This window comes from Rhynchophorus ferrugineus, unplaced genomic scaffold (genome assembly GCF_030347505.1).
Source record: "Rhynchophorus ferrugineus isolate W39M unplaced genomic scaffold, kcgeb_rfMv2 rfM11, whole genome shotgun sequence".
NCBI classification, from domain to species: domain Eukaryota; kingdom Metazoa; phylum Arthropoda; class Insecta; order Coleoptera; family Curculionidae; genus Rhynchophorus; species Rhynchophorus ferrugineus.
The window spans coordinates 23,797,684-23,936,748 of NW_027472590.1; the positions used below are offsets into that span (position 1 = coordinate 23,797,684).

The 139,065-nt window shown below is 32.2% G+C and overlaps 7 protein-coding genes across 11 annotated transcripts in view; 4 read left to right on the forward strand and 3 right to left on the reverse strand.

The window, feature by feature from the left end:
* The window catches only part of LOC143204557 (uncharacterized), an 11,058-nt gene extending 9,143 nt beyond the window's left edge, over positions 1-1,915 (reverse strand). Inside the window, exons 1-3 of one of the 4 annotated variants that reach the window (XM_076417145.1) lie at positions 1,801-1,915; positions 1,222-1,509; positions 982-1,109 (exon numbers count right to left, since the gene is read on the reverse strand). The gene's annotated coding sequence lies outside the window, so the exon portion shown is untranslated. Of the gene's footprint in view, positions 449-981; positions 1,110-1,221; positions 1,510-1,800 lie in introns of those variants that run through there. The other 3 variants (XM_076417148.1, XM_076417147.1, XM_076417144.1) reach the window with 3 other exon arrangements.
* A 31,803-nt stretch (positions 1,916-33,718) lies between these two features.
* Gt (giant) lies at positions 33,719-42,833 on the forward strand. The gene is made up of 2 exons (XM_076417353.1): positions 33,719-33,786; positions 41,775-42,833. The coding sequence occupies exon 2, from the start codon at positions 41,775-41,777 to the stop codon at positions 42,591-42,593; it is 819 nt and encodes a 272-aa protein (XP_076273468.1). The 5' UTR covers positions 33,719-33,786; the 3' UTR covers positions 42,594-42,833.
* Positions 42,834-49,150: 6,317 nt separating this feature from the next.
* LOC143204754 (uncharacterized) lies at positions 49,151-56,272 on the forward strand. 2 transcript variants are annotated; one of them, XM_076417536.1, is made up of 3 exons: positions 49,151-49,241; positions 54,396-54,575; positions 55,631-56,272. In XM_076417536.1, the coding sequence occupies exon 3, from the start codon at positions 55,631-55,633 to the stop codon at positions 56,006-56,008; it is 378 nt and encodes a 125-aa protein (XP_076273651.1). In that variant the 5' UTR covers positions 49,151-49,241; positions 54,396-54,575; the 3' UTR covers positions 56,009-56,272. The 2 variants fall into 2 exon arrangements, with proteins under 2 accessions (XP_076273651.1, XP_076273652.1); XM_076417537.1 differs by lacking the exons at positions 49,151-49,241; positions 54,396-54,575 and adding exons at positions 54,608-55,402; positions 55,460-55,572.
* A 1,349-nt stretch (positions 56,273-57,621) lies between these two features.
* LOC143204614 (putative cytochrome P450 6a14) lies at positions 57,622-72,592 on the reverse strand. The gene is made up of 8 exons (XM_076417287.1): positions 72,220-72,592; positions 71,963-72,160; positions 66,477-66,611; positions 62,308-62,494; positions 62,094-62,245; positions 61,808-62,032; positions 61,496-61,747; positions 57,622-57,862 (listed from the first exon to the last, which is right to left on the reverse strand). The coding sequence occupies exons 1-8, from the start codon at positions 72,434-72,436 to the stop codon at positions 57,696-57,698; spliced, it is 1,533 nt and encodes a 510-aa protein (XP_076273402.1). The 5' UTR covers positions 72,437-72,592; the 3' UTR covers positions 57,622-57,695.
* A 1,452-nt stretch (positions 72,593-74,044) lies between these two features.
* On the reverse strand, positions 74,045-90,335 carry LOC143204613 (putative cytochrome P450 6a13). Its single transcript, XM_076417286.1, has 8 exons — positions 89,558-90,335; positions 89,302-89,499; positions 85,224-85,358; positions 84,980-85,166; positions 78,807-78,958; positions 78,523-78,747; positions 78,214-78,465; positions 74,045-74,283 (listed from the first exon to the last, which is right to left on the reverse strand). Exons 1-8 carry the CDS (start codon positions 89,772-89,774, stop codon positions 74,117-74,119), a joined length of 1,533 nt encoding a protein of 510 aa, XP_076273401.1. The 5' UTR covers positions 89,775-90,335; the 3' UTR covers positions 74,045-74,116.
* Positions 90,336-99,902: 9,567 nt separating this feature from the next.
* LOC143204489 (odorant receptor 49b) lies at positions 99,903-121,571 on the forward strand. Its single transcript, XM_076417035.1, has 7 exons — positions 99,903-100,236; positions 101,804-101,965; positions 102,530-102,987; positions 105,602-105,701; positions 114,711-114,815; positions 118,219-118,377; positions 121,389-121,571. Exons 1-7 carry the CDS (start codon positions 99,904-99,906, stop codon positions 121,434-121,436), a joined length of 1,365 nt encoding a protein of 454 aa, XP_076273150.1. The 5' UTR covers position 99,903; the 3' UTR covers positions 121,437-121,571.
* Positions 121,572-134,897: 13,326 nt separating this feature from the next.
* LOC143204615 (uncharacterized) lies at positions 134,898-135,611 on the forward strand. Its single transcript, XM_076417288.1, has 3 exons — positions 134,898-135,045; positions 135,127-135,358; positions 135,414-135,611. The coding sequence occupies exons 1-3, from the start codon at positions 135,031-135,033 to the stop codon at positions 135,482-135,484; spliced, it is 318 nt and encodes a 105-aa protein (XP_076273403.1). The 5' UTR covers positions 134,898-135,030; the 3' UTR covers positions 135,485-135,611.
* The last annotated feature ends 3,454 nt before the right edge of the window (positions 135,612-139,065 follow it).

Consider the following 139,065-nt stretch of genomic DNA (forward strand, 5'->3'; position numbering starts at 1 on the left):
TATAGGAGTTTGATTAGTTTGGTTCCTTTTCAGGTTTTGCGGTCATGATAATTTCAGCCATCTTCCAAACGTCTGGGACATGTTTAATAGTAATGCTGCCAAATTAATGAGTTTTAGAAATCCCATTTCTTGATAGATTTTGCAGAAATTGTCCTGTTATTAAATTTCTTTTGTCTTTTTTTTTAAATTGTCCTGATGGTTTATTTGGATTAACGTCAACTTTGATAACTTTGGAAACTTCTTTCGGCGTGTCTAATTGACTGGTCGAATGTTTACAGTCTATGTCTGGTAAATTATATTTAATTTCGTTCTTGCATTGTTTGAAAGTTTGTTCTAAATTGTCAGAGAATGTTTCTGAATCTTGCTGCTAATGTTTTAGATTTTCAGTGACTTCTAAGAGAGCGAATAGTCTGTTTTCATGTTATCCCTTAGATTTTGCAGATAGTTACTTGAGAATTTATTTTTAATTACTAATATTTCCCTTCTCAGTTTTTGCATATTGGTTAAAACGTTTTTATATTCAGGTGTTCCATTTTGTTGCCATTTTTTTGCTCAGAATTTATTGGATTTCTTTTGGATATTTAATTCCTTTTCCAATCACCTTTCTGGATATCTACAACGATTTTTTCTGTCTCAAAGTTCAATCGTTCGACTCTCTTAAGTAACACATTTCGTATTTAAATCTTGGAGGGCGATAAATTTACTGCTTTTAACTTATCTTTAGCTGAACTGAGTCTTGATAGTGGCAAATGTTCTTTCGTGATTTTAGTTGGACGTATGGAGTGATGAATTAAAAAATGATGATTTTGTTAAATACCAAATTCCGATTCGAATGCATTTATATGGTTCTTAATAATCTTTTCCTACCTGCTCAAATTTGGTGTGAGTTTTAAAAGCTAGTGATTACCACTAGCCTCTTGTTTTTTGCTTAATTTTTTTTTCTGTTGAAGTATTTGTTGGAATAGGCATAGGAAATTTTACCGTTCACTTGGCTATATTCTTTTCGGTCACTGTTTCTTGTGGTTTGGCAGGAGTGACTTTGTTTCTCACCTTACAATTTCATTTTAGCTTCTTTCAAACGAAAATCTTTTATTTTAAATTGTATATACCTGAAATACAAATATACACTATGAAATAACTGCCACTCCAACGTACAATAACTAAGTCTGAGTTAATTTTCTGTTAAGATATCAACAAAATGTTTTAATCTTTATTACTTACTACTCCGCATCCCAATGTCTCTAACTAAATTTGAGTCTGATCGAAACATGCCTGAAGCCCATACAGATAAGACAGTTCAAGGATGGTTCACGCTCAGAAGAAATACCTGCCCATCTGCAACACTTTATAATACAGAGATTTCTTCAGATGACGCTAAATACATGTGTATGCATCCTGATTGACATGTATCCAACGGATATGGACCAAAGGGAAACAATTGGACAGCTATGCGGCACAACCAGTCACAGTAACATCAAAATATTAGGAAGGTTTCACCTATATTTGAATCTGGAACAGTGAAGGAAGACATTGAAGTTTACAGCAAGAACCGTCAAGCCAGACTAGTCCAACACATTAACCAGTTCTTTGCTGAACTGCAGACAATGGGCAGTTTAAGAAATAATATACCAGATCTAACATCAAGATTTAGATCAATATATTACTTGTTGTTTATTAAGTAGATATAAGTATTGATTAAGTAGAGATAAGTTATTATTATGTAGAGATAAAATATATTATAAAACCACAGGGCAAAATGATTCTTTTCTATTGACAAAACTTTTACAAAAAAAAATTTACTCTATCATTTTCTTCAAGTGGTACATGGCACAAAGCACTAACATAAACACAAACTAAGAAACAACTGCCACTTCAATATACAAATATCATCTCTAAATAAATCCTACTTAACCAGGTTTAGATTGTTTACGTTTTAAACACCGTTAAATTTACAAAAAAAAATTCTCGCATTCTTGTTTGTAGAAATATGAAATGTATTAGTTCAAATTGCAGTAACGATACCCAATACGGTTGTTTATTTTTTAATTTAATTAGTTGGAATTACACAGAAAGAACTTATTTTTATTGGAGAGATCATTATAAGTTTTATTTATTTACGAAATAGTTTGCGGGCTATGGCGAGAGACGAGGGTTCGAATCCTGCTGGGGCATGGTCATAGAGTTATGTTTATGATTGTCCAAGAGGCAATAGTGCAAGTTACGACAAGGTAAGTGATCCTTGTCACGCCAGTAACCAGACTGGGTAAGACCGGATGTCTTCTGGGATGTTCTTCAAAGTTGGTCACTTGCCAGTCGGTAGGCTTAATGCTGAGGACCGTGGTTGGAGCCCACGTTAAACTTTAGGCCCAGTTCAGATAAACCCATAGTTTGTAAAAGGAGACTTTAAAATAAAATTAAAAAAATGTCGAATGAAGGATACGACGATGCCCGAGCAGAATTCGAACTCGCGGCTATCGCAAGAGTAGGAGGATCGTCCTATCGAGCAAGTTAGCATAAAATATAACTTTTAATAGACCTTTAAAATTGGTACTTAATTTTAAAAGTTGGTCTAAAATCTTACTACTTTTTAAGAAATTTCGATAAGATGTATCGATATATCGATATTTTTTAATTTATAATATATTTTATAAAAAAAGCTGTGTTGGCATATGGAACTTCCATGCCATTAATGAAGATACGCTGCAGGGTGGTCCTCTTATTTGTGAATTCCATGAGTGTAAATTTTGTTGTTGATGGTCCTTCCTTTTTCTAGGTAGTCAATGAAAATCATTCCATGCGCATCCCAAAATGCAGACGCCATAACCTTGCCAGCCGATTGTTGCCAACTATTCGTGAATGATATGATGTACACGTTCAGTTGAAATTTTTAGAATATCTGCTATTTCATTGAATTTAAATTTATGGTCATTCAAAATAATGTTGTGGATTTTTTTAATGTTTTCGTCGGTAACAACCTCTTTTGGGCGCCCACTGCGTTCACCGTCTTCGGTGCTCATTTCACCACGTCTAAACTTAGCATACCAATCCTCGATTCGTAATTTTCTTGGAGCAGTGTTCGGAAACTCGGCCGCAAGCCAAGTTTTTGTTTCACTGTATTTTTCCCTTCAAAAAACAATATTTTATCAAAAGTTGCTTCACTTAATATGCTATAATTCACAGACTAATGATGTTGTAGCTGTCAAATTTATATACACATCTTCTGAGGCTTAGGGCTAACTAAAAACACATGGAATTAATTCTAGTAGCGCCATCTATTATCATAACCTCTTATGATCTATATTTAGGGTCAAAAATGTATCTATGATCTTCGTAAAAGCAATCCACACTCTTTGGGGATTCATCATGGTCGTGATGAATTTTGGGCCAATCATGAGCCGTCTGTCTGGTTTGACGAAATCATCTTGTTTTATATTTACTTTGAGGCTTGATTTTAGAAATTCCTTCATCAATTCTAACTGTATGTGCGGCGATGGTAAAAGCTTTATGTGGAGGCACCATCTTTCCTGGTTCTATAGACCATAAGAGAATTTAGTTCCTGTAGGTTTTTAAGATTTACATACTGATTTATAGGAACTGAGGCATAAAAAATGAGGTTGTGAAACAGAACTGTTTTAAATCTACTTTTTGTCTTGGAATATGTTCAATATTATTTTTGTCTTCATCATATAATTTAGAAATCAGTTTAAACGTGTAAGACTCAATTTCTGTATAATATTTGTACCTTAAAATATTTTAAAATTTACTTTCTATCATCTGGAACATACCTAGAATAGCATGGCGGGTGATGGACTTAAAAACAACCCCACAATACATTCGGTATTACCAAACTTGGTATCGATTGGCCTATGGTTAGTCAAATTTAACATGTTTGTTGTTATAATAGTTTCTATTACTTAATTATATGTTTAATTGGATTATAATAGATTGTTTATCTATTATCATTGAAGGAATATTCTTTATTAGAAGCTTTTCAAAATCTTCCGAATTCTAACTTTATCCTTGTCTATGTTATATCCTTGATTATCCACCTTAAACTTTGTCTTCAATTTTTCCTTTGTTCTGCCGTCATCTCATCTGTACAAGCTATAGAATATGTTACCGAAACAATACATTGGTCTAGTGAAATTTTACATTATAGTAAGAATGTCTAGAAAACAAACAAAAGGAAGACTACTCAATAAAAGAACAAGATAAATAAAAAAAATAAAAGGAGCTGAGGAAGGTGTACCCTAAGGAAGTGTATTGGGGCCAATTCTTTACATACTCCACACATGTGACATACCACAATACTAAAATATCCCGATGGCTACATTTGATGTCACTGCAATTCTCTTTGTTGCAAAAAATAGTTAAAAAACCACACGAATATACAACAGGCAACAATATTACATACATAATTAGACTTAAATTTGGAAGATACATATATATTAATCGACTAAGCGGAAATTTTGACTCCCTTTTTAAAGAGAACGGGCTCACCTGAAGAACTGAAATTTGTCACCATTAAAGCTTATATCGAAGTAGAATATTTAGCCTTAATATTTTTGTGTAATATGTGCAACAAATATATATGCCCCAATAAAATGAGAAGCGCTCAAATCAAACAACCAGCAATAGCCGTCAGATCGGTGACCCGAAATATATAAACAAACCCAGTCGGTGGATTGCGGGTTAAAAGATCTAGGTACTAGGAGCGAAACCTCGCTGAGGATAAAGATTTTTTAAAAATTGTATAAAATAAAATAAAACATAGTACTCCTTAAAATTAAGTCAATGTTTGTATTTTACATTCCAAACGATATTCAAACTGAGGGTGGGTGATTAAAACTTTATTAAACCAAGTTATATAAAATTAAGCAGTGTTTTGTGTTACTTTCGACTATTCCCGTATTGTTGAAATTATTAAGAGGTTATAGCAAGGTTGGATAAAAAACGATTGAGAATAGTATAGTCATGTAAAGTTATATGTCACATTTTTTTGGTGCTTTATCGCAAGGTATACACGGCTGTGAAAGAAAAAACCCGACATATATGAAAATGAGATCCCAACATTGACTAATAAAATTAGAGAACAACAAGAATAGTCTGTTTCCTTTGCTTACAAGATATTTCGATATTTGAAATCAAAATATTAATTTGATGTCTGGTAACGACAAGGAGTAACAGAAAAATTGTTCTTGCTTAAACGTAATGTACTACTGCACTAAAGATAATTTCAAAAGTTGCTAAGATCTTTAAGTAAACATTAGTGGCATTGACTTCTGACTAATGTCAGGTTTCATTAGTAAATGCATTTCTTAAAAAAGCACTAACCATATATTGCAAATAATAAATACGTTCATTTGTGCATCATAAATTGAATATTGCACAGAATATTAACAGTTATAAAATAATTTCATAGAAATTTAATTGAGACACATGTGACATAAGACAAAGTGGAGAGAAGAGATGAAGAGATCAAAGACAAATTAAAAGCTATATAAGATAAAATAAATATGGGCAAGTATCTACAAGGGGGAGATGAGCAAAGTGAAATAAGCAAAGCAACAATGAAATTTTATTTGAAAATTTGGAAAAGGAAGTTATTCCTTTGATCAGCTTGTGCCTTTATTTATATTATAATACATATATTGAAAAATATGGATGAAAGATAAGGATTATATGCCTACATCAATGAAGTAATAAAAATATGCAGCATTTAAAATGATACTAACTACATAATTTGCATAGATGGAACACATAGCATAAATAAAAATCGTTACGTTTGTAACAGGTCATTTGTAAACAATTTAAGGCATTGATAAATATTAAGGTATTTAAGGATTAGTACAATAAGATATGTGACTATATGACAATTTATTTTTTGAACCATGTGTCAATTAGTTTGATTATTTACTTTACAAACGTAAAGATTTGAAAATTACCAGTTAATTAAATAATTGTAAATGCATTCTTTAATATACATAAATCTAAAAATAAATTACCCAATTACGTTCGTTATTGTTTTAATACACATATTTATTATTATTTAATTATTACATTGTTACTAGTTATTTCCGACTAGTCTACAGTTTGCCTCTATGATAATTCAAATCTAAGTATATAACTAGGAGGACCCAACGGCCTTATATCAGTCTCTCGTGAAATAAAGTTCATACATGTCACTGCTGTATTTTTTATTATATGCACCTCACTACACAAAACTATACAAGATCAGATAGTTTGATTATTTTGAGTCTGTGTCCTGTTTTGGTGGTATCCAAAATCTGCAATACCCCTGCCCCCTTGCAATTCTTTAGGTGTCGATGTAGGTAGTCACTCCTGTAGTATTTGGCTGAGCCCACAATACTTCTCAGGTCTTTGCTCTGAACAAAATTGTATTTTGTTTGTTACTCTTTGCAGAACATCCCCATAATTGAACTCCGTATGTGCATAGAGGTTTCAGTATTTGCTTATATAATAATAAATTATTATGTACAGATAATTGTGATTCTTCAAATTAGCCAATAAATTTTCCTATAATTCAATTCCAGTTATTTTCTTTTCTTTTTTATATCTTTCTTCTACCAAAGTTTTGCATCAAGATTCATTCTGAGATATTTAGCGTTGTTGCTATATGGAATGATATTATTATTTAATGTTATTGGTGCTTGTACGGTCTCGGATTGTAAGTGAACTGCACATGCACAGATTTACTTTCGTTATTTTTATTTTCCAAGCTTGTGTCCAATTATATATATTTTCTCTCACCTGTTGTAATTTTTATGTGGCTACACTTTTGTCTCCGACAGCTATAATCGCAGTATCATCAGCAAATGTAGCCATCGTAATAGTTTCCATTTGTGGTATATCACAACTGTAGAGTAAATAAAGTGTTGGTCCCAGTACACTTCCTTGTGGTATACCTGCTGTAGCGTCTTTTATTATAAAATAAGCTTCTTCTTGTTTGACTCTAAACAATCTCGCTGTAATGTACGATTTTATTTGTTTGGTGTGTTATTTTGCTAACATTTTCTGTAGTTTATGAACAAGGACTTCATGCTAAACCATATCGAAGGCTTGATCGACATCTAAGAGCCTGGCTGAGCATACTTTTTTACTTTTGTTGGTTTTTTCAATAACATCTGTTATTCTGTAGACCTGGTCAATTGTTGAATGCTTATAAAAACTAAATAAAACTAAACTGGTTTAATATACATATAATATACATACATGTATATCTTGATTTATTATTCCTTACTTACATTTACATACAAAAGTAAAAAAGATCATGTTATATATCAAATATATTTCTGATTTTATAGTGAAAATACTCTGAAAACAAATTTCAATTTCATATAATATTTAAATTAATTCTATTATTCTATTACGCGAGAATCATGATAATAATATATTTCTTAATAATTTATAATGATATTTAATATATTTCGGGCGAATTTTGATTACAGGGCCACCGCTAATAACAATAAATAATACTGTTATTCCGTATAGCAACAACACTAAGTATCTTGGAATGAATTTTGATGCAAAACTTCGCTAGTATGAACATGTAAAAAAGAAAAGGAGAGAACTTAAGAAAATAGTTAAAATATAGGAGAATGTATTGGCTAATTGGCATAAAATCACAATTATTAGTATAAAATAAATAGCTATTATACACAGAGGTGTTGAAACTTATATGAACGTACGGAATAGAATTATGGGGATGTTTCGCAAAAACTAATATAAATACAATACCAGAAAGCCTGAAGACCTACTCCTCTCTCAAGACAAATTATAGGTTAGTGGTTAAAGATTAGTAAAAACGTAATAAATAAATTGAAAAAATCTAAACTGTAATTATATATACAATTTTTAATGATCTCTTTTCAATGCAAGTCCATATCGTTCTATTTTCTTACTCTAAGTTATTTAATTTTCCTTTTTAAATAATTTTTTAATAATTGTTTATTTTTACTCTGATGTTATCACAAATAAAAGAAGATAATTGGGTTTGAAATATAAATATTATGTTGGTAAATTGGAATAAAATTCAATTATTTGTTTAAAATAAGTTGTGGAATTCAGTTTCATTGGATGTAGTGAAGTGTAATTAACAGAAAAAAGCAATGTTAACGCATGAATATTATTACTAAAGAGATATAGTAAGGAATGATGAGTTCTCCAAGATAAATACCTAATTTTTAAGCTAATGTAAAATCAAATTAGTAGGTTAGTCGGTAACGATTAGTAACAATGTTTTAATATATAAAAAAATATATTTTAGATTTATTTTTTGGTTCTAGTATGGCCCTTAATATGTTTAAATATTACTCTTGCTTTTAGTAACTTTTTAACGTAGTTTCCAATTGTTTTAATATTGCCATCGTCTATATTATATATATTTCTATTGATTTTTTGTATATTTTCATTTTTGTCCTTATAATAAATGTGAGTTGTGTGTTGAATATGTTGTTTACTTTTATAGTTTTATTAAATATTTTTTATTTAATATCTGATTTTTGATGCCATAATTCCGCTTCTAACTCTTTCAGTCCATTAGTTCCATTTTCCAATTTTTGTTGCAATTATTTTTTTGCAGTAGTTTTAATGTTTCTAATGCTTCTATGTCCTTGGTTTCTTTTATCTTTTACCTATTGTGACTAGTTCATTCGTTGTAATAGTAGTAAAACCTCTTGACAATACTGTATATCTATTTGCCCTACTTGAACTATGTGCAATGCACGTATTGAACGACATATTTGATAGTCTCTTAGAATCATATTAGTAACGCAAGTGGTACAGTTCCCAATGCATGAAAATAGGTGGCCGTACCGATAAAATTTGTTTTGGTGATCATTAATAATTAATTATTTCTATTAATGTAATTTTAATATACGGAATATATCATGATGTATTTATTCCGCACCCGTCTTGCTTGTGTAACAGGTCAATTGAAAAGTCCCTGGTCTGACTTATAAATGGCTAGTAGAATCCATATGTTTTTTAGTTAGCCCTAACCTTCAAAAGATGGGTGTATAAATTTGCCAGCTGTCGGATTATTAGTTTCTGAATTATAGCATTTTCAGTGAAGCTTTGTTATTGTGAAAAATATGGATAAAAAAGGAATTTCGCGTGTTGATGAAATATTGCTTTTTGAAAGGAAAAAATACAGTTGAAGCAGAAACTTGTCTTGATGTCGATTTTTCGGACACGTCCCAGGAAAATCAACCATCAAGGATTGATGTGCTAAGTTTAGACGTGGTGAAATGAGCACTGAAGACGGTGAACGCAGTGGACGCCCAAAAGAGGTTGTTACCGACAAAAATGTTTAAAAATATTTTGAATGGCCGTAAATTGAAATTGAATGAAATAGCAGACACTCTAAATATATCAACTGAGCGTGTACAACATATTATTCATAAATATTTGGGTATAAGAATGCTATATGCAAAGTGGGTGCCGCGCGAGCTCACTTTTGAGCAAGAACAACGACGAGTTGATGATTCGGAGCAGTGTCTGAAAATGATCAAACGTAATAAACCCGAGTTTTTAAATCGATCTGTGATAATGGATGAAACACGACTGCATCGTTTCACTCCGAAGTCCAATGGACGGTCATCCGAGTGGACTGTAGAGTCGGCTCCTTTTGAAGAAAGCATTTGAAGAAAAAGAATGTGTTGCTTCACCAAGACAATGCACCGTATCATAAGTCAGTGAAGACGATGGCAAAAATCAATCAATTGGGCTTCAAATTGCTTTCTCATCCACCGTATTCCCCAAATCTGGCACCCAGCGACTATTTTCTCTTATCAGATCTCATAAGAATGATCGCTGGGAAAATTTTTCGTCGAATGAAGAGGTGATCGCCGAAACTGGGACCTATTTTGAAGTAAATGACAAATGGTACTATATATATATATGTATAGAAAAGTTGGAGGGTTGCTATAATCAATGTAACACCCTTGAAGGCAATTATGTTGAATTAAAAAAACTAATTTTACCAAAAGAAATGAGAAAATTATTGAGTGTCGAAATTCTACTAAGCACATCCAATGCAAGATGTAATTTTAAAAAATTCTCGGTGGACTAAACTTTTGTTTCAGTGATTCGAAATTTGTTAATACAACTTTGTTTATAGCCGTGTAATATTAATGGTGTATGCCAGTAGCCCTGTAAACTACCCAGAGTCAACATTTTTTCGCTCTGTCTGTGTAAATTGGACATGAGAATATCCTGTCATATCCGATTTTATGATTCAATAAAATCTCAATAAAACGGTTTCCTGTTTATTAAAATTTTACACATTTAAGGATGCTCGAAAATAACGTCAAAACTCTGAAACAATATTGTGGCTATTAAATTTTTTTACATAACTACCTAACTTTTAAGTAACTGGTAAACATAAGGGTCGAGCAGTCTACAATACTGGTCAAGTTACTGTTACATTTATTATGATAATCGCGATATATTACATCAATGTACTCGTTTGTTTCTGTAAATTTAATTTATGACTTATTGGTTGGTACAGCTTGATTTTAGGTTATATGAAGCTAAAGATCTATATCAAAAAGCCTACACTCATAATTCAGTGTCATCAAGTTTCAGTTCTGTTAATATAACACGTGGACGGAAAAGTCCCGGACATGGCAAAGAAAACGCGGGTTTTTGTTCAATATTGCCTTTATTCATTAGCGTAATCTCCACCAAGAGCCTCATTCCTCATTGGCCAAATTACAATGAATGAATATCTCGACGACCTCGTTGTAGTAGTACCGTTGATGTTCATTTAGTGTTTTGTTTGTAAATTTTTAGCGTAAATGTAAGAAGAATTACAGTGTCACATTAAAATCATCGATACTCTTTAGAACATTACAGAAGTTCCTACTTTATAAACTAGTCATTTGAACTGTTTGCATGCGAATAACATATGTTGTCTTCGAAACCGTCATTGTGCCCTTGCGAATGCTGCAGTTCCAGGCATGATCGTTCATTACTAGTCGCTAAGTGAGAGATGACACGCGAAGATGTTTATAAGCTACGCCGATTATTCTACATTAATCGAGGTTTACATTCATGGAAATAATTATCCAATTGGTAAAAAAATAACATGGGAAGCTAACAGAAGATATTAAAAAAAAAATACGTAAATCTATTTACAAAAATATAACAACCGATGAATGATAGAAGTGATGGTTGCCTGACAACATAAAGCTACAACTACAAAACTGATAGCATAACTCAACACTCACTTGAGTGAAAGTGAGATATTAAACGTACATCTATACTTTTGATTCGATATTAACATTGACGTTTTTTTAATATCTATAGTAATCTTCTTTTGTGTTTTAAGGCGAAATCTTGGATAACTTCGCAAATCCATTTAATTTCCAGGTCTTCGTGCAGTTCTCCGTTGGCTACGTGGCAATATGTATTGGTAATTAATCGAAGAAGTTTGTTTTGACAGTGTTGGATGACTAGTTAATTTGAATTTTTAGTGCAACCCCATATTTGCATTCCATAGGTCCAAATTGGTTTAATGATTGGCTGATAATTTATGACTTATTGGTTGGTACAGCTTGATTTTAGGTTATATGAAGCTAAAGATCTATATCAAAAAGCCTACATTCATAATTCAGTGTCATCAAGTTTCAGTTATGTTAATATAACACATGGACGGAAAAGTCCCGGACATGGCAAAGAAAACGCGGGTTATTGTTCAATATTGCCTTTATTCATTAGCGTAATCTCCACTAACAGCCGCACAATCATTCAATACCAGTTTTGCGGAACTATTTATCTTTTATCCTCATAAATAAACCTGTCACCAGTTGCTGTCCACCCAGATGATGATCGTTTTGATTCCAAAGTGAAGTATCGGATTCATGTTTCATCCATTGTCACATATCGATGTAAAAATTGCTGTTTGTTACGTTTAGACATGACCAAACATTGTTCAGAATCATCAACAGGTTCTTGTTTTTTATCAACAGTCAGCAAACGCGGCACTCATTTTGAACAGAACTTTCTCATAGTCAAGTGCTTATGCAATTTAGAACCACACCTCACTTTGACATCTTTATGATGTGAGCTAACTCTCGCAACTTTGCTTTTGGATCATTCAACACGATTTTGTGGATATTTTATGTTTCCTGGAATCACCACTTCACTTGAACTTATCAGCAAATCAATGTTTTATTGTTGTTTCTGATGGAACGGAATCTTTAAATCACTTTTCAAACCATTGCTTCGCTTGGACAGTATTTATTCCCATCAAGAAACAGCGCAAGTGTAATTAAAACACAACATTTTGTTTGATCTATTGTTTTGAAAATAACTAGTGTCACGCTTAACATAATAACTTTAAAACGTAGAATATTAACAGCTTTCCTTAAAGATTAGTACTAATTCAAAAAACGGCGAATGTAGTAATACCAGCCCCATCTATGAGTTAGGCACCACACCTTTCAGACCAGTGACCAATTATCATAGTAAAATTCGGCCCCTATAACCCTGTGTTATCATAATTTATGGCACAATAAATAGCTCAGCGAAAAAATAATCGTGTCCTATATTCGCTAAAATATTTCGCGTATTTGCTGGTAGACAGTATTCTGAAAAAAAAACTGACACTGGTGGTAAATAAAACGGCTCACGAAAAAATTAAGGTCCTATAATAAGTTTGCGTATAAAGGGAGGGCAAGCTATGATCTTCTTTATGGGCGTCATAAACGGCTTTTTGATTTCGAAATTGGTAAAAAGTTGCAAAACCTACGGTACCGTTAGGCCTAACGCGAAGGGCGCACTTTGTGATGTCGTTTCTTGATTTAACGGTAACCCAGCCTGATGTTTGAGCTTGGTTTATTATGTTTCTAGGTAAAAATGGAGCGTTTTTTAGCAGTACCTCTCTGTCTGAATATACTACACCTCAATTAGTCGGTTCCCAATCTTGCTGAAAAGAAAATAAAAACGTGCCGATTTGTGTTTGTTATAAAAAATGTCTGTTTTTTAGCAAGTAACGGAGCACTCGGAGTCTTGTGTCTAATTCAGCCTGCATCCGCCTAGTAGTACCGGTGATATTCATTTAGTATTTTTTTAGTAATGTTTTAGTGGTATGTAAATATAAAAAGAATTATAGTACCTCATTGACATTGTCGAGTCCGGCGCCTGTTTACGATACTACGGAAGTTCCTACTCTATAAACTAGTCGTTAGAACTGTTTGCCCGCGAATATGTCGCCTTTGAAACCGTCATTTTGCTCCTTGCGGATGCTGCGGTTCCAGGCATGATCGCTCATTACTGGTCTCCAAGCGATATGACACGCGAGGATGTTTATAAATGAAAGTTATGTTGACTGTTCTACATTAATTTAGGTTTACATTTATCGAAATAATTCCCTAGTTGGTAATAAAATAACATGGAAACTAACAGAGGACAGTACAAAAATTCGTTAATATACTTACAGAAATATAAAGACCGATGAGTTTTAATAATTGTTGTGGCCAGACCACGACAAAACTGATGAGTGAATACTGACTTCAGCAATACTGTTTTCGCAAGAGCGGTACCACGCGAAGCCACACGGAACCCAAATTAGGCAAAAGTGTCGCAACAATCATAAAACTTGTACCGTTGATGACCGTTGACGTTGGAAGAGTCCATTGTATCATCGTTTATATTGTTTTCTATAAACAGCTTAGGACCGTTGTTATGCTTCCTACAGTTAAACACGGTGGAAATTTGGTTATGATTTGTGCGGCCATATCGTGGTACTTAGCATTGATATCACTGGCTAAATTACAATGAATGAATTAATGTCTGGAGAACCTTGCTGGTTAAGTTCTTCCTAGATTAACATACTGATATTCGTTAGTAGTACCGTTGATATTCATATAGTGTTTTGTTAGTAATTTTTTAGCGTTATGTAAATATAAGACAAATTACAGCATCTCATTAAAATCATCAATTTCGGCGCCTCTTTACGACATTACGAAAGTTCTTACTTTATAAACTAGTAATTTAAACTGATTGCACGCGAATATGTTGCCTTGGAAACCGTCATTTTGCTCCCTGCGGATGCTGCAATTCCAGGCACAATCGCTCATTATTCGTCTATAAGCGAGATGACACGTGAATATGTTTATAAATGAAAGTTACGTTGACTATTCTACATTAATTTAGGTTTACGTTTATCAAAATAATTTCCTAATTGGTAATAAAATAACATGGAAACTAACAGAGGACAGTACAAAAATTCGTTAATCTACTTACAGAAATATAAAGACCGATGAGTTTTAATAATTGTTGTGGCCAGACTACGACAAAACTGATAAGTGAATACTGACTTCAGCAATACTGTTTTGGCAAGAGCGGTACCACGCGAAGCCATACGGAACCCAAACTAGTCAAACGTGTCGCAACGATCATAAAACTTGTACAGTTGATGAGCGTTGACGTTGGAAGAGTCCATTGTATCATCGTTTATATTGTTACAGCTTAGGACCGTTCTTATGCTTCCTACAGTTAAACACGGTGGAAATTCGGTTATGATTTGTGCGGCCATATCGTGGTACTCAGCTGGTCTTTTCATTGACATCACTGGCCAAATTACAATGAATGAATATCTGGAGAACCTTGCTAATTAAGTTCTTCCTAGATTAACATACCGATATTCCTTAGTAGTACCGTTGATATTCATATAGGTTTTGTTAGTCATTTTTTAGCGTTATGTAAATATAAGACAAATTACAGCATTTCATTAAAATCATCAATTTCGGCGCCTCTTTACGACATTACGAAAGTTCTTACTTTATAAACTAGTAATTTGAACTGATTGCACGCGAATATGTTGGGTTGTAAACCGTCATTTTGCTCCCTGCGGATGCTGCAATTCCAGGCACAATCGCTCATTTTTCGTCTGCAACCGAGATATTACACGCGAAGATGTTTATAAATGAAAGTTACGTTGACTGTTCTACATTAATTTAGGTTTACATTTATCAAAATAATTCCCTAATTGGTAATAAAATAACATGGAAACTAACAGAGGACAGTACAAAAATTCGTTAATCTACTTACAGAAATATAAAGACCGATGAGTTTTAATAATTGTTGTGGCCAGACTACGACAAAACTGATAAGTGAATACTGACTTCAGCAATACTGTTTTGGCAAGAGCGGTACCACGCGAAGCCATACGGAACCCAAACTAGTCAAACGTGTCGCAACGATCATAAAACTTGTACAGTTGATGAGCGTTGACGTTGGAAGAGTCCATTGTATCATCGTTTATATTGTTACAGCTTAGGACCGTTCTTATGCTTCCTACAGTTAAACACGGTGGAAATTCGGTTATGATTTGTGCGGCCATATCGTGGTACTCAGCTGGTCTTTTCATTGACATCACTGGCCAAATTACAATGAATGAATATCTGGAGAACCTTGCTAATTAAGTTCTTCCTAGATTAACATACCGATATTCCTTAGTAGTACCGTTGATATTCATATAGGTTTTGTTAGTCATTTTTTAGCGTTATGTAAATATAAGACAAATTACAGCATTTCATTAAAATCATCAATTTCGGCGCCTCTTTACGACATTACGAAAGTTCTTACTTTATAAACTAGTAATTTGAACTGATTGCACGCGAATATGTTGGGTTGTAAACCGTCATTTTGCTCCCTGCGGATGCTGCAATTCCAGGCACAATCGCTCATTATTCGTCTGCAACCGAGATATTACACGCGAAGATGTTTATAAATGAAAGTTACGTTGACTGTTCTACATTAATTTAGGTTTACATTTATCAAAATAATTCCCTAATTGGTAATAAAATAACATGGAAACTAACAGAGGACAGTACAGAAATTCGTTAATCGACTTACAGAAATATAAAGACCGATGAGTTTTAAAAATTGTTGTGGCCAGACCACGACAAAACTGATGAGTGAATACTGACTTCAGCAATACTGTTTTGGCAAGAGCGGTACCACGCGAAGCCACACGGAACCCAAACTAGGCAAAAGTGTCGCAACGATCATAAAACTTGTACCGTTGATGACCGTTGACGTTGGAAGAGTCCATTGTATCATCGTTTATATTGTTTTCTATAAACAGCTTTGAACCGTTGTTATGCTTCCTACAGTTAAACACGGTGGAAGTTCGGTTATGATTTGTGCGGCCATATCGTGGTACTCAGCTGGTCTTTTCATTGACATCACTGGCCAAATTACAATGAATGAATATCTGGAGAACCTTGCTGATTAAGTTCTTCCTAGATTAACATACCGATATTATTTAGTAGTACCGTTGATATTCATATAGTGTTTTGTTAATAATTTTTTAGCTTTATGTAAATATAAGACAAATTACAGCATCTCATTAAAATCATCAATTTCGGCTCCTCTTTACAACACTACGAAAGTTCCTACTTTATAAACTAGTAATTTGAACTGATTGCACGCGAATATGTTGCCTTGGAAACCGTCATTTTGCTCCCTGCGGATGCTGCAATTCCAGGCATAATCGCTCATTATTCGTCTACAAGCGATATATTACACGCGAAGACGTTTATAAATGAAAGTTACGTCGACTGTTCTACATTAATTTAGGTTTACGTTTATCAAAATAATTCCCTAATTGGTAATAAAATAACATGGAAACTAACAGAGGACAGTACAAAAATTCGTTAATCTACTGACAGAAATATAAAGACCGATGAGTTTTAATAATTGTTGTGGCCAGACTACGACAAAACTGATAAGTGAATACTGACTTCAGCAATACTGTTTTGGCAAGAGCGGTACCACGCGAAGCCATACGGAACCCAAACTGGTCAAACGTGTCGCAACGATCATAAAACTTGTACAGTAGATGAGCGTTGACGTTGGAAGAGTCCATTGTATCATCGTTTATATTGTTACAGCTTAGGACCGTTCTTATGCTTCCTACAGTTAAACACGGTGGAAATTCGGTTATGATTTGTGCGGCCATATCGTGGTACTCAGCTGGTCTTTTCATTGACATCACTGGCCAAATTACAATGAATGAATATCTGGAGAACCTTGCTAATTAAGTTCTTCCTAGATTAACATACCGATATTCCTTAGTAGTACCGTTGATATTCATATAGGTTTTGTTAGTCATTTTTTAGCGTTATGTAAATATAAGACAAATTACAGCATTTCATTAAAATCATCAATTTCGGCGCCTCTTTACGACATTACGAAAGTTCTTACTTTATAAACTAGTAATTTGAACTGATTGCACGCGAATATGTTGGGTTGTAAACCGTCATTTTGCTCCCTGCGGATGCTGCAATTCCAGGCACAATCAAAAACAAAAGTTACGTTGACTGTTCTACATTAATTTAGGTGTACGTTTATCAAAATAATTCCCTAGTTGGTAATAAAATAACATGGAAACTAACAGAGGACAGTACAAAAATTCGTTAATCTACTTACAGAAATATAAAGACGGATGAGTTTTAAAAATTGTTGTGACTACACCATGACAAAACTGATAAGTGAATACTGACTTCAGCAATACTGTTTTGGCAAGAGCGGTACCACGCGAAGCCACACGGAACCCAAACTAGGCAAAAGTGTCGCAACGATCGTAAAACTTGTACCGTTGATGATTGAATGAATATGGAAGAGCCGAATGTATCATCGTTTACGTTGTTTTTTATAAACAGTCATGCTTATATACATAGAACTCCAAAAAAATCTTAGGACTGTTGGCTTCCTACAGATAAAAGTGGCGGAAGTTCGGTTATGATTTGTCGGCTATATCGTGGTACTCAGTTGGTCTTTTCATTCACTTCACTGGCCAAATTACAATGAATGAATATCTCGACGACATCGTTGATCTAATTCTTCCGAGACTAACATACCGACATCCGCTAGTAGTACCGTTGATGTTCATTTAGTGTTTTGTTTGTAAATTTTTAGCGGTTTGTAAATATAAGAACAATTACAGTGTCACATTAAAATCATCGATACTTTTTAGAACATTACAGAAGTTCTTACTTTATAAACTAGTCGTCTGAACTGTTTGCCCGTGAATAACATATGTTGCCTTCGAAACCGTCATTATGCTCCTTGCGAATGCTGCAGTTCTAGGCATGATCGTTCATTACTAGTCGCTAAGTGAGAGATGACACGCGAAGATGTTTATAAGCTACGCCGATTATTCTACATTCATCGAGGTTTACATTCATGGAAATAATTCCCCAATTGGTAAAAAAATAACATGGGAAACTAACAGAAGATAATACAAAAATACGTAAATATATTTACAAAAATATAATAACCGATGAATGTTAAAAATGATGGTGGCCTGACAACATAAAGCTACAAGTACAAAACTGATAGCTTAACTCAAACTCACTTGAGTATGAGTATTTGATTCGATATTAACATTGACGTTTTTTTAATATCTATAGTAATCTTCTTTTGTGTTTTAAAGCAAAATCTTGGATAACTTCGCAAATCCATTTAATTTCCAGGTCATCGTGTAGTTCTTCGTTGGCTACGTAGCGATATGTATTGGTAATTCATCGAAGCAGTTTGTTTTGACCGCGTTGGATGACTAGTTGATTTGAATTTGTAGTGCAACCCCATATTTCCACTCCGTAGGTCCAAATTGGTTTAATGATTGGTTGTTAAATCAATCTCTTTAATTTTAGATCACCTTCCGACTAACCAGTATAGTTGTTTTATTTTGGTTCCAATGTGTATTGCTTTTTGTCTCATGTTTCCAATTTAATCTACCGTCAAGATGGATTTAGCCGAGGCATTTAGCTGATTCTGCGTGGGGAATCGGGCATACATTAAGTTGAATTTTGCAATCTTTAGTCCATTTGTAAATTTTATTGACTGCCACTTACTACGTACTTTTTCTACTGCCCTAGACAGAGATATGTTGTTTGCCATAATATTACCAACATATGGTAATATTTTGAAATAATGTAATTATTATTTTTGTCCCCAATGTGTATAGTTATATTGGCGAAATTTCGTCTACATTCCTATTAAAGTGAATTGTAAGGTGACTTATAACATTTTTTTTGAGCGTTTATTAAAATAAAATGGGACGTCTTCGAGGACGAACAGCAAATATTAGTCGACGTACACATAAAGCTGAAATATATAATATATATGCCTCAATTTCTAAACTGTTCATATCATGGGAATCAAAACCGAACATTTCACAATAGGAAATGCAATAACATTGAATTGGAACGATCAATGTGTATTCACGCTTAATCAACAATGGGCAAATGTGTGTCAACCCCTCCTCTGACCGACCGATAGATTATTTGTTCTGACTCATACACTTGCAATAAAAATGGCCGCTGACCCCTTTCGCCTCGTCGCTGAATATCGTGAATAGATAGAAAAGTGGGAAGATATTAAGTGTACCCTTTACCCTTCCGCTTCCGCAAATCTGGACATTTGGTTAGGCGAAAAGGGTTGGGGGAGGCGTACGGGAAACGGAGCGGGCATGCGGTCGAACGGACCACGTATAAACCGCTAGGAATATATTTGATTGTATTATTTATGGTGACGGGAAATGGTAACCAATTAACCATCCCGACCAAGGTTTTGTCAAAATAGAAATAGTATGTGTTCGGTATAAATTAAATATTAGGTCTTTCCATATATTATGATTGTTTCTTCACATGAGTAAAATAAGTATACATATATTTTTTAAAATTTATTTATTATTACAATGCTACTAGTCGTTGCTACTAGTCTTAACCTGCAATTTGTCTTTATATATCTAGGTAGATCCTATCTTAGACTTCGGTATAATTATATTTATGCATTAGAACTGCTGTTTTTCAATTAATCTCTTTACTGCACTACAAGATCAAATTGTTTGATTATTTTGAGTCTATACCCTATTCCTGGTGTTAGTTAATGGAGTCTGTAGAACGTACTCCTTTCTGAATTATATCCTCATAATTTTCTTGATTTCCTGAGTGACAGTCGGTATATGAAGGCCTCTGTATAAGTAATCACTCCTATAGTGTCTGGATACATCTACAATACTTATCAGGACATTGTTCTGGAAAACTTGTGTTGTATTAATATTAGTTTATCTAATTATCCTGCCTGTTGTAATTTTCGTATGACTCCTTCGCTATTGTCTCAGGAAACATATCGCAGTGCCATCAGCTAATGTAGCTATCGTGGTATTTTCTATCTATGGTGATTCACATGTGCAGAGTAGGTAAGGAATTGGGCCCAATACACTTACTTGTAGTACACCTGCTTCAGCTTCTTTTATTGGAAGTAAGCTTTCTCTTGTTTGACTTAAACTGTTCTGATTCTAATGGTTTGGTATTAGTTTCTGTAGCTTATAAACTGTCATGCTATATCTAAGATTATAGCTGAACATACCTTTTGACTTTTATTAAAATAGTGGCGAAAAGAGTAGCGAGAGTTGGCAACAGTTAGGGCAGACGAGTACTAGGACGATCATCAAAAAGGTGGAATAACTGCCGCTCGTCAAAAAGAAGAAGAAGAAGAAGAGGTAGGTTTAAATATCTGGATAAGGAAATCAAACGAAATGGAACCAAAGAGAAGAAAGAAGGAGAAGAAGGGAAAAAAGATAGAAGGAAATGAACACCAGAATTGGAAAGACCATTAATTTACAGTTCGGTGTAAATAGTAAATTCATTCACAAAAAGGAAATATTAAGCAATTCTAACAGCAAGAAGGGACAAAAGCAAGTACCTCAGAAGAGTCAGGAGTGTAGCAAAAATAAACAAAATTAAAAGTAAAGATAAAAGAGACCTCAATAATGCATCAGTGGCATAGTACATAAAAATGACTTGCAGTCTATGGAATTCACATGGAAGGTAAAGAATGTCTGGGAAGCAAGGACGGAAAAAAGGAAAGCGACCAATAGGCGCTCAAATTATAGTGCAGTATTTAGGTTTATACAATATAACTGACCATGTGTAGACGAGATTGAAAGCGTAATATAGTGTGTGATTTTCAAATTAATGAATATATATTGCACAAACGCGGAAATATGATAACGTCTGTTGTCAGGATTGCGCAATATCACATCAGTTGATCTCAGGTAGTGGTCGTTTCAACAATATCACTCCATACAGTAAATTTTTTTAAACAAACCAAAATATCATAGAATAATATTGGCCGACTAATAGCCGCCGTCAAAATAGTTTACAACCCACATTACATAATAATATTGAACGTCTATGGGCCGCTGAAGACCACAGTGTGTTTAAGTTTCCTCTTGCTTGGCTCTAAATGTTCTGTCGGAGCAAGCAAGTATCTACGAAATAGTATAGATAGTGATGCTATTTTTTATCTGAGAAGTTCTGAGAAGTTGTTCGACTTGTTGTAATAGGCGTAGTCTAAAGGAGAAGAAAATATGTAAATAGGCTAGAAATATATATATATATATATATATATATATATATATATATATATATATATATATATATATATTAAGTAATATAAATTTTTCTGTATTCAATGGCATTACATATATTATAGCATTTAATAAGTCTCCTTTCATAGAACACCAATGAAGAATTTTGTATTTCTATAATAACTTCATACGCAAATTAATGCAATAATAATTTTAGGCGATGATTGATCTCTTAAAATTGGTACTTTGTTACCTTAAATATTCGTCAAATACTATCAAATATAAAATGGACGGAATACAAACACTATCAAATCTTACAGTTTCTATTTTCAACGAATATGAAACATTTGTTAGCCTTAAATATAATGTATGTAATCTCTAGGACGGCTTATTTTTTAATATTTTCTTTGATTTATATTTATTATAAGTATATAATTCGAGATTAGCCATATTAGCTGAATAACGTTTAGATGTGGCAATCAAATATGGTTTACCCGTCGCAATTATATTGAGCTCCATAATCCAACACAACAAACAACACTTAATTATTCCTAAATACTATATCTTCAATCAATTTATTGTTTTATAGAACAACAAGATTTTCACTGGCATAAAATATTACTAAAGTGTTTTTTGTATTAAGTCTTATACATAATTTTGGTATCAAATCAAGATATTGCATTATTAATGATAAATTAAAATACCTCCCAAGTTCTACTTGGTTATCTATTATCTTCGTCTAGTCAAACTTGTAATCATATTTTCAGTTCCGAATGGTAATGTAAAAAGATCTGTGGTTAAAAAGATGTTATGTATATAAAATCAATTATACCCAGATACCCAGCCCTCCACTTTTGGATTTATAGTAAGCCTGTTAAAAATTCAAACTACTAATCTATTAAGTCTTATTATTAAAGTAATTGAACTTCTTCTAATATAGAGCAGGATACCTTGGAAAACTGATGTATTCTATTTAAAACACAGAAAATATTTAAACACTCCAGGAAATACTATAGAATATATAATTACCAAAATATTTCAAAAATCTGTGTTTCTTGAATCGAATAAATGAAAAATTGTTTCATGCAGCATTATTTCCTAAAATTAATTTGCGGAAATCATTACTCATTTTGCATTTAATACTCTATACTGCTGATATCCCAACAACACAAGAAACAGTACTTGGAGCATTTGCCGATGACACAGTTTAATGGAAAATATATATCTCTAAGACTAAGAAATACCGCTACTAATCTGGCTATGTCAATTTTGAGTTGATGCTAAATGAGAAAAATCTAATTATATTATTTGACGGGTGCCCGATTCTTCAAGAAGAATTAGCTAATTACCTGGAAATATAATACCACTAAAGATAAAACATGATACAAGATTGCTAAATCACAGCAACATGGAAGCAATACTGCTACTTTACAACACGCAGGAGATCAGAAGTTTGAAGCAAACCAAATCACACGAACTTGTTTAGTGCATAAGTGTAATCTTAAGTTTAGTATAAGTATATTAAATTCATTTTAATTTAGGAAATACATACTGAATCTCGTACTCGTCGTGCTTTTGCATTAATGCAAGTACCACAGAATATTAGTAAATAATTAATTTGTAAATTAAGATTGTAATAAGCGTATATAATGTGGGATCTAGTTAATTTAAGAAAATATTTTATACTAGCCATCTAGCCGCAAAATAAAAAAATTAAACTCTGATTCACATGCGTCTACTTAAGATCCCATTCTACATTTGCTATATTTTGTAACTTCAATTAACCGGTTCGAACAGACACGGTGCTTCGTTCGGTTTTGTTTATTTTATCGATTCCTTTACACGATGCGAAGCAAAACGTGAAATCGGTCTTTAAGTTGAAGTCCCGGCTTTTAATCTCAAAGATATTTACGTAGCTGTCGTCGCAGGTCGGAAACACGGATTGACGTGTTAAACCGATTTTTATCCGACTCGATGCTGCAAAGTGAATATTTCGTCTATGCTTTGTCGTCGAAAAATTCGTATATTTTAATGTATCCATGCAGAAACCGTCTGCCTTGGAATATAAATTAAGGTCTCTTTGAGGGATATCCAGAGTTATAGAAAAATATCCTTTTTATACCAGATTTTTCGATAATTCCTGTCGGTTTTTTTAGAACAATATTTGCAATGAATAGTTAAAATGTATTTATTCAAAGTATTTTTCATACTACAATATGTACCATAACTGGAGAAAGTGGCTGAATTATGATTCCTAAATCAGGAAAACCACTTCATGACACATCATCATACCGACCAATATCACTATTGCTGATAACGTCGAAATTATTTGGAAACTTTCATTGAAAAGGATAAAAACAATGATTGAGGAAAAGCATCTTATTCCGGATCATGAATTTAATTTCAAGAAACAAGATTCCACCATTAATAAGGTTCACAAAATTACCAATGTAATAGAGAAATCACTAGATAAATTTTTCTGCAATTTTTTAGATTCCGCTCAATCTTCCGAAAAAGTTTGTCATGATTGTTTAAAGCACAAGTTTAAAATAGTTTTGGCTGCTGAGTCTTGTCTATACTCAATGAAAATTTTGCTTCTACATTTGCAGATGACTGCAATTTTAGCTGTCGCTCAAAACATCACTCAATCAACCGAAAAGTAACAAGTAACAATTGACAGAATACTATACGGGATATAAAAATAACGCATCAAAATTATTATTAAAAAAATAGAACTCAAGCTGAGTCATTTTGTTGGTTCTAGGATGAATATTCAGCGCTGTCAGTATAATAAGCTCTTGCTTTACTAACAAGTCTTGAGGCCAGTGTGGACTTATGGTGTTTAACTCTGGGGTTGTACCATGTATCATGTCTCAAGAAATAAATAACAATATAATGTTGGGGTCATCGAAATGAAAGTCTCCACAAACGAAGCGAGTGGTGAACCAAGATCAACTGGATATTAGCTCTGCTCCCTTCTCAAATAGTAGATTAAAACTGTTAGCCTGAGAAATGTTCATAGAAAACTTAGGGATATGGTGCTAATTGCGGGATTTAAGTCATCTTCTATTCACTATTAGGAAATATCGGATTTAAATAATGTAAAGATAACTTACGAAGAAGTTTAATGGAACAACTCAGACTTTTCCTTTCATTTTTTTTCTTATTTAATTACTGCATTGTTACTAGTCATTTCCGACTAACCTACAATTTGTCTTTGTGATAACTTAAATCTAGGTATATATTTAGGAGGGCCCATCGGCTGTATGTAACTGCTGTATTTTTTTATTATATGCACTCCACTATACAATACTTCACAAAATCAGATGGTTTGATTTTTTTGAGTCTGTGTCCTGTTCTAGTGGTATCCAAAAGCTGCAATACTTCAATATTTTTATGAGAATAGAGTCTTCCTTCATGTAATTCTCTTGATTTCTTGACTGACTGTGGGTATCTGAAGGTCTCGATGTAGGTAATTAGTCCTATAACATAATATTAGGGTGCGCCCATAATACCTCTCAGGACTTATAGACGATAAAAAATGTGTATTTTGTTTATGTTACTCTTTGCAGAACATTTCAATAAATGAACTTCGTATGTCCATATAGGTTTCAGTATTAGCTTATATAATAGCTATTTATTATGTACCGATAATTGTAAATTTCTTCCAATTAGACAGAACATTTTCCTATATTTCATTTTCAGTTCTTTTCTTTTCTTCTTTATATATTCCTTCCAGCGAAGTTTTGCATCAATATTCATTCCGAGATATGGAAATGGTTGCTATATCGATTGATAGCATTATTTAAGGTTATTGGTACTTCTACGGTCTGATTGTAGGTGAACTGCACATGCACAGATTACTTTCATTAATTTTTATTTTCCAAGCTTCTGTCTAATTGTTTATATTATCACTTGCCTATTGTAATTTTCGTGAGGCTCCTTCACTATTATCTCCGACAACTATAATCGCAGTATTATCAGCAAATGTAGCCAATGTAATATTCTCCATTTGTGGTATACGACAAGTGTAGAGTAGATAAAGCATTGGCTAGAGTACACTTCCTTGTGGTACACCTGCTTTAACTTCTTTTATTGTAGAGTAAGCACCTTCTTGTTTGACTCTAAATATTCTGGTTGTAATGTACGATTTTAATAGTTCGGTGCGTTGTTTTGGTAACATTTTTTGCAGTTTATGAACAAGGCCTTCAGGCCAAACCTTATCGATTGCTTGTGCTACATCTAAGAGTATAGCTGAGTATACTTTTTTACCTTCGTAGGCTTTTTCAATAACATCTGTTATTCTGAGGACTTGGTCAATTGCTGAATGCTTAAATGAACGAATAAACTCAAAGTGGTCTGTTGGTATTAAGTTTTTTCTCTATGCCTTTAAAATAATACAATTTTTATTATTATTCCTAGTGCATATTATTTATTATCATTCCTAGGCTTCAACTATTTGTCCAGTGGGCAATAAACTTTTCCCTTGATTATAAAAGTGTATAATAAAATTAACAAATATTTGTAACTTCAATTTGTTTATCTAAAGACAACAAAATTTGATGGAAAAAGGTAAATGTTTTTTAATAATATTTTGCACATATATTGTTCTTGATGTTAGAAATATGAATGCAGAATTCCTAAATGTAAAAATGAACCACCACATGTTTATGCTTTGGTTTGAAAAACAGCTGTTAAGGAACTTAGAGAATCCATCATTTATTGCTATGGGTATCATACATAGCATACTGATAGGAAAGATCCCAACAAATGGATCGACAAAGACCGTAATTGAGGAGCAGCTTGCAAAATATAAATTAACTTCTGAAAATGCAATGTTACAAAGTGAAATATTTCAAATTGCTACTTAGTAGATATAAATGAAATGATTCATTGCGTTTCATGTAATTTACTTTTTCAGAAATAGGCCTGGAATAGTATATATTTTAGATCAGTTGGATTTACAACATTGTCATATGATGTTACGTATTCCTCCCTTATCGCTGCATATTTAATCCAAACAAGTTTATATTGGGTGTGGCTCAGAATTAATACAATGAACATACAGATCGAGAAGAATATACAAGCATTAACTATTTCGATATGTAGAAAAATATTGTATACAATAATACCTTAGTGTGTCTGTGGACCCCACCAGATACACAGAGGAAGTGTTGACACGTTGTGAAATCATGTTAGATAGTGATAGTGACTGAATGAAACTTTGGGTATGTGATCTAATGATACAATTCTGCCAGTTACCAAGATAAAGTGATGGGAGTGGAAATTAATGTGGAATAACTGTAGAAAATCGATTGTTGAGTATGAAATATTTTTGGACATACATATATGTTTAGTTATTCAGAATATACATTTGGTTAGATTGTATGAAGAAAGAATGAATATTAACTGTTTTGTAGATATTGCAAACGCACTAGGTGGATATCGAAAAGAGTTCAAAGTAAATGTATTAAAACAATTTTAACCTACAAACCATTGTGGCTATGTAATTAAGTGTAATTTGAGCTCCTCGATAAAATATGCATTAGATGTACTAAAACGTTAAAATAAATTCATAATATACATTGGTATGAGGAGACAATGAATATTAAGTGTTTTGTAGATATTGCAAATTCACTAGGTGGCATCGAATAGAGTTTAAAGTAAATGTAATAAAACAATTTTAACCTGCAAACCATTGTGGCTATGTAATTAAATGTAGTTCGAATCCCTCGATAAAATATGTATTATATATACTATAACATTAAAATAAGTTATAATTGATAATATTATTTTTGTGTGATTATTTTATTTTTGTTACAGTTTTATTATATATCAAAACCAATATAAAATAGCAAATAATGTTGATGCGGTTTTGCAGTCATATATTTTGGTGAAATGATTTTACTGTTTTATTGGATAGACTGTAGCATCACCTTTTTTGGCGCCTATGCATAATTAGCGTAGCTTCTCTGGACTTCGGCTACGATCTTTTTTAACGGAATTGTCATCAGTGACCTAATTTTTATCGCCTCAAATCGTACATTTAAAAAATGCTTCATTTCATGTCGTTTTAGCATGGATTCCTAAAAGAAAATTCGTTTAATCAATCAATTCAAGCTCTTAGTTCATGTGAAACATGAAAATCATGCCTCGAAAGTGTTTTATGGTCGATATTTAGTTCGTCTTTCTCATTTTGTTCTATTTTATGAAGTCTTAACAAAGTCTTAACTATTTGCCTTAAATGCGAAAAAAAAATTCAAAAATAAGTTTTGTTTGGTTAAACAAGTTATAACAATATATCATAATAATATAACTGTATATATAGTTTATTTAAAGTTTTTTGTACATACGTCATCAAAATGTTTAATGTATTGCCTGCGGCAATTTGTAAATTCGTTTTAGAATCAGACACTATTTTCTTTCTCATTTTGTTCTATTTTAAAAAAGACACAATGCTAAATAAATGAGTAATAATGAGGAATAATGTAAATGAATGATCCTATCATGAAGCATGTCAAAGTTATCCGGTTGTCAGACGTATGCAAAGTTCTTGATAAACTATTGTGGCTGTATAATTAACTGTAGCTTTTAGATGTACTAACGTAATGTAAAATGTAATGTTATAATAAATTGTATTTGATAACATTTTTGTTCAATTATTTTATTTAGATTAGAATTTTGTTGTATGACAAAGCCAAACTGAATTAAAACTCAGGGTTGATGCGGTAACGTTGCGACGTTTTGACGTCACAAATTCAGATGACGTTTGTACAAAATAACTTTGAATAGACTATGCCTTTTACTTTATTATTTCATTATATTCATACTAATTCTTAAAATATTTTAAGGTCTTAGTCTCTGTAACTTATATGAATACCATTATATAATTTAATGCAATTTAGAACATAAATATTATTATTTGCCATTAGAAAAGGAAAGTTCATTCATTTTGAACTTGCATTTATTTAATACAAATATAAGAGCTTATGAAGTCTTTGTGCATTTATTTACATATTGTGCGTCACCAATCTAATGGCTTGATTTAAGCGTTTTCCATTTTATTGGAATATATTTATTTGTAGGGCATATTATACAAGAATATTAGGTCTAAAAATTCTTCCTTTATATAAGCTTTAACCCTGCCAAATTTCACGCCTCCCTATGCTCCCGCTTTGTTCAAAAAGGGAGGCAAAACCTCATATTCAAAGGCACATACAATGATAGATCAGATATTTGTGCGTAATGTTCAGCAATAAGAACTGATGTGATGAGAAATCGGAAGTCCTTCGGTGTAAAATACAGTCAGTTTGCTTTTTAACCACTAAATCTATGATATGAAACGTCCTAGAAACGTTGTAGGCAATTGTTTCTATGGTGTAATTAAACATTTTTTGTTCTAGATTGATTGGAACATGTTAAATCATTACCTAGACTAGGTAGCGGACCCCTGGGCTTGAAACGTTCCTTATTTTTGATCGTTGTTTCTTTATTCTTATTTTTCGTCGTACGTTCGCTGTACTGTTACTTAGACGATCCATTGTAGTACTTAATGAAGTAGCTGCGCAATTTTATTGAGTAAATATCTAACACTGGAAAGCAAAATATTTTTAACAAAAAAAAAGTTTGAAGTTGGTGCCGAGCCTAAACAATACAAAAATAATAATATAATTTTGTGACATATACACAAAATTAAATTACTAACAAACAAATCTAATTTGATCCAAAAGAAATCATGGAAATGATAGCTGGAACACTAAAGCTACGACACATGACTATAGTCTATATATTGACTATAATAATATTGTAAATGCGAGTTCCTTATTTAGTTTTTCATGTCTTATTTTCTTTAATTAAAAGTATTTTTAACTTTTATCTTTTTCCATCAATGTTTATTGTCTTTACATACTTAATTAGTGTTTCTCAAAGAGTGACCATATGTTTTATTATGAAATATAAGTATTTTCTTTTCCAACGTTTAGTTTATATTGTTTAAAGTATTGTTAATTTCAGTCATTTTATCTTGATGCCATTTGTTTCGTAGCTTTAGTGTTCCAGCTATCGTTTCCATGATTTCTTTTGGATCAATAATTTCTCTAATTTCACTTTTAAATTCTGGAATATTAGCCCAAGAAGCTCGCTGGATATCTGCAAAGGGAGTTTCTGTTTCAAATTGTAATTATTGGACTGTCTTAAGAGGTACATTTAGTTGAATGTCATTGTTCAATTCTTCAGCAAATCTTACCCAGTCTTCTCTGGTAACGGTGGATATTGTTTTTTGCTTATTTTCATTCAGTGTCAGGATTACCGGTATCTGATCTGGTTTTAGGTCAAAGTTTTCTTCGATTTCGATATAGTTGGGTTTATAAATAATATAAATATAATTAAATATTGTATTCTACTATGTATTTCAGTGATATTTGAAATGTGGGATCAAAGGAATAATATCACGACACATCACGTTGTAATTTAAAAAGAATCAGTAATTGTCAGGTTCAGAATGTTAGAACTTCGATTTTAAATAATAAACATATAAAGCAATAAAAACTCAGCCCGTTAATATTTTCAATAAAAACGAGTAAATGGAGTAAATGTTGTGCAAGACTTTTGTAATACTTCGACGTTAAACCAATCAATTCACAATGATCTGAAATGGTTAATAACGTCATAAAATCGAGGACAAACGTACGTAGAAAGTTAATCTGATATTTCAATGTCCGAGGACGACCATAAAATTCAACTGCCGCTATAAAATGGTCGACCTGAAGGTGTATTAGCAAACCAGAATGGAACTTTATCTATCGAAAAGGTCCCGATACGGGGCCGAACCGCTGTTCCTTTGGGCTATTAGAAACATTTGCATAAAACGTAGGTAAGGACTAGAAACTCAACCCTTTACTCCCTCGTTGGGACCTTGAAAGGCACGGTCCGTGATTTATAGCGCATTGGCTGTCATTATTTCCGCGAAAAAGATTGTCGGAGCCGTAAGAAATATGTAAATACTTGCTGATTGTTGGCTTGCTTAACCCTTCCGGTAGGTATGCTTTACGAAGTGACCGTAACTCGATGGAACCGTGAAAATATTAATTTTCCAAGAACGGGGTGGGTCATTTCAAGATGTGCCAATTTTCAGGGAATATTAGTTCCGACACAATTTGCAAAAATAAACTGACATCATTAATCATTATTAAAAACCGCGTGTACAGGTCTGGAGCTTTAAGCATTTTCTTTAAAGATAAGCACACTCCAATAAAAGAACCAATAAATATCATCAATATTTATAATACAACGTTGTCGCATCTAATTTAAGTTTTCGTTTATTTTGATTCTGACCTAACAAAATGCTAATGTAAATAAAATAATAAAAAAATAACGTTATTAAATATAATTAATTTTAAAATTATTAAATAATAATAGGTTAGCGTTGTTTAATTCTACATATATATGGCATGACATATATATATATATATATATATACGTATATATATATAAATATATATATATACGTATATATAACTTGGACTTGCACCCGATAAGCCAATACACTTGGTAGAGGTTAAGTCCAAGTTGTTTCCGTTTGGCGAGTATGTGCTTCTTTCACAAGTTAGGCGTCGATAGGCGTTGCATACGGCTTGGGGGAGTTAACAATTAATTATTGATATAGAGTGGTGCACATGTTCTTCTACGGAGCGTAAAAGTTATATGACAGGATTTTGTTTCAGTGGCTTTAATATGCTATGATTTCAGACACATTTGTATTTGATTTAGATGTCTTTGTAGGTTGATTGATGCTATAGCTGGACCTTCATGAGAGGCAGTGGAGTATGCGTATGTTGCCACAGCAGTTATATTTGTTGTTGGTAGATCGGCTGGGTACGCGAGAGCGTACTTACCTTTTTACGTTTAGTTCTTGCTTCCATGTCCCAGACATTTGAAAGAAGGCGGAAATTATGATGATCCCAAAACCTGGGAAGTTACCAAAGGAAACAGAGCGTACGGCTGAATCTTCATGGGAGGCAGTGGCGTCTGCGTATGTTGCCACAGCGGTTATATTTGTTGTTGGTAGATCGGCTGGGTACGCGAGAGCGTACTTACCTTTTTACGTTTAGTTCTTGCTTCCATGTCCCAGACATTTGAAAGAAGGCGGAAATTATAATGATCCCAAAACCTGGGAAGTTACCAAAGGAAACAGAGCATACGGCTTATAACACTTTTGAGGTCATTCCTTCGCTTGAACGCTATTTTTCCCCATTAGTACAAAATTAAAACAAAGTAATAATGACAATTATCAACACGGAGTAATAAGAGGGGAAACAATTAAAGATTAGTATATAACTAATATAGGATAACTGTAGAAAATTGCATTGTAGAGTGTAAAAGTATGCATAGATGTGTGTAATTATTAAGAATATACATGAATATTAGTTTAGAATTTATTTATTTATTACATTCAATCATTAATTCTAATAATTAAAAAATGTACACATGCAATAGCATAGAAACAAAGAATATGGTATAATAGGAAATACAGTGGGTTAATGTGAGTAGACAAGAGAACAGAGGAACGGAGGAAACAAAAACTTTTTTATTATTATTTAATTAATACATTGTTACTAGTCGTTTCCGTCTAACCTACAATTTGTCTTCATGATAACTTAAATCTAGGTATCATGTCACTGCTGTATTTTTTTAATATATGCACCTCGCTACACAACACTACACAAAATCAGATGGTTTGATTCTTTTGAGTTTGTGTCCTGTTCTGGTGGTATCCAAAAGCTGCAATATTTCAATATTCTCATGAGAATGGAGTCTTTCCTCATGCCCCTTTGCAGTTCTCTTGATTTCTTGACTGACTGTGGGTATCTGAAAGTCTCGATGAAGATCAGTCCTATAGTATTTGGGTGCATCCACAATACCTGTCAGGACTTTGTTCTGAAAAATTTGTATTTAATTTATGTTACTCTTTGCAGAACATCCCCATAATTGAACTCCGTATGTCCATATAGGTTTCAGTATTTGCTTATATAATAGCAATTTATTATGAACTGACAATTGTGGTTTTCTTCCAATTAGCCAGTACATTTTCCTATATTTTAGTTCCATTCTTTTCTTTTCTTCTTTATATGTTCTTTCCAGCTAAGTTTTGCATCGAGATTCATTCCGAGATATTTAGCGTTGTTGCTATATGGAATGATAGTATTATTTAATGTTATTGGTGCTTGTACGGTGTGTTTATAGGTGAACTGTACATGTACAGATTTACTTTCATTAATTTTCATTTTCTAAACTTGTGTCCAATTATTTATATTGTCACTTGCCTGTTCCAATTTTCGTGAGGCTTCTTCACTATTGTCTCCGACAGCTATAATCGCAGTATCATAAGCAAATGTAGCCTCCGTAATATTCTCCAATTGTGATATAACACAAGTGTAGAGTAGATAAAGCATTGGTCCCATTTTTCAGCTTTAGCTCCTTTTATTGTAGAGTAAGCTTCTTCTGGTTGTAATGTATGATTTTAACAGTTCGGTGTTTTATTTTGGTAGCATTTTCTGTAGTTTATGAACAAGGCCTTCATGCCATACCTTATCGAAGGCTTGCGCTACATCTACAATATAGCTGAGCATAATTTTTTACTTTCGCAGACTTGTTCAATAATAGCTGTTATTCTGTGGACCTGGTGAATTGTTGAATGCTTGTCAATATGCCCAAACTGGTGTGTTGGTATTAGGTTATTTTTCTCTCTATGAATATCTTTACGTGATCATATCTTTCTTAATAGTTTTTATCCTAACTGGCCATAAATCTTTAATAGTTCCAACAATACTGCTTAAAATTAAAAAACTTAATAATGTTTTAATACATTCACTTTTTGTTTTAATGACTTTCAAACGTACAATTTGGAGTCCTGTTTTCCGATTCAAAATTGTCTACCGACATTTTGCCGTACGGCGCTGCCAGATTTTGATTTAAAAAATTACGCGTCCGTTATTGATTTACGTACAACAGAAACGATGAATAACATACCGTATAAAATATATAGTCTATTCGAAATAGCACTGAACATTGAACTATAATATTAAAATAAATTACACTTTACAACATTTTTATATCTTTGTCTTATTTGCATTAGAATATTATAATATATATATATATATATATATATATATATATATATATATATATATATATAGGCTAAAATAAATTAAAAGTTAAAATTAAATTCGGCAATATTGCAACGCATTAACGTCATAAATTGTGTTGGCCCGAGTTCCCTGCTATTTTGAATAGACTATAGAGCTGGCAGCGCGTCGGCCAGAGTCTAAAATGTTTGTTTATATATTTTGTGGTTACCTATCTGGCTGCTAGTTCAGGTTAGTTGATTTGTACGTGTTCAATTCGTTTCATTGGAATGTGAATCGATTATTTGCATGGCATATTAGACAAAAGTTTTAGACACAGAAATTCTTCCTCGATATAATCTTTAGCCGTGCCAAATTTCACGTCTCCAGACATCATATGTACCATATGTACAACATTATTTTGAATGAGCCTCAGTGTTCTGGCACGTTATCATTTATTGATTGTATTTTAAATATCTAAGTTAACATATATAATAAGTTTTATTCACGTCAATTATTGTTTTTCTTACCTTGGTTTTGGATTACTGATCAGATATAATTAAAATTATTCCAAATCAATAATCCTAAATAAATAAAAATTAAATTCTCAATAAAATCGATTGTCGAAATTATTCATTATGTACTTTGTAAATAAGGCATATTAGTTTATTATGGAGATTATTTCTTTATGACAGTGCCTTGTTATTTGTATTTTAAATAACCTAAACCCTCAGATAATCAGTTTTTTTGCCTATTATATGGGGGTTTCAAGTCAAAATGACGAAATCTTTCGTAACCACCTCGACAATAATCAATTCGTTGATCATAAAGCCTGGTTCAATAAAATAGCTATTAAAACATCATCAAGAAAGCCGAAAAACATATATAAAGAGCGAGCGTCAGTAATAAAACATTCTGTGCAATAGGATTATAGTCCAGTTTACGTCGAGAACCTTTTTTAGACCTGCAACGGTGGTACCGACCAGGTATTTTTAAATATTACCTAAAAACGGGTCTACTTTTTAAGAATACTCGCGTTTAGCGATTTTAAAATTATTTGAATAGTATGGCGGTCAATAAAAAAATATGGACTCTCTTTATCATTTTGTGGTTGAAGCACCTCAAAGGCGTTACCTTGTGACAATTAGCAATATTTGATTTAAAATAATATTATTTTGGGGTTATTTAAAAAGTAATCTAAACCATAAAAGTATATCTTCAATGAGTATTTTATTTGTGATATTTTGCTGAAGCGGTTGAGTGGTTTTATTGGTGTCTTCCTTTAGAGCTAATTTGGCTTATTTTTGCTTATTTTTTAAAATATCTTTTTTACCAACTGGGGTTTGGTTCGGTTTCGCCTATCGGAGACCATCCCAGAAGACATCCGGTCTTACCCAGCTTGTTTACTGATGATACTGGGATTAATTTTTGTCGAATTTTGTCTCTTGCTTAAGGACAATCACAAGCATAAATTTACGATAATGCCCCAGCAGGAAAACCGTCCAACCAAACCGGCCAGTAATTGTTTTGTCTTGGTTATAATAATATAATAATATTAATAATAGGGTAATCTGGAAAATATTTTTGTTTACGTATATTACAACACGACTACTATATAATACTACTTAAAACACGATTGAGTTAGTTTGTTACAGAGTAGTTGTGATTTGAGGGGATCTTGTAGTAATAGCGGTTGGATTTGGGTTATTAATTTAATTAGTCCTTTTAAACAAAAAAGATTCTTCTATTTTATTCAGTTTCTGTGATATTTTTCTATGGCATTTTCATTCACAGTCTATATATGAATTGGAGACCATTTCCGCAAAATATCTTTATATTTATAATAATCATCAAATAATGTTTTGTACAAGTTTGTGTATGTTGTGTGTGTTGTAGAAGTGCTTTTTTAGAAGAAGGATGAAGAGTTTTTAGACCTAAAATATTAATGTATTATGCTCTACAAACAACTAAATTTCAATAAAACGAAATACACCCAAATCAAGCAACCTGGAATAGACATCAGATCGGTGAAAAATGATATATAAATACTTTTTTTGTTTTAAATTTTATTGAAACTAACTTCTAATCCATTTTAGGTTTTATTAGTATATCCAACAAACAAAGCAATACAACAACAGTAACAAAGCCATAACCAAACATTGCAGATAATAAATACATTAATTTGTGCATCAAAATTTCTCATTTGTTGGTGAGTTAGTTGGTGCAGTAGATCAACAAATGTCATAGATTTACGGACGAGCTATAATAGTGAGTTAAGTGGTGGTGTTCTTGGATATTACATAAAGTGAAATAAATAAATTGACCAATCAAAAAAAGTGTACCTAAAAATGACCTTTACTCTTTTAAAAATTGAATAGCGGAATAAACAAGTAAAAAATCGGTGCGATTTTATTAAAAAATTCAGCTAAAGGAATTATTATTTTATAAAATAAACATCGTTTTTTATTATATTTATTGTTTTTCAATATCTAGTTTAGGCGAAAAATGTATATAAAGAATAAAAACTATATTAATACACAAACTAACTATATAATTTGATTGATGAATTATTAACAATAATTTGGTAAACTTGTCCTTTATCAATTATTTTAGTTAGTTACTTTATAGATTTGAGCTGTCGATAGTTCATTTAATGATTATAAATAAATTTCTTTAATATAATTTCTATATTGTAAAAAATAAAGTGCGTAATTATGTTCTTTCTTGTTTTAATTAATAAAGAAATAAGTATTACTTCATTTAATATTCCATGTTTATGATAGTAACTAGGGTTGGGAACTATCGACTCTTTAGCAACTAACTACTTTTTACTATCCACTATTTCAGTCGCTATTTTTGGTCCGACTGATTTTATTACTATTTACTATAGACTGTTTCAGTAGTGTACTTTTAGTTTGTATTTTCGGTTCTACTAGTTTCATTCGACTGATTTTTTACATTGTGGCTATGCAACCTTGAAAAAATATGCAGAATTTAGGCTTACATAGATTTATATGTAATATATGTCGTTTTATGTTTTTTTTTCTTAGCTTGCTTGTAAATAACAATACACTACATATTAATATCGCATCTTGGAACGCAATTTTTCAAAATTATTAATGTAATAGGGCAAAAAGAAAAAAATTGTGAATGATAAATAGTAAAATACTTTTTATTGTTTTAATGATAATAATAGGTAATATTTTTCTTGATTAACTCTGTGAATATTTGTTCAAGTATTTCGATTATAAAAACTTCTTTCCTAAGATCTTGAAAACTAAACTTAGATTCGAATAGTTTCATAAATTGCATCAATTCCAAATAATTTGAAGAAGTTTTTATAATAGCAGTTGTTAAATATAACGTTAAAGAGGTGATAACCATATTCAATTTTCATACTAAATATTTCTAATACATTAATTTTCTGATCGGAAAATTCTTTTTTAACATTCAAAAATGTATTTCCATGGCCATTAAAAATACAGGAATATAATAAATTAGAAAGAGAAGGAATACGTACATCTCCGTCTCACTTATTGTATGGTTGGAACAAATGTGCTCATATAATGTCTTCATTACTTTCCAAATATTAAAATAAGATACCATGAAACTTATTTCCGATAACTCTCTCATTCCTTTTTCATAAATTCAAAGTAACACTACATTATAATATTAATTAACGATGCCAATTACCTATTTCAGTTAATTTAAAATGAACTGATCCAAATTATTAGCTCCGTCCTTTCCTCTCTCTTATAATGGTAGAAATTCCTACAACTTCGTCTGATATCACGAACTAAAAAACAGTCGAAGCGTAGATATTATTTTCAGTCATTAATTTTTTTGACAATCGATTTTTTAGACTATTTTCGGTCGAGAGTTCTCAACGCTAATAATAATATAAAGATAAATATTAACTGTTTAATTGAGTGTAAAATTGACTGTTTCAGTCGCTATTTTCGTCCCGACTGATTTTGTTACTATTTATTGTTTCGTTTTGTTATTTTTGCAGTCGTCATTCGACTGATTTTTAACGTTGTGTGTAAAAATATACCCAATTTATACTTACATAGATTTATATGTAATATAGATAGTTTTATGATTCTTTTGATAGTTTGGTAGTTTTTCAAGATTGTTAATGTAATATAGTAAAAAGACTAAAATTGTGAATGATGAATAATAAAATATTTTGGACTGTTTTTATGGCATTAATACGTAATATTTCGATTACTCTCTTCGATTTCTATTTTCGTCCAAAAGTACATAAAGCATTTACTGTATTAAAAAAGCTCTAATAGTAATTCTTGGGCGAACATTTTTAATTATGTCATGAATTAGTTTTTTTTCCACTATTAATATATGTTTAATTTTTACTTAGTATTTATGGTTAGTGAACATATTTCGGTTTTAGGTGCAAGCAATTATCTCCATCCTTTCCTCTCTCACAATTTGTACAGGAAAAGGTTCGTACATGTTCGCCTGACATCACGAATTGAACAAAACGGACGAACCGGGCATTCGACATGCTACTTTTTTAACTATCGACTGTTTCGACTGTTTTCAGTCGATAATTCCTAAAGCTAATATATATATATATATATATATATATATATATATATATATATATATATATATATATATATATATAGCGGCCCGCTCCGACTTTGTACGGGCATAAAACATATATGCCTATGTCACTCAATGAAAACATGATTAAAATCGATCCAGTATTTTTGGTTCATTCATTACTGCCCTTGGCCTGCACGCATTAAATTTGGAGTAAAACAATTCCTCTTCCCCTATACTTACTATGAAGATTTCCTGCTATTTTTGGAATATCTAAATTCATACAATTTTTATTACATTACACATTTTTAAACGCAAATTTTAAATTTGTAATATCTCCGAAAATATTTGTTTAATTTACATGCTGTAAGGAACCATATTGATCTATATTAATTGCACACTGTATTTAAGGTACTTAATTCGATAAGGATTAATGCCGTATTGCTTAAAATAGCTTCGTAAATAAGCCATTTTCTCACGTAAAAAGTAAACAATAAAAATGGTTAATGTGGGTTATCCCTAAAAGATAAACATATACCATCGCGGACTATTTTGTAGACTTTTTTATGGTGTACAATACTGTAGTACATTAATTTGATCTAACTCGTAGGGTTAGGCAGCGTTTGTGCTAATTGCTAAATAAGCCTAAAGAAATAGGTTAATTTACGACATCACGTTAGAAACCTCTAAAATTAGCAATGTTGCCATAGTATATTATGCATGTATTATACATATAAACCTTCCTCTTGAATCACTCTATCTATTGAAAAAAACCGCATCAAAATCCGTTGCGTAGTTTTAAAGATTTAAGCGCACATAGGGATATAGGGACAGAAAAGGCGACTTTGTTATACTATGTATACTATGTAGACTTATACTATGTAGTGATATATATATATATATATATATATATATATATATATATATATATATATTGTATTTATATTATATATAAATTATATATAAATATATTTATATTATATATATACATTTGTTGCTGTAATTAATGTTATATATTAAATATGTTTCTGATATTATATTGAAGAGATTGTCAAAATAAATTCAAAATAAATAAGTTATACTCTTTTGTGTATTATGAAAGAGAAATGATTAACTTTATAACTAATATACTGGTTTAAGTCAAGTGTATATAATATTTATAATGTAATAATTTATACGAATTCTGACGGGTTTTGGCACAAAGTTACGGGGATTGATTCCGACAACAAAAGGAGAAAACGCCAAAATATTTGGCCGTTCCAAATAAATCAAGGCGAACAGTTGTGAAATCAAAATTTTCATGCTTATGTAAAAAATTTCAATTGGCAATTTTTTAACTGTCTGCACCCTAAGCCCTTCGAATCGGAACTTTCTATTCCCCCGGCTGAAAATAAAAGGCCTCCTTTTTTTACTTTTACGGCTTCAAGGAATTTTTTCGCATTTATTTGGACTGGTTTTTTATGGGGAGTAGCCGTTTTGCGACGTTTTTTTTTATTGATGCAAGCTTTTGTTCGGGCTCCGTTTGCGGCCAGACAAATGAGTTAAAAACAACGTGGAATCGATGAATTCATACCTCTTATACCGTTAAATAATGATGAGTCTAACGAGGAATTTATTAACCTGGAGAAACGCTGTTATCGTATAAAATCAAAATGTTTTTTTTTCACAAAATTACGTCTGTGCTATTACAATTTCTTTGTACGATAGAAAATTACGTAATGAAACTTCACACCAAATTTCAAGCAAATCGATGCAATAGAACTTGATATATTAAAAAAGTAGTTTGGAGAAAAACGTGTCCAAAGTTTCCCTTTTAGATGTCGTGTCTAATTTTATTTTATACGATAGAAAATTGCCTAGAGAAGACTCACACCAAGTTTGAATTAAATCCGTTTAATAGAACTTGAGATATTAAAAAAAGTAATTTCCAAATAAGCGATTAACATTTCTTAATTAACTCACGTCACTAAAACAGCTATATCTCCGAAAAATATATACATTTTAAAAAATCCTCTTAAAGACACATTCTTAAATGGTTTAACTTTAAATATATGAAAAAACAGTCGACTTTTCAAATATCTAAACCAGAACACCATTAAAAAAAAAACATGTGAAAGGTCAAAAAATAGAACGGTCATCTAATTTTATTTTGTTCTATAGAGAATTGCAAAGAGAAGACTCGCACCAATATATTATTATACAAAATATATATTTAAAAAAAATCCTCTTAAAGGCACATTCTTAATTAGTTAAGCTTTAAATATATGAAAAATAGTCGGCTTTTCAAATATCTAAAGCAGAATACCCCTTTAAAAAAACATGTGGAAGGTGGAAAAATAGAACGGTCATCTAATTTTATTTTATACAACAGAAAATTGCGTAGAGAAGACTCGCACCAAGTTAGAATTAAATCCGTTCAATAGAACTTGAGATATTAAAAAAAGTATTTTTGAAATACGTATTTAACTTTTCTTATTTAGATGCCGCGTCACTAAAACAACTATATCTCCGAAAAATATATAAATTAAAAAAAAACTCCTCTTAAAGACACATTATTAAATGGTTTAGCTTTAAATATATGAAAAAACAGTCGACTTTCCAAATATCTAAACCAGAATACCCTTTTAAAAAAACATGGGGAAGTTCGAAAAATAGAACGGTCATCCAATTTTAGTTGATACTATAAAAAATTGCAAAGAGAAGACTCGCACCAAGTTTGAATTAAATCCGTTCAATAGAACTTGAGATATTAAAAAAAGTAGTTTTCAAATAAGCGATTAACTTGTCTTATTTAGACACCGCGTCACAAAACAGCTATATCTCCGAAAAATATATAAATTAAAAAAAAACTCCTCTTAAAGACACATTATTAAATGATTTAGCTTTAAATATATGAAAAAACAGTCGACTTTCCAAATATCTAAACCATAATACCCTTTTAAAAAAACATGTGGAAGGTTGAAAAATAGAACGGTCATCTAATTTTATTTTATACGATAGAAAATTGCGTAGAGAAGACTCGCACCAAGTTTGAATTAAATTCGTTCAATAGAATTTGAGATATTAAATAAAGTTTCCAAATAAGCGATAAACATTTCTTATTTAGATGCCACGCCACTAAAAGAGCTATATCTCCGAAAATTATTTAAATTTAAAAAAATCCTCTATAGTACAGACTTTTAAGGCAATGGAGTTTACATATATGATAGAGAAAAACGATTTTCAAATATATAATCTAGTATACCCCTTTAAAACAACATGTGGAAGGTCGAAAAACTGTATCGTCATTCTATAACGGTATCCTTGCAATAAAATCTGCAATGTCGTCGAGATCCGCCCACGGTCAGAAGGAGTGGGGTAACTTCACCCCTTCGTAAAGGGTTGCAATTTCTATGAAGAAGCATTCTAAAAGTGTCGGCAGTTCGGAGAGTATTGAAAGTGGTTAAATATCGAGCTTATTGTGTTTCACATTTGGCACAGTGTCTCTGAGAAAGTGTTTGAAAAGAAAGTTTCAGTGAATTTTTTGACTGTTTTGTATAATTGTTTTCTTTATCTACGACGCAAAAATGGTGAGTTGGTGATTTTTTAAAAATTCTAACTTATGTTACATCGAGTTTAATAAACGGCTCTTCGTTTTTACAAAGGCTTTAGCTAATATTTGTTTTTTCTTTCAGATGCAACACTCCTACCACGCGACTCAGTCGTTCCATCACTCATACGATGTCGCAGCGATGTATTCAGCGCCATACTCGAATTATTATTGTCCCCCGTACATCCCCCTGTCTCCTGAACCGGAGGTCCTGGATTTATCGAAGAAACCATCGCCCGAGAGTCCCTACAACTGTTCCAGTCCAGATTCGAGCGTCTTTTCCAACTCCATCAGATCGGAATACGTCCAAAGACAATGCTCTCCACCTTCATACATCCCGGAAGCTGTTCAGACCGATTCCTCCGCCACGGAATACGCGAAAAGTCCCAGTCCCGCGTCTGTTAAATCGGAACCGAGATCAGAAACGTCCGCGCAATCGCAGTCCCCCAAATCCAGGGGAGCACGGCCCTTTAAAGTCCTACCGAAAGACTCTCTCACCTTAGCCCTGGGTGCCATCACGCAACTGGACCCTACTACGTTGATTAACGACGATGAAGTTGACCCGGAACTCACCAAAGGTCTAATACAGGATTCTGTGAAGAAATATGCGGAATTTCGGGAGAGGATGCTGAAGCAGTTACACACGTCCGGGACGACCACCAACAAAAATATGAGACGAATCCAAAATAATTCGGACAAGACGCAAGATACCGAATATATGGAGAAAAGGAGGAAGAACAATGAGGCGGCTAAGAGGTCGAGGGATGCGAGAAGAATCAAACAGGACGAGATCGCCATCAGGATGGCCTTCTTGGAGCAGGAAAATATGATGCTGAAGTACCGAATTCAGTCAGAAAAGGAAGACTTGGAGCGACTACAGAAAATGTCGGATATGCGGAAATAACCTTTAGTTTTTATAGTTTTTAGTATAATTTTCATGTACAAGGTGCAAACAGTGATAGTTATTTATTATGTATATTTTTGTTATATATTTATTTTTTATACAGTTATATAAAAGAAAACGAAAGCATAATGATTTAGTTTTATTTGAGATTATTTCATATTAATTATTGGTGATTTTGCATGCATATATACCTAATCTATCTAAAGGTACCTAATATAATTATAAACAAAGAACTTATAAATTAAATTGTTTAACATTAGAGAACCAACATTGAATAAATTCTATTTAAAAGAAATAAACCCATAAATTTGTTTTTCTTCATTATCATATTTTTATATTATTATATTATTTGAAAATAAAGTTTAAAATTGGATTTTTCTACTATATAAAAATGTCGTATATATATATATATATATATATATATATATATATATATATATATATATATATATATATATATATATATATATATATATATATATACATATATCTAATTTTTACGAAGTTAAATATAATCCCAAATAAGTAATCTATAATTTATTGTGATTAATAATAAGGAACAAAAATTAATTATACCTTATAATAACAAAATCTACAATGGGTATTTTATTCCTAATCTATGTTATTGGATAATTAAATTTAGAACTGTTTATTATAATGCTCAAATATTAGGATATATAAGCTTCCTCATTTTTCTATTGTATAAAGGTAAAAGTTTTTTTCCTAAATATTCAATTATAATTATTTATTTTTTATTTTTCGTAATATATTTTATATAGTGACGCCATCTATAGTCACACCACTAGACTCTGTTAATATATATATATATATATATATATATATATATATATATATATATATATATATATATATATATATATTTTTAAAAACAGTTTTAGGGTTTTTATGACAGGTGGCTTTTAAGTCTCATATCTGTAGTAATACCTATTACATAAAGTCACAATATAGCAGTTCATAAAATATATCAATATATTAAATATTATAAATATAAGGAAAAATTTCATTTATTCAATAAAAGTTACTGTCCTGTGGAAATTGAAAATCCTGAAGGCCAATTTTCGAAACCAATTCCAAATTTCGTAATATTATGTCTTTTACTTTCAAACCCTCTTAATAACTCAACTCAGTTATTCCATCACTCATACGATGTCACAGTGATGTACTCAGCGCCATACTCGAATTATTACTGTCCCTCCTACATCCCCCTGTTCCCTGAATCGGAGGTATAGGATTTATCGAAAAAACCATTGCCCGAGAGTTCCTACCTCTGTTCCAGTTCAGATACGAGCTTCTGTTCTAAATCCAGCAAATGCGAATATGACCACAGACAATGCTCTCCAGCTTCATACATCCCGGAAGCCGTTCAAACTGATTTCTCCGCCCCGGAGTACGCGAAAAGTCCCAATCCGACGTCTGTTAAATCGGATTCGAGGTCAGAAACGTCCGCGCAATCGCAGTCCCCCAAATGCAGGGGGATATGGCTATTTAAAATCTTACGGAAATATTCCCTGACCAGGTTAGAACCTGGAATGAGAAGAAGTAGGAATCATTTCTTCAAAATCTAGACAATCTCGCTGCCCCAAATGACCTATGGCGCGCCGCCAAAAGCGTAATGGGGAAGAATTTGAACGCAGTCCCCCCTCTAAAGGCTGATTCCTCTACGGATATCGCCTTTACAAATCCGGAAAAAGCCGAGTTCCTCGCTAACGCGTTCGAGAATCAAATGAAATACTATCCCCTCTCTAAAGAAGAAACACTTCCGGTTCATCTTCTGAAGAGCATAGTCTCTCCCAGAGACCTTCAGATCTCCATAAAATGTATGTCTAAAAAAACTCCAGGCCCAGATGGTATAACAGCAAACCATTTAAAAAACCTCACTAGCAAGCAGCTATCAGAACTTGCTAACATTATCAACTCAATCCTGAGGTTAAAACATTTCCCAAAGAACTGGAGACATGCGCTGCCATTCCTAAAGAAAAATTCCAACTCCAATACATCTGACTACAGGCCGATCAGCCTAATTAGTTCACCCTCCAAACTTGCCGAAAAAGCGATATTAAACACTTTAAACGATTTGGCAGACGCACATCACATAATCCCGAATAAACAATTCATTTTCTGGGTCAAACACTCATGCCTCCATCAAGCTGCCCGCGTCGCAGCAACAATCCACTAGGCACTGATAAAAAGTCGAAAAACTGGAGTCATCTTCTTAGAATGGCAGTTCCAATCGTAACCCAAGGGTCTCTGTCGTCCTAAAAACAATCATACCCCGGACCTGAAGCGACATCAGTCAAAGACCATTTGGTTCTAGTTCGTCATTCTGGTAAAAGAAAAAAAATTCGCTCATCTGCTACCTTGATTACCGACGATGAAGTCTACCCGAAACTCACTAAAGGACTGATACAGGATTCGGTCAAGGACTTTGCGGAATTTCACGAGAGGATGCTGGGACCTCTGAAAATCCCAACCAACAAAAATATGAGATGAATTAATAATAATTCGGAAAAGACGCAAAATACCAAATATATCGAGAAAAGGAGGAAGAATATTATTACGGCTAAGAAGTCAAGGAATGCTAAAAGAATCAAACAGGAGGAGATCGCGATCATGATGGCTTCTTGGAGCAGGAAAATATGATGCTGAAGTACATGATTTAGTCAGAAATGGAAGACTTGGAGCGACTACAGAAAATGTCGGCTATGCGGATATAACCTTTAGTTTTTAGTTGAATTTTCATGTACAAGTTGCAAACAGTGATAATTATTTATTATGTATATATTATGGTTATATATTTATTTTTATACAGATTTATAAAAAACGAAAGCATAATGATTTAGTTTTATTTCAGATTACTTCATATTCGTTATAGGTGATTTTGCATGCATATGTACCTAATCTATCCAAAGATACCTAACATAATCGTAAACAAAGAACATATAAAATAAATTGATTAATATTAAGGAACAAATATTGAAAAAAAACATATTTAATAAAAGTAAACCCATAAATTTGTTTTTATTCATTATCATATTTTTATATTACTATATTATTATATTATTTGAAAATTAAGTTTAAAACTGGATATAATATAGGCCTTATACTAATTTCCATTTATGTCTACTATATAGAAAATGTCGGATATTAGGAAATAGCCTTTAGTTTTTTTTTAAATTTATCCGAAGGTATGTAATACAATCGCAAAGAAATAACTTGTAGATTTTGTATAGTGACGCCATCTATAGTCACAGCACTAGACTCTGTTAATATTTATAAGGTTATGAATACAGTTTTAGGGTTTCTCTGACAGGTGGCTTTTAAGTCTCATACCTGTACTAATATTTATTACACGAAGTCACAATATAGCAGTGCATAAAATATATCAATATATTAAATATTCTGAATATAAAATGGTTGGAAAATATTCATTTACTCGATAAAATTTACTGTCCTGTAAAAATATAAATTCCTGAATGCCAATTTTAAAATCTAATTCCAAATTTTGTAATATTTTGACTTTTAATCTTGAACCTATTATTTGCAGGATGGCCACCGTTCACCCTGCAAATCATAGGGGACACCAAGCCCATAAAGAGTTGCAACAAAAACTTTATCAAGAACTAAGAGAAAAAAGAAACTTACTGCCGCCATCACAGCCTATACCATATAACTCGCCTAAAGCACCAATACCACATCTTCAAATATCATACGCAGACGCAGTAATAAACAGTCAGACCCAACCTAATACGCAGACAACGCTAATCACCATTGAACCTGTAAGTATTATTAGTAAGTTAGAGGAAATAATGGGTAAACTTATGGAGCAAAGGAGCAGAATGATCAATTTACTCACCGTCGTCGTCATCAAGCTAGCCTAATGACTGATAGCCATAACAACAAATACAAAACAATAGTCTGGAAAGCTAATGGACTCCAGCAATATGCCAGGGTACTTAAAATATTCTCAAATGAACAAAATATTGATATCATCATGCTATCCGAAACACATTTCACTGATAGAAATTATGTATGGATTCCAATATAGAAGCTGTATCACATAAAACACCAGATGATAAAGCACATGGAGGAAAATCTATAATTATCCGTGAAAACATAAAGCATTGTGAAACAGAGAAATTTAGCGAGGAATATTTTCAGGCCACTAGTGTAACCATTGAAGAAACCATTAACAATGAGTGCAATATATTGTTCACCTAAACACAACAACAAAACAAAACAATACCACGGTTTCTTTATCACCCTGGATAATAGATTCATCGCCGGAGGAGACTAAAATGCAAAACATGTAATGTGGGGTTCTAGTAGATTAATTCAGCAAAAGGCAGAGAATTGGTCAAAGTAATTTTTTTATAACATCTTTATTAGATACGCTTAGTACAATCTTAATTATTATTATTATTATAATTAATTTATTATTACTTTTCTTATGTGCTTGGATTAATTAGTAAGCAAGACGAGTGCGAGAAAATACATCAGTATGTATTCCTCAATTATAAAATTACAATTATTTATTCATTATTAACTTATAGTTATAGTTTACACTAATAATACACACTAAATGTTCACACAAGTTCGTATGGTTTTGTTTGTTTCAATCTTCTGACATCCTGTGCGCTGTCCAGCAGTTGTATTGCTTCCACGTTAGAATGATTTAGTAATCTTCTTTCGTGTTTCAAGGCGAAATCCTGCACAACTTCGCAAATCCATTTGATTTCCAGGTCATCGTGCAGTTCTTCATTGGTTACATAGCGATAGGCATTGGTAATCAATCGAAGAATCTTGTTTTGATAGCGCTGTATGACTAACTGATTTGAATTTTTAGTGCAACCCCATATTTGCACCCCATAGGTCCAAATTGGCTTTATAATTGTATCATAGATCAATCTCTTTGATTTTAGATCAAGTTGAGAGTATCTTCCGACTAACCAGTATAGTTGTTTTATTTTGGTTCTAATGTATTTTGCTTTTTGTCTAACGTGATGCTTCCAATTTAATCTGCCGTCAAGATGGATTCCAAGGTATTTTGCTGATTCTGCTTGAGGAATCGGGCATCCATTGAGTGATATAATTAAGTTTTTATTATTTCGCCTTAATGCAAAATTAACGTGGACAGATTTGAAGCTATTAAGTTGAATTTTCCAATCTTTTGTCCATTTGTAGATTTTGTTGACTGCACTTTTTCTATTGCCCTAGGCAGAGATATATCTTTTGCCATAATAACTGTGTCATCAGCAAAGGTTCCAAGAAGTGTTTCTTTTGTTGTTGGAATGTCAGCAGTGTAGAGCAGGGTCAAAGTAACGAAGAAACATAATTTACAGCATATGTCTATTGGCGAGCCAATATATTGATTGTCAGATACAAATAAAATTCCTGATACCATAGACTTTTGTATCGCAAAATATATTAACACTAAAACGTGCTATATTATAACAATAAACTCAAATATTCTCAACAAACAAAACTACCTTCTTTGCACAACACCAAAACTAACTGGCAATTGTTTAGAAAGAAATTAGATAGTTTAACATCCCTAAATTTAGCTCTCAAAACAGAAAGAGATGCAGAAATAGCAGCAAAAAATATCACAAAATCTATACAAAAGGCCACGCAAAAATTTCTGAAAAGAGAAAACTGAGATGAAACTGGCAAGAAATCAGAATAGAAGAAAACAAGATAAAATGACCACAAAAGATAAAGATAAAGCGGAAGTTTTCACTAAACACTTAAAAACAGTATTTAATCCGTACACTGTGTGAAATATCTGCAATAGAAAAAAATAACATACTTAAGGAGGTAAAACAAACAATACTTAAATAAATCAATCCTAAAAAAGCTCCTAGTTTTGCCCTATACGCACTTTCAACTGCTGTAATCATACCTCACAAACATACATTTTATTGTTAAATGGTGTGACGAATACACTGACCTACACCCGATATATTCGCCGGGCAGTGTTCTTAGCCCATTGTCATGTCTATTGTATACAGCTGACCTACCAAGCTCCAGAAAAAACACTGGTACATATATGCTGACGATACATTGGTTTTATTATTACAGGAGGATCCGATATCAGTCACAAGAAACCTCCAACTTCATCTTTACATAGTCGAATTGTGGTTAATAACATGGCGTATCAAAAAAATGAGATAAAATCTACATGTGACCTTTGCCCTTTGTAGAAGAACAAACATTGAAAAAACCCTATTAAAAAATAATTCCACTTCCATTAATTATTGTTATTCCAAATCTATTCTACTTGATATATATTATTTGAAAATCAAATTTAAAACTAGATATTATAATGTTTAAATATTACAGTATATGACCTTAATTTTTCTTTTTTTATTATGTTAAGGCAAATCTTTTTTCGTAAATATAAAATTTTAAAAATCTTAATACTATTCTCCGTAATATATTTTGTATTGCAGCACCATCTATAGGCACACCACCAGACATTGTTAATATATTTATCAGGCTATGAAAACAGTTATGTCGAATTTTTCTGACAGGTGGCTTTTCATTCACATAGCTGCAGTAATATTTATTAAATAAACCCACAATACAGTAGTCTTAGCGATGGCAGCAATTAAATATTCCAAATATAAGGTAGGAAAATATTCATTTACTCAATAAAAGTTACTGTGCTTGGAAAATTCGGAATCTCGGAAGCCAATTTTTTAATCGAATTCTAAATTTCGTAATATTTTGTTGTTTACTTTCGAACACTGTGTATAACATTAAGACATATAGTATAAAATAAGACTAAATATAAGGTAGAGTAGACCCTAAGAAAATGGGATGTGGTACAGAATGATAACGAATACAATCAGGAGGAAGGTTGTGGTAATCGGAGAGTAACAATAAATAAACACCCAAATTGAAGATATAAAAATAGAACAGGTAAATGCATTTAAACATCTAAGCATAGAAATTTAAGGTAATGAAAATATAGGAGAAAGAAATTAATTCCAGTATTGGAAATAGCATGAATTTGTATTTTATTACAAGAAGATCTCCACCTAGAAATCCGTTATTATATATCTGTGAGTATATAAGATTAAGAAAGAAATGCAATTTAATCTTTTTCTGTTTTTCTCAGAAAAGGTGCAGCTTATATTAAAACGTTACAAACTACTTTATCGGAATGTGAACAATCATATTAAAATATGCAAAGTTGTAAACACACAGGAATTCCCGTTGAAAACAAAGTGATTAGAATGAGCGTACAGTTTATTGTCAAATCTAAAAATAAAATCATATTTTAAAAACAATATGTTTCATAGAAAACTTTTAACTGGCGCTGTCAATATGATCATCTGAGTTCGTGATATTGTTAAACAAATCCATAACTAAAAGAGGACCCAGAGGAAGGCTTGTATCAACAGCTCAACACTAAAACCGCATCCCAAAGGACGAGACAATACTACTACAAATAGAAGAACTTCTAGAACTTTTTAGTTAGTACTAAGTTTATTGAGAATTGTTTACCACTTACTCAAACCAAGAGTAAACACTTCTGTCTTGTAACTTCTTCTGTCTGTAGTTTATCGCGATATAATAAAGAAAAAACTTTTAACAATCAGAACATCAAGAACTCAAAATAACAACGAGAAAACTAATTTTTTTATTACTGTTAAATTATTACATTGTTACTAGTCGTTTCTGTCTAACCTACAATTTGTCTTCATGATAACTTAAATCTAGGTATATAGTTAGGAGGACCAATCGGCCCTATCCCAGTCTTTGGTGAAATAATGTTTATACATGTCACTGCTGTATTTTTTATTATATGCACCTCAGTACAAATCACTACACAAAATCAGATGTTTTGATTTTTTGAGTCTGTGTCCTCTGGAAATACTCCATTCTCATGAGAGTTTCCTCATGCCCCCTTGCAATTGTCTTGACTTGTTTACTTACTGAGGGTATCTGAAAGTCCCGATGTAGGTAATCAGTCCTATAGTATTTGGGTGCACCCACAATACCTCTCAGGACTTTGTTCTGAAAAATTTGTATTTTGTTTATGTTACTCTTTGCAGAACGTCCCGAAAATTGGACTCCGTATGTCCATATAGGTTTCAGTATTTGCTTGTATAATACCAATTTATTATGTACTGATAATTGTAATTGTCATTCAATTAGCCAGCACATTTTCCTATATTTCAATTCCTGTTCTTTTCTTTTTTCCTTTATATGTTGCTTCCAGCAAAGTTTTGCATCAATATTCATTCCGAGATATTTAGCGTTGTTTCTATATGGATTGATAGTAGTTATTTAATGTTAATGATGCTTGTACAGTCTGTTTATAAGTGAACTATACATGTACAGATTTACTTTAATTAATTCTTATTTTCCAAGCTTGTGTCCAATTATTTATATTATCACTTGCCTGTTGTAATTTTCGTGAGGTTTCTTCACTATTGCCTCCGACAGTTATAATCGCAGTATCATCAGCAAATGTAGCCATCGTAATATTCTCCAATTGTAGTACATCACAAGTGTAAAGTAGATAAAGCACTGATCCCAGTATACTTCCTTGTGGTACACCGGCTTTAGCTTCTTTTATTGTAGAGTACGTTTCTTCTTTTTGACTCTAGACATTCTGGTTGTAATCTATAATTTTAATAGTTCGATGTGTTGCTTTCGTGTGTTGTTTTTTATGTAAAGTCTCCATAAACATCAATTTGGAGACGTGGTTCCCAGTTATACATTTCTGCAGGCATTTTAGGCGAATTTTGAAAGCTGATCTGCTGTGTGGTAAAATTGAAGATTTTTAGTCTAAATTGATAATGAGCCATGAAACCTATTTTTTTCTCAGTGGCCACGTCATTAAACAGAACAGTCGGTTTTGGGGCACACAGAATCCTCAACTGTTACTGCCGAACGGTACCAAGACATGATTCGACATTTTCTTGTACATGAAATGGAAGAACAAAAACTAGAGAACCTGTAGTTTCAGCAAGATTGGGCCACAGCACACACAGCTTGTTCAACAATTCAATTATTGAATAACGATTTTCCACGAAAACTAATGTCACGAAGCGGCGATTTAGCTTGGTCAGCCAGATCTCCGGATCTAGCAGTACCTGGCCTTTTGTTATGTGGTTTCTAAAAATCAAAAGTAAATGTGAAAAAGTCCCAAAGGATTCAACATCTTAAAGACAAAATTCGTCACGTAATTGAAGAAATTCAGTGTCAGATGTTGCAGAATGTCATGAAAAATGCCTTAAAAAGTGTTGAGAGTTGCAAACCGAATCGTAGTCACCATTTAGCCGATAAAATTTTTCAATCGCAACGAAAAAAAAATGGAAAGACCAAGTAAATTTTTTTTATGAAAACCAAACTTTGTCACCTTTTCTTTGAGCAAAGTTGTAGCAATCAAAATGGTAGCGGGAATTTTTCCCCACGTTTTCCTATTATCTTCTGACTCTATCTATTATCCTACCTATTTTTTTACAATAGTGGAAAATTAGAAGTTTCTACCCCAATTTCTCCCCACTTTTGACGGAAAGCCAATGGCGAAGATATCGCAGTTTTTGTGGCAAATGCAGTGCAAATGCAGTGATTAAGGCGATATTAGCCGAAGAAATAAATCTTTTGCTATCCAGACCCTATCTAATCGCCTGGCAAACGATAGAACTAGCATTAAAACAAATATTTGGGGACAATATCAGCTACTAAATCCTCCTGCAGCAGTTACAGTATTAAAAGAGATATCAGAACGAATGAACGACAACTCTCTACAACAAACTGAAGTTAATGATTCAACAGATTATTAACAAAATCACAGCTGAATTTCCTGAAAAAAATTCTCAGACAATACTAATGGCAAACATGCCACCCGCTCTACAACAATTATTAGGCATGATACAGTGGCAAGTTAAATGAACATTTTAAAAATCAGCAACAATTTTAAGCCCACAATAAAGATTCAACAAAAATTTCGTATAAGATCGAAAATAGAAAATTTTAACAATAGGTTCACCATCGTGCACCACCACAGAGCTTGGACACAACCACCAGCGTCTAATCAGGCCTACACATATGTCGACGAGTACTATAGGACGAAATAATTATTTTTTTCAGTTTATCAGGAATTAAATAATTTTGATCCTGATCAATAAAGAAACGTAGAATTGAAGAAAGTTGAGTAACTGTAACTGCAGATTTTGCATACTCACTAGAAGAGTATGAATTACAAACAAATAAAGTACAAATTGCTGAAGTAGATCAAATAACAGAACCAAATAGTATATGAGAGAAAAAAGATAATTAAGAAATAAAAACGAGAGAAGTAAATAAGCTGAAGATGAACAACTTGATGAAAACAATACAATTTTCATCAAAATGAGAATAAAGCAAAAACATAAAATAAATAAATAGGACAGTAACATAAATCATTTCCGGAAAATAAATGATGACAATTTGTTAATTGGATAGCTACAGAATGATAATTAAAAATTCAGTGCGAAGATTGATAAGCTGGAGGAAGGTATAAAGGAAATATATAGCTGAAAATAATGGAAAAAGCTCAAATGCTGAAAAATTGCGAAAATAGTGAAAAATATTTAAAGACTTAACAAAGAGCTAAATCAAAAAATAATCGAAATCAATGATATTTTTGAAGTACAGCGTTATGAAAACACTGAGCTGAAGAAGGACCTGATTAACAAGGAAGAATCTATAAAAACCATTCAATAAGCTCTAGCTGATAAAGATAGGAAGTTTAAATAAGAAATAAAAGCCAAGTTCTACAGTCCGGAGAAATAACTGGAAGCTAGCCCTAATTCATTAAAACAGCAGATAAATGAATTGTTGGACATAAATAAGGATCAAATAGACAGAATGAAAAACTGCCAACAAACTCGAAAAATAAATCTCAAACTAACCAAGAATTAGAATGAAATTTCAACAACAATAAAGCAGAATAATCAGCTAAATTGGAGCAAGCTATTCAGATGTCTGATGATAAGGTCACCAACTTAACGAAGCATATAAACGAAATTGAAAATAAGATATGATAATATTAGAAGGAAACATCGTCGTGAAGAATAATTCCAGTTTTCTGTTGAAGCAGAGGCATGAGAAAATATCACAAAGTTTATATACATATATCCTAATATATCCATAGAAATGCTTTTAGAAACCAAAAAGTCTGAAATGTATTATTGTCAACAAACAAATAGTAAACGTGAGGACAATATAAAGATGTTACAAAAAGAAAAATCTTTATTAGATATGCTTAGTGCAATCTTAATTAATTTATTACTACATTTCATTTGTACTTGGATTAAATCACAAGCAAGAAGAGTGCGAGATAAATATATCAATATGATTCCTCAATTATAAAATTATAATAACTGAAGCTATAGTTTACATTAAAGGTATACACATTGTATAAGTTGGTATGGTTTGGTTTGCTTCAATCTTCTAATATCCTGCGTGTTGTTCAGTAGATGTATCGCTTCAACGTTAGTATGATTTAGTAAACTTCTTTCGTGTTTTCAGGCGAAATCTTGGATAACTTTCCAAATGGCCTATCCATTTACCACCTAAATGACAAATCCATTTAATTTCCAGGCCATTGTGCAGTTCGTCGTTGGTTACGTAGTAATCATCATTGGTAATTAATCGAAGGATTTTTTTTTGATAGCGTTGGATGACTAGTTGATTTGAATTTTTAGTGCAGCCCCATATTTGCACCGCATAGATCCAAACAGGTTTTATGATTGTCTGATAGATCAATCTCTTTGATTTTAGATCAAACTGAGAGTATCTGCCCACTGACCAATATAGTTGTTTCATTTCACCACCCGCAACGAACAAAACATTGGGAAATCAACATTGAGAAGAACTGAAGGGATTGAAGTAGTTTAAGCAATTAGAAGATGAAATATTAGACTATAGTCCCAAAGAAAATACATCATCAACAGATTGAAGGTAAGACCAAATCAAAATCTCAGCTAATAATCAATGCTCAAGAAGATGCATTAAAAATTTAAGAACCAAGTCTTGATGTTAGAAGCCCATTAAAACAAGTTGGGAACGGAAATGAAACTTTATATAAAAGGCGCTTGTATGACTATGAGAAAATTGAAGTAGATACTGAAGTCCAATTAAATTAACTACTAATCTTTTTTTAAAATTAATCTCCTAGAACATCAACAATCAGTTAATTGTTATATGATTTCAGTTATATAACATAACTATCCTTATGTAGTTGATCACTTCAGTAAGTATTAACAATACTGGAGTATAATCAGGTGATAGTACGTACAAGCTCTTGATTTGTGTTTGATTTGTTGAGATACTTTTGGAAGTGTAAAAGTCGTACGTCTGGGACATAATTACTGTCGGTAGGCCAGTAACTAGGCACATCTTAATAAAATATAAATGTGCTCTAAAACTTGAAAGAAGATACTATCGATCCAAATAAAACTAACTAATAATTAATAATCAATTAGAGAATTATCGATACTGTTATTTTATATTTTACAGATTGTGCTCACAATATAATCTTAATTTGACAGATTTATAATTAGATTCCAGAACAATATCATATTTTAAAGCAATATTAGTCAAAGGCAATACTTAACTAATTTATAATTAATCCGATTATCAAGTCGGACACAACGGGAAACGTAAGGGTGTAATAAACGTAGGTACGAAGAATCGGAAGACGTTACAAGATTTAAAACCCAGCATTCAACCCAATGTGGACATTGAATCAAAGACTGACAGGAGTGATATAATAGTCATTAGAACAAGTGAATATCAACAAAATCATTTTTTTAAAAACAGTTATATTTTTAACCAGGTTTTAGAAGACCGAAATAAGGATAATCCTAAATATATCTTATTCTCAAAGAAGCTTTAAATGTGACATTGAAAGAATGATAAAATAAATTTTCCTAGCCGTCCTACACCATCACCAGAAGTAATATTCTTCGTTTTTATAAAGACTTGGCAAATAGCTAATATATATCTTTTTTCAGATGCAACTAAACACCTACCATGTGACTCAGTATTCTGAGCCCTCATATATCCCGGAATCCATTCGAACCGACTTCTCCTCCACGGAATACGCGAAAGATCCCGGTCCTATTTCTGTTATGTCGGAACCGATGTCAGAAATGTCCTCGCAATCGGGTATAGAGCCGTTTAAGGACTTGCGTGGTACCACGCAAACGGATCCTTCTATGTTGATTACCGATGATGAAGTCGACCCGGAATTCATCAAGGAACTAACGGAGGATTCCGTGAAGAAGTACGCGGAATTTCGCGAGATGATGCTGAAGGACTGCTTCAGGCGCCGAGGTCCGATACCTAGTCTAGGTAATTTGAGAAATGTTCTAACTAAACTAGAACAATAAAAAGTTGTTGCTCCTGCCGGGAATCGAACCCACGACCTCCACATATTAGCTGAATATTCTAATCACTACATCATAGAAGCAGTTGCCTGAACGACTTCCGGTGTTCCGTCACATTAGTTCAGCAATAACAAATATCTGATTACTTTACCTAGAAAAATAGGTGAACACTTTGTACATGCCTTTAAAATTCGAAGTCTTCCCTCGATTTCCCTTGTTTCCGCCATATCCCGACTTCGTTCCAAGGGGTCCACCTCGGAAGTGCACACTCGGATATATATATATATATATATATATATATATATATATATATATATATATATATATATAGATATATATATATAGATATATATATATATATAGATATATATATATATATATAAATATATATACATATATATATATATATATATATATATATATATATATATATATATATATATATATATATATAGCAGTGACATGATGTGTCAATATATATCTGTCTAACGATGTAATATTTTTTCGATTTACAGACATTATTATTCTTGTCATTTTATTTTATTTAAAAAGAGATAGAATACTGTTAGAGAAGTTCGAAAATGTAACGGAATGAGCCTGCGAAAGTTGTACGTTTGCCAAAGGTCTGAAAATTCTTCAAAATATTATAATTACGAGTTATAAACCGGCAAACGCTGTTTTAACGCCATCATAGGAAATCAAGTTAAAGAATGAACTATTTCAACTTGTTACTTGGTATATATAAATGAAATATTTAATTGCATTTTATGTAATTTACTTTTTTAGAAATAAGCCTGAGGAAAGATACATAGTACTGAATATTATTGCCACAGAGTATTACGTCTTCCTCCCTATCACTGCATTTTAGATCCAATTGAGTTGGTATGGGATATTGAAAAGAATTATTACAATATATATATTCTGGTCGAGTAGGATATTCAAACCTGAACTGACTGGATTTATGTAAAGAGACATTGTCGAAAATAACAGCTTCGGTTTGTGTGAGCTCGATGAGACACATTGAAGAAGAACGATTTATCATTTCAAATTATAATATAATATTTTTTAATAGAAATAGAATGAAACCATCTGCGGATTACCCGAAATATTTTTTTTAATTTGAGCTTCATTCAAAATTTTAGGTGGCTTTTGGCTAGATTAAATAAAAAAAAAGTCGTATAAATATTTTGAGGTATTAGTCATTGAATTTATGAAAATTGTTGGAAGAAAACTTTTAATGGTTGTTGTTCAGAATTTTGTGAATTTAATTGTTGAGATCTTAATCTAAGTTCGTCTATAATAATTATATCTTTATCGTCGATATAAAAATGGTTATTTATATTATAATTAATTAACTGATGATAATGATAGCATAAATGTTATATATTAAGTAATTAATGTAGCGATTATGTTCAAGAAAAATTGGGGAAACAATGTTTGATTTATTCTGATTCGACGGTATAAACAAGAGTAATCAAATAGTTACGATTTACATGATTACTGATAATGATGATATTCGCATACCGCATACCTCTTATACACTTTGTAATTTCAAATTAACAGGAAAACAACTTGTGATGCTTTATCTCTACCTTATTCTAAATAATAATGCAATCTTAAAATATTTCTTTATTTTTTATTTGAATTATAAAAAAAAATTAAAATTTCATAGTAACCACTGCTCACTATCCTAATCAACTTTGGTGACGTTTAGTAGCACACCGCCTTCTACAGTTGGAATGTAATTATTGACCACGTATTTGGGTGGATATGCCGTCGTCTTATGTAATGAAAAATTGAAGTCTTTTAGAAGTACCGCTAACCCCAGCTTAGACTCCAATAGAGCAAATCTCATACCTGTTGAATCAAGGAAATTGTTTAAGATAATAGAATAAATACAATATAGTTCGTCAATATCAGATTAATTAATGTTATTATAGACTTTATTTAGTCTCTTTTAGTAGGTGTTTTGATTTAAAATGAAATGTATCAATGTATAGTATATTCAAACATTTTTTGTAGATGCGTCATCAAGATATTTAATGTATTATGAAATATGTATAATATAATCAGACAATATTTTTCTTCTCATTTTTTTCTAGGTATAAAAGATATAATGCTGGCTGATAGGTTTGAACGTGAAACCGAAGTAGCTTATCAAAGTTTTCCGGTTGTAAAACGTAGGCAAAATTATTCAAAATATTATAATTACGGGTTGTAAACCGACAGACGTTGTTTTAAAGCTTTGTTTTAGTAAATTTCAAATCGCTGCGGTTTTATAGAAATTATTTTTAGCGTGTTCCTGCTGCACTGAATATTAGTACGGGCGTGGTCTCTAAAATGTCTCACAAAAAATAAAAAACAATATAACCTTAAATTCACCGAAAAAAACGACTTTGTGCAAAACGGGTGATGAATCAAGATCAGCTTGATGTTAGCTGTATCAGAGTTCAAATATACGAAATGTATAAAAATAGTAATTAGCTTTTTCAATCGAAATATAATTTAATACAATTATTTCGAAGAAAATTGCTAGTGTTGGAAGTATCCATAAAAAGCTGAATGATATGATATGCAACTATTTGAGGGATGTTGAACATTCTTTCATACACTGTAGGGTGATATAGGATTTCAGTGATGTAAAGATAACCAACGAAGGGGTTTAACGGAACTTCCAGAGATTGCTTTTCAAATAACATAATTTTTAAAAATATACAATAAAATCAAGGAAGAATTACTACATCGACTTTTATATATGACACGTGGATATTTCAGAATGGCAAGGCAAAGGTAAACGTGGCAATAACTATCGATTAGGTTTTATTAGTCATACAACTTATTAATAATTCATTGCAGATATAACTATATGTCATGCAGAACTACTTCATGCTGGAAACAGGAATATACATGAAATATTGTTATTCCTGGGGCAGAAATAGTGTTTTCCTCAAAGTCTAAGGGTGACTGCCATGGAGAAAAGTACCATCACTTGTTTTTGCAGTGGTTTGAAAATCAACTTTTAAAGAACTTGGAGGAACCATCAATTATTGTTATGGACAATTCACTATATCTTAGTACACTGGTGGAGAAGATCCAAAAAAGTGAATCAACAAAGGCTGCATTTAAGGAATGGCTTAAAGTACATAAAAGAAGTTTGAACCCATGTTTCATTGCGTTTTTTGAAATTTACTCTTTTTTTAAATAAATAAACCCGTGAAAATATATACAGTGGATCAGATGGCTGAACAATATGGTCACATTAGCATTACGACTTCCTCCTTATCAGAGTATATTCAATCCAATCGAGTTGATAAGAGGGGTAGCAAAGACACGTTATATTAGACATGCCGGTCAAGAAGGATATTTCATAAAGAATTGTTTGGATATGTGGATGGAACCATTGTCATCATTTCCGGTTTGGACGAACTCGATAAGATATACAGAGGAAGTAATTGATAAATGGTGGAATCGTGAACATGTTTTAGCCAGACTGGACATTAACAGTTTAGTAATTGAATTGACTAGGAAAGTGAAATGACTAAAGAAAACTTTCAAGATATGTGGTAATGCTGGAAATTCCTGAGACAGAGTGACGAGAGTGGAAAAGAGGGTATGGCAGATTTGTGTGCACAGATTTGATTATAATTGTTCAGAATTAAACATAAGCATTAGTTTAGAATGTATGGGGAGAGAATGTATACTAACTGTTTTGTAGATATGTAGGTAAATTCTTTAGACAGAATTCAGTGATTAATTTTATCAATAATGGTGTACAGAAGTAGTAGCAGAAGAAATAAAATATACAGTCATATCAAGATGAATTAACAAGTAAAAACGCCATCGAAGGAAACAAGAACTAAACGTAAAATATGCTCTTGAATGAAAGTAAAATACATTGCTTTGATATATAATTATTAATTGGGCTTCCAGGGGGTAACACTACATAAAAAACGCGCCTAGGATTCTGTCTTATGGGTGGTGTGGAAAATGGTTCAATGTAAATATAATAAATCAACTCTTACCCACAAACTATTTTACCTGTGTTCTTAATTGTAGTTTTGAGTCCCTCGATAATATATAACATATATACTAAAATGTTAAAATAAACTATATACCATTGATAATATTTTTGTTCAATTATTTTATTTAAATTAGAATGTTGTATGTCAAAGCCAAACTGAACCAAAACTCCGAGTTGATGCGGCAGTATTGCGACCTCACAAATTTAGATGACACATATACAAATAAACTTTGAACAGACTATTCGTTCGCAATAATCCGGTCAGTGATGTAAATGAGAGTACCAGATGAGTATCACTATATTATTATTTTGTTACCCAATGTTTGGGTGTAAGATATATGTTCTCCGTATCGTAGGCTTCTTCTGAGGTTTCCCATTCACAAACTCGGGTGTTTGTAGGAAACAAGAAAGTAGAAAGTCTTCAGAAAGCGAGTAAGAGAAGTTTAGTTAATGCCAAGAGGTTTCAGACTAGGCAGATCTTGAATTAAATATGAAGAAGAATAACTTGAATGAAGAACACATATTAACTATTAAAATTTGTTATTATATAATAGAAACTTTATAATAAGAAAAGGCCTATGACTCTGTGGACCGTGAATCTCCTTTCCAAATTATGGAAAAACAAGGTCTGCATTTGAAAACCATTTCAATTATCAGACAAACGCTAACTGTTACAAAATCCAAGGTGAACTGTAAGGAGGTAATACTAAAACACGAGGAGGTGATGAATAGTAAGGTAAAGTATTGACTCTCCCCATTACTTTTCAATTGCATCTTAGACAAGGTAATTCAAGAGTCGGATCTTAAAATTCACCAACCAATCAAACTAGGAAGAACTGAAATTACGATAGACTGTTTGATTTTTGTAGATGACCAGTCGATTCTAACTCATAAAACTGAAACAGCTCAAAAACAAATATAAATTCTGAAAGAGCAGAAAAAGTAGGTCTTCAAATTTCGTGGATGGTTGACATTATGACTGGTAAAATATTAACACAATAACATGAATTTTTATAAACTAAATACGAAAAAATCCAGAAAGAGTTTCTCATCAGAAGAAGTAGAAGAAACATACAGATTAAGGGCAATAATGAAATTGAAAACTTTAGCTATATATATATATATATATATATATATATATATATATATATATATCAGGTTAAAGTTTAATGGGTATATTAAAAGAATGGAAACAAGCAGATTGGTTAGAGAGGTGGAATTCTATGAAGCTCGCAGTAAGGCCAAGAATGAAAAAATAAAATCGATCGTTGCAAGTAAGGAGGAATTGAAAGGAGCTAAAGTGGCACAATAAGATAGAAAGGTTTTTGCATTCGATAAAACCAAAGGACGAAAGAAGAGAAAAAATACTGAAATGTCTCTTTTTGTATTTCACCTGGTCCAAAAACATATTCAGATTGATAGAAATACATGAGCACCTAATATAACAATAAACAAATTTGTAAAATTACCTAAACATTGGCGTGGTCCATCGCCAAATGGAATATAGGCATGAGGATTGATCTTATGCTTATTCTCGGGACTAAATCTGTCCGGATTGAACTTCAACGGTTCCGGGAAGTACTCGGGATCGGTATGTAAACCCCAAACAGAGATTCTCAACGACGTATCTTTTTCGATGATGACATCCGTATTTGGTATCCTGTAATTCCTTGTGCAGACTCGTGGAAGTATAGCCAACGGCGGATACATCCTCAAGGTTTCTGGAACATTTGAATTCTCAATTCTGAAAATACTTAGTGGAATTAAGAAATGCAAACTACCTTTAACCACACATTCGATGTAATTCATTTCTTGAACACCCTCGTACGTAAATTTCCCACCGAATTTTTTGAATATCCTTCTCGCTTCTTCTCGCATTTTCTCCTGAATATCCGGATGCTGTGTCAGTTGCAATAAGGCGAACGACATTGTTGTAGAAGAAGTCTCAAATCCGGCGGTGAAGAACAGCAGAACCTGACCAGCGAGTTCTTCAAATCCGATTCCATCTAGAAATAATAACAGCGCTCGAGGTTATCAAAGAATACAGTAGAACATATCAGTCCCTACCTTCATTAACTGTCTTATCATAGACATCGTCGTCTGCGTTTGAAATCTCGGTAATAGTTCCCTTATTTTTCAGCTGTATCATCAAGTGCATAAAGTCTTTTCTAACCACTTTGTTGTCTTCCCTGTATTTTAAAGTATCTCGTACAACTTCCCTAATAATAAACGTTCGAGTTAGTCATAGTCTTATGACGTAATTGGTAATTTTAAGATATACCTGAAGAAGTTTTCTAAGTTACCGACGGCCAATTGGGCGGTAGATGGTAATACGTTGATGAATCGAGCAATTTTTTGGAGCAAGGTAGGTTTGACGCTGGTCTGGTTGAATAATTTTTGGCCTTGTACATAGAATTCCGAAGTTTCGTCTTTCAAGGAGTTACATTCGATACCAAAACCGCAAGAGCCTACAAATGTTGAAGCCAATATACTTTGTGCATCTATGAGGTTGCACATAGAAATTACATGTGAACATGATTCAAATTTTATTCGTAGCATTAGCAATGCCCAAAATCTTGCAAGATTAGAATTAACCGTTATAGTTTGAAATCGGTATTTTTTTTACAGCATTAGAACGTAAGTATTGACCATTCTAAGATCCTTCAATTATATCCAAGTGTCATTAACGTTATAAAGATCGCTACGATCTTTTAGGCCACCACGCATTCACTTACAATAAGTTCAAAGGTTGGAAACGCTGGTGGATTGGTACCATGAGGGTCCCGGCTATAAAAGACTACCGCGACGATGTCTCGCTCTCTTTTCTTTTCTCTACCCCCTTGTAACTGTACACTTCCACAGCGCTACCGTACTTCCTTTACCTTAACCTAATGTCCTGTCCATTCTCCACATCGACCACACGTATCAATCAATATCGAAATAAACAATTATTTATTCAACTAGTGTTTTCAGTTCTTAAGCAAATTCCTTCCACAAAATAGTAGTGAGTATTCGGGCAAACAATTGTATCGACGGCCACATATTCCGACCGACTGACCAGACAAACTCTGCAACGTACTATTAAGGCAAATAGCACAGTTAATAACATTGAGGTTAGGCCTTATATGTATTGTTTATTGCGTATATGAATCCCTAATAATTTTGTCCTTTCTTCAGTGACCAGTTTCAGTGTATATATGTGATGGGTTGGTACAAGGATGCATGAAGTCAGCATAAATATTCCTACAAGACTTGAATACCAAACAGATAGAAGTATATGAGCTTCTAACTCAACTCACTGACTATTTATTGTTTTTCACTACTGAATATATTTCCAAAATATAAAAATATCTGATTTCTTGTTCACAAGTCGATGAGATACATGATCGAATAATGTGGTTTTATCAATTTTTAGAGCCTGGTATGTGTATTATGGCAAATAAAAAGAAATCCTTTGAATCTTTAGCATATGAACCATTAACATTGTGTACGAAATTAGAAAACCAATTGAATTTTATTGAGTTCATATGTCAAATAATTGATCAATTATTGAACGTCACGGAGGGGTAATTTCTATTCGCCGTATTGTAAATCCGCTTTTTGACCCATTTTTTAATATCCGTATACAAGAGTGTGTATTGATAGAAAGACGAAGCAGAAGAAGACGAGATTGTGGACACAAGAGTGAGATATGAGGCAGAAATAGGAAGTAATCCCTATTTACTATTAGTTTACCCATTAAAAAAGGGTAAAAGGTTTTTAAACTATAGAATCTTATAATTTACAAAATTAAATTATAAATCGAAAATGTGCAGAAATATTGAAATTCACTTATAATAATAAAGTAATCTAAAAGAAAGAAAAACCACAAACAAACAGTATCTTGGTCCCAAGAAATTGAAATGAAAATTAAATGAAATTTATCCTGGAGAAATCAACCGAGCATTATGAAAATAATAAAAAAAATTAGAGCAAAGGTAGTAGTAATGATAGATGAGGCCAAAAAGCAAACAAAATAAATTTGGAATAAAATTTGGAGAAAAGATGGAGACAAGCTGTAATGAAAACATGAAGTTTCTAAATACATTTCTAAAAATTACCGGAAGACAAAAGACATATAATTAAGGACGCATAAAATACAAAAAAGGATACACAATAACTGAAGATAAAAAATAACTGAGAGATGAACGGAATACATTTAGGATTTTCCTTGTTCGCAAGAAGCAACATACGAAAGATTATTTCGTCCAATAAAAAAAGAAGGTGAGAGCCCAGAAGAGAAAGAAATTGTGCAATTGAAAAACCAGAATAATTGAAGGAACATACATGATAAATAATAATGCTGTATATAAAATATTATTATCATAAGTTGTTAAAAATATCGGTTTTATTTTAAATACCATCTAAAATAAATAATTTAGAAGATATTTTAGAGGCTAAAAGAAATTATCTTAAATTGGGATAGGAACTCCCATGATAACATTAGAAGCCAAATGATAATAAAGCACATCAGAAGTTTTATAATAAATACAGTGGCTCAAGATTGTTTACCAGTTATTTGAATTTATTGAAAAAAACTAGATAATTTTAAAGAGAATAATAAGTACAAAATTGACAACACTGAAGAGCTAACATCTTTTTGACCTTAATAAATATATAGTTTATTAAACATTACTCATGTCATTACGATGTCGAATATGTTACCTATGGCAATTTGTATATTAGTTTTATCATAACCTGACAATATTTTGCTTCTCATTTTATTCTATTTAAAAATAAATACAATTCGGTCTGATATGTTCAAACACGCAACCGAAGCAACCTATAAAATTCACTTGGTTGTTAATAGTCTGCAAAACTCTGAAACATTAGTGATAATAATAAGTTACCGCAAACGTCGATTTAGGGTTTTGCTTATTTTCAGAAGCTTCAAATGGCCGTTTATTATTAATTGAAACAGAAAGAGATTGTCTTTCTAGTCAGTTACTTCGAACATGCACGAAATAATATATATATTTGCTGTAACAGGTCAGTTGAAAAGTTCCCGACCTAAGACGTAGATAGCGCTATTAGAATTAAATCCATATGTCTTTTAGTTAACCCTATCCCAAAAAGATGATTAGTTTGTGAATTATAGCATTTTGAGTGAAACAACTCTTGTTATTGTGAAAAAAAATGGATAAAAAAGAATTTCGCGTGTTGATAAAACATTGTTTTTGAAGGGAAAAAATATAGGTGAAGCAAAAACTTGGCTTGATGCCGAGTTTCCGGAGACTGTCTCCGTAAAATCAACCATCAAGGATTAGTATGCTAAGTTTAGACGTGGTGAAATGAGCCCCGAAGATGGTGAACGCAGTGAATGCCTAATAGAAGTTGTTACCGACGAAAACATTTAAAAAATCCACAAAATGATTTTGAATGTCCCTAAATTGAAATTGAATGAAATATCAGACACTCTAAAGATATCAACTGAACGTGTACATCATATCATTCAACAATATTTTGGTATGAGAAAGCTCTGTGCAAAGTGAATGCCGCGCGAGCCCACTTTTGACCAAAAACGACTAGCTGATGATTCGGAGCAGTGTTTGAAGATGATCAAGCCTAATAAATCCGAGTTTTTGCGTCGATATGTGACAATGGATGAAATATGGCACCATCATTTCACTCCGAAGTTCAATCGACAGTCATCCCAGTGGACTGTACACGATGAACCAGCTCCAAAGCGTGGGAAAATGCAATAGTCGACTGGCAAGTTTATGGCGTCCGTATTTTGGGATGCGCATGGAATAATTTTCATTGACTACCTTGAAAAAGGAAAGACCATCAACAGCGACTATTATATAGCGTTATTGGACCGTTTGAAGGACGAAATCGCCAAAAAAACGGCCGTATTTGAAGAAAAAGAATGTGCTATTTCACCAAGACAATGCACCGTGTTAAAAGTCCATGAATTGCTTCTTGGCTTCCAACTGCTTCCTTATTCACCGTATTCTCCAGATTTGGCCACCAGCGACTACTCTCTGTTCTCAGATCTCAAAAGAAGACGTGATCACCGAAACTGAGGCCTATTTTGAAGCAAAGGACAAATCATACTACAAAAATGGTATCGAAAAGTTGAAATGTCGCTACAATACCCCTGTAGGGAATTATGTTAAATTTAAAAAAATTGCCAAAAAATATGTTTTACTATAGTAGGCCGGGGACTTTTTAATTGACTTATTACTATAATGTTTAAATAAATTATATGTGATAACATTATTTTGTTTAATTATTTTATTTAGATTCGAATTTGATTTTCTGTCAAAGTAAAAATTAACTGAAATTGAAAGTTGATGCGGCGACATTGCCAACGGACTATATTGATTGAGATATATAATTGATCTAACAAATAATGTAAATAAACTGATAAGACGTTTTGCTAATTAGTTAATGTCATAACACAATTACCTATAATATCGGTGGTATATCTCATCGATATCCCCTTAAGTTCTACAGGTTTTTGTCTTTTCTTCAAGTCATGCATCAATACTGATAGCCCATCAGCCTTATCTGCCAACGTATCAAACATCATCTTCATTTTTCCTAAAAAAACAAACAAACATTAATCCATTTTTATTTATACAGTATTTTATCAGTAAAGTTATGACGCTATTGTGTGATTGTTTGGGTGTTAGATTGAAACAATGCTACCGGCACGTATTTCTACGATGATAACGATCCAATATTGTTTTGTTAGTTTGCTCGGATATTTTTTTGGTATAGCTACATATACTATATTTCCTTTATATAAATAAAATTCGTACATTCTGGCAACATTGCGATCTATAATGTGGGAAATTATTGATATAATCGACTAGAAAGTTTCAACGATTAATTGTAATGTCCCCATTGATTGTAAAACAGGTAAATTGCTACTGATAAATATATTCTTTGTTGTTTGATAAATATAAATTTATTTGATAATAACATTTATTTTTTTTAATTTTTAAAGTCTCCTTTAACCAACTATGGGTTTATCTGGACTGGGCCTAAAGTTTAATAACGTGGGCTCCGACCATGGTACTCAGCCTTAAGCCGCCTACCGACTGGCGAGTGACCAACTTTGGAAATCATCCCAGAAGACATCCGGTCTTACCCAGCTTGGTTACTGGCGTAACTGGGATCATTTTTCTTGTCGGATTTTACAGTCTTGTCTAGAACATTCACACAATTTAAACAATCACAAACATAAATTTACGACCATGCCCAAGCAGGATTCGAACCCGCGGCTATTGCAACAGTAGGAGGACTGTCCCATCGTCGTTACCACTGAGCCACCAAGCCAGCTAAGCATTATTTTTTAAAACTGTATTTGGTGTAATATTATAATTAATATGTGTTGTCTTTTATATTTCGAGATTGTTTGACACTAATGCCGGTATTGCTTCAAATAAATGGATGGTTGGTCTATAACACGACAGAATGCATTATGAATAGTATATGGATGAATTTAATTCGGTATTTGACAACGAAGAACCAGCCAGACATGGAAGCTGAAAATTCGATAATTGAAATAGTTACACCGAAGGAGCTAACCAAAGTTATTAAAACTGACATTAATCCCAGGAAATCACCAGGCTACGTTTTAATAACAGGAGAATTACTGCAAAAACTACCAAGAAAGGGAATTATAAATCTCATCAATTTTCAGGCGTTTGGAAGATGGCGGAAATTATAATATTTCCAAAACTTGGAAAGTTACCAAACGAAATTAAAGCCTATAGACCTATATTAGTGCTGCCAGTAATATCTAGTCCTGAGAAGAATTGTGGGCGCACCCAAATACTACAGGACTGACTAGCTACATCGAGACCTTCATACACACAGTCAGCCAAGTAATCAAGAAAATTGTAAGGGGGCATGAGGAAAGACTCCATTCTCATGAGAATATTGAAGAATTGCAACTTTTGTATACCACTAGAGCAGGACCCATGCTTAAAATAATTAAATCATCTGATCTTGTGTAGAGTTGTGTATTGAGGTGCATATAATAAAAAATACAGCAGTACATATATAAACATTATTTCACCAGAGATAGGGCCGACAACACTGCAGTCACAAACGACTAGAAACAATGTAATAATTAAATCATAATTAAAAAAAAGTTAGAGATATTATATTGATAATTCGAGGTATAATCATCAGAAATCCCGATAAATGTTTATATTTCAATATGCATCTTACAAAAAACGGTATAATAAGTGAGATGTCTAGATATAGGGGTTTGGTTTATGTTAAAATATATATATACTCTCAGTATTATCTGCTGTTCAATATATAACCGTCATAACTTCGTTCCGTAAGTATTTAAACTAAAACTTAGAAGTTTTTATTTAAATCATTCACATTTTTAACAGTTTTTAACAATTTTCATTCAATTAATCGGCATCGAATTAATTACCAAGAAAAGAAAACAAGTTGACGTTGCGTTGGTAATCGTTCCGCAGTTACTCGAAGCATTCCTTGGTGTAGTTGGAAGAGGAGTTTAGGCAAAATTATCGTAGCTGAAGCTGTAAGGTCACAAAAGGGGGACTGAAGGTGCTCAAAGACCCCCTGCCATAAAATAATCTGATTAGGAAATATAAGTTTCGAAAAACACCATTTTTTCGTGAATTCCTAGTACATGAACTGCAGTTAAAGGCTATTAAAGTCAGGCTGAAGTTGCTGTGAACTGAAATAGTTTTCTGGAATTTGAACAAAACAAGTTCAGACTGTATTGTTACCGAAGGCGGTTAGTAGCTCAGTTTATCTATTGTAGACTATTGAAATTTAGAGTTAAAAAAAACTTTGGAAATAGTCCATACTATAGAAATTAGAGTAGAAACAATGCTATTCAGAGATCGTCAAAGATAAACTGTCGGGTAAAGGTACAGCCGACTTTACCACAACTGTAAGCTGTCCAGATGGGGTCAAAACCATGTATATCCTTTTAGTCGTTTTTTAGGGAGCCAGAAGGAGTTCCGTAGGTTATGTCGGGTGGCTGATACGGCCCTGTGTTTCGAAAAAACTGTTTGTGTTGAAACTGAATGATGAGATGAATTAGAAGTCTAGAGATAGGAGTTTGTTTTACGTTGAATAATTTTAAACCTCAGTATGGCTTTGTGTTTTCCGTTTAACTAAATATTTTTTAAAATTATTTTGAGCCCTTCATATTTCATAAATTATATTCCTGTACTCTTTAAAAATCACATAGTGGAGAGACTAAACTATGAAAAATCTTTGAAGATGTCACGCCTAATGACTTCCGTCAAAAAGTAAAATTATATTGGATTAATAGCTAGAACAGGAGAGTGCATTTTAAAATTTAAAAAGTTTTCTGATTCTCTAAAGTTCTGATTTTTTAAAACACTAACATTTGAAGCTAGTAATTAATTTAATTAATGCAGCCCTATTATTTTGTTCTTAATTTTTGCATATATATTATTTGAAAATCAAAGGGACAATTTATTTAATAACTAAAATAATACATGCATCCTCATACATCTGGGTATTTTTTCTCTTTTATTAAGACGAAATTATTTTTTTTCATAAATAAGTAATAATGGTTCACTTCAATACTGTGTGGTCACTTAAAAAAATGTTTACATTAGATATTAAACCCAGTTTTACACTTGTTTTACATATAAATTAAAAGTGAAAAAATATAACATACGAGTTTCCATATAGTTGCTGAAACGAAGTTGAATCCAACCAATTTAAGCCAAAAAGCACTGCTGTCAAGCGAAGTGTTGTTTCGTTTATCATGAGCAGCTAGAATATGAGCAAACTAAATGTACTCGACTGAAAAAGGCGATTAAAAAGAGAGAACCAGAATTAATTAGTAGGAAAGTAGACTGTCTTCCATCATGACAGTGCTAAACCAAGGATCTTTTTTTAAATATACTTTGGAACCTCCTTTTTACCAACTATGGTTTATCTGGATTGGACCTACTTTTTAACGTGGATTTCAGACCACGTTTCTCAGCCTTAAACCTACCGACAGGCGAGTAACTAACTTGGAGATAAACCGAGAAGACATCCAGTCTTACCCAGCCTGATTACTGGCGCGACTGGGATCATTTTCCTCGTCCGATTTTACGCTCTTGCCGAAGAACATTCACAAATGTTAAACAATCACAAATATACATTTACGACTATGTCCCAGCAGGATTCGAACTCGTGACTATCGTAACAGCAGGAGGACCCTCCTGTTGCCTTTACCACTGCGCCAACCAAGCTGGCACCGAACATCTTTAATGACTAGACAAAAATTAAGAGAAATTGGCAGGGATATGATTTCGGTCCACCGTATAGCACATACCTGGGCCCCTCCGACTACCTTTTATTCCGGCCTCTACAAAACTCTCTGAGTTGTGTAATGGTGTCGGCCAGAAATGTCAAAAATTCTGCATCGACGAAATCATGCGTATGCAACGGCATGTGTATCAGTGATTAAACAAACTTGATCTAGTTTGTTTAGAAACATGAATAACTGGTCAAGGTTTATGTTTACTGACGCAATAGAACACACTAAAAAATATACATGTCATGTTTACTCCTTTTTATTTAATGGATATATCAGAAATACTGAGTAATTGAAGATTTTTGAGCAACAAAAATCGACTCAAATGCATTAAGTAAAAGTGTCTTTTTATTTGCAGAAAAAAATCAAAAATCAATATTCAATATCGGCAATTAGCTTGTAATTTAAAATCCCGAAACATAAAATTCAACCCCCGAAAAAGTAAAGAGATTTCGAACCACGTTTCTCAGCCTTAAACCTACCGACAGGCGAGTAACCAACTTGGAGATCATCCGAGAAGACATGCAGTCTTACCCAGCCTGATTACTGGCGCGACTGCGATCATTTTCCTCGTCTGATTTTGCACTCTTGCCGAAGGACATTCGCAAATGTTAAACAATCACAAATACACATTTACGACTATGCCCCAGCAGGATTCGAACTGGTAACTATCGTACCAGCAGGATGACCCTCCTGTTGCCTTTACCACAGCTCCAACCAAGCTGACACCAAACATCTTTAATGACTAGACAAAAATTAAGAGAAATTGGCAGGGATATTATTTCGTTCCACCGTATAGCACATACCTGGGCCCCTCCGACTACCTTTTATTCCGGCCTCTGCAAAACTCTCTGAGTTGTGTAATGGTGTCGGCCAGAAATGTCAAAAACTTGGAGATCATCCGAGAAGACATGCAGTCTTACCCAGCCTGATTACTGGCGCGACTGCGATCATTTTCCTCGTCTGATTTTGCACTCTTGCCGAAGGACATTCGCAAATGTTAAACAATCACAAATACACATTTACGACTATGCCCCAGCAGGATTCGAACTGGTAACTATCGTACCAGCAGGATGACCCTCCTGTTGCTTTTACCACAGCTCCAACCAAGCTGACACCAAACATCTTTAATGACTAGACAAAAATTAAGAGAAATTGGCAGGGATATTATTTCGTTCCACCGTATAGCACATACCTGGGCCCCTCCGACTACCTTTTATTCCGGCCTCTGCAAAACTCTCTGAGTTGTGTAATGGTGTCGGCCAGAAATGTCAACAATTCTGCATCGACGAAATCATGCGTATGCAACAGCATGTGTATCAGTGATTAACCAAACTTGATCTAATTTGTTTCGAAACATGAATAACTGGTCAAGGTTTATGTTTACTGACGCAATAGAACACGCTAAAAAATATACATGCCATGGTTACTCCTTTTTATTAAATGGATATATCAGAAATACTGAGTAATTGAAGATTTTTAAGTAAAAGTGTCTTTTTATTTGCAGAAAAAAATCAAAAATCAATATTCAATATCGGCAATTTGTTTCTAATTTTAAATCCCGAAACATAAAATTCAACCTCCGTAAAAGTAAAGAGGAATTGTTACGTACCTGTGGTAAAAACAGGAGTTAATTTTCTCCTCATGTTGCGCCATTCATCGCCTCTCATGTGAAACAGGTTGTTGAAGAACAGCGTTTTTCTGATGTTCCTAAAATGGAGGTCGAAGTACTCGTAGTCTTTTGTCGTGATTGTCTTGATGAGTTCCGGGTCCACCGGTACCCATTCCGGTCGTTTCTCGTTATAAACGCCTGAGAAGAGAAGCTAAATCAACGAATTGGCGAAGGGGGAAAAACGGGGGAAAACTCACCTCCGAAACGCAGACCCCTGGCCTTGAATTTCTTGTAATAGTTCATGGTATTCTCCGCCTCGCATATTTTCCCGTCGAGGAAATCCTTCGCGTCACCGTAAAAGAACACAGGTTGCAGTTGGGGTACCCCTTTTCGTTTCCAGTAGTTGTATGTGCGATCATATTTGCTGTACACATAAACGGCAATGACCGCCACCGCTATTATTATTAAAATCATTTTCGGGACTGTCCGAGCCGACTTGTCATTCCGCTTAAATAACAGTACCCGGAGGTACCAGATAACGTATCGGAATGAGTAGCGATTTTAAATGAAATTTGCTGACTACCGTGATGTAGCCCCACCGTAAACAACGGTGCGATGACTTGTTGATGTGCCGGGAACCTCGCATTAATTTCTGTTATAAAGCTGGTGGGGGGACTGTTGTTTTGATATATTGCGCTGTTCAATTCCGCACTCTCATCGTACCAGTTGCGTAAATTATTTCTAGATGTAAAAAAGCACAGATAACACGCTGTATTTTTTAATTCGCTCGTACACATGGTATTTTAACATTCTTATTAACTTTTTTCAATCGTCAGGGTTAAGTGAACTCAACTATAATTATATGGAGTATTTTGTATAGTGCCTAAACTTAAATTCAAGTATAAATGTTATTCTCTCATTGTACCACTTCACAGTTATTCTCACCTTATCTTTATAGAAGTACCTTTTTTAATATTGTCGCGTACTTTGCATTATGTGATTAACGAAATTGTTACTAAACGGAAATATTGCATAATTGTTAGAAAATATCATTTTTAATTTCGTAAAAGCGAGTTTCTTGGTTTATATTTTTTTACATAAAATTTCCAATAGCATTTGTCATTTTTTTAAAATGAACAAGGCGGGATTGCCGCTTCTGTTTTTTTTTGCAAGAACTTTACGTGTACCCAACAGCGGCAATGGCAACATTCTTAATACTTTCTCGTGAGATGTTTTTAGCAGATATGATTCTTGACATGAGTATACATGAAAGTTCATCAGTTCTTTACTCTGTGCATACTCAAATATTTGTTGTTTACGTGTATAGCGACTTTTGGTTATTTTAGTGTTTTGATCTTTTGGATTAATTTTAGTTCAGTATATACAGTTGGTTGGTATTGGTTTATATAATTTTCTATATTCTTCTGAATATCACGCTACTTAGTATTATGTTATTTAAGAAAAATATTCGATATTCTTCTTCTTTAATTGTCTTAAAACTTGTATTAAATCAACCTAGGAATATTCAAGACGGCTGAATGATACTGTGTTCTTGTTTTCTTTGGTTCGAACAATACGTTTGGTCTTATTGTTGCATAGTTTTTGAATGCAGAACCGACTTAATAGAACTTTTTATCGACTATTTCAAAGAACATTAGCGCTGGAGCTATCTTGCGATCAGTGAAATAGATATAAACATATTGAAAATAACTACATCGTCAGAAGTTATGCAAAAAGCGTGATTTGGTGCATCATAGGCTGACCGAGAGACATTTCATAAAAGTCTTATTATTTTTCCAGAGAAAACAATGAAACAGAAATAACTTTGACTGCCGCTTAAAATATTATAAAAATCTTCTGTGTGTTGTATTTGTCGTTCTCGATGTAAAATGGAACGAAGAAAGAAAATAGAATTGTACTTTTTGAAGCAACATAACTATATGCAACTGAATAGTAAAGGAATAGTATATGGAGACAGAATATGAATCTTACGAGGCCAGGGTTGTAACAGTAGTACCATTTATCTTATGGCAGTGCTCTAATATTTATTTATGGAAGCGAATGAATTAAAATTACTAAACATCATTTTTAACACATATATTAAAAAATAACAAATATACATTCTTGAATTGTAATATAAGGAACTTAACTGTATTAATCTGCTTTAGTTATTTTGAGTAGTACCCCTCCTTCCACAGTTGGAATGAAATTATTCACCACGTATTTGGGTGGATAAGGCGTGGTCTCGTGCAAAGTGAAATTAAAGTCTTTCAATAGCATGGCCAGTCCAAGTTTAGACTCTAACAGAGCGAACCTCAATCCTACGACAATAAAATAAGCGATGTTATTAATTGTTGTGTATATTGTTATAATATTATTAAGATACTGACAAACAAGGTGGTTATGGTAACACGGTGGTTATTTAAAGTCTGATCTGATTTCAAATAAGTTTTGTTTGCTAGATAATTGCAGTTGTCGATTTTCCCATATATTTGTTTATGTATCATTTATACACCCATATAGTATAGATTACTTAACACTGAGTCCTTAAAGTACTTAATACCCCACTCTCATGTTAATACCGAAAAGTACAAAAATGTAAAGATTTAAGTATAGTTTTTTGATGATGTTTCTGTTTCAGACAAATTTGGTGAACTTAAAAATGAATAATATGAATCAGAACATTTTTCATTAATGATTTAAGAAATGTTGAAATGAGGATACTTAAAACATTTTGAAAAATTTGTTTCTTCGTATAATGAAGGGTTTGATAGATTCAGTCTGCAACCGTACCTATATATTTAATATTGTAGCGAATTGAGGCATGTCGAATTTTACATCGTGGAATAACGGTCTACAAAATACCCAGAAATATAATACCAGATGTTGAACACGGGCGGGGTGCCAACTGGAACCCGACAACGAATAGCTGGCGGCAACCCCGAGACGTTTATCTGGGATATGATTGAAGGGTATTTCGGTCATTCAGTGCTCAACCCTCGTTTGGTTAAGACGTGCCACCATCGACTGCCCAAGCCTCGTCTTCAGGTAACTCCGCTGCCATCTTTTTATCTTTGTATTTTTCTCATTTTTTATATTATCAATAAATAACGGTCACATCATGTAAACACCACTGTTTCATTTCGATTTACCTCCATTCACCGAGCCACATCATTTACCCTAAAGTGGTGACCCCGACGTGATCTTTCGCAATATTGGGTTTGGACTCGTGAATGTAGGGTAGTTGGAACATGGTGTTTGGTATGTATTTTACGTGGCCGTTATATTTTTTTTGTTTCAAAATTTTAAATATTTTTAATTCGATTCCTTTTCAATTTTACCTTCAAGATTCATTTTCATTTTATTCCGATTAATTTCATTATTTCCAATTAACGTTTTAATTGTTTTTTTGTTTTTGTCAAAATTTTTATTTCACAATCTTTTGGAATATTTTTACGTCACTGCTTAATCATCAGCGTTTCGGCTAAACATTTCTTTCGGCGCTATGTTTAAATCATAATGTCTTCCTTCGCTCGCCGTCTCCGTCATAATGGCAGATATTTTGATTTAAAAGGCTTTGGGCAGCTTCGGTCGGATACCGTCGTTATTTGTTTTTTCTGAATTAACCTAACGTATGTGACTACGGATTAGTCACAGAGCAGCTCCAGAAGCTAGGTACCGATTGCAGTCACCGTAGACTCGTTATGTCTTCGCCGAAGTACCAGAATTGCTAACGTCTCGTCGTCGAAGAAAATAAGCTACCACGTCGTCGATTACGGGAGCCCTGTCTGAAGAATAGCTTGTTTTCAACGTCGTCGATGGACCACATTCAAGTGCCAAAGCGACGATGATGCAACGGTATCTGTAGGACCGGAAGATATCAACAGCCGTACCAGATCGCAACCGTTTCGAACTATTATATTTTTTCAAAGCCCATTTTACACAGCACATTTTGTTTGGTATATGTTTTTTTTTGTATTTGATATTTTTTGCAAACATTTTTGTATTTTTGTTGAAGTAATTTTATGTAAAATTCTGGCAGGGGAGTATTGTAGCGAATTGAGGCATGTCGAATTTTACATCGTGGAATAACGGTCTACAAAATACCCAGAAATATAATCCCAGATGTTGAACACGGGCGGGGTGCCAACTGGAACCCGACAACGAATAGCTGGCGGCAACCCCGAGACGTTTATCTGGGATATGATTGAAGGGTATTTCGGTCATTCAGTGCTCAACCCTCGTTTGGTTAAGACGTGCCACCATCGACTGCCCAAGCCTCGTCTTCAGGTAACTCCGCTGCCATCTTTTTATCTTTGTATTTTTCTCATTTTTTATATTATCAATAAATAACGGTCACATCATGTAAACACCACTGTTTCATTTCGATTTACCTCCATTCACCGAGCCACATCATTTACCCTAAAATATTAACAATAAACATATAACATAACTATCTCATATCACATAAATGTCTCATCTTAATTTACATGGTTCCCAAGCAGTGGTCCGGAATGTCAAAATATGGTCCGCGAATGACTCCATCAGGCGGTGAGCTGTTGGTCGTTGTGCAGTGAGTGAGAAGAACTTAATTCAAATGAACTTATGTCAAAGGTTATAGAAGAGTAACTTGTTTCAAGAATCAAAAAGTCGCCATTTCTCGCTTTACATTGTGATGAAACGACGGACATTTCGAATTGTTGTCAACTACTTGTTTTCTGGATTACGACAACATCATAATAGAGGAATTATTGATTTGACGGGAATTGGAATCAACATCAAAAGATGTCAACGTCGTTCGATGGCTATTGAAAGGTCATGTGTTGTAAAAACAGTTTAATAATCCGGCATGTCGGATGAATTTGGCTTAAGTTGTAGATATTGTTACATGTTTAGATAAATTGAATACACAATGTTCCGGAAATAAACAATTAGAATACGTCGCAAATATATTCATTTTTGAAAGTAAACTTTGCGCATTTTTTTGAAAACTTTTGTTGTGGTTACGTAAGGTTGAAGAAAATAATTATTTTGCTTTTGCGATATTAATTTTACTCGTGGAAAACAAAAATTATAACGCCAGTAAAGCAAATATACAAGAAAACATCAAAATTCATTTACAGGTGCTGATTGATGAATTCAATCGTTACTTTAGAAAATATACTGAAGAAGCAAAGTTGATCAAATATAATTTCGTAACAGTTTTAGAATAGACTCTGGTGAAATTACTGAAGAAATCCAGAAAGAACTCAGTAAATTCCAAAATGACAGAAACTCTAAGGCTCCTTTTGAATAGAATTCATTTGTGTTGTTCTGGTGTAAATAATCAATTTCTTATACTAAGCTTAGAGAGGTTATTTTGCTCTAAATTATGGTGTTCTCAACAATTTATTCATGTGAACAAGGATTTTCTTTGAATTGCTTTGAATAACAATATTAGTACTAGGATAGCCGAACTTTGCTTGCTTGTAACAGATGCAAGCTCAGATATCACATTAATAAAAAATTAGAGAAGCTTATCCTAAAAATATTTCTTTTTACATAATTTATTATTGAGCTAATAATTGAAGTTTTAGTTTGATTAGTACAGTATATTTTTATTATACCTACATAGTGGTCCCTGCTAACAAGAATAATATAAAAGGGATTCCTGACTAAGAAAAGGTTGGGAGCCCCTGCTCTATACGGACACACAGTTTGAACGTAATTTGTCATTAGGTTTGTTTGTTGTGTTCGAAGTTTTAGATATTATATTGTAATTAGAATTTTGAATAGATGGTGACTGAAAAAGTTTTTGAAAGCTTGATTCCCAACAAGTTTGTCAAAAACAGCAGAGTCGAGATATAGTGGAAGATCTGACCTTCTTCTAGTAGATCATCAACGTCTTCAGTCGCTGTTAATATAACCAAAGTGATGAAAATGGTAACTAAACATCGTCATTTAAGGTTAAGTAAAAAAACAAAGATTTGTGGATTTGGCATCATGACAATGCACCATCTCATAAAGCCAAGAATTTAACAAAAAACATCGACCAACCACTGAGTTAATTTCATTTTCCTTAAAAAGTTCAAATTTCCACATTCGTGCTCCCATTTCCACTCCATGCAAGATGAAGAACGTAGAACAACAAATATGGATAAATAATATTACTTTTGTGTGTTATTGATCAGATCTGGATAGTTTTTTGGCAGAATACATTACCTGTCCGTCAACATATTTAAAAAAGGCATTGTAAGCAATGTTGGACTTACCTAAACACTGTCTAGGCCCATCACCGAATGGTATGTATGCGTGAGGGTTGATTTTGTGTTTATTCTCAGCACTAAATCTGTCCGGATCGAATTTATACGGATCAGGGAAATATTCAGGATCCAAATGTAGGCCCCAGACAGATATTTTTAATGTAGTGCCTTTTTCAATTATCACCTCCGTGTTGGGTACTTTGTAGTTCTTCGTGCAAACTCTAGGTAGGATTGCAAGTGGTGGATACATCCTCAGTGTTTCTATAATATTTCATTATTAGCTTTATGTTTTATTATAATTAAAACGTTTCTTTGTACCTTTTACTACACTTTCAATGTACGTCATCTCTTGCACAGCTTCATAAGTGAATTTACCACCATGTTTCTTCCATAATGCTCTGGCTTCTTCTCTCATTTTCTGCTGTATATCGGGATGCTGTGTCAGTTCCAATAAACAGAACGAGATTGTGGTGGACGATGTCTCAAATCCGGCAGTGAAGAATAATAAAACTTGACCAGCGAGTTCTTCAAATGATATACCATCTACCAAAAATAATGATCATTAAATAAGAATTTTTATTAAATAATATGCTCATTGATACCTTCTGCGACAGTTTTGTTATAAACATCGTCATCGGTACTGTTAATTTCAGTAATTTTTCCTTTATTCTTTAACTGAATCATAAGATGCATAAAGTCCTTTCGCACAATTTTGTTGTCCTCTCTATATTTCAAAGTTTCGGTTACCACATTCCTAATATAACAAACATGTTAGTTCCAAATAATACTAATTGGTCATAGATTTTTTGAGTATATATTAAAATGGCACTAAAACTAAGTGTTAAGTGTATTAACTAAATTAATTTTAATTTGAGAAACCATAGCCATAAGGCATCAATGACTGTATCATATATTAGCAGCTTGTTTGTGTTTTGATCTTTTTTATATAAGGCAAGAAGAACAAAGATAATTGAGAAATTAACGGTCAATTTTTTAAAAGTTTTAAAAATCAATTTTGTTTAAAATTGGAATATTAGCTACCAAATTTGTCACAAAACAGGTTCAACACATCAAATAGGCATACCAATATATCACACCGAAATAGTTGCAGATTTCAAAATGATAACAAGAAGCTAAGAAGAAAATTATTCTTGTTGTTTAAATAAAAATATTGTGAAGGATATGGGAGAAATAATATACAATTGTACTAAAAGGCCGGCTGGGTGGCGCAGTGGTAAAGGCGATGGGACGGACCTTCTACTGTTGCGATAGCCGCGATTTCGAATCCTGCTCGGGCATGGTCGTAAATTTATGTTTGTGATTGTTTAAAATTAGTGAATGTTCTAGGCAAGAGTGTAAAATACGACAAGGAAAATGATCCCAGACACGCCGGCAACCAGGCTGGGTAAGACCGGATGTCTTCTGGGATGATTTCTAAAGTTGGTCACTCGTCAGGCTTAATCCTGAGGACCGTGGTTCGGAGCCCACGTTAAACTTTAGGCCCAGTCCAGATAAACCCATAGTTGGTAAAAGGAGACTTTAAAATATATATAAAAAAAAAATGTACTTTGTGCATGACTTTTATGTTAAAGGTAATTAAACTTTTATACAAATGTTGTTACAATTAACCATCCAGTAGTGTTAGGCTGGTGCTAAATAGTCACTTCAGTAGTCAATTCAATAATGGGATTTGTCCATAAAAAATGCAGGAAAAATTGTAGTAACTGATAAAAAATAGATATTTATTTTGATCACGATGTATTTTGATAACTATTTAATTTTCCTTTTATAAGTGAAATGTTTCTAGAATTTGTTTAGTGAAAGCTGAAGAAAGCGAAATTAGAATAAGAGAAGAAATCAGAGAGGATTTAGTAAGTGGCAAAAATAGTGGAGGACGATTCCTTGGAAAGACAAAATTTAGTAGAGTTACACTTGAGTTGACCTGAATTGTATAAACAAAACATATAACATAATTGACACCCTAATGATCTAATGACAACTACCCTGAAGGAGTGAAACAAACAAAAAAACAATATATACGAAATAATTCAAACGAGAGTATAGGTAAATAAGTTATGGTTTTGTTAATATTATGATATATGAACTGCATACTTCTTTCAGGTTAAAAGTATGATGGTCTACAAGATAATGATTTTACTTTGAGATACATAAATGACATAAACAGGTCAATTGAAAAGTCGCCGGCCTGACACATAGATGGCGCTACTAGAACTAAATCCATATGTTTTTTCGTTAGCCCTACCCCTCAGAAGATGCGTGTATAAATTTGACAGCTGTTGGATCACTAGTTTGTGAATTATATAATTATGAGTGAAGCAACTTTGGTTTTTGTGAAAAAATACAGTTGAACAAAAAACTTGGCTTGATGCCGAGTTTCCGGACACTGCCCTAGTAAAATCAACCATCAAGGATTGGTATGCTAAGTTTAGATGTGGTGAAATGAGCACCGAAGACGGTGAATGCACTGGACGCCCAAAAGAGTTTGTTACCGACAGAAACATTAAAAAATCCACAAAATTATTTTGAATTACCGTAAATTGAAATTTAATGAAATAGCAGACACTCTAAAGATATCAACTTAACGTGTACATCATATCACTCACGAAAATTTGGGTATGAGAAAGCTCTGTGCAAAGTGGGTGCCGCGCGAGCTCACTTTTGACCAAAACAAACGTAATAAACCCGAGTTTTTGCGTCGATATTTTACAATGGATGAAACATGGCACCATCATTTCAATCCAAAGTCCTATCGATAGTCATCCGAGTAGACCGCACACGATGAACCCGCTCCAAAGCGTGGGAAAACGCAAAAGTCGGCTGGCAAGGTTATAGCGTCTGTATTTTGGGATGCGCATAGAATAATTTTCATTGACTACCTTTAGAAAGGAAGGACCATCAACAACGACTATTACACAACGTTACTGGACCCTTTGAAGGACGAAATCGCAGAAAAACGACCGCAAGAAAAAGAAAGTGCTTCTTTACCAGTGAAAACGATGGCAAAAATCCATGAATTGGGCTTCGAATCGTTTCCTATTTTCTTTCTCAGATCTCAAAAGATTGCCCGCTGGGATGAATTTTAGCCGAATGAAGAGGTAATCGCCGAAACTGAGGCCTATTTAGAAGCAAAGGGCAAATCCTACTACAAAAATGGTATAAAAAAGTTGGAGGATCGCTCTAATCAGTGTATCCCCCTTGAAGGGAATTATGTTGAATAAACGAATTTTGCCAAAAAAAAAATGTGATTTACTATGGTAGGCCGGGGACTTTTCAATTGACCTGTTATGTTTCTAGACTGTTCATAAATAATATCTGATAATATTAAGTCTTTATGTAAATATGGTTGAAGGACTTGATTTATATAGACTTCAATATGATTGATCTCTATGTATAAATATGTTATTTTTTCACAAACTTTTTGCTCAGATTTTTGCAATAAAATTATCTAATAGAATATGACTTATTACTTCCAAATATGCATATATTTCCACAGTTAAATATTACATGTATTCACATATACTTGGCTTTTGCACGGTAGAATTTAACATAAAAAATTTCACAAAGAATGTATGCTAGCTTTTCATATTATTACCTCTGATAGTCTTAGACGAACTCTCACCTCTCAAGGAAGTATTAGCACCTTCTTTACTATCATAATGAGTATTATGAGAGTAAATCACTATTGTTTGAGTAAACAATAGTGATTTTGAGATTAATATTCCGGACGTAGAATGTGAAAATTCTACGACTCAATCAGTTGAGCAATCAAGATTCTCAAAGTTGTTATTAATCCAAAAAAATCACCAGGGCATGACTTAATAACAGGACAATTGCTGCAAGACCTACCAAGGAAGAGAAATATAAAACTCACCATTTTGATCGGTGCAGCATTTTGATTAAAATATGCCCTAGACTGATTATACAGAGAAAAATCATGCATCAATGCAGTTTTGTTTGTTCGGTCAGTTTGGGTTTATTAATAAGCATTTAACAATCCACCAGGTACATAGAATAACAGAAGTGATTGAAGAAGCCTATAAAGGTAAAAAGGTAAGTATCTCGGAATGAATCTTAATGCAAACCTTCAATGTTATCTACATATAAAAAAGAAAATTAGGAAATACCCACGGAGCATTGGGATGTTCCATTCTCATGTCATTATCGAAGTAATATTGCTCTTGGATATCACCAGAACAGGACATAGACTCAAAAGTCAAAAGTCTCAAAAAAATAAAAATGAAAACAGCAGTGTTAATACATAGACATTGTTACACCAGCGACTAATAGATATTGTAGCTGTATATAATGTAATTGTAGCTGAATAAGCTGATTGAAAGATCGTTGAGAGTTATAACAGGGCCATCGTTCAATACGTCTTCGAATTCAAACATGGAACTTAATAGCTAGATTAGGTTCTTTAATATTAATACTTAAAATTTTCACCAATAGATGTCGTAGATTAAAATGCATATTAGCACCTAATAATAAGGTTGGCAGAGGTTTAGTGGTATATACACATTTAGCTATATTTAAACAGTGTATAATGGTTTTAAAATATAATTGCCAGTAACTAAAAGCTAGTGTTGGGAACTAACTGTTTCAGTCGCTATTTTGCTTTACATATTTAAATACATGCCTTTTTGAAAAACTGTGCACCAAAATGGACTGAGTATGAGGCGCTACTCTTTCACTCAGAAGTTCGATGGCTATCGAAAGGTAATATGTTGTAAAAACAGTTTAATAATCCAGCATGTCGGATGAATTCAGCTTAAGTAGATATTGTTACATGCTTAGATAAACTGAATATACAACGTTCAGGAAATAAACAATCAGAAAACGTCGCAAACATATTCATTTTTGAAAGTAAACTTTGGTAATTTATTTAAAAACTTCTGTTGTGGTTACGTAAGGTTGAATAAAATAATTATTCTGCGTTTGTGACATTAAATGCACTTACGGAAAAAAAATTATGACGCTATTAAAGCAAATATAAAATAAAACATCAAGATTCATTTACAAGTGCTGATTGATGAATTCAATCGTTACTTTCCAGAATATACTGAAGAAGCAAAGTTGATCAAATATAATTTCTTAACCCTTTTAGAATAGACTCTGGTGAAATTACTGAATTACTAATTACTGGATGTTTCATCCTTATGTCAATATCGAAGTAATATTGCTCTTGGATAACACCAGAACAGGACATAGACTCAAAATTTAAAAGTATAAAAAAAAAAGAAAAACAGTAGTGTTAATACATAAACATTGTTACACCAGCGACTAATAGATAAATATAAATTGTAAGATATATTGTAGCTGAATAAGTTGATTGAAAGATCGTCGATAGTTATAACAGGGCCATCGTTCAATACGTCTTCCAATTCAATCATGGAACTTAATAGCTGGATTAGGTTCTTTAATATTAATACTTCAAATTGTCACCAATAGATGTCGTTGAATAAAGTGCATACTAACACCTAATAATAAAGTTGGCAGACGTTTAGTGTTATATAGACATTTAGATATATTTAAACTGTGTATTATGGTTTTAAAATATAATTGTCATTCACTAAAAACTATTGTTGGGAACTATCAACTGAAATCGACTATCGACTGTTTAGTAATTGACTATTCTTACTATTGACTGTTTCAGTCGTGTACTGTTAGTTACTATTTTTGGCTCTACCAGTTTCATTCGACTGATTTTTAACGTTCTGGCACTGTCGTCCTATCCACGACGTTGACAAAAATGTACCCAATTTATGCTTACATAGTAATATATATTTATGTGTTATGTTTTATGTTTTTTTGGTAGTTTGCTTGTAAATAACAATACATTGTATATTAATAGAGCAGCATTTTGGAACGATATTTTTCAAGATTCCAATTAAATTACATTTAATAGGGTACAAAAAATTCAAATTGTGAATGATAAAGAGTAAAATACTTTTGACTGTTTTTATAACAATAACAGGTAATATTTGGATTACTATATCGATTGTTGTTAAAAAATATAACCGTTCAGTAATACATAAATCATTTACTTTATTTAAAAAAAGCTTTAGATAATTACCAGTGCCATCTTTATTTTAAATGTATGTATGTTTAATTTTTATTTAGTACTTATGGTCATTATACTTCTTTAGCTTTTAGGTTTTGTTTAAGTTCGTAACATTTAAAATAGCAATTAACATATTAAAATACGATCAGACATTTGTAGGGTATTATTCCAATTAGGAAGGAATTATTTAGATAGAAAAATACCGCTCCATTTTACAGATCCACAGAACATTCAAACATAAAAGTGATTCTACTTCGTTTAAAATGAAATTATTAATTTCAAGCTAATAATATTCAGTAATTACTTTTCCCCATTTCTATTTTAAAGTTAGTACGTGAAGGAATGTGTACATGTACTTCTCGCTTATATTGCCGTTAGAATATATCAGCACATAAAATTAACTGCTCCAAGCAATTATCTCCGTCCTTTCTCATAATTTATACAGAAAAAGGTTCGTACATCTTCGTCTAATATCACGAGTTAATAAAAACAGTCGAACGACGCATTTGACTGAAAATAGTAATCACTATTTTCTATTTCGTGTTTTAACTACCGACTGTTTTGCAACTATCGAGTGTTTTGACTGTTTTCAGTCGATTGTTCCCAACGCTACTAAAAACCAACATTAAGCAAACACCTTCAAAACATAACTGCCGTAGATTCCAACACTGAACTGAAGAATCCTATACATACCTAAAGAAATTTTCCAGATCGAAAAAGAATTTATGGTTATGTCTGGAAGTAAGAGAAAGGAATTTTGCTATTTTTGTCCATATGGTTGGCCGTTTACTAGTGGTACCGAACAGTTTCTGTCCGTGTTTGTAAAATTCCGAGTTTTCATCCGTCAATGAGTTACATTCGATGCCGAATCCGCAAGAACCTGAAACGATAAATTTATCAGCAACTAAGTTATCTTCGTGCTTTATTTATGACTTACCTATGATGTCAGTGGTGAACCTCATGGAAATACCTTTCAGTTCGATCGGTTTGTCCAACTTAACTAAATCATGAACTAAAGTCGATAAGATATCAGCTTTTTCTGTTAAAGTGTCAAACATCATTTTCATTTTTCCTGTAAAGAAATAAAAATTTAATAGAAGCATAACTTTGCTCTACTTTGGACGATGTTTAATTTGAATAATATTTACTTTCTATATGTTTTGAAGATAAGATGATCGGAATAAGTGATAAGCGGAAGATGCAATATCTGCCAGGTGTAACAAGTACGCCTTTCATTTAAGATAGGTTTCCACAAATTGATGATAAAACGTTGCGATTAAACAGCTAGTGAACGTCATAGATGACGTCAAATATACTGCATATATATACCAAATGCAGTTTAAAAAAAAATATTATTTTAAATTCCGAATAAAATTTCCTTCTAATTTTACCCTAATTTTAAAGAAGATATGAAATCAGTCTATTCATGATTTGTAAAGTCTCTAAAATTCGATTTGTATTGTTACTAATGGATCTTATTTTCTTGGTGTAAGTCGTGCGTTCATACACTGTTAGTAAATATAGGATTTAAATGACGCGAAGATAACCCACGATTAGGTACAATGGAAATTCCTGATATTGGTTTTAATATAATAATTTGATTTTAAAACCATATAGCAAGATTAAAGGAGATTATTGTAATTTGTTAATCTAGACGAGACATGGATATTTAAAAATGGACCATTGGTAATAAAAAGACGCTGATAAAAAGTTTATAAACACAACAGAAGTTGATCGAATATGGTAAAAGTTAAAAGGAATAACATTTTATTAGATTTTGTTATTTATAACATTTTTTAATAATTCATTGCAGATATTGCTCTGCATTCTGAAAACAGGGGTAATTTTATTCCTGGAGCTAAATTAGTGTTTTCCTATAAATCCACGAGCGACTACTATGGAGAAATGAACCATAACGAGTATTTACTCTGGTTTGAAAATTACCTGCTAAGAAACTTGAAGGAATCATCAGATAGTGTTATGGAAAAAACACCATACTATAGTTCATTGGCGGAAAAGATCCCAACAAAAGGGTTAACAAACGCTGCAATTAAGGAATGGTTCACAAAACGTGAATTAAGTTTTATTTAGTATTAAACTATTTCAAATTATTATTTGGTAAATGTAAATGAAATGTTTAATTGAGTTTCATGTACTTAATTTTTTAGAAATTGGCCTGATATAGAAGTAGAGTATTATGTATTTCTCCCTGTCACTGTATATTTAATACAATCAAATTTATATGGGGTTTGGCTGATAATTACTATGACGGAAATGCAGGCCAGGAATGATATACAAGCAAAATATGCTTGCATACGTGGAAAAATCATTGTCTACAATAACACCTTTAATCTGGATGACAGACATCAGACATACAAGCGAACAAGTTAAAATTAACAGTTTAGTTATTCGATTGAATAGTAACACAAAAAGTGACAGTGATTGAACTAAACTTTAGGGATATGGGATTAGGATCCAGTGTTAACAATTACCAAGACAGGGTTAATATTTATTACTGACTGACTTTAATGGATTTGAAGAACATATACTGATACTGTTCATCTTTGATGAATTTCCTATTCAATACTTGCATTTTCAACATCAACGAAAATATTCACTTTGATCGGTTGTGTACTATATGTATTATGGGACAAATTGGTGATTGTATATATGTAAATAACTATATAACAATTTAAGCTAAAAATTAAATTAAATTTGATGGTATTTCATTTCGAATTATGAAGTTATTCAGTGTAAACAGACGCTTATCATTGAACGTTCAAAATTAAATTATCAACATTCATTACTCTTATAGTTTGATTTGAAGAAATATGTTACCGAAGTTAATGAAACACTTTTAAAAATGTATAGTAATATCTCTTCGTCATATTCCAATTATCACTTTTGGTTTAAACAATTTAAAATTGGCAACTTTCATGTCAAGGAATTTCAAGACTTATTGGACGAAAACCCAGTTGAAACTCCCAATGAACTTTTAGACTGTTTAGTAGCTGGTGGATCAAATATTTCCAGATGTTTAAACATTATTAGTTTAGATGTTGTTACTGGAATACCCAAAAGGAGGGAAAATTAGTTTCACACGTGTTAAATGAAAATTCTTCTATTTTGAATCCATTTTTCAATACTGCAATTCCATTGTCTGTCAAGTCAAAAAGAGGAGTTTTCTGCATGTTATTGTGAGTTTTGGTAAAAGTAAGTCTAGGAGGACCATCCATGTCGTTATCGAAGTAGACCATGGATTTATGACTATAAAGTTTTGGTCTGCATATAGTGGGATAAGGTATAGTGACATTAGAAGCTATTAAAACCGAATAAACTAGTTATTGAAGATGTCTACCAGTATGAATTGAATTCAATAAAATAAATATAAAACAATTAAATAAAAATAAATTGCAATTAAAAACAAATTAAATGACGTATTTTTGTAGAAAGGCCAATTAATTCATTCATTCTTTTGTGGAACAAAGACCTGTCCACCATACTTAACAGGGCAATTGAAATGTTCCCGGCTTACCATAGTAAAACACATTTTTTTGGCAAAATTAGTTTTTGTTGTTCAACATAATTCCCTTCAAGGGGTGTATCACACTTTATAGCGACCCGGGTAATTATAGCAACCCCCCAACTCTTCGATACCATTTTTGTAGTACGATTTGTCCTTTGCTTCAAAATAGACCTCAGCTTCGGCGATAATCTCTTCAGTCGACGAAAATTTCCTCCCAGCGAGCATACTTTTGTGATCTAAGAACAGGAAATAGTCGTTGGGGGCCAGATCTGGAGAATAGGGTGGATGAGGAAGTAATTTGAAGCCCAATTTGGTTATCGACTCTGTTGCGTTTTCCGACGCTTTAGAGCGGGTTCATCATGTGTAGACCACTCGGATGATTGTCGATTGGACTTTGGAGTGAAATGATGTAGCTATGTTTGATCCCTTGTCACATATCGGCGCAGAAGCTCGGGTTTATTATACTTGATCATTTTCAAATGCAGTTCCGAATCATCAATTCGTCGTTGTTTTTTGTCAAAAGTTAGGTCGCTCGACACCCACTTTGCACAGAGCTTTCTCATACCCAAATATTCGTGAATGATATGATGTGCACGTTTAATTGATAGCTTTAGAGTGTCTGCTATTTTATTCAATTTCAATTTACGGCCATTCAAAATCATTTTGTAGATTTTTCAAATGTTTTCGTCGGTAACAATTTCGTTTGGGCGTCCATTGCGTTCACCGTCTTCGGTGCTCATTTCGCCACGTCTAAACTTAGCATACCAATCTTTGATGGTTGATTTTCCTGGGGCAGTATCCGGAAACTCGGCATCAAGCTAAGTTTTTGCTTCAACTGTATATTTTTCCTTCAAAAAGCAATATTTTATCAACACACAAAATTCCTTTTTATTAATTTTTTTCACAATAACAAAAGTTGCTTCACTCAAAATGCTATAATTCACGAACTAATGATCCGACAGCTGTCAAATTTATACACGCATCTTTTAAGGGATAGGGCTAACTAAAAACGTATGGATTTAATTTAGTGGCGCCATCTATGTGTCAGACTGGGGACTTTTCAATTGACCTGTTATTAGATATAACAAACGAATGTATCGTAACCGGCATCGTTCTTTTGAAAAAGTGCCGGTATGCTTCCATAAAAGTGGGAAAATTTTATAGAAATGAATGTAAAATATTTTAATAAATATACGTAATACCAATTTATTATAATAAATTAGTTTTTAAAGTAAAAAAGTTAAAAATACCTGCGAATACTTAGTGATATAACATTTCCTTTCAAAACTCATACTAATATTCGAATTACTAATTAACTTCCATAGAATAGAAGACACAAAAGTGTGTCCATGCTAAGAACGAAAATCAATTTTCAGTTTACATTTTGGTAATATGTAGATTGTCAGATTAGATGGAATTGAGAATTGTTATATATAGAATTTCATTAGCAAATTAAATTGATAGGATAAATATCAATAATTGTACATACCCGTTGTAAAAACTGGAGTTAGCTTTCGTCGCATATTCTTCCATTCTTCTCCTCTCATATGGAACAGGTTATTGAAAAACAGCGTCTTCGGTATTTCGCTGAAGTGGAGATCAAAATACTCATAATCCTTCGTTGTTATTGTCTTTATTAGCTCGGGGTCGACCGGTACCCATTCTGGTCGGTTTTCTGAATACACTCCTTTAATAACAACAGGATTAATGAAATATTTCGTGATAATATTAAGGAAACTTCTTACCTCCAAATCGTACACCCATAGCTTTGAATTTTCGATAGTAAGACATGGCGTTTTCAGCTTCACATATTTGTCCATCAAGAAAAGGCTTGGCATCTCCATATAGAAAGACGGGATTAAGTTGTACTACACCCTTCCTTTTCCAGTAATTGTAGGTTTTGTCATATTTGGTGTAAATATAAGCGGCAAGAAGCGCTACGGCCACTAGTATCAGAAACATTTTGCTACACTACTAAAAACTGGTGTAAATCCAACTTATTATATATGATATATATATAGGTTTAAATATCGTCTATCTTATCTCAAATGAAAAGTTACTTTTTCAATAGATTGACTAGCTATTTCACAATGACAATGTATATTTAGATAAATGTCGAATAGTGCTTTGTTAATTTCCAACGAAGAGTGATCTTTGGCACATTTTAATTGCTATTAGAATAAGCCTATTAATATCACAGTGATTTTAAACCTATTTCTGACGTACGGCTTACAATTGTAAACAGTTACTCATATATAGGGTTGGCAAGAAAATAATTATCGTTCGTTTGTAGGAACTTAAATTGTTATAAACAAAAACAATAATTAATATGTCCTTTTTCTTGGGACTCTAATAAATACTTTTTAAATATTATGTATTATTTAATTAAATTTTAGTATTAAAAGGTAAAAACATATAAATTAATAACACTTTAAATAAACAATGGTACTTGATGTAGAGCACATCGTAATTAGAAATGTGCGATATTAATTAATAGAATATCACCGTTACAGTGATAGGGAATCTACATATTGTTATCAAGTAAACATGGATCTTCTAAATTATAGTGTCATGCGCTATGACATAACGAGATTGTTAGTGTTGATACCGTTTCTAAATATTTATTAAAATAAGCGTGATTTGGAGTTTTATTATTATAAATAATCGTTATCAAGTGATGGTGCTTGATTTACTATAAAACAAAAAAATACACCAGGACAATTAATGTGCATTTTTTAATAATTAATGATTAGGGATTTATTTTGTTCGTGTGAGTAATGTTCGACAAAAGTTATGATATGACTAACGGTGAAAAGCCTCTTAGGTTCAACATTGAAATTAGGTGCCATCTAGATTAGTAAAATAAAATGGTGTGTTTTCAATATTTAATCATTACATATTGAGTTTGGAAATCTGTTAGCACTTGGGGTCTGAAGTGTTATATAGATTTTCTTCTCTATTTATGTTTGAGGAAGTCTTCACTCGTCGATTGTTTTTAGGATCATATGATCTTGGCGACTTATAACTCATACAAGCTATTGGCAGTGCTTTCAAAAGCTTGATGATGTTGAATTTGGTGTCAAAAGCACAATTCTTCCCTCACATAGAATATCAACAAGACAAAGAAGATGTGGGTGTAAGTTTGATATTTTTTTCGTTTCCATATTGTACTTCTTACAATAAAAATATTACAAATAAAATAAATTATAAATTTGTTAAAAAAAAAAAATTCGTCCACCATATTGTCAGACATTTTATCAATCAATTGAAATGATGACTATTTTGGAAAATAATTCATTAATATTCTAATGTGTTTACCATTTCTTAAAAATATATTATTTCTGCAGGATATAAAGAGTTTGACGACAAAAAAGGGTTTACCATTTATTTTACTGATTTGTTATTATTTTATTTATTTTACCATTTAAATTCGTGCCAAAACGCTTAGCAGCGTCATATTACGTCAGTATACAGTTAATAAACAATGAAGTTGGACGCGAATGCATTAAAATAATTTATTTTGGGTATTAATTGCGAGTTTTGAAGTGTATATTTGTAGATTAGATGTATTTGTGTATTAGATATTTGTAGATATAATGTATATCAGGTGTATGGTCTGAACAAACCCAGATAAAAAGATAAAATGATTCTCAAAATGTGTCACAAAATTATGTTCGCATTTTACGTTTCTTGAAAATTATAGATATATCTAAAAAAATTATAAAAACATGTCTATAATTTTTCTGCATAGAGAACATGTATTTAAAACGATAATATTTCAATATATCGATATATTTTCCAGACCAAAAAAAACCTTTTCTTTTGCTCTTTGGGGTAGTGAATATATAATTTTTTTTAATAATGATATATGGATAGATTGATATTTTTACTGCTCCCAACATCCATAGAGAATCACTGAACATTGACATAATCTAAACTGGTTGATCATGGCTGATTCTTGTTTTTTACGTTTATATTTTATGAAAAAAAATATCAATCATCATGATAGTAACATATAAGCACCATGCAATAGGGAACATCTTGTTGCATGTTGGCAACATTGCTTCCATGAAAATATTGTATGTATTGCTTAGTTTAAATCAAGTTTTGGTTATATCAGTCTCAAGGTTAAATATCAGTATTTTGAGTACTTTGCTCTGTTCCGTGAAGTGTGTGATCTCTCAAACTGCGCAAGAGCCGTATTGTTTAACGTCTTACGAGCGACAATATCCACGATAATCATAGAATATACGAAACATGGTAAACTATCACTGGAGAAGAGAAATAGTTGATGAAACCCAAATTTAACTAACAGAGACTGGTGATAATTAAAGAGGATTGTGGACAGACAACAAAAAACTACTGACAAAAGGTGATACCAAGAGTGATAGGAAAACTCAACACTCACTTGAATATCATTCGACAAAAATAGTGCAGAGTAAGTTCCACAAAGCTAACGTTCATAGAAGGACTGTGATTGGCAAACTGTTATTAATGGAAACCAATATTAAGCTGTGAAAGAAGTGATACAACAATCGTAAAACCTAGACACTTTATGATTGAGAGTATGTGGTATGGTCCAGCAAATTGTCGTTTACATTTTTCTTTACAAGTGGCTGGGTTTATGTATGGAGGACTCGCATATCTGTGATTACGACTGTGTAATTGCTACAGTGAAGCATAAAGTAGATCACTGGCGGCATTGCTGTGAATATAACACATGGGCTGAAAAGTCTCGCGAATAGCAAAGAAAACGCGATCATTTTTTGTTCAAAATTGACTTTAATCATCAAAGTAATCTCCATCAAGAGCAAAAAAATCATTCCAGCGCCACTATATCATCTCAAAACCACATTTGTGGATTTTATAGATGTTTTCTGGTATTACCACCTCATTTGGACGTCCACTGCGTCTATACGACTGGTATCAGTGTCTCTACGACCACGTTTTGAAGCGAAGTCAGCAAACCAATATTTTATTGTTGTATCTAATGGAACGGAGTCCTTATAAAACATTTCAAGCCATTACTTCGTTTGAATGGTATTCTTTGTTAACACTATTCATTGTTTTGTAAATAATAAAAGTAGTGTCACTCTTAGCACAATAACTCAAAAACTTATAATAGAATGTCTTGAAATTGTAACATCTTTCTTTTGAAGTTTGGTACAAATGCAAAAAGCGGTTAATGCAATAATATTAGCGCCTTTTACGTGTTAGGCCTACGAGTTTGCAGCCCATGTGTAATATCTCGACACATTCAATAATAAAGTCCTTATTCCAAGGCAATGATTCATCCATACACAGAGTCAGAGGTTTGAGGAGCATCAACATATCATTTAATATCTTATCAGGCCAGTCCAATCACCAGATCTCAACACTGTTAAACCGTAATGAGGATTTTTAGAGCAGATCCTGAGGAGTAAATTTACATATCTGTTTCCACCTTATTAATAAATAAATATTATGTATATATCAAGTGTTTATGTTAATTTCTTCATTCCCTGTAAATATGAAAATAAAGGCATTTTCATAAATCCAATAATCTGACCTGATTAGATAAATATATTAATTGTGTGACTATTAATTACGTTATTTGATTTGGAAAAAGAGTTGATTGAGGTTTTTTCCTTTTTAATTACTTGTTGTTGACGTTAGATATCTTTGTTTTGTATGTAACAACTTGAATCCTTGTAATGTAGATTTTAGATATCTAAGACGTTTCTTTCAATATTTTATTTTCGTTTCATTTCTGCCTTTTATATGGAAATGTCTATTTTTAGTTATTGATATCAAATAACCTAGTTATCAGTCCTTTTTTAATGATTATATATATATTAATAGTTGAATACTGAGCCAAGAATTACTTTTCACTGGTTGAGTGAACATGTACCGTTGATAATGAACATAAACATTTCTGTGTCAGTTTATCGTCCTTCCTGAGAGGTGTTGTGGGTGCACCCAAACACTATAGGACTAATTACCTACATCGAGACCTTCAGATACCCACAGTCAGTCAAGATGTCAAGAGAATTGCAAGGGGGCATGATGAAAGACTCTATTCTCATACGAATAATGGAATATTACAACTATTGGATACCGCCAGAACAGGACACAGACTCAAAAGAATCAAACCATGTGATAGTGTTGTGTAGTAAGGTGCATATATTAAAAAATTCAGCAGTAACATGTATAAACATTATTTCACCATAGGCTGAGATAGGGCCGATGGGTCCTCCTAGTTATATACCTGGATTTAGGTTATCATAAAGATAAATTGTAGGTTAGACGGAAACGACTAGTAACAATATATTAATTAAATAATAAAAAAAAGTTTATTGTCCTTATTTTAACTATTGGCTGTGATATTAATTCTCTGGAACTAATTTTTAAATACTAATTATTATCCTTCAAAGATATCCACCAGATTTGTAATACAAGAACTGTTCACTATTTTGAAACAAAATTCAAAAATTCAAAAAACACCAAAAGATATTTGAAGAAAATATAGAAATGAGTCAGCTACGAAAATAATCTTTTAATTTTAAAAATACGGTCGTTTATTTTTATCGTATTATTTTCTTCATATTTTTTAACTAATTTTAGCCACTTGAACAGCATTGTTTAAGTTAGTACATTATATATATATATATATATATATATATATATATATATATATATATATATATATATATATAGACCGTAGAAGTAAAAATGAACTACAAACATAATAAAATGATAGATAGATGATAAGTTACATAATTTGAATGAAAATTCCAAAAAAAATCAAAAAAAAGTATGATTAACCATTACATTTAAAGGTAAATAAGGTATAAAATATCAATAAAGGCTAAAGGATGAAATAGAGATACACTATTCTGTTGAAATAGAGATATAAAAATGCAACACTTGATTACTACATATAAAGCAAACTCAATGGTTTTTTATTAAGTACATTTTTTGAGTATATCTTATAAATTAATTTCTTTAGTACTCGTATAATCTTAACTTATAAATTGAACTATTACTATTCTTCTGCTGTACTTGCGTAAATACACAAACAAGGAGAGTACGGGGTAAATATTTATTTTATAGGTAGTATGTTACAGGTATTTCTTAAATTAAACAAATTAGGTTAATTTAACCTAATGTTAAGAGCTAAAAGCCTAAAGCTAAATATTCTGGTTTACTGTGAGTTTTCCAGTATTGTTTGTACGTTGCTGTGATTTAGTAACCTTAATTGACGTTAACCTTTACGTTTTTTAGCTAACACCATTTAAATTATTTGAAATTATGTGTCATCATAAAATTGTAGTCAGGATAGTTAGCGAGGGATTTGTCTGTAAAAGTATAATAATTCTTCTTGGAGTAGAATATGCATTACATTATATAATACTGGTTAGTGTAATGACTATCGTTAGCATGTGCAAGGGGTATTTATTTTACCTAATTTACCTATAAGTACCTAAATAGTGAACGAGTGAGACGGGTTGATCTGTTTTTACACTACAAGTGTCGTTTTGTATTGCTGTTTAACAAGTCGCCTTTTCTTTCTTTTAATTATAATAGTTTACAATTAAAATAACAGTTTATGTGTTTATAATCCCTGACTAATTTATACTTATATGCAAGCGTCTTACTACAGTTAACTTACTAAATAACAAAATAGATGTTGATAAAATTATCAAATAAATAAATTAAGATTTTGTTATGTTTTAATTATTAGAAATGGGCAAATGTGATTATCGGGTAATTATATTATTTAAGAAAATAAAAATATAGAAATATTTTCCTTCGACAAAACTAGCATATAAACTTGTTATATATATATTTGTTTTTATTACCTTATCACAGTTTTGCTAATAATTAATAATATAAAGATTGATAGAAGTATTACTTAAATAGATAAATATTGTTTCATGTTAGTTGAATGACCCGGTCATACTCAGATAAAATTCTTAACTATGATTATTACGAATTAAATGGAGAGAAACGTTTTATTATTAACGTATTTTTCCCACGAGATAAGATTCCCAGCTTGTTTTATATTAGTAGTTGTTATAATATACATTTGAAAATTTTTGTGATCAAAAAATAAGTTTAATTAAATGCCTATATATGAAGTCTTAGTGATTTTAACCAAGAATCTGTCATTCATAGAGATGTTGCTATGACGCGTTACACCACATACTCTAATGAACTTCATACCACCCATATCTGCCACCCATACCAAAATTTGTCCTACAATAATAATACCCATTTGTTCGACTGACATTGAATCAAACTTCCTCGCATAATCACCGGCAAGTTCTTAGTGCTATGGCCATTTAAACATGTTGAATAAATCGTTGTTGAGATGAAGAAACGTTTGTAGTTCCTGAACAATAATTTACTTTACTGTAGTGAGCAAAAATCAAATACAAATTTAATTAGGATACATTTATTCTAGTATCTGAAGTTGTTATAGATTTTGTTAAGCTTTTTCTGATACAAATTTGAATCTTACTCACAACTTTTATGGTATAATACCTTCAAGGTGGACATTAAAATGTTCTGTACAATATGCGTTGCACCAAACCACATAATTTGGAATTTGGAATTATGATATTTTTGAATATTGGCTAATAAGTTGTTTAAAATCTCAGAAATTAGTAAGCCGAATGGTGGCGACACCTGCACTGGATCTGCGGAATCGCTCATTTACATTATCTCGTATTCTCTATTGTTATATTGATGTGTACGATTTCATTGTATTCTAAGCCTATCCACTACATTTTCAATCACTCTCGAAATCAATTGTAACCTACAATACTCCTCATTGGCATTTTTAATAACACAGATAAGGAAAGTACTCGAGTACTAAATTTGTTACTAAATATTAACAAATATATATTTGAATAAATATATACATAAATATTTGAATTTCATTGTTGATAACTGAGCAGAGAGATGATCTTGAAATTGAAAAAATCGAAAATGAATTTAACACTTTTTTCAATTTGGTGGAACTAATTCTAATTAACTAATTAATTGAAAAAGAAAAACAAAAAGTGGACGGAAATGTAACTATAATTTTTGAAATGAAAGAAAATAAATCATGCAATTTAAATAATACTCAATAATTTTTGGCCTTTAAAGGACAGTCCCATCTCTTCGTTATAAAAGTTTATTCCACTGAATATTCTAAATAACTTTCAGCTTGTTTTATATCGTTACTTCACTTGAAAAATGTTTTAGATAAATAGGAATCGTAGATGTTATTTTTAGTTGAACTGTTTCGTAATTAGTTTCTTTTTTATGTTATATATTTTGTCGTATTAACTCTTAATATCCTGTTATTTTATATTTTAGTGAAGACAGCTATAGAATCTGAAAGATAAAATAAAATTCGAACGTTATAAAAAATGTATGTTCATTTTAGAATTTTCTGTTAGATGCTTTATATCTTTAACAATCTGCGAAATTGGACCGATAAGTTATATACATTTTACGTTGTTTAATAACAATCTGAAAAGCAGTTATACAAAGGTATGTTATTTAACTATTTCTATAACATTAACAAACTTATTGAAGAATAATGTAACGAAATATTGACCACAAATTATTGTTATATACTTTTAATTATATATCTTTGAATAAGTATAGAATGAAATTAAAATACAATTGGATGTTGTATAGTGATCAAACATTATTGACTGGTCTATCACAATTCTGATGCTCATATAATATTTTATATATAGTTTTCCTTTATTTCATTACTTAAAGTAACATATGTTTTGTTTTAGCTTTTTAATTACATGAGCCTCAATTTCTTTCTGACGGAGTGATATACAAGCAAAAACTAAAATCATATTTTCAACATCAGTTACAAAACAAAATACTTGCGCTTGTGCTGAGCTTGTCAGACGCCTTGCTTGTTCGCTCAAAGTTAATAAGAATCCGCATGCGCTAAACCGAATCCGAAATCTACCGAAAGTCCTTGGTGTGCTGGCTGTTCATGCGCAGTCATTCGAAACAATCTAGGTAAATTTCACTGCAACGCGTTGTTGCTTGTAGATGATGAGAGTTGCGGTTAGGAGATATTTATTATTTAATACAGAAAATTAGCAGCAGACAATACGAAAATAAGTGTATAAGATGTGGATTATTAATTAGTCATTCTAATTTTGTCGCACTGATTTTTATAAATTGCTATGTAACAACCGTATATTTATCTTAAATAATCTGAAAACAGGATTTGCTTGAATATTATAGTAAAGGTAAGAATGAAAAACGGTCATATTTGTATACTTTATACCTGTAGCTATTTGATATTGGACATAAATCAAAAGATTATGTTATAAAATAAATTTTTGGGACAGTGTAATTATAAGATGGACTTACCAGAAAATATGAAATAAATTGATAACACAAAATTTGAAGCTTTGTGATCTATTATTTCTTTCGGTTCAATAACGCGGAAAATTGACCTAAATATCGATGGACAACAGGATGTTGGGTTGTAATTATATCTTTATAATATTTAGAGTGAACTCTTTTCCATTCCACCTATAAGGTAAAGTTCTAGGAGCGCCTTTTTCATATTGTGGTGGTTTCCCTGTAAGCCTAATCCAACTTTTGTAATTTAATCAGCATTAATTATCCTGAAATTTACTTCAAAAAGTGAGAAAAACAATGAGGTAATATATTGTGCTTTTGGTAAAACATATTTATTTTTCTACATTTCGTTGTTGATAAGTATTACTGTTTCTCCATCTTATGTTTTCCTTTTGGTTTATTTTTATTGAAATCTCTGAAGCATCACCTCGTTATGAGAATATTGACCCATTGACTTCAAAATGTGATATATATTGTATATTTTGTTATCAAGATCATTGTCCTCATTTGCTTCTTCCGCTACTGCCTTTGTATATATTTTTTGTCAACATTCATTTAGTTTCTTTCTTATCTTGCGATTTAGTCGATCTTGCATTTTTCCCTAGATCACTTGTTACCTCTTCGACAAAATAATTAATGTCCATTATCACCTCATGCATGTGCACTAAATGCACATGCTTACAGATAGTATGTTTTATCGTGAACTCTAGACAGCTACAAACATATATATGCACACAAATCTTACATACTATACTATATAGTGTTTTATAACCATTCTCATAAATTTGATTACATTTGATTGAAATTACATTGTATGTTTTATTACGATATTTTACTTTAAATTGGCTTGAATGCTTTAGCATACACTTGTTTCGTATTGAAGGTTTCTAACATAAAATTAACCTAAAAATACCCTCCAAAGACAACTTTAGCCTGTAAAAAACTAGGCGTTGCTGGGACATTTGTCAAGCTGGTTTCGAATGAATGCGCATGAGCAGCCCGCACCTTTCGACTTTTACCGTCGTCCCGAAAGTGGCCAGCATTTTAACATTTCGTATGTACTCGTTTTGACAACATTGTTATAATATTTCTGGTAACCTACATGTCGGGTAATACCTATTCTGTTAGAGGAATTTTATATTGTTTATCATTATCATCTGATATATTACGCTTATTTTCTTATTATATATTACGATTATTTTCAACGCCGTTTGGTACATCATTGTATATCAACATTTATGACGACAGCACATAGCAATGTTGCTTCATTAACTAGAATTTTGGTCTCCAACGTTTGCTGGTTTATAACTTCTAATTATTGTCTCTAATGTCTTAAGTAATTTTGTAAATATTCGATAAGATCGGAAAGCATTCAATCTCATTTTAACTAACTACGTTCTATTATTTGTGATAAAAAATCTATACGAAAAAGAAGAAAAGCTATTATACCTGTAAATTAAAAAAACTTTAGCGTTATACAAAGTAGTAATATGAAGAAACTCATAATAGAAACCACACCCTACATATATATTATATACCACATAATTTTTTTCTAACACATCTAAGTGTTCATTATAAAATCTAAACTTATAGTTAAAAAATCGATTGTAAATGTATAACATAACACAGCACTCATTAAAACTTTGTATCGTTTCCTTTTCATAGAAAACCTATATAAGCCCATTACCAAGACGTAAACAATAAAAATACAGAGACAATGGCATCGCGTACTTCATCCGATATATCCACAATTTTCAACAGGAACAAGAAGATATTAACATTATGCGGATTCTGGAAACCGGAGAAGTATTCCGGATCCAGAAAAGTTTATTTCGTGTATACGTGCGCCATTATTAGTTTGCTGGTATTGTTTGTAACACCGCAGGTTCTTTATATGGCTGCGAATGCAACTGATATAAATAAAGTGAGCGAAACTTTATATATATCTTGTTGTGCTTTTATAGTGATGATCAAGAGCATTGCGTTTTATTTGAACGTTGCCAAGGCTCAGAAAATAGTAAGAGAATTTAAGACAAATGATTTGTTTCAGGTAGGTACATTGTTTTCAAATTTTCCTTGTTTATAATTTTAATGGATGAAATAATAATGAAATGTCAAATATGTACAAAAACTGACAACTCAGAGCACTTAACGATACTAAAAGAATATGGAGTGTTAATGAATAGAAATAATACGAAAGTCAATCAAAGGACGGTCAGATATCCAGAAATATCATACCAGAAGAACCCAAGAGAACGGAAAATAAAGTTTATAAAATTATCTAAAGTCTGCATACTGCAAAGTAACGTAGGTGATGATGATACCATAACTTGGGCAACTCGGTTACTTTCACTTTAGATTCAGAAAATCAATCAGGTCTTTAGATTAATAACGAATAGTACAGATTTATAACACGAAAGTTTGATGTATAAATTAAACAAGATGTTTTCAAAACAATATCTATATCAATATATATAATTCTAAATGAATAATTAGCAAAAATAAACAAAAGACGAATATTATGATCTAAAATATCTCTTAAATATATCTCCATAAACGGTTATTTATCTTCTAAACCTTAGAGATACACCTAAAGCGAGTGATTCATCACTTTTCTAAGCAATCAATTAAAATAAAATCTGTTCCTATCAACATTTTATATTTTAAATGTTTACTAGATGACACGGTGAACTTTGTATCATCTACGTCTATCTATCAACGTCTAATTTTTTCTGATAATAGCAATATCTACTTCGTAAATGTTCGGTGAATTAAACCTCCTCGCGTGCTCACCGGCAGGTGTTTTGTTAGGTCTGATGACGATATCACGGCTGTCAGAGAGCACCTGATCTAATGTTGTTATGGAAATTTTGACTAAATCGTTATTCTGATGAAGGAACCTATGTAGTTCTTAAAAAATAGTTTACATCATGATTTGTACTATAACGAGCTCTATCAATTTCCGCAACCGGATGTTTTATAAAATACATTTTTAAGAACTGATGATATGCTGATGGTAATACAACTGGTAATATAATCCCTAGTAAGTGATAAATTTGTCCTCGCTGGTCTGACACATAGATGGCGCTATTAGAATTAAATCCATATGTTGTTTAGTTAGCACTAACCCTTAAAAGATGCGTGTATAAAGTTGACAGCTGTGGGATCATTAGTTTGTGAATTATAGCATTTTGAATGAAGCAATTTTTGCTTTTGTGAAAAAAATGGATAAAAATGAATTTAGCTTGTTGATAAAATATTGATTTTTGAAGGGAAAAAATACAGTTGAAGCAAAAACTTGGCTTGATGCCGAGTTTCCGGACACTGCCTCAGGAAAATAAACCATCAAGGATTGGCATGCTAAGTTTAGACGTTGTGAAATGAGTATCGAAGACGGTGAACGCAGTGGACGCTCAAAAGAGATTGTTACCGCTGAAAACACTTAAAAAATCCAAAAAATTATTTTGAATGACCGTAAATTGAAATTGTATGAAATAGCAGACACTCTAAAGGTATCAACTGAACGTGTACATCATATCATTCCTGAATATTTGTCGTCTCAGCTCACTTTTGGCCAAAAACAACAGCGAGTTGATGATTTGAAGCAGTGTTTGAAGATGATCAGGCGTAATAAACTCGATTTTTTGCATCGGTATATGACAATGGATGAAACATGTCTGCATGATTTCACTCCCAAGTCCAATCGACAGTTATCCGAGTCGACCGGACATGATGAAGCAGCTCCAAAGAGTGGGAGAATGCAACAGTTGACTGCCAAGGTTATGACGTCTGTATTTTGGGATGCGTATGAAATAATTTTCATTAATTACCTTGGAAAGAGTAGGACCATAAACAGCTACTATTATATAGCGTTTTTGGACCGTTTGGAGGATGAAATCGCCGGAAAACGGCCGCATATGAAGAAAAAAAAAGTGGTGCTTCACCAAGACAATGCACCGTGTCATAAGTCAGTTAAATCGATATCAAAAGTCGATGAATTGGACTTCGAATTGCTTCCTCATCTACCGTATTCTCCAGATCTGGCCCTCAGCGACAATTTCCTGTTCTCATATCTCAAAACAATGCTCGCTGGGAAGAAATTTTCGTCGAATAAAGACGTGATCGCCGAAACTGAGTCCTATTTTGAAGCAAAGGACAAATCTTGCTACAAAAATGGTATCGAATAGTTGGGGGGTCGCTATAATCAGTGTATTACCCTCGAAGGGAATTATATTAAATAAAAAAAACTTTACTATGGTAGGCTGGGGAGATTTTAATTGACTTGCTATTTTCAACTGTTGCAAGCACAATATAATTTTGCTAATATTTTCTCCAATTTTTAGGTAACCTGTGAAAGACATCTCAAAATTGTTCAAAGAACAAAAATTCTGGGAGACGTCTTGTTTTATTTAGGAATATTCTGCGGTACACTGACGCAATTGTTTTGGTCAATAAAACCCCTATTGGCAAGAGAACGCACTTTACCTATAAAGGGATGGTTCCCATACAACTCAACCAGGACTCCCTATTTCGAATTGACTAATTGGATGCAAACTTCCACCAGCTCCTTTTGCATTCTCCACACCGTGAATATTGATTCATTTGCTGTTAACCTTATTCTCTCAATCGGTGCTCAATGCGATATATTGAAATATAACTTGGAAAATTTAAATAAATTTCAAACGAGACATGGAGTTCTGCAAAAAAGAAATACCGAGATGGAACATCACCAAAAATATTTTGTACAGGAAATGAAAAATAATCTTAAAATATGCATTCAGCATTATGATTTAATAAAAAGGTGAGTTCGGAGAATATAATTAAAGAGTGTTTATTTGATTTGCCGTATGATTTGGTAAATCCTTTATACTGCATTTAAAATTATTTTATCTAATTGTTGATATTTAAATTAAACGTGATCAAAGTACCTAACAGGTAAACCAGCTCAATGTAAGCCAATGTCGACAGGTGCTTGACACGTGCATGGATGCATGGTATAGATGAAAGGTCTTCTGATAAGTTCAAAAGAAGCTTGTGGAAAGCATTGATACAGGCTTGCAACCGCAAACAACAGATTTTTTTGCTTATTGTTCATTTATATTTTTGTATAAAAAATCAGTTTAATTTTTTTCGAAAATGTCTATATTAAAAATGAATATCGTTCCGGTCATCGTATTCACCGCACAGGCAGGACTTAATTTTTTTTTGCTAAAAAATCTAAACACTATCTTTAAAGAATTCTACAGCATAGAAATAATTGTTTTACTATATATTATTCATTATTGTTCGAATTGTATGAACATATGTTTATTATCGAAATTACTTTTTTGTCAATCAAATATTTAGTAATAATATAGACATAAGTAGTTATTAAATTAATTATAAATAATTAAATATATATTTTGTAACTATTAACTATGGCATTAACATTGCATGACTGCTTCTATTTCACAAATATCATGGTCGCCGCTTTTAAGGTCACGATGGTCTCCTTGTTGACCATATTTTGGACATATACTCACCTAGTTCTCATAAAAATTATTTTTGGTATTTATGTGCTTGTTCACTTTCGTAATCGCTTAAGAAAACACCCAATACCTTTTAAACACTAATAAGAAATTATCTGTTTTGATCTCAGAAATAACCGTTTCGAAATGTAAAAATGAAATCCCTAAATGTACTAAATTTTAACTAAGTTTAAGAAATTAAAAAATAGGAATAAAAAGTATTACTTATATTAAAAGGGATAATTATGATATAAAACTTTAATAAAATATTTAAAAACCCTTTTCAAAATCAATAAGCATTATCTAATTTGACCTATGTATATTAGATATCTTATTTTATTATTTATCTTATTTTATAATTGTATATTATTATTACCTTAAAAATTGTAAAATAAAAAACTTATTATTTGTCTAAAATATACTTAAAAATATAATATTTGAAGTTAATGAATATAGTAAATACATGTTACACTTTTGATTAAGAGTCATCCTATTCTTTTTATATATATATATATATATATATATTTTGAGGTAGTTAATTGGACACTATCCACATTATATGTAGCAATGCAAAATTATACATTTTTACACTCGGCAGTCCAATTTATTATTTTCATTCGTCAGAACAAGCAACACCTAATTATTATTTTTCTTGTTACATCACCTTTTGCTCTCAGTATGTTGTGCACATTCATATAAATATTTGATAATATAACATAATAACAGAATCATAAAAATATATAAGAATTATCGGTTGCAATGTTATAAAGCATCTGCTGAGAAATATATGTCATAATTTTCAGTTTTGAAACCTCAATATAAATAATTTGAAAAGAATATGATATTTATATTTAACTTATTTAATATTTAATATTATTATTTAACTTATTCTGCGGTTCGGAGAATATACACAGATTATGTATTACAATTAAATTGTCGATATAGATTTTAATTTAGACTTACTAATTCATTTAGGTACATAAGCATTTGGTCGGTCTGAAATGCAAAGACCTTCCCGTTCCATAGCTTCATGTTTCCTAAGAGTTTTCCTGAAGTTTATCATTATATACTTTTTAAAACAGTTTCTGCGCTAAAGGAGAATATTTCGAAAAATAATTCATCAAATAAAATTAATTACCTTCACATCCAGGAAAATAACACCCATAATTTTGCATTTAACCAAGTAATATTTACCTGAAATGCTGCAAAAATTATGTTATAACAACGAACTTCCTTACAGTTATACACAATAAAACACAAAAAAAACAAAGATAACCTGTCACGAAGATGTCGCAAATCTGAAAACAAGAAATCTGTAATATTTTATGTCCAGCCTTTTAGTGATTCGGACGCGAGAAGCATGGTTATGGGTGTGCTGATTTACCTTGCTGTCTTTTTCTTAGAACTTTCGTATCGCATTTGAAAGCTTACAGATGTCAGACTCTAACAAATGTCCAAGCCTTGAAGTCACACAGTAGTAACAGGCACCCGGAAGAGGCGGACGCACTACTTTAGAGAAGCAGCTTGGCCGATTCGGTTTCCTTTCTTTTCTATCTCCTGCATTACTGATCTTAAGTACTTGAACTCCTGTACTTGCCTAGCTGGATCCCATTGATATTTACAATTGCAGACAATCCGTCAGTTATCAATATTTAAGCATTTTTTAAATAAATTTTCGGGCTATATGGTGCTGCAGTGCGAATTATATAACGAAGAATATATTAAGCCCCAACATGCGTTATTAGCGAATATAGCACTATCATCAACGAATATCAGATCGATCGAAAAATCAATAATTGAATACATTTAATATCAAACTAATAATTGTTGTTGCTGGAAAACATATATTTTTAAGCTCCAATTTTCTATCCGATACCCCTTTTGTGATTTGTGTGATTTTTTTTGCAGGATAACAAAAATGGTTGAAGATTTGTATCATGTTGCTTTCCTGGCATTAATTATTGGTGGTGGATTTATATTTTGTACGATATCATATCAATTATTATTAGTAAGTATTGTGTTAATATATATTTATAGCTAGTTAATATATAATAAATGTAATATCTTTCTCTAATATGGACAATTACAAATGAATATTATTAAACCGTCTTCGTCGGCGCAGTGGTCAAGGCGACAGAACGATCATCCTACTGTCGAGAAACTCGCGGGTTCGAATCTTGCTGGGGCATGGTTGTACTTTATGTTTGTGATTATAATTGTAAATGTCTTTATAGGCAACAGTGGAAAATCCGACATGGAATAACCACTCCAGTTACGGTAGAAACCAGGCTGGGTAAGACTGGCTGTTTACTGTTATGGTTTCTAAGTTGATCACTGTTCAGTCGGCAGGCTTACTGCCGAGGACGGTGATTCGGAGAACCCATGTTAAACTGTAGGTCCAGTCCAGATAAACCCCTAGTTGGTAAACGGAGACTTTAAAATAATTTTAATAAAACATTAATAATTTTTAAGACATTATCTTAATTATTGCTGATAATAAAAGTCGACATATTTTGAAACTATGTTATCAAATAATTTTGGGATATAATATTGTATTTTATGATATATTATGATAATCTTGGACAATATCCTTGATTTGAATATTTGCCATTTGATTTTACAGGCTATATTTAACGAGAACTTACTTGGTAATAATACTTTAATCATTTTAAAAATATATAATGGTAATAATACTATTTCATATTCGAAGAAAAGTTTAATATCTACGTTTGAGATGGAAATATATCTTCAATATTGGTTCAAATATTTGACTGTTTTTATTTCCAGGAACAGTATTATGAAAAATATAAGGTACTTCGATAAATTATATATTATATAATAATACTCATATAAAAATGGTTATCTATGATTTGCCATTGCTGCTCTTGAATTAATAAACCGCATATAAGCTGATACATTTCCGAGGTCACAAAATGGTTTGGTTTGGTTGTTGTGATAGATATAACGAAACAATCTTCTTAAGAGCTTCATTTGTAACTACCAGCTCAGCTTCAGTAGTTGACGTTGCCTGCTACCGTAGCTTGTTTTTGACTTAACCATGAAATTGCCCTTCCAGAATACTTTATGACAACTCCGGATGTTGATCGACCTGATTCTAAGCAAACTCCGAACTCTGCATCACAGTAGCACTTTCTGGATTCGACCTGTATGTGATTCCGTAGTTAGCTCCCCTTGACTGTAGGCCAGATCTGGTCTAATCCCAAGCAATAGATACGTTAATTCTCCGACTACTTCTCTGTAGGGAAACTTCTGCTTATCTACTTACTTGCATTATCTTCTTTCCTTGATGAAGTTTCTCCAAACTACAATGTAGGTGTAGACACTGCTTTGCACTCTTCCATTCAACACAACCTTTATGCTCGATTGCATCGCGGCACCTACTCCCTCTTCTTGAAGCTCTGAAACATCTTTATCAAAGTCATCCTCTGAACTGTCCTCAATGGTGCTCTCCTCGTCGCTGTCTGTCTCATAATCTTGTGATTCATTATGAACAGTTTCCTCTTCGGGTTTCACTTCTTGAAATCCACGTTTCTCTTCAAATCGTACATCTCTAGACAAAATGACGCTCTGATCCTTTTCAATTCATATTCTAAACCGTTCATCACCACCATATCCTATGAGGCGCGGCTTTTGTATCCATTCTTCTTTGATTTTGACTAGGGATATGGGCGTAACATGTTGACCCAATGATCCTTAGATGTTTGGTTCGCAGCTTCTTCCATTCCACAATTCGTAAGGCCTAGTACCATCTACAGATGATATTCCCGTTCTGTTCAGAATATATACCGCGGTGTTACTAACTCAGCCCATAATCCTGCTGGATATTTCAAGGTCCTGGCCATTTCAACAACAGTTTTGTTGTTTCGCTCACAAACTCCATTCTGTTCAGGAGTGTAGGGTGCCGTCAACTTTTGTGTAATCCCGTTTTTGCATAAGATTGATCTAATCTCTCCATTCTCGAACTCCTTGCCATTATCACTTAGCATTTCTTTTACTGATGTCTTTGTGAGGTTTAGAAGCCCTTTAGTGCTTTAATTACCTCTGACTTTTATGCTCTAACTATCCTTAATGCGTTATGCATTAACTATCCTTAAACAAAACAAAGTAACACTTCTTTCCTAATGATTCATGAAAAGGTCCACATACATCTGTTGATATTAGTTCACCTGGAGTTTTGAACATCTCTCTTGTACCAAATGGTAAACGATGTGCCTCTCCATATTTACATGGTTCGCAGATTTCTTATGTATGCTTATGTATCTTGACATCAATACAAAAATCCTTCGGGAGTTTTGATTTCACGTGACGTTTATCCTGATGACATTATCTCTCATCATACAACTCTAACAGATTAGATTTTCCCCTGGCAACATTACATACATCAACTCGATGTTTAGGTACTAATGGTTTAATGGCTGCTTTGTACAGAGTACCATTTACTGCACGTAAACCAAATAATTTCAGTTCATCATGAATCTTTATAGAACAGGACATAGGCGTTGACACAAACTTACTATTTTTATTACGGTCATGAGTAGCTAGAACAGAGAACAAATTTTAAGAAATACTCAGTTTATACCAGTCATCCTTCAGTGTCATTTCTTCATTGAACCGAACTGTTCCTTTTCCATACATGTTTCATAGCCCCATTGCCAATCCAACAACTGTTTTCATATACCTCTGCAGAAAAAATCTCACCGCATTTTGTTAATAGTACTGTATTTGTCCCCATTGTCTTGTCCTTTTAATTCTTCAGGGTTGCATCCTTAGACGGTCGTTCATCAGCAATCCACTTTTGACATTGTCTAACCAATGGTCTGGTTGTTGGCAATAGTTGCAAGTACTTTTGCTTTGAAACTTATTTCTAATTGTTTTACTCTTATTTACATTGCTTGATATTGCCACAAAAAATTTCCTGTTCAACTTTTACATCATTTTACATCATTTGCTTTTGTCAAATTTCTTGCAATTTTGTAAAGTTGTTCTCTTAGCTCTTGGAATGTCGTCATATCAACTTTTTTTGAAGTTTTCGTTTATCACCTACCATTTGCTTAATGTTTTTGAGATAATTGATTCCTCTAGTGTTCCTCTTAATGCCAGGGGTATTATTTCAAGCAGCTTGATGGATGTCTAAAGTAAGTTTCTCTGCTTCTATGTTAAATTGTTTAGTTGTCTTGAGTGGTATATTCAGCTGAATGCGATTATCTAATTCAATTGCAAGTCAAAGAGTGTTGGTTATTGTACTTGTTTTATTGTGTTCTCACTTAAACTTAGGTTCAGTGGCGAATGACCTAAACTTAGGCTAAAATTAATTTCTACATTCACTTAGTTTGTAGATATATTTCTAATTATTAGGTCCTAAGTTTTATTTGAACCTGTCGACGAATAAGTTGGTATTCCTTTAACATGTCTTAACATGTATCATCCAACTGTTTTTATTCTAAACCCATCTTGCATTTTTAACAGTGAGGAACAATCAATTTGGTATATATGTCGTTAATTAGTGAATTAGCATAGAAATTTATCCGAATAAATTCGCTTTGAAATGCACGAAAAAAAAAAGAAATTGCTTTATACCAATACAGTAAAAAACATTAAACTGTGATCATACACCACAAAGGTAAGTTCTCCTTTAAACTCTAAAAATTAGTATTTGACCAGAATGTTTTAAAACTATTTCAATCACGAGATAAAACCTTTGCCCTGCAAATATAAATGCAATCAAAGTAAACATTTCTGTCAATTTTTTTAATTAAATTATATTTACCATTTCGATGTTATCGTACTGGGTATGCTTATTTACTTGGTGCAATTTATAAAATCCTTTTTGCTGATTACAAATTAAATCTAATCGAAAAACGCGTCGTTTTATACTGCTCGCACCCCATAAAATTATTGTCGTAATTAAATTTCCGCTAAGTGAATCAAAGTTGCTTTTTTCGAAACGATTTTAACTTTTTCACGAAGTTCCATCGATAATACGATTGGCTAATGCATGGTGGAACTGTAACGGCCTATCGGTTTATTCGTCGTGCTATAAAATCCATCTAAAATTACTTTTAAATATTTTTTTAAATGAAAATATATTGTCGCCAAACTCAGGTCAGAGCTGTAAATATTATAATTAAGAAGAACACCATCAGAGTAGACCCCAGCCAGTAGATATAACCCATCAAAATACAGTATCAGATTCCAAAATTACTTATTTTCAAAACACTTGGAAATCGATTTATTAAATGCGATAACTACAATGAAAAGCATATACATTGGGGTTCGAGACTGATTTCAGCCAAGGGTAAATAATTGTTTAATATTCGGGCATATAGTTGTCAAACTATTTAACAGGTAAACCGACATATTGCCTAGGGATACAGATCTATCCAGTTGGCAAAATACCCCAGAAGTCCAAAGAAAACTAAGCGATAATGAGTACTCTAGAGAAATGACACTAAAATTAATACCAGAAAAAAGAAAAGCGAGAAAGAACTGGCCTTGTCCCGATGTCCAGAAAAATAAATCTAAATTGTATATTTCAACATCCCAACTGAGATGTGAAACTAAACAATTTAAAAATGACACAATGATTGAATTTCTGCATGGACTTGCTAATAATGCTAGTGCTGTATATTCGCTATAGAGAGATACCAGAAAGTTAAAAGGACCTATCATGCAAATGCCTTCGATAAAAAATGCGGACGGGGGCTGGACCAAAGATAGTCGGAGGAAGGCAATATGGTTTGCAAACTCCCTCTGAATTAATATTAAAATTAATTAAGGATCAATTATTATTATCCTAATAAATGATTCATTCAAATTATAATTCGTACGATAATTGTGAAAGGTAAAATTACTCCTAAATCACGAAAGCTACCTCATGAAATATCGTCATATCGGCTGATTTAACTTTTGACGACAATATACAAATTACTTGAGAAAATTAAAATGCTTTTTCCAGACCAATACGTAAACCGTTTATTGTCATATATAACTTATCGATACTCCAGAGTTAAATAAGATGATGCTTAGGAAACTTGAGAAAAAACGAGCAAGTGTACAACAGGGAAGTTTAATGGCACCAGTCCTTTATCTACGGTAAACTCGTAACTTTCCTACATTCAATGAAAATGTTGCTAGTACATTTTCACTGAATCAACCGAAAAGTTACAAAAAACTACTTCCGAAATACAATGATACAAAATATATTAATGCATATCGATTTTACGAACAAAAGAATCAAGCACAACCAAATTTATATAAATTAATAAGTAGTCTCGTATGGAGATACAAATATCTTGGCATGGCCCATGAGAAGCCATGTCTTAAGAAAAAATTTGAGGAACTTAAGCTGTATGTCTGATTAAGGATTTGAGGTAGAAACTGTCGATAACGTAGTAAAGGACAATGCCGAAAGACATGAACAGAAGTTACATTAAAACATTAATGTTAGGTCCAGCTCCTAGATAATATTGGCTTAATCGGATGATTGCAGAGGATAAAACCATTTTATCTAGGAATTCTATCTTCACTGGAAGTTATTAGTAAGACTAAGTGTACTTTAAAAATAATGACATAGATATTAAGCACAAAATGTCAATCTAGTCTACAAGTACTTTGCAATTTTAGAACCGCAGCAAATTAGTATAAAACAAATAGCTTATTAGTTTATATTTACTAGATTTCTATTCAGATGAGTTGTAAGTTGATGTACTATTTTTTAATTCTGATCACTTGGAACCTACTGTTCTTTGATTGGCTTGGGGTTGATTGGTTCGGGGTTAAATTTGAATACATTTATGGGGGACTGATATCCCCAACTCTTAGTATAGGTAGAGATTTGATAGGGTGTCTGGAATATTGCTAGGTTCCAAAGAAGAATCTTACACTGAACATATTTGTTGAGCTTCTCACACACACAATGCAGGTTTCTTGGGTGTTTACATTCCTCATGAACCATGGAGCGTTAAGTAACATACGAAATTTAAGTAACATCCTGAAGTAGGTCAAGCTGTTTATTGCAGACATATGTTACTTATACCAGAAATGATCTACAAACATATCGACATTAAAAAATTCTTATACTGAGTATTAGTAATTGAAGACAAAAATTAAGATATTTTATAGATATATTGTCTAGGTGGAAGTATGATATTTGGGCCTAGTGAATGTCATTGCTCAAGTTATTTGTCTTTCTCTGTCATTGCTCAACTTACGAGAGTTTTCCTATCTTCTCTTAACTGATATCCTGGTTCTTCCTTATTTCTGTTCATGATCCCTTGATTATCTTTACTTGTCTTGTGCTCTCCTTAGGCTGCAAATGTCCTTTCCTTATATCTTCATTTCCCATCCGGCCAGTTTTTATTGCACTACTGATTCTTCTATAGGGTATTTCAATTATTTTGCGTATATCTTATTAACCTTCCTTAACAATACCCACGGCTTAGAATCGAATGTTAAGATTGGTCTGTATATAGTTTTCTACACTCCCATTCTCGATACGGTTGCTACTTTTAATAATATTAATAATAATCTTTCTTAATTAATTTATTATTTATAATGAAGTGAAAATTCATTGTTTTTCCAATTGTGGTATTCATTTCCATTATCCTGGTTTCCATTACCTTCGATTTCTACACCCAGATATTTAAATGCATTTACTTGTTCAATTTTTACATCCTCAGTTTGGACATTTATTCTGAGACTCCCATTACTAAAGTTTTCGTTTTGCTTTTATTCACTATCATTCGCTATTCTATTAGTGTCATATCTACTACCAGTTAATATCAGTATATCATCTGTAGAAACTATTATCCACATTTTTGTTTAATCTCTGCCTTATTTTAGTCCCGCTTGGGTTAAGGTTTTAATATCTAATTTTGGTTGTCTACAATGGGAGCATTTGTATTTATCCCATATGTTTATATATATTATTCTTACAATCACAACACTCCTTGCTCTAATATAACCAATAGTATCTCTCATTGGACTGCATTAAATGGCTTTTCCAAGTAAATTAGTATATTTGTTTTTTAGGGGTGTACTTTTTCGACTATTTTGTCTTTTGTGCCGAATATATTGCCTGTATAGACATCTCCCCTTTAGGAAACCGCATTGCTATTTTATTAGCCTTATCTGCTACTAATTGGACCACTACTATTTAAATAGAATTTGCCAATCGTGTTGGATTTGTTTCTGTTTCCCTGCTATCTTGTAAATTTCCACTAATAATTCAGTATTGGGCGGCCATTCAGTAATAGTTCTGATCCATTTTTAAAAACATTTCTGGTATTAGTTGGACAGGTGTTTTTCTCATCTTCCGATTTTCTCAGTACACTAGTTTCTTCTTCAATTACCTTTATCTTCTTGTTGATTGGGTTATTTTTCGTATGTTTATTTCCGTGGACAAAGCAATCCCTGAGGGTTTTCCTTCAATATTTCCATTATTTTTTCATCTTTATTTATTATGTTTCGTCATATTACATTTACTGTATCTATAATACCACGTTATTTCTCCCTTGTTTTAAAAAAATTGTGCTCGATGTCTATCAAATTTCTGGTACTACCTCTTCGTATTATTTGTTTATACTTTCATTTTGTTAGTTGTGACTTCCTATGGTTTCCATCTGTGTGTTTCCTTTTGTTGCCTTTTCTTATTGTCATTACTATTAATTTATCAATCACAATCAATTTCTATTCCACGTCTCACTCTAGTGTTCATAATATCTCTTCCGATTCTGCTTTTTTCTTCTTTTAATTCACCATTACTCTTTATTTTTCATTTTTTATTGCATCTACCATCTTCTTTACCTGTAAGAGTCACCACACACCACACATAATGCTTCTTTTTTGCGTGATATTTAATGACGTCGGGATATATTAAGCTAGTTTCTCGTTCAACAAGTTCTACCATTAATTGTTTTCGAAACTGTTTGGTTCTCCAGTGCATTCTCTATAATTGGCGACAAAATCAACACTATTAATTTGTTGAAAGCAAGACCGACAATTGGTATATGGCGGAGCAGCATCACCATATGTTTTTGAAAGTGTTTCATAGGCTTACCCAGTAGATTTTATCATTCACACACAAAATAATGAATGGCGAATGCAATTTTTAGCTTTCCATGATAAGCGCCTGTACAACGGCAACGCCGGTAATAGTACCACTTCCACAGCGCTACCGTACTTCCTCTGCCTAACCTAATATCCTTTCAATTCTCCCGTCGAACACATGTATAATTTAATATCAAAAATAAACAGTATTTCTTCAACCAGTGTTTTCAGTTCTCATGCAAATTCGTTCCAAAAATAGTAGTGAGTGTTCTGACAAATAATCGCAGCGACAGCCACACATTTCAATCGACTGACCGACCCAACGACCGCGGGCGTTTGTTTGCGAGATTGCGGGTGCACTCCGGAACTTGCCCCACATAGAGGTACGTTCCACGGCAGTTCCACTAGGAGGGGAGTTATGTGGCGATTGCCCCGACCCTTTAGGCCACCACGAATTTATCAACAAGTACAAAGGTTGGCAACGCCGGTGGATTGGTACCATGCAGTTCCAGGCTATAAAAGACCATCACGACGACGTCTCGCTCCCTTTTCTTTTCTCCATCCCCTTGTAATAGTACCACTTCCACAGCGCTACCGTACTTCCTCTACCTAACCTAATATCCCGTCGACCACATATATCATTTATCATTGAAATAAACAGTATTTCTTCAAACTGTGTTTTCAGTTCTCGTGAAAATTCCTTCCAAAAATAGTAGTGAGTGTTCTGATAAATAATCGCAGCGGCAGCCACACATTTCGACCGACTGACCGACCCGACGAACATTCCTACAAACTTAATAATGCTAAAGAGAAAACTGTATGTATTTTATGTAGGGATATATCAAAGTCATGGAATTTTGTAGTTGTTTAACAGTTGTTGCATTTATGTAAATAACTAATTCCTCGAGGCAATATTTACTTTAATTAACGTGATGTTTTTTGGTTTTAGGTGCAAATCGGTAGTACCGAATTCTTTTATCTGCTATTTTACCTGTTCAGCATGTTGACCCAACAATCGGCGTTCTGTTTTCTGGGCACCGAATTGACATTTAAGGTAATTCCTGACCGGGCGGGGAGGGAGACGGTGACCCGGTTGCACCGCCGTAAAAGGAAAACGAAATTAAATATTTGTTAAACGAGTTAAGCTTTATAAAATGGGACTGGAGTGGCTTCGAACTTTTTAAATCGCTTAGGCAAACTGACAGGCCTACCTGTTCGGCTTTGTTTTTGGCGTTTAAATTAAAAAAGTTGCCGAACAATTTTTGTTCCAAGACTTTCCGCAACGTTAATTAGAGACTGTCATTCCATCGATGCGGCAAATATGGCAAACATCTTTTTTAGCATATATTTAATATCAGCGGAAACTTTGCTTTAGCCGATTGTTAAAAATGTATGTTTTTTTTGTTTTAGTGTTTAACTTTTCTAAAATTTCTCAGTCGTACACAAACCTTATTATATAGTTTATTATAAATGTCATAAAATTACTGCGGTATTGTCCATAATAATAACTAATTGGTCATCCAAGTTCTTTATGGGTTGGTTTTCAAGCCAGAGCGAAAACATGCTTTTGTTTTGGTTTGGAGAAAATCACTAGATCTGGGTATACAATCGTTACTGTTTCCAGCATGCAGGACCACATACCTGCAATGTATTATTAAATTATGTCTGGAAGTTACATTACACTTTACGGGTTATTTTTACACTATTTAATTCCTAAGCTTCCTAAGATTGTACAAAGGTATTCATCCCTCAAGGAGCTGAATATCCATAAGTTGTCATTTATGGAACAAAGATAAGTAGACGATTGATAATAAGGAGGAAGATATATAGTGACTGACGCGCAAGCTATTCAAGTTCATGTACAGATATTTTAGTTAATTTTAAATGACGTCCGTAGTCACCGGAAGATAATGTTAAATACCAAGATAGACTAAAGTAAGGTTGATTAAAAGCGCAGGGTATTTTTCTTTTAACCAAAAAATTATTATCGCTGTTCAAATATTTGTTTATTTCTTTATAAATATATGAATATCTTTCATATTAATATAACGTTTATAAACCACTTACATCACGATCGATAATGTAAACATTTTGAGAAAGTGAACAGCACTTTATTTAAATTAGTTCATATTAACGATTATCTATCACATTACATATCCACATAGAGCAATAAAGAGAAAACTCTATAGAAGTCTCTGAAGAAAAGTTTTGCTTTGCCCAACATTCAGTTGGGGTTATATTGGGTATTCTAATAATTTGGTTAATTTAGTTATTTATTAAATGCACCTGTAAGAGAGAGGTTTTGGCGTGAAGGCATTTGATTGGTTCTTTGATAAAGTATGGAACGTGACAGCTCTGTCGTCGATAGCTGTAATGACGCGCAATTGACCAATAAAATGTAAATAAAAAAGCAATTTAAATTATGAAATAAATTTATTAAATAAAATTCAATATAAATTATGTATAAAATATAAAACTAAATATATCTAAAAATAATTTCTTCTGTATCTTCCCTTTTTCATATTTGTTTAGTGCCATCAATGTAACTATTAGAGTTCTGTCTTTTTGTCTTTTTGTATTAAAAGCAAACTTTGTGTCTTTCCCTGTTAAAATTCTGTTTACCTGTTTTATCCAAAAGTATATGGCGCACCTTATTATCTTTAATATTCTACATGGAAGATAATTATGTAGTGTACAATTAAAATGTTTTAAATTTACATTTTTTAAAAGATATTTGACAAACAATATGTTATATTGTCGTGGCAATATCGCGGGATAAAATAAAAAACATAGTTTATAGACCTACTGACAGTAATATAAAACCATTTTCTGGGGCATGATGTATCGCCTTCCCTCGTTTGTTACTATAGGAACATCTAGAATTGAAGGTATAGAGTCAAGTTGCAATTTCTCAGCTCCTGGTAATACATCACCCGTTAGTATTGAATATACTGATAATGCAGAGAGCACTTTAAAAGATTTCTCAAACATACTAGTCGAATGTGTATTACTGAATACAGGAGCTCTAATAGAAAGAAAGAAAATTTCACTATCTTGGTTACGTAGTCTTAAGCCAATAGATTTATTTGGATAATTACACAAATTTTATTTATTTAATATAATGAGAGGGTTCAAGATAGTTATTACATTTTCAGTTAATGGCACTTTAATAGATATGTTCTTACTTGGGCAATAAGCACTATTTAAGTCCTGAATTGCCTTGCATCAAAGTTCCGAGTGTATTGAATATCGGCCAATCTTGTCTTAAAAGGTTTGTATTAAGTGGCTATTATTTCAGTGGTTGTTGAACTATTAAGTGATTGATCCAAGAATAAAAGTGTATCGCCTTCTGCACAGCTTCTTTCGGAAGGGGATTAATTTCTAAAATTAAAAAATAATTGATATTTGATATGATTATTAATACGAATAAACTTACCCCAACTTACAAAAAAACATGCTGTAACGATCCTAAAGGTCTTTGATATTTAATCCAGTCAGTTTGGTATTTTTAACATTATCAACCATTTTGAAAAACACTCAAATACTTCTTCGATAAGATTCGAGTAAAACGATTTTGGATTTCCTTACTATCTGTACATCCGGGTACACAACACCTCCTAGATCGGGAATTCACTTTACTTATTGTACTAAAGTCTTATATATACTAATGATAATAACTTAATCTCTAAACGTTATAAAAATCTAAAGGCAATATTCCTTACGTCAGACATATTAAAAATGGCGACCGAAATAAATAAACAATAAACGATCCATAGAAACGAAGTGAGCCAATCAGATCCCGTCGAGGCTGTTAGCATAGCGATTAAAACAAGTAATAAGTTAAAAGTAGCGAAATCTAGATGTTGGACGTCGCGAAACATTTCCCCAAAACTTCCTATAAAATAAAATCTTTAGTTCTCTGTGCATATCCATTAGGACATTAAAAATACCTTCACCATATAGTGATGAATAATGGCTCGAGCATTATCATAAAGGCGACCGTATGGTAGATTTGTCTCAATAATGTTGCAGATATATAAGCATGTAGGAGGTACTAACTTAAAACAGAATCCCAGCGTCCACATCACTTGATATAATACAATATGAATAGAGTCTATTTAATAAAACAACCAAATACGTCATCAAATTAATGACGCCAGCAGGTTCAACGTAGACATTTGGTTTGAAACGTTTGCCGATTTGCAACATCTAATTATAAACAAAAATATTTTGAAAAATTTTGTGCAAATGCCAAACTACATTGGCAGTATATTCGACGTCGCCTATGACGTGCATTGGTTTTTTCATTGGAGAGAATACAACTTATCTCTAAATGCCTTGTTAAGCATCAAATCAGATTTATCATGATCAGGACGCATCAAAGTAACATATTTAGTATTAGAGATCTTAGTTAAAATTACCTTCAAGATAATAACTATATTTTTTGTTTGTTTTAGAGTGAAAGATTATTTTCGGCTGCTTCAAATATACCACATTGGATATATTGCGATTTGTCCTTCAAAAAAATGATGACTATTTATTACACTTCACTTCAGAAACCTTTAGTTCTGTATGCTGGTCGTTTAATACCACTGTCTGTGGATGCCCTTATTAATGTATGTAATATGCAGAATATTTTTTTCCTTTATAGCTTTAGAGCGCCATCTCATGATATTTTGTTAAACTAACCATGAATAGGTACTTTGAATTCTATCATTTTCGATAAATCCGATCTATTATTAGGGATGTACTCTTTGCATAGCTGAGTACTATTGTATATAGGCTATAGAGACTTTGATTCAACATAAACAATGGTGTTAGTGTAATATAATGGAAAATATATATGAATAAACGGGGTTGAGTAGTATTACTTGATTTCCATGCAATTAAAATAAAAATATTCCTAATTCGATTACTTCTTAACCATGTGATTTGTAATTGATGTTTTACAGTTGGTGTTTCAAATAATTTTGTCTTTAGAATGTACTTGAACATAAATATATTTAGCAATCTTATCAATGGATGCATTCTGCATAAAATGGTGCTCGATAGTTTTGTCAACGTCTAATTGTCAAGTATCTTGTGAATTTTCTTTTGCATTTATAAACGGTCATTTTCCTGACATTTGATGTTGATATTATCATTTATTATATAAGAGCCAGATTAGGTCGATTGCATAATTATAATTTTACTGCTACTGCATCACAACTAAAAAAGAACTTAGAAAGAAGATACGATAAGTTTTTTTAATTTTCATCTGAAGTAAGTGGAGATATTGGATATCATGCATCATCCTAGTTACAAAATTAGTTGGTTGCCAGAAAGCGTTATAGCAGGTTAGGGCAAATAATCCAAAATTTTGCTATTCACATTTTACAGTCAAATTGCAAAATACATGAAATAATATTTGGGAGTAAAAGGAGTAGCAGTATTAGCAAAGTGTTAGCATTAGCATTTCTTTTTGTGTCAAAATTAAATAACTATTTAAAAATCAACATTTTATATCATATATTTTTAGATAACACAGCCATATTTTTATATTTTTATTGATAAACTTTATTATCAAAATTGAACGTTAAACCAAATTGCATAACAAATACCAAATATGGAACAATTGCACACACATGGGCAACAAATGTCAACTTAGATATCTTCTAAGAAAATAGCATTCATATAATGTTTATCTACTAAGACATAATACTGGTATTTGGTAGTTGTAAGAAATTAATTATTTTGCTTGCAAAAATTATATACTTCTGGCCTAGTAAAGTTATTATGTGCCCAAAAACCTCACCTCAAGTATATAACCCAGGGTTCTCTTCTGGTGTTTTCTGAAAAAAGTAGCTGACAGAACATACATTTTGCATCTAGAGTCAGGGGCTTCTTTTCCTATTATGGTATCTTGCTCAGTGTCTGAATCGAATTCTTCTTCACCTTTACTCTCTATCACTTCATTATAGTTTTTTGTTTTCCTATTTCTGGACTTTTTTCTGTTCTTTACCTTTATTTTTATCGTCCATCTCGTCTCGTCAAAAAATATCAATGTTTAAGATATTTTATCTTCATATCGTTTCAGAACTAGTTTTAACGATGTATTAGCAGCTATAACAGATCCACAGAATGGATTCTTGAAGTTGTTATGCTCTGTCAACATATATACTATTCTGCGAGGATCAATGGAAGATGGGCTAACCCGTATTCAAAATTTTTGATCGAAATAAACTTGGCCTAGTATTTTACAAGGCATACATTACAAACAATTAATCAATTGGAAAATATAACGTTAAACTCATATCCTATAATTAAAATATATTGTTACACTGTTTCGTCCTAATTTTGTTTAAAAAAAAGTATTATTTTATGTACCTTGAGAAATTTTTAAACAGCGGTGAAACGACAAAGTCTTGCCCTACTGGTACTGTTAGTGGAATAAACGCAACAGAAGTCGTTTGTTGCGTCTTTCCATTGTTTATTTTTAAGCATTGCTTCTAGCCCATATGCCTGCCATGTGAGAAGTACACAAACACACAATATTTCTCTCTTTCCTCTCTCCCCCTCTCCCTATGCAGTGAGTACTTGCTCATATGTCATGACTTGAATATGGTATCCGTTGAAGACGAACCATTTGAGTGGCCTTCATGAAATATATGGATTTGACTACCGTATGAGAATAAGGTTACTTGTAGGGAAACCGTGACTGTATAGCAGACTGATTTTATAGGTCATGCCGGTCATAAACAGCAAAAGAACGTCATGTTATTAAAAATAACTGTTGATTAAACCTTATTGGCCCAGACCTACTTAGATCTTCAGAAAAGAACGAATTAAGAATAACGAATTATGCATTTTCGGCCAATATATTGGGCTTTATTATAATTTTTTTTATAACATCTTTATTAGATACGCTTAGTACAATCTTAATTTACAATTAATTTATTACTACTTTTCCTATGTACTTGCATTAATTAACAAGCAAGACGAGTGCGAGAGAATACATCAGTATGTATTCCTCAGTTATAAAATTATAATTATTAACTTATAGCTATAGTTTACACTAATAATACACACTAAATGTTCACACCAGTTCGTATGGTTTTGTTCGTTTCAATCTGCTGACATCCTGCGCGTTGTCCAGCAGTTGTATTGCTTCCACGTTAGTATGATTTAGTAATCTTCTTTAGTGTTTCAAGGCGAAATCCTGCACAACTTCGCAAATCCATTTGATTTCCAGGTCATCGTGCAGTTCTTCGTTGGTTACGTAGCGATAGGCATTGGTAATCAATCGAAGAACCTTGTTTTGACTGCGTTGTAGGACTATTTGATTTGAAGTTTTAGTGCAACCCCATATTTGCACCTCATAGGTCCAAATTGGCTCTATAATTGTATTATAGATCAACCTCTTTGATTTTAGATCAAGTTGAGAGTATCTTCCGACTAACTAGTATAGTTGTTTTATTTTGGTTCTAATGTGTTTTGCATTTTGTCTAACGTCAGCATCACGTTCTTATTATCACGTCTTTATTATAATGACCTATGATATATCATATATTATGATTTGGCAACAGTGATTGAATGTTTTACTATACTTCAAAAAATGTTTACTACTTCTAATTTATATTTGTTTCAGGTGCTACGTACATCTTATTCGTATTTTACTTTATTAAGAAATATATAAAGCTTATTATTACAAAATCCAGGATCTTATCTGGAACAAACATCAAGTCATCGGTCATTTATTCCTTGTACTTAATGGTAATTATAATTATTGGAAAAAATGTAAAAAATAATGTTATAAAAATATTTAGTAGATTATGACTTTTTATACCTAAAATTCACTTTCCATCTGATTGTAACATCATTGACAAAAATATGTTATTAGAAGCTTACTAAAGCTCTAAACAATTTCAATTCCTATTTAGTATAATATGTTATGTTTGGTAGTTTGTCTTGCAAAATTATCATTCAGTTCTATTTACGTAGGGGTCGTTTTTAGTATATGCAAGAGAGCAAGAGCAAAGATGTAAGAGATGCAAGAGCTTACGGCTCAGGATATTCGTAACTCTAGTCTATGATTTTATGAAAATATTGAAGAACCTCTGAAGATTGGTTAATCCTGACCGACTCCCAAATGCTTTCGAATGTTTCCTGGAACAGAAGTTTAACCATCCCCTGGTAACTGGCACACTGTCAATCATCTGTACCCTTTTATCTGAATGGGATCAGGACAAGTTTGCTGTGGATCACTTCTCACGTTGGTATACCGGGAAATCAGCGCGCGGATAATGCAGCGAAATCGTCCTCCACTGCTTTACCATCCACATAGCAGATGTTTGTGTACATACTGACTTCATTCCATTCGCGTCTTGTATCACAACATACGAGGTACAAGATCGTTGGGTCCAGGAGCCAAACACAACAGGATTTTTTCTCCTCTCTTTGCGTTCCTTCCCATCGGCACCATCAGCCACGCCGTTTCTCGCACGGTCACTTGATGACTTTGAGCCTGTCTGCTTACTGTGAGTTTTGTCACCGTGTCCCTTTTTCAATGTACCATATACTGAACGACTGTCCACGGCTCATCCAGATTAGAACTAAGTATGGACAGCAACATTTTAGAAATATCTTAACAGGAGAAAATACAGACATTCTTCTCGGATTTCTACGAGAAATCGATTTTCTCCATAGATTCTAGCCTACGATAGGTTAAGTGTTACTGACCAAATAACCATTACCATTTCGGTATGGGTGCTGATGTGTGTTGTCTAGGAAGAACCTCTACTTCGTTGTGGTTGTGTTTGTAGTCCTGTATCAGTGTTCATTTTTAAATTTTATACACACTATTTATACTTTTGGCCCTCCTGTTTGTGTTATTAATTTTATTTATTTATTAATGTATTATTTTATATATACACTTTATGTCGGTACCCGTCCCCTTTATATCAAAAACCGTACTGTTGCATAGTCGCGAAAGACGACATCTGTTAAAGCGATAAAAATGATAGAAAATTCGATTTAATTTCTTAGAGAGTCATTAAAGATGTATATGGTGGTATTATGATGGTAGAACATAATGCTTTTCAAGTAGATACATTATTTTTAAATCCTCTTCTTTAATCACATGAGTTGTTGATGGTAATTAACTAAACTAAAGATGGATATAGTAGCATTGTTACAATAATTCCTTACTTTAAGCGCACTAGACTATTGCATCAATGATACAAGATATGCTAATTAATAAAAACCAACTATTTTGTCTATTTTAAAGCCATTTACTATGAAAACTATCTCCTTCAATTTAATATAAACAATATATATCTTAAGAGATTCTTTGAGCGTATGTGAGGGTATTAGATTCAAAAAATGGGCCCGATAGATAGCGTTATGATAGAATTTTAGGTTTCCTTTATTTAAGGAACTGGTTATAAAAACAGATGACAAAATTTTAACTTCCGAAAGAAACAGATGTTCTTAACATTAAGATATGTTAGATCATAACAATTAAACATTTACAATAACATCAAAGTAGGGGGATAATATAATTAAAAGACAATACACAAAATATTTTAATAATAGTCAATTAATAGAATGTCTGAATAGGAAATATAGACATTAAATATAATGAAGTTGGGGATTTAAACAAAGTATGAGTCTTAATATTACACACTTATTATTCATTGTTCTTTTGAATTCATTGAATTTTCGCTTTCCGACAATACAATATGTTTATATTATTCAATACCACATTTTTATTTATTTTTAACAATTCCTTACTTGTTGAATTTGTTATTTGTTTGTTATAATGTTGAGTTTTCTATAGCCAGGGGAAATTATTGCATTTTAAATACCTCTTACCCTATAGAAAAGCAAATCTAGATGTGCTACAATTTTAGCAATCTAAATAACCGTAAGATTTTAATTTTTTTAATATTGCCTTTCAACCCTTCTAAACCAGAAGTCAAAATTCACTGATTATTGATCAATTATTCACTCAAAGCACATCAAGTGTTATTTCTCAACACTTTTGTTTTCGTGCGTTCAATTTTGTCTAAAATATAATAAATTTTCGACGAAATTGAATACAATTTGCCAAATTTTAAATAAATAATAAAATACATACCTCACCTGGACGAAAATTTCCCAAATGTCTGATCGATGATGTAACAATGTTCACAATTAAATGACTTATAAATTGTTACCTACTGTTTAAAACTATAATCTATGCGGTACAAGAACAAATAATAATATAATACTTAACTTTGCCGGCTTGGTGGCGCAGTGATAAAGGCGATGGGACGGTCCTCCTACTGTTGCGATAGCCGCGGGTTCGAATCCTGCTGGGGCATGGTCGTAAATTTATGTTCGTGATTGTTTAAAATTTGTGGATGCTCTAGGCAAGAGTCTAAAATCCAACAAGTAAAATGATCTCAGTCAGGCCAGTAACCAGGCCGGGTAAGACCGGATGTCTTCTGGGATGATTTCTAAATAAAGTTGGTCACTCGCCAGTCTGTAAGCTTAATGCTGAGGTCCGTGGTTCAAAGCCCACTTTAGTCCTAGTCCAGATAATAAACCCATAGTTGGTAAAATGAGACTTAAAAAATATGTTAAATAATAGAATAAAAACAATAAACGCGGTATATCCAAATCGAGAGTTTTCTTAACACCTTTTATAAAATTTAGAGCAATTTACAAACAAACACCCGATACAGAAAGTAAAGTGTATAAATAGATAGTTTTGTATCAGATATATATTTGCATCAGTAAATTTGGATATACAATGTGATCTCTTCTTTTTTTTGTATTTTTTTATAAAAGAGTTATTTTTGCTACGTAATCCTGAACAGTTACCTTGATATATAACCGAAAGAAATGCGAGTTTAATCGATTTGATATCGACGGAGGGCCCTTCGAATTCGTCATTTGTGTGTTTTAATACATTTAGAATATTCGTTTTTTATGGATAGGTATGTTCTAAAATAACAATGATTGTTTAAATATATTTCGAATAGTCATTCGGTTATTTTATCAAAATATTCATGGAAAAATTGTTTCTATTTATTCAGAATTTTTTGTTGTTGTTTTAATTGTTAAGTTTTGAAAATTACTGATAAATAAAGTAGTAATTTCGCAAAATTGCTACTGTATACCGCATTTAATTAAGATATTATATCCTTTTCTATATATTCAGTATATATTTACGTAATATTCACGAAAAATATGTGGACGATTAAAACATAATTTTCAAGTTTTTATTTCATTGATTCATTCCATAAAGTTTCGAAGTTTTTGAAATTAATGAAATTGCGTTATTGACAATGTCCTCGTTATAAAGCAAAAAAAGTAGGATAGTACAAGATTGTTTATGTGGATTATAGTAGTTGAATGAAATAATGCAATTGTTTCTATACTATTGTATCTGTAGTTATTTGCAAATCATATTCCGTTTTATTGTTAAATATTTCTGTACCTCCTAAACGGCCGTGATTGGTGTAATAAGCAGGTTTCCTAATTTTAATAATGCATGAGAACGCAGATTTCGACACTGTCTAATAGTTAGTTATTAGACAGGCCTTTTAAATTAATCTTATAGTATCAGTAATTTTCCTTGGGTATTAACATTTTAAAGAATTAAATTTAGCACTATTATCAAGAAATCACATGATTTAAAAAAAAATAGTAATATTATACTCTTTAAGGTAGTTCTCCGATTTATTTTTAGTTTCTTTAACCGAAATAATTCATACAGAAACAACGCTTCAATAAAGTCCTTTCAAAATAACAGTGAACTCAAGTTATTAACACGTCATCATCTCGCAATGTTGCTGGATCACCTTTGACTTTTAGTTTATTTTGGCTTTGACCATTAAAATAATATTATCAAAATATAATCTACTTTAATATTAGAGTACATCTAATTCATATATTATCAAATGACTTAAACTACAGTTTTAACTCTTTGCATTTAGTCTTTGTTCCTTTGTTTCTTGTTTCTATCTCACGCATGTTTGCAAAGTCTTGTTATGAATATACTTATTTTTCTCTGTTACTATTTGTTTACATTTTTTTTGCAAATATCTAATGATTTCCTATGTATCTTGTGAATTAATTGCATACATATCCATTTCCCCTCATTCATTCTAATCAAATACTCGTGTCCATTCTGAAATATATTAACACACACAAATCTTACACATTTACATGATTTTCTACAATTACATTATATTAATTATATACACATTATTAGTTGTTTTGGCTTTTATAACTCTGTCTTAGTAATAGTCAGCATTGGGTTCGAAGCCCACACCAAAAAAATGTATATAGCAGCTCTCTCTTTCAGTATCATAATCACTGTTCATTTCAATTAATAAAATAATTTTAATAAAGTAAATTGTGTGCCGATCATTTCGAATATAGATATTTCAATTATCACGTTTTGAAGATTCATTATGTATACTTGAGATTTTGTAAGGATATGCCGAGTAAAAAACATAACTTTCGGGTTTTTAAGTATAGATTACATTGATGTTACTGTCACTTTTAGTATCATAATCATCATTTAAGTCAATTATTAAATTGTTAAAATAGTTTTCAAAATGCAAATATGCGTGCAGAATATCTAGAAGATAGATTCCATCCCTACCAAGGAGATAATATACCATCATGACTCGATCCCGATAGCTGTAATTTCTATTGTTGTAAAATAAAAGTCTTTTTATTGTTTATATGTGGTTAAGCTTTGATAAAGATATATGTAAATCTGCTATAGCAATAATGATACCAATGTCCAACAAAAATTATAGTAAGCTGGAATCATATCGCGCTACTTAATTACGACATTTGGTGATCCTAAATTGTCCCAAGCAAATAAATGGTATAAGGTTTCCATAAAAAAGTGGGTAAAGGTCTACTCTATAAAATAAAATTCTAAACATACATTCCGTATATCATATATCATACATCCGTGTTAAATACTCGCAGTATTAGGGATATAGAGTACTCAGCCCGAAAACTCTTGATAAATTTGTCACCTAAACAGAAAAATTTGAATTCATCAAAGAAAACTCCAGAACCATGTTAACACGGGGTCTTCCAGTCTTATAAATGTCCAAAATATTATTAGACGTAACAAATCAAAAAAAGTCTGATTTCAGTAATCTTTGAACATTAAGTTACTCAGTGGAAAATTAGTTGTAGTTATTTGCTGGTGTGCTAGGCAGAAAAAAATAAATCCTTATTTGTGCTATAGTTTTAACACACAAAATAAAATAAAACGCTCTTGGTTATCTGTCAATTTTTAAATCAATTTTATACAATTTTACTCTATAAATACCTCAATAAACTACTATATTACAGAAAATAATATATTCTTCTTCAATTGTTGAAATATATACTTAACATTTTATATTGGTTAGATTTATAAATTGGTTACATTTCCAGACTGTAGCAAATATTTCCAAATATTCTTCTGAAGAAGGTTAAATATAATCCCCATAATGGGGTGAAACTTATAGCCAATGAATGGAATACATTTCTGACCCAATTTTCTAGTTTTATTTACTCAAGTTGAATAACGAATGTTGTCAACTGCTTCACAAGGCTATGGATACTTATGTCGCTATATTGTTTCTGTGCTGATTTATTTTTAGTTTCTTTAACCGAAATAATTCATACCGAAACAACGCTTCAGTAAAGTCCTTTCAAAATAACAGTGAACTCAAGTTATTAACACGTATAACGTCATAATCTCGCAATGTTGCTGGATCACCTTTGACTTTTAGTTTATTTTGGCTTTGACCATTAAAATAATATTATCAAAATATAATCTACTTTAATATTAGAGTACATCTAATTCATATATTATCAAATGGCTTAAACTACAGTTTTAACTCTTTGCATTTAGTCTTTGTTCCTTTGTTTCTTGTTTCTATCTCACGCATGTTTGCAAAGTCTTGTTATGAATATACTTATTTTTCTCTGTTACTATTTGTTTACATTTTTTTTGCAAATATCTAATGATTTCCTATGTATCTTGTGAATTAATTGCATACGTATCCATTTCCCCTCATTCATTCTAATCAAATGCTCGTGTCCATTCTGAAATATATCAACATACACAAATCTTACATATATACATGATTTTATACAATTATCTTATATTAATTATATACATATCATTAGTTGTTTTGGTTTTTATACTCTATCTTAGTAATAGTCAGCATTGGGTTCAAAGCCCACATATATTCTGTATATCATATCCATGTTAAATACTCGCAGTATAAGGGATACAGAATATTCAGCCCGAAAACTCTTGATAAATTTGTCACCTAAACAGAAAATTTGAATTCATCAAAGAAAACTCCAGAACCATGTTAACACGGGGTCTTCCAGTCTTCTAAATGTCCAAAATATTATTAGACGTATTAAATCAAAAAAAGTCTGATTTCACTAATCTTTGAACATTAAGTTACTCAGTGGAAAATTAGTTGTAGTTATTTGCTGGTGTGCTAGGCAGAAAAAATAAATCGTTATATGTGCAATAGTTTTAACATACAAAATAAAATAAAAAGCTCCTGGTTATCTATCAATTTTTAAATCAATTTTATACAATTTTACTCTATAAATACCTCAATAAACTACTCTATTACAGAAAATAATATGTTCTTCTTCAATTGTTGAAATGTATACTTAAAATTTTGTATTGGTTAGATATATAGATTGGTTGCATTTCCAGACTGTAGCAAATATTTCTAAATGTTCTTCTGAAAAAGATTAAATATAATCTCCATAATTTTTATTTACTCAAGTTGAATAACGAATGCCGTCAACTGCATCACAAGGCTAAGGATACAGTATTAGGTCGCAGTATTGTCTAAGGTAAATCATCCTTGTACATTTTGTTTGTAGTTGTTGTTGATGAATTCCTGGTGGCCTAAAGGGTGGTGGCGGTCCCCACAAAACTATTAATATTGTGTACGAAAATAGAAACCACCTCATTGAGTGTGTGGATGAAATTTAAGATCAATTCTCCAGCAACACAATTTGTAGAAGCCTCTATTCACTGTGTTTTAAATAATCCGATCTTCAAGCTTTTCTCCATCATGTGATGTCCCACGTAGTTAGACATAATTTTGAACCAACTGCAGCAAAAAAAAATCGAACCTACTAGAGTCGGAGACGCTATCGATAATTTTGAATACAATAAGTTATAAGAAATAATATTAATAACATCATTAATGAAGAATCAGATATAATAAGTCTTGAGCCATCAGAAAATTAAATTAACCGTCCATGCAACAGCAAATTTGATCACCGAATTTCTGCTTTAGAGGTGTATGATATTATAATAAATTGTGCAAAAATCGATTTCATTTTAAAGAGCATCAAATAGTCCCTTTAAATAGCACCTATTATTGCGGTAAATGTCCTGGGGATAAACCCACTTCAGTATATTCCATTTATCTCACACTGAATAAAGCACGATTATGAACTGAACTGTTAGTTATTTATCCAAAAAATTATTATAGAACACTAATTTCTGCTAAAATTTTTAATAACAAACAATCTAGGAGACACGTTGAACGAGACTAGACATCTATTGGAAATTGTACAATTGGAAACTGCCATGATAACATCAGAGGGCGACAGGTGTTTTTCATCTCTAAAAGACATCAAAATGTTTCACAGAAATTCAATAGCCGAAGATTGTTTAACAGCTCTTTCCATGCTATCTATTGAAAAATAGTGTTTCCAAAAAATATTAATGGTAAAGTGATTACTAAATTTTCGAACCGAAAATAATGCAGGGTGGACCCAAGTTATAAAAAATAGCTAAGTCTTTTCTTGCAAAAATTGCAGAACAGTGCCGATGTTTTTTCAAATGTATAAAAAATATCATCAATTTTCATTTTCAAAAATATTGGGTCATCAAAAATATCGTTAAAAACTACTTTCTTTAAAAATTCTTGTTCTCCAATCCATTATATCTGGACCTAAACTAAACGGTTCCATGAGTTATAATGACAATATTTATGCATAATAGATTATTCAATAAGTGAGAAATAAGAAAAAAAATCTTTTTGTATCAGATTTTTTTACAATATCTTATATGCATACGATTGTTCTAAGTATATCTGCGTCTCCACGCGGTTATGATTGAACTAGCAACTAGGTTTCCTAATTTTCATTCGCATTGTAATTAGCGGTACGATAAGGGAACCGATTTTGTATGAATTATTGTTATTAATAATGTGCGTTGCGTTTTTTTCATGCTTTGTTAGTGACAATTGTGGAGAACATAATTTGCTTTAATTGTTAAATTTTTGTAACTTTATTACGCGCGGCCTTAACGCAACTGGGTTAAGGTCTTTACCCTTGACGTTTGTCCTGTACGCGATTAAATCCCGCAATTAAAAGTGCAATAATTAATATATCCTATTTATGAAATCTATAATTTTGTAACGAATGTTGCGATTATATTTTTAATTTATATCGCTGTTGCAGTATGTGGTTTTTCTTACATACTAGGTTGCTTCGTGAATTATCCACTCAACTGAATTCTCAACATCCAGTATACCATGGAGACCGAGAATCATTCCGAGATTCTTTTTGTAGACGTTTTAGTTCGGCTAGGATATCAGATTTACAAGAAAACCATATAAACAGTCGAATACCTTCAGGCTATATTATATCATTATTATTTCCATGAATCATCCGTCTTATATTTCTTAATTTACAGAGCCTCCTTCCTCATGCTAACTAGATTCCTTAAAAAATGAATTAGTGGCCTCAGACCTCTCCCAAAATGGACATAGATTGAGTGACATAAATAAAAAGATATAACTACAAATGAACAATAACATCCATTGATAACTTACTACGAACTGAGCATGAAAAAAAATCGATACTTGTACTTAAACTGGAGAAAGGCGACATTATATATCTTATATTATACATTATACAATATACGTCCTAACCAGATCCGTTTTTTTTTATTAATCTCCTAGAACGTCAACAATCTGCCCGTGGGCAATAAGTATTATTATATGACTTGTGTTATATAATGTAACTATCCGGACATGTAGAAGACTGCTTCAGTAAGTGATCTACTGTACAACTTATAACCTAAATCTTATTCTAGATACTATTCTAACTTAGTTTAAAGTCTGTTCTGACTTATTCTAAAAACTATTCTAGCCTATTCTAAGGATTATTAAATCTCACTCTGTGTGTCTACTAATCAGTTCGTATGGTAGTTTGTGTTTGACCCTACGCACTTCACTGTCATTGCACACATTTAACTATTTGGCGAGTGCATTGGGATGTATTAATAGTCTTTCAGAGTACTTCGCACTAACACTCGTTATGGGTTCTATGGGGATATCACGCTGAATCAGTTTGTCGGACACGTAATATGGGGCATGGACGATGACTCGCAACACTCTATTCTGGAGGATTCTAACCCCTGGAGGATATCTATGTTAGATTTGCCAGTACTACCCCACAGTTCAATACCACAGGTCCAAATGGGCCTAAGTATTGACTTATACAGCAAAACTTTGTTATCTAATGATAATTTAGATTTACACCCTATCAGCCAGTACATTTGGTTTAGTTTACGCCCAAGCTGTTTGCGTTTTGTAACTATACGGTTTTTCCATGTCAAACGTAGATCGAAATGCATTCCCAGATATTTAACGTTGTCTGTTTGCGGAAGTTCATCACTATTCAATTTTACTGACGGACATGTACAAAGGGTGATTGTCACATGGGTAGATTTTGTCTCATTTGCTTTGAAACGCCACGTTTTCAACCACAATTCGACTTTGTTAAGATAAAGTTGGAGGTTTCTTGTGGTTGATATATATATATCCTCGTGTGATGATCCTGTGATGACCTGTATCGTCAGCATGTGTTGCAACAGTAGTGTTTCTTGAGGTCAGTAGTTGAGCTGTATACAATATATATATATATATATATATATATATATATATATATATATATACATACATATATATATATATATATATATATGTATATATATATATATATATATATATATATATATATATATATATATACATACATATATATATATATATACATATATATGTATATATATATATACATATATATATATATATATATATATATATATAAAACAATGGGCCTAGAACACTGCTCTGCGGAACACTCGAATATATTGGGTGTAGGTCAGTGTATTCGTCACTCTGTTTGACAATAAAATGTTTGTCTGTGAGATAAGAATTTCAGCAGTTGAAAGTGCGTATGGGGTAAAGGCCTTTTCAATTTAACATGCAGTCCAGTGTGCCATACGAAGACCTGAGAAGAAATGAATATCAAGAAATGCAGCGGAGCAATATTTTTTATCATTTAATTTTTTGTTAATTTGGTTGACTAATCTATGTATTTGTTGTACTGTTTCGTGTTCATTACGAAAGACAAAGTGATGGTAAAGAATAGTGTTCATATATAGAAAATTCTCTCCACTGCGGTTATTTAGTCACTAATTGCATAATTTTTCAGATAGTTTTGAGATCACAGGTAACAGGCTTATAGGACTATAAGAGGAGACGTCTTCTGATTTTTTACAGGTTTAAGAATCATAATGATTTAAGCCACTTTCCAAGTGCTAGGAAAGTAATTAAGTATTAACATGGCATTAAATATGAATGTTATTAATTTGATATACTTTCCTGACAGCTCTTTAAGATTATTCCAGTTATTAGGTCAAAACCAGGAGCTATTTTAGAATTGATTTTGTTATGTATTATTTGTGTTTCTTTTTCTTAACAGTAAATTTCTCATGTGGCAGATCCATTTGTAACGGTGTGTTAAGAAAGTCAACTATGTCATTTTCTTCTGTTACGGATATTTCGAACGGGTACGGATTAAATACTGCCTCTAAATGTTTATAGAAAACACCCTGCTTTATCTTTATCATTCCTAGGCAGGTATTGTCAATTATAACAAGTGGATTATGTTGTTGAGGTTTACTTTCCAGAGAGAATATTTCGTTTCATCGGTTGGTGTTAAGTTTTCTAAATAGTCTTGATTTCCTTGATTTTGTTCCTTATTTATTAGCTCTTCCATCTCTTTTGTCGCCTTGTTGAATTTTATATTGTTTTCTTCCGTTCTGGTTTGTTGCCAGGTTTTACGCAGTTTCCCTTTTCGCTAATTCTTTGTTCAATTATAGATTCCTTAAATAATAGAGTTAATCGCCTCAGACTTGTCTCAAAATTGACATAGCTTGAGTGACATAAATAAAAAGATATAACTACAAATCAACAATAACATCCATTCATCTTATTATGAACTCAGCATGAAAGAAAGCGATAATTGTACTTAAATTGAAAAAAGACGACAGTAAACATTGTATCGAACTCTTGAGGCATATGACTCCTCTTAATTGTTTGGAGTTTGGGAAGATCATACAAATACGGATACAGAGATCTCGAGAATGGACAAACCTAGATGAAGCTTTTAGACACAATTGAGATTATGTAGATTAAATGTTCGTGCTACGTGAACTAATGGAAAAAAGTGTTAGATATGCAAAGCTATTGTAGAATTTACTGGCTTGTAAACACTGGCCCTCACTTTAGACAGCTCTGAAAGCTGAACATGTTCCCATAAAAGTTATTAAGCTTCTTCAGCCGTATTACATTAGTTCCATTAGCGTGCCCATATATGTGTATTTGAAACAATTTTGCAAATCTATTTGAGATCCGAGACGGTATTTGCCAAGCAGATGTTTCTTCACAATTATACGAAAAGTTTTTAAAAACAGTTATAGCGTTTAATGTGATGCTACAAACTATTTGACTGTTATCATATACGCTGATGATTGAGCTATATTCGTTGATAGAGATGTTAAGACTTTTAGCATTATTCATGCTATAATTCACACCGAAGAAGCTTCAGAATTAATTCACAGATCCAGTTAGAGAAAGTGGAGGGATTTAGGTATTTGAGATCAGTAATACAGGAAAAGAAAGTGGCATCAACCGAAGAATTAAGTCGAATTGGCCAAGCTGTAGGAACTGTTGCCTCTCGCAGATGGTGTGTGAGGAATAAAATACGTAAAACAGTCACTACTAAAATTAGCCTTTTCGAACAACAATAACAAACTTCATTAATCCAAGCAGTCTGGTCTGGTCTACTTTGAAGTTGGTGCCGAACCCAAACAATACAAAAATAATAATATAATTTTGTGACATATACAATAAATTAAATTACCAACAAAACAAATCTAAATTAATATAACTGTCAATTACTTTGTTAGTAGTAGTTAAAATAATATTGTAAATAGATGAATGGGTTTAGGTAGGTATTAAGCTAAATTGTGTGTATATAGTAGAATATAAATTACGTGTAGTTAGTTTGAATAAGGTTTTTGAGTCTTTTTATTTAGTTATTACAACGATTATTGGGTACATATTTTATTTTAAATTTTTTTTTGTGCTAAAAATCTAGGTTTGATTATTTTTGTAATTTTTAGTGAGTTTTTGTTTATTTTTTGAAGTCTGTTCAGTTTTTTTTGTTAATAATATTTTATTCCATATTATTTTCATTATCAGAATACTAAAATACAGAGATATCAGTTGAAAATACGCAAGCAGCCTTTTTGTTGCCGATCTGTACAGTACATTTTATAAAATAAAACCACCAAATAACCATAAAATAAACCACCAATCATAAAAATTACGTCAGTGTTGTTTGTCGGAAGAATATCGTTTATTATAGATCCTATATTCGGAAAATATATTATGATCTGGTCATCTTTCTGTGTTTTTACAGAAATACACACCTTGAGATTTACATATACACTCTAAAATCGATAATTAATACTGAAAACAAATTATTTTGCATTTGCAGGTGATTATAAATGTTAGTTATAACTCCCGTTACTTCTTGTACGCGTCTAAATAAGATTAATCCAATTATTTTGTATAATTATTTTGATTAAGTTATTTATATTAGAACCCACAGTTTTAAAATAATATATTATGGCTTTACCTATTTTATTAAAGTAAAATTGGATATTGGTCAATCAATATTCCAAACTTTAAACTGTAAGATATAATGAGCGTCTTAATTAACATCGATTAGTCCTTGATACGGGGTTGGTACTCGGTACCGGACTGCTTAGTATATAAAGCGACGCTGTATTTTTATTTATATCAGTTTGATACCTACTAAAATACCGAGTAAAAGTATAGTTTGTCTGCTAATCAACATTTAATATCGTAAAAATGGCTAAAAATTTAGTAAGTATTTTTTTCGTTACATTTAATACTATATATTTTTTTACATATATTTCAATAAAACCTAATTTATATTTGATTTAGTTCATATCTATTGCTATTTTGATATCTGTGGTCTACGTACTGTCAGCACCCGCTGATAACGACGCACCGATACCGGAAGAAATTAATGCAGAAGTTGATACCGTTGATGTAGAGTCAACAGAACCAAAGAAAACGACTAAGAGAGGAATATATTCTGGTTATGGAGGATTTGGATATGGGTATCATTATCCTCATTATTCATATTCATTTCTTCCATATTACGGCAGCTATGGTAAGAGACATGTCACAAACATATAGTTAACATGTAATACATTGGAAATTTATAGGCCATGGCTATGGGTACTACCCGTATTCATTAGGATATCATCATGGTTATGGATATGGGCACTATTGGTAATCCATACTGAAGAATCGTGTTTTGTTACATAACATGATTATTTAAATTGTAATTTATTTTTGTTTTATTGATATAGTGTATTAAAATTGTAAATGTTTGATTAAATAAAATTGTATTATAATGTAAACTAATTTTTTTCTTCTATATTACGTATGTAATTGGTCAGAATTATAATATATTATAGGAAGGAATTGAAATTGTTAACATGCCAGTTTGATATATATTTATAAACCGAGAAAATATAGTTGTCTGCAAATAAAAATACCAGGTATTCAAAATGGCTAAATATTTAGTGAGTATTTTTCCCTCAAATTTAAGAACTATATTTAAATTTTTTAACATAATTTATTAAAACCTAATCTATGTTTGCCTTAGTTCATATCTATGGCTATTTTGATAATTGTGGTCTACGTACTGTCAGCACCCGCTGATAACGACGCACCAATTCCAGAAGGGATTAGAATAGAAGTTGATACCGTTGATGTAGAGTTAAAAGAACCAAAGAAAACGACCAAGGCAGGAATATATTCTGGTATCATTATCCTCACTGTTCATATTCATTTCTTCTATATTACGGCAGCTATTTTAAGTGACTTATCACAAACATATAGTTAACATTTAATTATTGCAAATTTATAGGTCATGGTTATGGGTACTACCTTTATTCATTAGAATATCATCATGGTTATGGATATGGGCACTATTGGTAATCCATACTGAAGAATCGTGTTTTGTGACACAACATTATTATTAAAATTGTAAATGTTTGAGTAAAGAAAATTGTATTATAATATAAACTGATTTTTTTCTCATATATAACTTATTTAATTGGTCAGAATTATTAATATTATAGGAAGGAATTGAAACCATTTACATTTCAGTTTGAGATATATTTATAAATCGAGTAAAAGTATAGTTTGTCTGCAAATAAAAATATCAGGTCGCAAAAATGGCTAATTTTTGTTTTATAAATGTATTGAAACCTAATCTATGTTTGCCTTAGTTCATATCTATAGCTATTTTGTTATCTGTGGTCTACATACTGTCAGCATCCGCTGATAACGACGCACCAATACCAGAAGGGATTAGTGCAGAAGTTGATACCGTAGATGTGGAGTCAACAGAACCAAAGAAAACGACTAAGAGAGGAATATATTCTGGTTATAGAGGATTTGGATATGGGTATCATTATCCTCACAAGTTATATTCATTTCTTCCATATTACGGCAGCTATGGTAAGTGATTTGTCACAAACATATAGTTAGCATTTTATATATTACAAACTTATAGGTCGTGGTCCTGGTTACTATACGTATTCCTGAGAATACCATCATGGTTATGGATATGGACACTATTGGTAATCCGCACTGAAGAATCGTATTTTGGGACCCAACATTATTATTAAAATTGTAAATTATTTTGTTTTATTGATATAATGTATTAAAATTGTAAGTGTTTGATTAGACTAATATGTTCTTCTCTATTCCGTATTTAATTTTGCAAAATTTTAATATATTTTGGCATTTTTTTTATTATTTCATTAACACTCCACAACCTGCCCAACAGGCAATGAAGATTTGATGAGATTTATGTTATACAGGGACATGTAGAATTATGTGACTTTAAAATTTATTTTATTTGTCTATTGATCATCTTGGATGGTAGTAAACGTTTTAACTTGGGTACTTCCCTACTAGAGAGTTTTACACTAGCAGTTCGGATCACATTCGTTATGGTTTCCAGAAGGATATCGCGGTGAATTAGGTTACTACTATTGCATAATATGGAGGTGCAACAATAGTGCGCAGCTCTTTATTTGGTATCACTTAAGGATGACTATGTTGCATTTGACAGTAATATCCATAGTTCGGCATTGGATAATACGCCCATATGGTCCTAAATATCTTAGTATCTAAATATAATTTGGAGTTACGCCCTATGAGCCAATATATCTGGTTGAGTTTAAGTTATTTACTGTTCATGTTATATGTTTCTTTCAATTTAGGTGTCGATCCAGATGAATTCCCACATAACTGACATTATCTGCTTGCAGGGGTATATTATTAGATGATAACTGAATTGAAAATATTTGCCAATAATATATATCCATTTTGCTTTGGAAAAATTATGTTTCAAACTGATAAAAGCTTGTTGCATTGAATTTTGTAATTTGAACTAAGACTTTTCTCTCTATATTCCTATATCTGTGGCAAATTTGTAAATATATGAGCATATTTTTATATAGTCTACCCAAAGAACTCTAATTATCTCAATTTGTCCTCAAAATGTCGAAATGTTGCCGCATTTATCTTTGATTTTAATTTCTTTTAGATTTTATATATTACAACATTCTAAGGCCAAAAAATGTGCCAAAAACATTATAAAATATCATTTATGTTAATATTATAGTTCACTGTTTACTGCTTCTTAGGATAGACCATATATTGTGCATGTTTGTATATGTATTCTTCATTTTGTTAATTTTAAATAGGGTTTAAATATGAACATTTGTATGATCCAACCAAGCCTTAGTGCATCGGTGTGAGCAAGTGATAATTAGAAGCTGAGATCTTAACAACTCTCGCAGCATATGCATGAATATTTTCATGAAAGAGAATGACTTTGAGACTATTACCGGCTATTTTCTATCTTTTCTTGTGCCAATACTTAAATGCTAGGTCAAACAATTTGAAGAAATGGCATCGGTAGATGTCTGAAGTAACAGTTTCATTCGTTCAGACAGCTCGTGATCGAATACACCTTGCTGCCCACGATATGCACAACAATACTTTATGACCATGAATATTCTGCTTTTATGACGATATGGGTAGCTCACTTATAACTTAATGTGCCATAGGAAGAATAAAATCATGATGAAGACATAATTATTCCTTTTGGATCTTGCCTATCCAGAAAATAATTTGGACCATCAAGCTGTCTGAAAGATCATTGAGGGTTTGAGCTGGGATTTCGTTTGATAAGTACTGAAATTCATTGTCTTCGGAATTTTTTGATTCTCCATGTCGCTTTTTATCATTGTCATCAAATCACCACTTTCAAATCTATTTTTGTCTGACGAAACCTAAATAGACAACTGGGCATCATATCCCAGCAGCATCGCTATGAATTTCTTAGACCCTTTGATGATCAACAAAAGCAAACAACAAAAGTAATGGATGTCAAAAATCATTGAGTTTAACAGGTTAGCTTGGTTAACAATAGTTTAAACTAACACTTCCAATTTTCTCTAATATTGCTGATCAAAATACATGTAACTACCCGAATTTTTTCATCTTAATATGCCTCTTGATATCGACAGCAGGTTTCTCGTGCATTTTGATGTGTAGTCAAAAATAAACTCAAATTATTACGCAACTGTTTATTCACCTGGTTTTGGTCTGTTGGAATTTTGTATAAAATATTCTCAAAAACTATTCATGCTTTTTTTTGATAATAAGAGTAGATAGTAAATAGATAGATAATTTATTTATGTAATGCTACATATTTGAAGTGAGTTTAAAGCGCATTAAACACTTATCAACAATTTATGATTTATTTCTTATTTATGTTTATTGAAAAAA

Coding starts and splice junctions, on each gene's coding strand:
- LOC143204613 (XM_076417286.1), bottom strand. CDS start 89,774: ATGTTTCTGATACTAGTGGCCGTAGCGCTTCTTGCCGCTTATATTTAC. Junction 78,959..84,979: donor GATCTGGAAAATTTCTTTAG/GTATGTATAGGA, acceptor TTGTTATATTAG/GAATGTGGTAACCGAAACTT. Junction 78,466..78,522: donor CATTGAAAGTGTAGTAAAAG/GTACAAAGAAAC, acceptor GAAATATTATAG/AAACACTGAGGATGTATCCA.
- LOC143204614 (XM_076417287.1), bottom strand. CDS start 72,436: ATGATTTTAATAATAATAGCGGTGGCGGTCATTGCCGTTTATGTGTAC. Junction 72,161..72,219: donor CAGGGGTCTGCGTTTCGGAG/GTGAGTTTTCCC, acceptor TTCTCTTCTCAG/GCGTTTATAACGAGAAACGA. Junction 66,612..71,962: donor AACTCCTGTTTTTACCACAG/GTACGTAACAAT, acceptor TTGTTTTTTTAG/GAAAAATGAAGATGATGTTT.
- LOC143204754 (XM_076417536.1), top strand. CDS start 55,631: ATGCAACTAAACACCTACCATGTGACTCAGTATTCTGAGCCCTCATAT.
- LOC143204489 (XM_076417035.1), top strand. CDS start 99,904: ATGGCATCGCGTACTTCATCCGATATATCCACAATTTTCAACAGGAAC. Junction 100,237..101,803: donor AGACAAATGATTTGTTTCAG/GTAGGTACATTG, acceptor CAGTGTTTGAAG/ATGATCAGGCGTAATAAACT. Junction 114,816..118,218: donor GCACCGAATTGACATTTAAG/GTAATTCCTGAC, acceptor TGTTTGTTTTAG/AGTGAAAGATTATTTTCGGC.
- Gt (XM_076417353.1), top strand. CDS start 41,775: ATGCAACACTCCTACCACGCGACTCAGTCGTTCCATCACTCATACGAT.
- LOC143204615 (XM_076417288.1), top strand. Junction 135,359..135,413: donor TCCATATTACGGCAGCTATG/GTAAGAGACATG, acceptor GGAAATTTATAG/GCCATGGCTATGGGTACTAC.